This window comes from Salvia miltiorrhiza, chromosome 1 (genome assembly GCF_028751815.1).
Source record: "Salvia miltiorrhiza cultivar Shanhuang (shh) chromosome 1, IMPLAD_Smil_shh, whole genome shotgun sequence".
NCBI lineage: Eukaryota > Viridiplantae > Streptophyta > Magnoliopsida > Lamiales > Lamiaceae > Salvia > Salvia miltiorrhiza.
Window position 1 is genome coordinate 64,863,732 of NC_080387.1, and position 143,021 is coordinate 65,006,752.

The 143,021-nt window shown below is 36.2% G+C and overlaps 15 protein-coding genes, 2 long non-coding RNA genes and 1 pseudogene across 23 annotated transcripts; 7 read left to right on the plus strand and 11 right to left on the minus strand.

Annotated features, from left to right (window-relative positions):
* Nucleotides 1-4,141: 4,141 nt before the first annotated feature.
* LOC131005029 (probable LRR receptor-like serine/threonine-protein kinase At2g23950) lies at nt 4,142-8,138 on the minus strand. Of its 3 annotated transcripts, none has more exons than XM_057931820.1 (11): nt 7,814-8,138; nt 7,402-7,534; nt 7,225-7,296; nt 6,988-7,131; nt 6,764-6,835; nt 6,585-6,644; nt 6,298-6,398; nt 6,088-6,222; nt 5,667-6,011; nt 4,907-5,286; nt 4,142-4,824 (listed from the first exon to the last, which is right to left on the minus strand). In XM_057931820.1, the coding sequence occupies exons 1-11, from the start codon at nt 7,920-7,922 to the stop codon at nt 4,462-4,464; spliced, it is 1,914 nt and encodes a 637-aa protein (XP_057787803.1). In that variant the 5' UTR covers nt 7,923-8,138; the 3' UTR covers nt 4,142-4,461. The 3 variants fall into 3 exon arrangements, with proteins under 3 accessions (XP_057787803.1, XP_057787804.1, XP_057787805.1); XM_057931821.1 differs by having other exon boundaries at nt 6,764-6,832; nt 7,814-8,132; XM_057931822.1 differs by lacking the exons at nt 6,585-6,644; nt 6,764-6,835 and having other exon boundaries at nt 7,814-8,109.
* A 7,040-nt stretch (nt 8,139-15,178) lies between these two features.
* LOC131011527 (uncharacterized) lies at nt 15,179-18,273 on the plus strand. The gene is made up of 2 exons (XM_057939313.1): nt 15,179-15,513; nt 15,783-18,273. Exon 2 carries the CDS (start codon nt 15,790-15,792, stop codon nt 18,271-18,273), a length of 2,484 nt encoding a protein of 827 aa, XP_057795296.1. The 5' UTR covers nt 15,179-15,513; nt 15,783-15,789.
* Nucleotides 18,274-18,915: 642 nt separating this feature from the next.
* LOC131005030 (S-adenosylmethionine decarboxylase proenzyme-like) lies at nt 18,916-20,260 on the minus strand. The gene is given in 6 exon segments (XM_057931823.1): nt 18,916-19,138; nt 19,141-19,199; nt 19,201-19,309; nt 19,312-19,448; nt 19,450-20,048; nt 20,110-20,260. Coding segments are annotated over 5 exon segments (951 nt in total). The 5' UTR covers nt 19,902-20,048; nt 20,110-20,260; the 3' UTR covers nt 18,916-18,944.
* Nucleotides 20,261-23,430: 3,170 nt separating this feature from the next.
* LOC131005031 (putative GDP-L-fucose synthase 2) lies at nt 23,431-24,723 on the plus strand. The gene has a single exon (XM_057931824.1). The coding sequence runs from the start codon at nt 23,633-23,635 to the stop codon at nt 24,578-24,580; it is 948 nt and encodes a 315-aa protein (XP_057787807.1). The 5' UTR covers nt 23,431-23,632; the 3' UTR covers nt 24,581-24,723.
* A 1,780-nt stretch (nt 24,724-26,503) lies between these two features.
* Nucleotides 26,504-28,607, minus strand: LOC131005032 (uncharacterized). Its single transcript, XR_009095191.1, has 3 exons — nt 28,305-28,607; nt 27,627-27,714; nt 26,504-26,991 (listed from the first exon to the last, which is right to left on the minus strand). It is a non-coding gene; the product is annotated as an uncharacterized LOC131005032 (long non-coding RNA).
* Nucleotides 28,608-46,633: 18,026 nt separating this feature from the next.
* LOC131005034 (gamma-glutamyl peptidase 5-like) lies at nt 46,634-47,907 on the plus strand. The gene is made up of 4 exons (XM_057931826.1): nt 46,634-47,048; nt 47,126-47,281; nt 47,402-47,569; nt 47,643-47,907. Exons 1-4 carry the CDS (start codon nt 46,731-46,733, stop codon nt 47,760-47,762), a joined length of 762 nt encoding a protein of 253 aa, XP_057787809.1. The 5' UTR covers nt 46,634-46,730; the 3' UTR covers nt 47,763-47,907.
* LOC131005033 (histone-lysine N-methyltransferase ASHR3) lies at nt 47,873-53,874 on the minus strand. The gene is made up of 11 exons (XM_057931825.1): nt 53,294-53,874; nt 52,359-52,511; nt 51,903-52,067; nt 51,703-51,729; nt 51,396-51,513; nt 50,858-50,951; nt 50,646-50,739; nt 50,489-50,567; nt 49,535-49,706; nt 49,168-49,248; nt 47,873-48,523 (listed from the first exon to the last, which is right to left on the minus strand). Exons 1-11 carry the CDS (start codon nt 53,666-53,668, stop codon nt 48,340-48,342), a joined length of 1,542 nt encoding a protein of 513 aa, XP_057787808.1. The 5' UTR covers nt 53,669-53,874; the 3' UTR covers nt 47,873-48,339.
* Nucleotides 53,875-57,129: 3,255 nt separating this feature from the next.
* Nucleotides 57,130-57,277, plus strand: LOC131007447 (U2 spliceosomal RNA; annotated as a pseudogene).
* Nucleotides 57,278-57,854: 577 nt separating this feature from the next.
* Nucleotides 57,855-60,324, minus strand: LOC131005038 (AP2-like ethylene-responsive transcription factor At1g16060). Of its 2 annotated transcripts, XM_057931834.1 has the most exons (8): nt 59,919-60,324; nt 59,754-59,836; nt 59,630-59,638; nt 59,446-59,534; nt 59,276-59,349; nt 59,133-59,183; nt 58,820-58,896; nt 57,855-58,582 (listed from the first exon to the last, which is right to left on the minus strand). In XM_057931834.1, the coding sequence occupies exons 1-8, from the start codon at nt 60,047-60,049 to the stop codon at nt 58,077-58,079; spliced, it is 1,020 nt and encodes a 339-aa protein (XP_057787817.1). In that variant the 5' UTR covers nt 60,050-60,324; the 3' UTR covers nt 57,855-58,076. The 2 variants fall into 2 exon arrangements, with proteins under 2 accessions (XP_057787817.1, XP_057787816.1); XM_057931833.1 differs by lacking the exons at nt 59,630-59,638; nt 59,919-60,324 and having other exon boundaries at nt 59,750-59,830.
* A 2,125-nt stretch (nt 60,325-62,449) lies between these two features.
* On the minus strand, nt 62,450-66,293 carry LOC131005036 (uncharacterized). Of its 3 annotated transcripts, none has more exons than XM_057931830.1 (3): nt 64,384-66,293; nt 63,083-63,165; nt 62,450-62,671 (listed from the first exon to the last, which is right to left on the minus strand). In XM_057931830.1, the coding sequence occupies exon 1, from the start codon at nt 65,975-65,977 to the stop codon at nt 64,547-64,549; it is 1,431 nt and encodes a 476-aa protein (XP_057787813.1). In that variant the 5' UTR covers nt 65,978-66,293; the 3' UTR covers nt 62,450-62,671; nt 63,083-63,165; nt 64,384-64,546. The 3 variants fall into 3 exon arrangements, with proteins under 3 accessions (XP_057787813.1, XP_057787812.1, XP_057787811.1); XM_057931829.1 differs by having other exon boundaries at nt 63,065-63,165; XM_057931828.1 differs by having other exon boundaries at nt 62,450-63,165.
* A 244-nt stretch (nt 66,294-66,537) lies between these two features.
* LOC131011539 (uncharacterized) lies at nt 66,538-66,897 on the minus strand. Its single transcript, XM_057939314.1, has one exon. It carries the CDS (start codon nt 66,895-66,897, stop codon nt 66,538-66,540), a length of 360 nt encoding a protein of 119 aa, XP_057795297.1.
* A 121-nt stretch (nt 66,898-67,018) lies between these two features.
* On the minus strand, nt 67,019-67,600 carry LOC131011552 (uncharacterized). The gene has a single exon (XM_057939323.1). The coding sequence runs from the start codon at nt 67,598-67,600 to the stop codon at nt 67,019-67,021; it is 582 nt and encodes a 193-aa protein (XP_057795306.1).
* Nucleotides 67,601-68,651: 1,051 nt separating this feature from the next.
* Nucleotides 68,652-70,613, plus strand: LOC131005037 (heptahelical transmembrane protein 2). Of its 2 annotated transcripts, none has more exons than XM_057931831.1 (3): nt 68,652-69,205; nt 69,566-69,695; nt 69,761-70,613. In XM_057931831.1, exons 1-3 carry the CDS (start codon nt 68,967-68,969, stop codon nt 70,412-70,414), a joined length of 1,023 nt encoding a protein of 340 aa, XP_057787814.1. In that variant the 5' UTR covers nt 68,652-68,966; the 3' UTR covers nt 70,415-70,613. The 2 variants fall into 2 exon arrangements, with proteins under 2 accessions (XP_057787814.1, XP_057787815.1); XM_057931832.1 differs by having other exon boundaries at nt 68,655-69,205; nt 69,635-69,695.
* LOC131005035 (protein REDUCED CHLOROPLAST COVERAGE 2) lies at nt 70,600-90,061 on the minus strand. The gene is made up of 23 exons (XM_057931827.1): nt 89,446-90,061; nt 89,231-89,292; nt 84,183-84,275; nt 80,122-80,194; nt 78,990-79,352; nt 78,649-78,713; nt 78,415-78,546; nt 78,288-78,329; nt 77,691-78,215; nt 77,443-77,600; nt 76,773-77,262; nt 76,512-76,574; nt 76,323-76,424; nt 75,489-75,809; nt 75,334-75,426; nt 75,144-75,245; nt 74,924-75,028; nt 74,560-74,693; nt 74,195-74,378; nt 73,848-73,979; nt 73,659-73,771; nt 73,323-73,404; nt 70,600-73,241 (listed from the first exon to the last, which is right to left on the minus strand). Exons 1-23 carry the CDS (start codon nt 89,513-89,515, stop codon nt 71,106-71,108), a joined length of 5,640 nt encoding a protein of 1,879 aa, XP_057787810.1. The 5' UTR covers nt 89,516-90,061; the 3' UTR covers nt 70,600-71,105.
* Nucleotides 90,062-101,866: 11,805 nt separating this feature from the next.
* LOC131005039 (uncharacterized) lies at nt 101,867-103,590 on the minus strand. The gene is made up of 3 exons (XR_009095192.1): nt 103,200-103,590; nt 102,318-102,381; nt 101,867-102,049 (listed from the first exon to the last, which is right to left on the minus strand). It is a non-coding gene; the product is annotated as an uncharacterized LOC131005039 (long non-coding RNA).
* Nucleotides 103,591-115,355: 11,765 nt separating this feature from the next.
* On the minus strand, nt 115,356-116,020 carry LOC131005040 (uncharacterized). Its single transcript, XM_057931835.1, has 2 exons — nt 115,645-116,020; nt 115,356-115,548 (listed from the first exon to the last, which is right to left on the minus strand). Exons 1-2 carry the CDS (start codon nt 115,863-115,865, stop codon nt 115,410-115,412), a joined length of 360 nt encoding a protein of 119 aa, XP_057787818.1. The 5' UTR covers nt 115,866-116,020; the 3' UTR covers nt 115,356-115,409.
* A 3,308-nt stretch (nt 116,021-119,328) lies between these two features.
* On the plus strand, nt 119,329-122,043 carry LOC131005041 (nuclear pore complex protein NUP43). Its single transcript, XM_057931836.1, is given in 7 exon segments — nt 119,329-119,649; nt 119,651-120,057; nt 120,998-121,067; nt 121,250-121,451; nt 121,454-121,486; nt 121,606-121,683; nt 121,790-122,043. Coding segments are annotated over 7 exon segments (1,101 nt in total). The 5' UTR covers nt 119,329-119,340; the 3' UTR covers nt 121,792-122,043.
* A 3,762-nt stretch (nt 122,044-125,805) lies between these two features.
* LOC131005043 (uncharacterized) lies at nt 125,806-126,799 on the plus strand. The gene is made up of 2 exons (XM_057931837.1): nt 125,806-126,351; nt 126,414-126,799. Exons 1-2 carry the CDS (start codon nt 126,204-126,206, stop codon nt 126,611-126,613), a joined length of 348 nt encoding a protein of 115 aa, XP_057787820.1. The 5' UTR covers nt 125,806-126,203; the 3' UTR covers nt 126,614-126,799.
* The last annotated feature ends 16,222 nt before the right edge of the window (nt 126,800-143,021 follow it).

Sequence of the window (143,021 nt, forward strand, 5' to 3'; positions counted from 1 at the left end):
TTGTGAGACGGAGGGAGCATAAGCATAACATATAGTATATTAATGCATATATATAATATTTATAGATTCTGTTTGAAAAGATATATATTAAATAACTTATCATCATTTACCTTTACTTTTAAGCATGTCCAATTGGCCTATTCATATGTTAAAAGGTAAAATACATTATTAAGTTATTATAGTTTTCATTTTTTTTTCATTAGGTTATTATACAATTATTTTATTTAATGTCCTTATATACTTTGTCTTTGATTTCATGGGTCCTTATTTAAGAATCTAATATATGAATAACATTTTTGTTATTTAAATAACTTATCATCATTTACCTTTCAATAAAGTTCCAAAACATTTTCTAGTTGGAAAGTTTATATAAATATTACTCCATTCGTCTCATTTTCATAGTTCACTTTACTTTTTCACACATACTAAAAAAATACAATTAATATTTTTTTTTGAAAAATACAAACTGATGAGTCCAAAAATAACACTTATAACAGAAGACCGTAAAACACGAGAAAGACACCGTAAAAAGAGTGAATTGTATTGAATATAGCGTAAGGCTTTGAAAGTAAATAAATAACGATTGATGATGATCTTTACATTAGGTTTTACGTGTATTTATAGGTTAAGACTAAGAATTCTAGTAGGAATGAAACTCTATCTCTAAATCTTACTCGGATTAGACTTCTTCGCACTTATCTCCGTATGTTCATGTTGATCCTGGGCTTGAGTTTGTCCCTGAATGAGATCTTCTTCTAGATTATAGACGTATCCTATTGAGAATAGGATAATCTTCTTTGTTGCAGGGCTGATTTGGGCCGGACAGGCTTGTTCTGGGCTGATCGAGGCCTTTTGCATTAAATCAGGCCTGTGTTGACTAGATCAAGCCTATTTTGACTAAATATTCGCCCTTTTTCTGCTATTATTATCATCCAACAATCAAGGAATGCATATTTTTATCCTCATCACAAACTATATGTCACTATTCAATTTTATCCTTATTTATTCTATATTTGACTACTCCCTCCGTCCCAATATTGTTGGCCACATTCTTTTCGGCACGGAGATTAAGAAAAGGATGGTTATGTTTTAATTAAGTGAAATTAACCAAAGTTAAAGAGTTAATTAATTGTGCTCCATATTCTTCTTCTCAGTGCATCTGTTCCATATTCAGGCCGGCGCCAGAGACGGCGACGCCGACAGTCAACATGCAAATCAAGAATTTTGTCCGTCAAACTAAAAAATCAATTCAAACCATTTTCTGTTCCAATTTCCTCAGGGAACAATCTCAGGAAACCAATTTCGTGAGGCAAACCAAAAAACCAATTCAAAACCAGAGAAATTAATAAAACTAAAATGCAGATAACCCTCGCACACACTAACACGAACAACACATCGCCGCACACATTAAAAATTTGAATTAATTAAACTTAATTAAATACTATAAACATTTCCATATTTAGAAAGTAGCCAAGAATAGTGGGACAAACTAAAAAGGAAATGTGGCCAACAATATTGGGACGAAGGGAGTATATTATAAGGTTATTTTAATAATAAAAAAACATTTAATACTAATTTAATTTAGAAAGTAGACTTTGTATTAAGACATTTAAAAAAAATAAGGGACTGTGAAGTTGAAACGAATACAGTATAAAAAATAAAGCCCTAACAAGCTTTCAATTAAAATTCCACTGGAAGCAGTATAAGGACCTATGGATGTGTTTTATCTATATGTAAATATGAAAACATAACGTGAATGTATCATGTATGTGTGTATATGTATATTACCTTGAATAGGTGAAGGATCAAATAAAAAATTGTATTCAGTCTGTTAACTTTAGAGTGAAATAATCATTCAGTTTGAATGAAGTGAGGATTGTGTTAACTACCACGAGTGAATCATGTAAATCAAACATTTGATTAAATTAAATTATTTAATTAATTATGCCTTATCACTAAAATCAAAAACCAATATTTTATTTACAGTAAACATATCAAATTAGATTTTTACCAAAACACAGCCCACCTCTAATAAAAATACATAAATATAAGGGTAAATATCATGAAAACTCCTGAAGTATATCCGTTTTATCAAAAATACCCTGAAACTTTTAAAATGTTCTCTAAACCCTCAAACTATCAGGTTTTTAACAAATATATCCCGCATTTATTTTTCGATCACCAAAATCATGATGTGGCTCACCGAATGCCACAATGTAATTTATATTCTATTTTTCTAAAATGTAATGGTAAAAACGACGTCGTGTCGTACCATACCATTAAAAAAATTCACTCTGAAATTTAAAATTCACTCCTATCGTGTTTGAAATTCACGCTAATAATAACCTAGAATTAGGGATAAACACGATAGAATATAGTACGAAATGAAGTCGTTTTTTCTATGTATTTAAAAAAAATAGAATATAAATTACATTGTGGCATCCGGCGAGTCACATCACGTTTCTGGTAACCGAAAAATAGGTGCAGGATGTATTTGATGAAAATCTGATAGTTTGAGGGTTTAGAGAACATTTCGAAAGTTTTAGGGTATTTTTGATAAAGTGGGTATAGTTCAGGAGTTTTCATGATATTTACCCTAAATATAAATATGGATGTCTTCACAGTTCACATAGACATGGCCACGGTCCGGTTCCCGGTTCGAACCGAACCGGAACCGGCGGTTCCACGGTTCCGAACACGGGAACCGGAACCGAACCGATTTATAACTTCCACGGTTCCGGTTCGGAACCGTGAACCGGCGGTTCCGGTTCCGGTTCCGAACCGCCGGTTCCGGTTCCGAACCGTGATTTAGTTTTTTTTTTTTTTAAATTGTATTCAAATAAAATATGCTTTAATTAATATAAATATGTTGTAATTAAATAAAATATGCTTTAATTAATAGAAATATGCTGTAATTAAATAAAATATGCTTTAATAAAATAAAAGTTGCAATTCTTACAAATATTCTTACAAATATAAAATAATTAACTTATATATTCTTACAAAGAATATATTCTTATACATTCTTATATATTCTTAACTTATATAATTAACTTATATATTCTTACAAAGAATATATTCTTACAAAGAATATATTCTTATATATATTCTTATATATTCTTAACTTATATAATTAACTTATATTCTTATATAATTAACTTATATATTCTTACAAAGAATATATTCTTATATATTCTTATAAAATGTCAAATAATGTCAAATTTGAAATAAATAACATAAAATTAAAAAACTTTACATAATTAATCTGTAGTGTGACTTTTTGCGAAAGCATGACATGAAATAAATAATTATCATCCTCCTAATTTATTATTATTATTATTATTATTATTATTATTATTATTATTATTATTATTATTATTATTATTATTATTATTCGACTTCATAATTAAATTGGATTCATATCTAGACATAATTCCATTTAATGCAGTCAATTGCTCCAACAAAAGCAAAGTAAATACTACTTGTGGCTTAGTTGTGCCACACTGCCACTCACTTAAATAGGAAGAGGTTATATACTCGTGTAAAGATTATGCTATAATTAAAATTATTTGTTTATTCAATCAAATAAAAATGTTACATGAATAAATAGGCAATTATTATTATGGTACTGATAATAAGTTTATGACGCAAAAAGGGAATAAACACGAAAAGTTTTGAATTTGTCAACAAAGTGTATCAAGTTGTAAGGATAAGAACGTGCCGGTTCTGCACGGTTCCGGGCCGGTTCTGGCGGTTCCGGCCGGTTCCACGGTTCCACGGTTCTGGTTTGGAACCGTGAACCGGCGGTTCTTGAAAATGGAACCGTAATCGAACCGTTTTGAGCCGGTTTCGGTTCCGGTTCAGAACCGTCTCTCACGGTTCCGGTTCCAGAACCGTACGGTTCGGTCCGGTTCACGGTTCCGGTTCGGATGGCCACCTCTAAGTTCACATGCATAAATACGTTGGTCATTGCAGGGTTGGAAATCAGTGTACGAGTTACAATGTACTGTCTCCAACTTCCTCCCCCCACCAAAAAAAATAACAATAATAATAAAATGTAGGTTCACAGTTGAGGAGGAAATTGTAAATTTAGCAGGAGCTGCAAAGGCATGCCCATTGACAGAAAGAAGAGGTGGGTTCCTACTTGGAAAAGGGAATGAATATTCCAACAATAAACCTTTTTACAGATGTTTTTGTTGCTAACTATGCTATGCTATCCAACAACGGTCATTCCACTCTACTACAGTGGCACAATTACTATTTCCACTTTGCTTCTGCTACAAACATCAACAAATTACAAGCGCCAACTTGTGAAAACAAGGAACCTCAACAAAATCCTAGACTACCTAAACAAAAAATTAAAGGATTTGTAGTTATATACCGCACAAGAATAGAACTATATATATATGAGGTGCAAAGCTGACTCTTCTCATTTCTAATATTTACTACTCCATGATGTTTTCATCGTGGACCAGAAAGTTCCATGCAGTTGGCATCACAATCATCATCCATGTTCTTCTCCATCCCAAACACGCTCGACTGATCATGTCCAAAGCCAGCAGTAGTAGTGGTGGTGCACAGATGCATCTTGCTGTTTGAAGTGCTACTGTCGACCAAGTTATGTGACGCTGCCCATTTTTCAGCAAGCCCGTCACCTTCGAGCATCCTCACAATGTCCGACATTTTAGGGCGATGGGCGGGTAGGTATTGAGTGCAGAGCAGAGCCACTTGCAGCATCTCCCCCACCTCAATCCTGTCATACTTCATCCCAAGTTCTTTGTCCACCAGTAATTCCATTTTCTTCTCTTGTTGCACCTTCTTCACCTGAAATATGTCATTTATCATCATGTTTGTTTGCTAACAATGCTAATACTATAAACTTAGTGATCAAAGAAACAGACATTACCCATTCAAGCATGGCTCCTTTCTGGCTCACTGTTTTCCCAAACTCGAGAGCCCTCATTCCGGTTATGAGCTCCAGCAGGAGAATCCCGAACCCAAACACATCAGTTTTCTCTGATGACTGGCCGGTGGACAAGTACTCTGGCGCAATGTGCCCTACAGTGCCACGGACAGCTGTGGTCACGTGAGATTCAGCATGATCGAGAAGCTTTGCAAGTCCAAAGTCGCCCACAACCGCCTCATAGTAGTCGTCTAACAAGACATTGGCAGCCTTCACATCTCGGTGGATTATCTTTGGATCACATTGCTCATGCAGATACAGTAAACCCCTTGAAGCCCCGATTGCAATTCTCTTCCTCATGTTCCAGTCTAGCTCCGGTTTTCCTTGTAATAACAAAATTTCAGACATGCTTTATCACCTATTTTAGAAAGGCTAATGCAGTTCTGAATAGAATCTATATCTCAAACATCATACACTGTAACAGAGATAATCATCTAAACACACTACTAAAAAGATTATGTATTTGATTTATGCTGTTTTCTTATAAGTCTTAGCCATTCTACCATCTCAAACTTCATGATCAGATATATCATATATGCAACTGTTTTTTTCTGAACTTCTTAAATATTATGGAAAAAGTTTCAAACAAGAGGGCTATTCATAACTTCAATTTCATAATGATTGAGATTATAATAAAACTCAAAGTTGGAACCCCAAGAAAAAGCTACTTAGCAATCACCAAAAAGAGAGGAACTGAAGCTACCTCTAAGCCTTGACGCGACGCTCCCATTAGACATGTAAGGGTACACAAGAAGCCTCTCATTTTGGGTGGCACAGTATCCAAAGATACGAAGCAAATTCCTGTGAACCGCCAGGCTGATCATCTCAAGCTCCGTTCTAAACTGTGATATCCCCGTAGTTCCCGTCAGATCCTTCAGTCGCTTCACTGCAACCAGCGTTCCATCTTCCAGTTTCCCGCGGTAGACATTGCCAAATCCCCCAGCTCCAAGTATGTTCTTAGAGCTGAAGTTGTTTGTGGCACGTCGTAGCTCCTTGATTGTGAAGTTCTTGAGGTTCCCTAGTCTTATAAGATCCTCTTCTTGAACATCTGCAGCATTAAAATAACAATATACAGTGAGGGATTCAACACAACGAGGAACGTATAATGAGCGTAGTAATCACACCTGTAATGTTTAAAACTGATTGCTTCCTCTTCTTGTTTCTTATGTGGAAGAGAAAGCCTAATACTAAGACTAAAATGGAGACAAATGTAAGGCTCACTCCGAGTGCAATTGCAAATTTCTTTGTCTTGGCCCTTCCTGAATTTACACAACAAAATGAGCAAATTGATACAAGTTTAAACGACATTAAACACGACCACGAGAGCATCATACCGGAAGAGGGGTCGACGTCGAATGAAAGAGGACTAGCCAGGAGTGATTCAGAGCATTTCCCACTAGAGTGGCTTCCACAAATCAGAGGATTTCCAAGAATACTACAAACAAAACACTAAAAAAATTAGGACAAATGAATATTATCAAAAAACAGAACAAATGAATGCCCGCACACACAGAGAGTGGCAGAGTAACATTTGTCTTATACAATTGTAGCATTTAATACAGCTGATATGAATGACATAATATGTGATTTAATCAGTGTGATAGACAGAGAGAATCCATACTTAAATGTTTTGGTAGGAAAAGTAGACACAGGTCCACTGAGATTGTTGAAGGACAAATCCCTGAATTATTCAAGAAAAAGACAGAAACATCCCATGATTCACATGTGGAAAAATTATCCCACAACACTAAGATAAGCAAAACAAAACAAAAATGAGAAAAATTAAAGACTAATACTCACAAGAAAGTAAGACGAGGGAGACTGGCCAAAGGCAGAGGAACAGGCCCACTCAAAGTATTGTTGTTCAACCTTCTATTCATTACAAGACAAACCACAACAAATAGACAGTACAATGAAAGTCAAACAAAGGGAGGGGTGCCACTTGAGTTTCAGGAAGCATGAAGCAGTACACACTTAAATTTTGCCAAGAATGGATGTAAATTCAAAAAAAATTGGGCACTCACATATACTGTAGGTGGTTCAAGAGACCTAAAGACTCAGGGATATGGCCAGATAACTTGTTGTTGGAAAGATCCAGTGTCTGAAGATTTGGGAGATAGCCTATTTCCTTTGGAATATGGCCAGAAATATTGTTGTTCTGCAACATTCTGCATTACAAAATTCAACATGAATGGTCCCTTCAAAATCCAAACTTAGTTTGTGAGTGTGTGTGTGTGTGAAAAAGTTTGAACTTTGCTTACATTTGCTTGAGGTTTGTGAGGTTGCTAATCATCCAAGACAAAGAGCCTGATAAACCTTGACTAGGAGCTCCACTGCCCAAGAACATAAACTGGAATTAGCAGTGTATTTATTTATGTAATAAATATACAATCTTTAACAGCAATCAAAACATAATCAAGAAAAAGAAGAAGACTAACAAGGCAGTAACAAGATTATCAGAATTGCAAGTTATCATAGACCAGCTACAAGGGTCCACAGAGTTCTCATCCCAATTGCTGAGAGCTCCATGAGGATCAGTCAGCCCTTCTCTTACAGCAGTTAGAGCTTCAACTACATACCACAAACCCAAAAAAGAAAAAAAGGGCACATTAAACAACAACATAGCAATCTTCTTTTGGATAAAGAAATGGAGCTTTTTTTTTTTTTTGTCCCCTTGGGATGGCCTAGTGGTTGGGGTGGTTGCCTGTTGTCCAAGAGGTCACAGGTTCGAGTACTCTCGGCCACAATAACCACTAGGTGGGGTGTGTGTGGTTTGTATTATTTACAATGTAATTTGATAAAAAAAAAAAAAAAAAAAAGAAATGGAGCTTTTAGTCTCTGGTAAGATACCTTCTTGATTGCGAGGCTCAAAAGAAACAGTAACAGTGAAGAAAAATGGAAGAGAGAAGAGGAGAAGAAGGAGGCAGTGGCTAGGAATGAGAGACATTATTATGATCATTGGCAAAACATGGGAGAAAGAAACAAAACCACTACATTTGATTCACAAACATCGTGTATGTATGTAGTGAGTCCTGCTGCACGTCCCCCCTCTCTCTCTCTAAAAAAAAGAAGCTTTTTACAAAGGCACCATCTTTTACTGTGTTGAACACCCTCTTTATTGAGTATTTTTAGACCACTTTATCTTTTTATTTCTCCAGCTCCTTTCTTTTGAATGTGGGCAAAAGGAGATAAAAAAGTGGATTATACGTGTGTGTACATTTGGCTACACCTACTGCACTAAAAAGAGTGCCTGCAACAGGTTTGCAGTTCTGTTTTACTGACCCTTCTTCTTTCTTTTGCTAAAGTTTGTATTTTGCTTAATTCCCTCAATAAATATCTTCGGGGTTTCAATCATGGAGCAACATTTGCGTAAAAAGAAATTGATATTGATATATAGTAATTAGAAATTTAGAACGTTTCAAGATGAAGTTTTAATCAACTCAAAAAAATTATGGAAATTTTAAATTAAACAGTTGGATTAAATTGCATGTACCCGTTTTAGTTATTATCTGATTCATCTTGCTGTTATGAATCTTTCTTCCTTTTCATTATTCATGATTTTCCTATACAAGTTTTTGTGGGGTTTTACATGAATTTTTTTTTTTCATACTTTATTCCACTCGCTAGTTTCTTTTTCATTAGAGAGAGAGAGAGATGGAGAGAGAGAATCAGGTGGGGACGATAGGGAGATGTCAGTGGTTGAAGTGAGGGGTTAGGAGCCCAGAATTTGAGAGTGACAGCTAAAATCTGTGGTATTAGATCACATTAATACCATATAAAATGATTCCTTTTATTTCAAAACTTATTTTTCCTAACGAAATCAAGTTATATATGTCGCACCCATTTTATTTTAATTATTTATTTATTTTTAGATACAACGTCTATTAGTAAAATACTCCGTATAATTATTTTCAAGAATTGGAATTACAACATTATTGGAGAGAGAGAGAGAGAGCAAGAGGGAATGGGGTTCCAGCAGTAGTGACGTTGTAAAAAGGAAAAATATTGGCAATTTGGCACTGTTTATGGGCGAAGTCTGAAATTTTTGATCCATTTTGATAGTGTATTATATCTACTGAGATTAGACTTCACAATGCCCCTTTTCCAATTTCTACAAATCAACCACGCTCTAATTATTACAAACTGCTTGTCGTGTTATGTTCTATACATGGACCTTTAAAAAAAACAAAAAAAAAACGAAGACTTTGTATATTTAGACATGCAAAAATATTTAAAGTTATAAAAATTTGTGTAGGGATAAATATGAATATGGAAAATTGAGTTCGCAACTTCGCATTGACTCAGTTGAGCGGGATTGAATGTATACAAATGTAATTTACTATGTTTCTAAAGAAAATGTACGAGTAATTTATTTATTTTTGTTGAATGTTTTGTTTTTTTGCTGTCAACAAACAGTTATGGTTATGTTGGTCAAAGCTGCAAGTCTTAGAGCGACGAAGACGAAAGAGATATAAGAGGCCATCCATAAATAGAATGTCGTAAAAGTAGTTTAGTTGGTAGAATTGTGATATCATAAATAAGATATGTTGAATTTTAGTATACTAACTTTCTTGTAGTTATGTGCACATGTTCATGTGCAAAACTTTTCTAAAGCCTCTCCTAAAGAAAACATAAAAATAAAAATCCCTAACCCCAAATCTCCTATTAATTGTTGAATTATTAGTTAATATTAGTTCATTATTTTCATTACCTTGAAGAAAGGAAATTATTCATTAATTAATCATAATCCGCACTTTGGAGGGGCGTATTTTATCATTTACAAATATAAAAAGAAAAAAAGAAAGTAAAAAATATTAGAGGAATAATAGGAGATGTACTCCGTGAAGAATATTAAGGCTTGAAGTTGCTTTATGGAGATTTGTGTGCACATACACACAATATTTTATTAAGAGAAGTGAGTAGTCTTTTTGAAAAGCAGTATCGTTTTCTACGAATATAATAATAATAATTAATTTATTAAAAAATAGATAATACTGAACAAGTGTCTGAGAATTTGCAAAACCAAATCTTCGTTGGATTGCGTTAATTCTTCCATGCGCTGCAAATGATTCTTCCACAATGCTAGTTTGTTCTTTCTTCATATGTCTAATGAAATTAACTATAGCCTTCCTCCACTTCATATGTCTAATGAAATTAATTATAGCCTTCCTCCGCAATATGCCTGATCTTTTATTATTTTAATCTATTTATAATAATATAATTTTTCTATTTTAAAATATATATCCTCATTGGCGGATCCAGAATTTGCCGACAAGGGACTGAATTTGAAGGTATGCACGGGGTTCGGGGGCAGTCGCCCCTAGGCCAAAATTTTCGGACAGTCCATACAGTTTATCTTTATGTTCATGTAGAATATTAATAGACTTAGAATTAGAATTCGATCACTAATTATAATAAATAATTATTTTTTTATTGATTCAATAACAAATATATTGAAAGCATATAAAAAAACTCTCTCTCTATGTTTTTTAAAAAATTAATCTATCTTCAACTAGAATAAATTAATTTTTATTATTATTTTAAAATATTTTTTATCTTTTTCTAAAAGTTGGACTGAACTATGAGCTGAACTATATAGATATTAAACTAAATATATTTAATACATATAAAATAAAATTTTGAGATGAAGATCCACCCATTTATATCCTTATACCTAATTACATCATTCACAAGCAATATTTATAAAAAAAATTATTTTACAAATCATTTATTTATTACTTAATCAACTTAGTGATATTTTTTCTCCACTTTATACACATGCCTCAATATTTTCTTAAAAATTGTGTCTTTCCATCCATATCACACTTGTGAACAGAGGGAGTATAATATTTATATTTTAAAAATAATAAATATATGCCCAATCATAAATTGATTAAATAAAAAAAATTGTATGGATTTTCGTCGGTAATTGCTGGCCAACTCCGGAGACGTCAGGTAGATCACCGACAACATATCTGCCGTTGATTCGGTCGCTGACTTAGAGCATCTCCAAAGGTAACTCTACAACAATCAACTCTATATTTCTCTCTACAATAGAATATTCTATTTATATGCTCTTTATTATTGAATTATTTTGTCAATTTAATTATTATATATCATATAAATTTATAAATAATTATATTTATCCTCAATCATATTTAATTATATTTAAAAATTTCAATAAAAAAAGTATCTTGTTGGCCGAAAAAGTCAGGTATATAGACAATCTCGGACGGCAACCTACTACTTCCGACAACAAGCTATTTTTTGTCTTGCAAATACATTGATTGAGACAATAAGGGTAATTTAATCAATTTAAGCATAAACACAATAATTTTATAAAATAGGCATTTTTCATTATAACTTAACAAGAGTAAGCATTTTAAATTTTTACTCTAAACAAATATTTTGTGATGAACCCCCCCCCCCCCCCCCCCCGCCAAAAAAAAGTATTTATTACTCCGTCCACGAAAATGAGCTAATAAATCTATATAAGGGGGACTCGACAAGTTACAACTAATCAATTTTTAATCACTGTTAAACTTGATAAGAATGGTCTAATAATGATTGCAAATTTGGCAAATTTCTAAACAAGAGAAACAAGTGGTTTGGTCATGGGTGAATAATGGTGATTGATGGATGATATATAATTATAAGTTAGGCATAAAACACCAAATTAGTGCATGACATAGTTGATGCTAAGATTGTGTATATGTCAGCTACAAATTAAGTACAAACCTAAAACTTTGCAATCATTATCCCGAGTAGAATACTTGAATAATTAATCTGCCAAACATATTACATATTGTGTCAAACAGTCAAATTTACCCGTTTCTTGGTAATCATTAATATGAAATGATTGTCTCAAAGTGGTTTCAATCTTCTAATGATTTCATAATTTAGAATTGAATAACAAAAGAAAGAATACGTTGCTGATTTTTTTTTTTTATCGTATATATAGTATCATCTAGATTCTAATTGGATAATTTAATTTTAAATATTTGAATTATTTTTATTTTATTAATAATATTCTAAACTACTAATAATATTAATTAAAACTATATATGAATTATTTTAATAAATTTAATAAAATTGATGGATTGATTCTGTACATATTTATTATTTTGATAAATGACTAAATTTCAAAATTTGTTTCATGAGATTCACTTCAATTATAGAGAAACCCATTGTCAAATAAATTGAGACGAAAATAACAAATTATCCAAAAATAATACTACCCCATGGCATATGCATACAACCTAATTGGCTCGAGCACAGACTTTGATGCCGCCAAAGTTGAGATGACGACAGCGACGGTGGCCAAATAGCATTACAGAATAGTGAAGAGGCGATGGGGCTATATTTTTTCAGCGTGTTCATTTTCTTAAAGATTTGAAATTATGATAATTATGTTATTATTAGATGAGATTCATGAATATGTGCTGCTGCATTTGAAGTATAAAACAAGAATAGTGGATGCTAAGTCAGTGGCAGAGGAAATGAATGAGAAGGGTTTGTCAGTTGCTTACTTATTGCAAACACTGAGAGTGGAAGAAGATTAGGGACTCAAAAGGGGTTATGAAGTGATGGATATTTTTTTTGTTTGATTAAAAATTAAGGGCTATTGAAAGTAGAAGAGGATTAAGGACTGCGAAATGTTGGATATTTTTTTGCTAATTAATATTACTCCAAATTTTTATTTAGTTGACAGTTAATTTAGGGGATTACTATTTTTTAATATAAAGAGCTATGTTGAATAAAATAAAGAACTATGTATAAAATTATCCAACAGGAAAAGGATATACCGAATATAAACCTAATTTGAGTATCGAAATATAAAATGTGGTAAGCCCGCATAGAATTCTGGACTCTATATGAAGCCCATCAATTTATTCAAATTTTAAAAATGAGGGTCCATCATTTCTTCATCTTCAAATTTTGCTTTATTAATTCCTACCAAAAACTAGTAAAACAAAATCCTACCAGAAAAAACAAAAGCTTTATCGATCGCTATGTTTTTGAAGGAACTGAACTTGTATGTGACGGTTTTATCAATTGGTATATGAATTACCATCAAATATTGATTCTTTTATAAAAAAAACATTCTATTACAACAATCCTTTTTTCATTTTTTCAAAAAAAATAAAAAATAAAAAAAATCCTTATTTTCATTCTTCTAATTGAACTTCCTCAAATTATTTTCGCCCAATAGCACATGCAGCACTTTCACATTACTAACGGATATATAATCTAAATAGTGATTATTAATTATTTAGTTCCCTTCTTTTAAATACGTGTTTGTGGTGGCCTAAACATATGTATATATGTGGATTAGGACTACTTTATTATTTTCAGGTAGGTCTACTTAGTAGTAAGTACTAACCAAGGGGGAGGTGAATAATTGCAACAAATTGTTCAGTTCCACAAAATAGAGTAATCGAATGTCGAACTCCACTCCATATATTGAAAAATAAAATGTGAAAGAGCATCATGAGTTCATACATGATATAAATTAAATTGAAACTAACAGTGCAATGCTACACTAACTAGTCAAACAAAAAGGTGGAAGGAATCTATGTTTCATAATTAATTTCATGTGTATCGCCTATTTCACTATTATATTTATTATTTTAATAATTTTTACAAAATATTATAATATTGTAAATTACGCTTAATTATTCTTTTAAAAATTGAAAATTTAAAAAAGAATGAATACTATAATTTTAAATTTATCAACTCTAATAAAATTAAAACTAAAATGAAACAGTAAAATTAATTATACATTCTAATTAAATAGAATGAACTCCAACTAAAATTATAAAATTAAATTAAAACACTCCCAACATAAAATTAAAATATGCAAAAAAAATATTAAAATTGAAAGTAATAAAACATCAAAGTGAGAGGGTACATTGAATCTCAAAGCGAGAAAAACATACTAAATTGAAGATAACTTATGTTTAGGGGTGGGAATTTCGGGATCGGGTAATCGGGTACCCGATACCCGACCCAAAAAAATCGGGTATCGGATACCCTATACCCGAAAAATTAGGGGTCGGGTTCGGGTTCGGGTATTTAGGGTGTTAAAAAATCGGGTATCGGGTATACCCGAAATACCCGATTTTTTAATTAAATGTATTTAAATTATATAATTATTTCCCCTAATTAAATGTCATGAACTTAGGAAACTCCGAGATTAAAGGAGAGGGAATGAAAGTTGGGAAAGCTGTGATGCCGAAGAGAGAGACGGCGGCAGCGGCGAAGGTTGGAGGGTCGGAGAAGATTGAGAAGAGGGAAGAAGAAGACTCGAGTTTGACTGAGCAAGGCAGAGAGAGTACTGGTTCGTGTGGGAAGAATTTGGCTGAAATGGGGAACATCAAAAGTGGCTAAGAGGTCAATGGTCCAAATGCAAGATCTGGTGACATGTGGCACAATTGTTACCATTTATCTTTATTTGTTTTTCAGTACTTATGTTATTGTATTTAGCAACTTTAGCCCAAGGGTCCCACCACCTTTAAACCTTAGCATATAAAGTGTACGTGCATGAAATGGGAAAACCTAAGCAATGAAATTATCTTCTCTCTCTTTCTCCTTCCTCCTATTCCTATCTACTTCACTGTTCTATCGATTTATCCAAAATTCCTTCAAATCCCATTAGAATTACAAAAAAATACGAGTAATAGCCTAGATCTATTACATTAAATACCCGATTCTTAAACACCCTAATTAAATGTATTTAAATTATATAATTAAATACCCGATTCTTCAATTCCCCTAATTCCTTCCTTTCCCTATTTCCCGTCTTTCTCCTTCCTTTCCCAGTTTCCCTATTTCCCTTCAATTCCCCGCCCGGCCTTCCTTTCCGGCCGCCCCACTCGCCGTCGCCCCTCGCTCCTCGCCAGCCCGTCATCGCTCTCCTGCTGTAATTGAAGTCCCAATCTCAGCCCTAAGTAATCCCTCCCCTGCTGCCGCCGCCCCCACTCCAGGGCAGAAATCCCTCCCGGTCTCCCGTCTCCGATGAGTCGGCGCCCCTCGCCGCCCGTCATCGCCCAGACCAGAGTCAGTCGCCGGTGAGGAGCCATGCCGCCAGAGACGGATGCAGAGCCCGGGCACCCTCGGCGGTCGCCCGGTCAGATTTTTTATTTTTTTTACCTATATATATATATTGATGAATTAGTTATATATATATATATTATATATAAATATGTAATTTTTAAATTGGGAACTCTATTCACTCCCCCCAATCCAAGTACCATATGATATGGCCCAACTCTCAAATACACGGCCCACTCACTCCACCCCACGGTCCCACCACTTTCATTTGACTTTCCTTTAATTAAATCTATCAATACTAAAAATTAGCACTATTCACAATTCACACTACAGAAGAAAGAAACGAAAAGTTCATCTGAAAAGTAAAAAGGAGAAGAAGCAAAAAATTGAAAGGCGCGAGACAGCGAAAGCATAATTCTGGGTTTTCATTAATCATTCTTCTTCACAAAATCCAACATTGAATTTGAGATTATCCATCATCATCTTTCATTTTATTGGTAAGTTTTTAACTATTTATCTTATTCTCTACTTCTCTTTTTACCATTGATTATTACTTTAAATTTTCGATTTACAGTTGGTTCTTTAGTTAGTATTTTGATTGTATTATACTGTAATATTTTATATTTGTTGTAATAATAATAGAATTGAAGAATAACTTGAGTAACTTTTGCATTTCTTTAGTTATTAAGAATTTAGGATAAGGATTCATTCGTTTGCTTATGTATTATGTTTCTGAATTTTGATTGAATTAATGTTATTGTTATAGATTTCTAATGGATAAGAGAAAGAGAGGAATTGAATCGTACTTCCAAAAACAAAGTGCCCGAATAGATGTTGGTGGTTCCCGTTCATCTAATCCCGAGGTTCCAGTTCCAACTGTAGATGCAATTGAAAAAAGTCCACAACAAGCAGAAGTCCCTTGTCCAGAACTTCCCCCGCTTAAAATCACAAAGATTGGCAATGAATCTGATGATATTCATGTAGAACGTGATCCAGGTAAACGAAAAATGATTTGGGAATATCCTGTGAATAAAAGAGATGAAATTCGTCGAGAATATTTGATGCACGGTCCTTATCAAGTTATGGTGCCCAGCTCTCAAAGGCCGATTGATAAGTGTAGTAGAAGGTTTTTGCTTTCTTGGTATGATCTATTTCGGGATTGGTTGGAATATTCACCTTCAGAAAATGCCGTATTTTGCTTTCCTTGTTTTCTTTTTGCCAAGATAGATTCAAAGTATGGAGGCAATGCTTTTGTTGTTGGTGGGTTTCGAACTTGGAAAAGAGTTAACAATGGGAAAAAATGTGCTTTTCTAATCCATGTAGGAAGTGCTCCCAATTCTGCACATAAAGTAGCTGTCAAAAGTTGTCTTGATTTGATGAACTCATTGCAGCACATTGGCAGAGTTGTTGACAAACAAACATCCGAGTTAGTTAGAAAGAATAGATTACGAGTAAGAGCTTCAATTGATGTTGCTAAATTATGTGCTCTTCTAGGTATTGCATTCAGGGGACGTGATGAGAGTCCTGACTCTCGTAATCGTGGAAATTTTTTAGAGATTTTAAAGTACACAGCTTCTTATAATGAAGAGGTAGCTTCAGTGGTATTAGAAAATGCTCCTAAAAATGCTTCATATACTTCTCATTCAATTCAGAAAGAGATCTTATCTGTCTATGCAAGCAAAATTCAGAAGTTCATTCGAGCTGAGATTGGTGATGAAAAGTTCTGCATCATAGTAGATGAATCTCGAGATGAATCCAAAAGAGAACAGATGGCTATTATTTTGAGATTTGTGGATAAGGATGGGTTTGTTCGTGAAAGATTTTTCGACATAGTTCATGTGGAAGACACCAAGGCAGCAACTCTGAAAAACAAAATAAGTGAAGTTCTTTCTTATCATAATCTCAGCATTCAAAGCATTCGAGGACAAGGATACGATGGTGCTAGTAACATGAGAGGAGAATGGAATGGTTTGCAGGCTCTATTTTTGAATGAGTGCCCGTATGCATATTACATTCATTGTTTCGCTCATCGACTACAGCTGATATTAGTTGCTACATCTCAAAAAGTTATTCCTATTGAGCACTTTTTTTCCCAGCTTCTTATTATTATTAATGTAGTTGATTCTTCCGCGAAGCGCCATGATCAACTGCAAATTGCGCAGGCTATTCGAATTGAAGAGTTGACTTCAACCAATCAGCTTGAAACTGGCAGAGGAAAAAATCAGATTGGAAGTTTACAACGTCCAGGTGATACACGATGGAGCTCTCATTTGAACTCTATGCACAGCTTACTTAAGATGTTTGATTCTGTTCTTGTGGTACTTGGTGAGATCATAAATGATAAAAGTGCTGCTTCTAGGGCTGCAGCTGATAAAGCTTATGATGTGATGATGTCCTTTGAATTTGTATTTGTCTTGCATTTTCTTATTGATTTGTTGGGAAGAGCAAATGATCTTTGTAGAATGTTGCAGTGCATATCCCAAGATATTGTTAATGCAATCGATGCAGTATCGAATACAAAAGAGATCATCCAAAAATTCCGAGAAAACGGTTGGAGTGGGTTACTAGAAAAGGTGAAGAGGTTTTGTGAGCAGCGAGATATTGAAATTCCTGACATGAATGGTGTGCGTCGATCAAGTAGAGGTCGTGCTCCGAACAATCCTGTCACGTGGGAGCACCATTATCGAGTCGACATCTTCTATGGAACAATAGATTGCATATTGCAAGAATTGGGATTTAGATTCAATGAAGATGCAATTGAGTTGTTAAAGTTGAGTTCATCTTTGGATCCACGACGTGGGTATGAATTGTTTAGTATTGATGATATTTGCAAGCTAGTTGAGAAGTACTATCCGGCTGATTTTTCAAGTCAAGATAAGCTACATCTTAAGTATCAACTCGAACTTTATGAGCTTGACATTCGAAAAAGTGCACATTTTCAACATGTTGAGACACTTCCTGAATTATGTCAACTATTATCAAAGACAGGTAAGTCAGCCATTTACTATCTTGTTGACAGGTTGATTAGACTTATTTTGACTCTTCCGGTTTCAACGGCAACATCAGAACGTGCATTCTCCGCCATGAAAATTGTGAAGACAAGGTTGCGAAATAAAATGGAAGATGACTTCTTGTCTAGTTCTCTGATAATGTTTATCGAGAGAGAAATTGCTCAGAGCTTTGATGTTGACTCAATTATAGATGAGTTTGATCTCATGAAAACTCGTAGATCGCAACTTAAAATTGGTTGCAAGTGAATCTGTAGTTTTATTATTAATTTTGTATAGTTATATAGCTTTTAAGATACTTTTATAAATGAAGTTATATATCTTTTTATATTTGATTGTGTAATTTCAAATAATTATTTCAAGACTCTCTATTTTCTTTACTAAAAATTCATTAGAATCATCCGATGAAATCTCGCCCGGTCCTAATTAAATTCCTAGATCCGTCCCTGCATGCCGCCCAGCCTTCTCTTCTTCTTCTTCTTCGAATCTTCTTCTTCTTTTTTTTTTTTTTTTAAATACAGATTTTCTATGTTAATGTTGAATTTGCTGCTTTGAATTTGGTCATTATCTCATTGAATTGGAATTGATTTGTATGATTTTCTGTATGAATTTCGACTGAATTCATTTGAATTTGCTGACTCGGGTATTAGGGTACCATATGAATTTGCTGTCATTTGAATTCATTTGAATTTGCTGAATTCATCGCCCTAAAAACTATCGGGTATTAGGGTACCCGAATACCCGACTTGGGTACCCGAGTCGGGTATTAGGGTACCCAATTTCGTTTTCGGGGTCGGGGTCGGGTGTAGGGTTTAGGGGATTTTCGGGTTCGGGTACCCGATTTTTTTGGGTAGGGTACCCGAACCCGACCCGATTCCCAGCCCTACTTATGTTTAATGGAGCAATGCCCGTTTGTGTGGTTATTTCCCAACTGAAAACAACTCTAGCCCTAAAACGGTTCCACACAAGGGAGCGTCAGCCTCCTTCCAGCATGGCTTGGGGGCGCGGCACCCCCTCTCCCTCTCCCTGGCCACGTAGCACCGGTAAACCACCCAACCACCATCCGGCAAGGCCTGCGCCACTGCAGTCTGGCAGGCGTACACCGAGCCAAATCTCCTCCGCACGTGACGGCCACACTGAACTCCCGAGGGTTGAAGCACCTCAGCACCCTCTTCACCAACGGAGTCCAGGTCCAATCCCATGGCCTCATAGCTGGCGTAGCTGAACCCATCCTCTGGGGTCACGTGCACCGTAGAATACGCTGCGCCCTCGATCCCGTTCATCGAGGCTCAAATTCATAATCACAGATGGCATGGCTACCTACGATCTCATCGATCCGGGACAGTTTCGTCATTTTACCACCGCCCTTGAAGAACACGGCGGCTTTATCCCGATCCAAGCCGGTCATGCACATCTCCAGATTCATCCATCACCATCACCGCCACGTAGACATGCCATTTCCGGTGGGGATCGCCGAGTACATATGCGCTTCCGGAACTGAAAAATGAGTTGAGAAACGCCACCTCCTCGGCGAAGCTGCGGTGAGGGGCAGGCTGGGAATTCTGGAAAATGAAGGTGCCGCGCGTGTAGCGCACGGAGCTGGGCGCGAGTGAGAGGGAGTCGGCGAGTTTCAGTATCTGCGGGATAGACATCAAAAGCCTGGTGGTCCCACACGTTTTGATAACAATTTTGAGTGGGTAAACAAACAGACTCGACTCCGACAAAACGTACGAGTCCAACTCGGTGTTGGAGAGCTGCAGCGGGCGGATGGAGTCCACCTGCGCCCGCGTCAGGGCCCCCTTCGCATATCCCAACTCTGATGAGAATGTAATCTCCAGCCTCTTCTCCAAGCCCTCGAAACCGATAGCTGCACTCATACCACCAATTCAACAATAAAAACGTAGAGCTTGCTTTTTTTCTTCTTAATTACAACAATTTGGACAGTTTTAGGGGAAAATTTTGAAAATTCTTTATGGTGAAATTTCCTACTCTCCACGTTCATATCAGGATGGCTTCCTCACGCACTGCCATTGAAACGAAAACAACATCAGATATAAAAGAGAAAGGGGAAATTGTTCTTCTTACGTTGGAGTAAGCAGCAGAGCGGAATTTCTGGATGCCACCGTTGGGACGAACGTCTTCGATGATGTAACCCAGGGGAGCTTCGTAATGTATTCTACTAATGCTACTGGATGATTTCTTCTTGCCGCCTTTAGTCTCCATTAAAACATCAATGCGTTTCACTGCAAATATCCCAAATGGTCAACAATATTCTACCTGAAACACAAATTATTTATGTTTACAGCCGGCGGTTGAGATGTTGAAGATACATGAAATGAACGCTAACCAGTTCTACCAGAAAAAAATTTCACAGAACAGATAAAAGAAAAAGGGAAATAAAAAACTCACGTTTTTAGCTAGGGATTATAACGTAGGTGGAAACAATGGCAAGATTAAACCCTTAATCCTTCCTTGCAGGATGGTATCAAACAAAAAACACAGTGAGAGCAAATATGCAATAAGAGAGAGAGTCTTTACGAATTGCGATTGTGGTGGAGATGATTGTGCGGAAATGAGCCCTATTTATAATTTGCATGCAAAAGACCTTGGCCTCCGTTGTACTTCCTCCCTATCAATGCAAAGGGAGTATTTAATTTTGTATTAATTTTATTACTAAATATACTTAAAAAGCGATTGATCACTATTTTAACTAGCAATAAAATTGCAACTAATTAAACAATGTTATTATAGCACGAAAACAGCAAGCAAAGTATCGTATCCTCAGGAACTGATAAACGAAAAGTACTCCTAATCTAAACCATCACAGTATCCAGACAATGGATATAGGAAGAAGATTAAATCAAAACTAAATTGCAAATAAAAGCAAATAAAATTCTGTTAAAGAAATCAAATGATAAAACAACTGATCCTAGGGTAGTAAAGTCATTAACTAAATCCACACAATCAACCTATTAATCCTATTTACCAGTTTAATCCAATTATGATGAGAGATCACGTATTTAATCAATTACTCTCGTCAGAGCAACAAAGATCGTAGATTAATAAATTATCTATCTCCGTCAGGTCTCAAGATAATATACTAACTCCCAATAGCTCATAAGAATAGTTCCCTATGATCCACCTATCTCCGTCAGGTCTCAAGGTTAAAATAATGTCATACATTCCTGAAACCGCTAAATAGTTATCTCCGTCAGGTCTCAAACCGAATAGCTACACATGCAAACTATTGATCAGATAATTCACAAGAATTCAAACATCAAAAATTATGAATCATAAACTGAAAAGCAAATAGATATTAACAAATTAATCACATGAATCTAATTAACTATTTACAAACCCTATAATAAGATCAAAAACTTAGCCAGACATAATAAAAGAAAACATAAACATAATTAATAAGAAAGCAATCGAAAAAATTGAATTATATAAAAACTCGTAGTAAAACCAATGTAACAATCTTGAATCTTCAATCCTTGCAGAAATCCAATCCAAGCTCTAAAAACTGGAAAACAATGAAAACTAAAAGCTAAAGAACTGAAAAACTAAAGTTGGGAACCCTAGATAGGTCAAAAGAAGACCTATATATAGTCTTAGGGAAAAATCCAGTACAAAAATAAAAAATACTAAAAAAAACGTAAAAGACATAAAAACACGAAGGTATCGGCGGCCTACTCAGCGACCGCCGAATAGGTCACCGAAAACCACCCTTTTTCTCAACATATTCGGTGATCGCCGAATTTTCGGCTCACAACATAAAGTTCCACCAGGGTTATCGGCGACCTACTCGGCGGTCGCCGAGTTAGCCGCCGAAATCCTTCTTCAGAAAGGCCAAACTCGGCGACCTGAACTCCAGGTCGCCGTTTTCTTCGTTTTCCAACTTCCTTCTTCTTTTCTCGACTTTTCTCGATATCCGAGCTCGTTTCTCTTCCAACTCTTCCCTTAGACACATTCCCTTGATTCCTAATGCTCCATTAAACACTCATTCTTGCATCAAATTAGCCAAAACTATACTCAACCGTGAAATCATGAAATGATATGAAATAAACTCTAAACAACAATATAATGGGCACAATTATGACATAATCCACAGAATATAAGCCATAAAAACTATACAAAATGAGTGTTTATCAGCGGTGCACTTCTTTTCGACATGAAATTTAAGGAGAATAAGATTGTAGTGTAAAAATGTGTAAAGGTGTGTGGGACCACATTATTTGTAGTGTAAAATTATTACCAAAAGAGGCATTCTCCCGTGCAACTAGTTTCTGAATGACACTATTTCAACATACAAATGACACTTGAAGATCTTCAAGTGTCATTTATATGTTGAAGTAGTGTCATTCGAAAATGTTAAAGTGACATTTCCTGAATGAAATAGTGTCATTCTGGAAATCAGTTGCACGGTGCAACCGGTTGTACAGGAATATTTGTTACCAAAAAATGAATATGCACCGTTTTCATTGAGACGGAGGGAGTATATATAAAATTAAAAAAAAGGGTAGTGTGCATGAGTTCTCTAGATTATAGCTAGAGAAATGGTTCGAGTTATTATACTTTATTAAAAAAGGAAATGAAAGGTATGATAAAAAATCATCATGCATGATTATAGTTGGGCACTATCACTATTGGGTGATTCTATTGATAGCCCCCAATTTACTATTTATAGCCCTTTATTTAAAAATAATAATTAAAATAATTAAAACTTTATTATTTTATTCTATATTTCGTATCTTCAAATTAAACTAGATATACTAAATTAATAATTTTATTTAAATAATGTAAAGGAATAACTGTATAGCCTCCAACTACAAATCTACAACACCAAGAAATATAAATGGCGCCTCTATCGACGAAGATGAAATTGAAGCCCCCGCTGCCGCCTATGACACTGGGAAATAATAGTGCAAAACTTGGAAGCCGCTCACCATCGTTTGGGTAGTACAAATTCGACTCTTCCAGTACTTTGCCTCACGTCACTACGGCCAGCACAAACTCAATCCCCACAAATTCACAAATTTCCGCCAAAGATAATTTCTATTTACTTTGTAATCAAAAGAATAAAAATAAACCCTTGAAGAAAGCCAAAGATGTTTCAGGTGCCTATTAATCGGCGGCAGCCTCCGCGGCTGCGGCAACATCGGTCCTTTTGAAGACCGATTGGCCCATCTTCTGGTGGCGGTAAGTTTTTTTAAAAAATTTATTTAAATAAAATTGTTAATTTATTATAAATTTAATTTAATTTAAAATTATGGATTATAAGATAAAATAATAAAATTTTAATTATTTTTAATTAATGGGGCTATAAAAAGTAAAATGGGGGATGTGAATAGTGAATACAATCACCCAATTTTAATTTGATCCAATATACACAATTAAATAATTCATAATTAGGATTAATTAATTCGTATTTAAAATCATTAATTCAGCCCTTAAAAAGACCCATTAACTGAAGGCGATAAAAGCCCAACTTTTGCCATAGAAAGCCCAACTACAAAGCCCATTCTCAACCGACAACATCTACACCCGCTCTTTTCCTAACTCATCTTCACACCACCACCACCACCACCGTACCGTCACCGCAACGCCTATGGATCCAATCAGCATCGACAAATCTGGCGCCATATTCGTGGCCGGGCACCGCGGGCTCGTGGGCTCCGCCGTCGTCCGCAAGCTGACCTCCCTCGGGTACACGAACCTCCTCCTCCGCAGCCACGCGGAGCTCGATCTGACCTCCCAATCCGCCGTCGACGCCTTCTTCGCGGAGCATAAACCCCAATGCGTAATCCTAGCCGCCGCCAAAGTAGGCGGAATCCACGCCAACAACACCTACCCGGCGGATTTTATCACCATCAACCTCCAAATCCAGACGAACGTCATCTCCTCCGCCTTCAATCACAAAACCCTAAAACTCCTCTTCCTGGGATCCTCCTGCATCTACCCCAAATTCGCCCCGCAGCCGATCCCGGAATCCGCCCTCCTAACCGGCCCGCTGGAGCCCACCAACGAGTGGTACGCCATCGCGAAGATCTCCGGCATCAAAATGTGCCAGGCGTTCCGGATCCAGCACTCGTTCGACGCCATCTCTGCCATGCCCACCAACCTCTACGGCCCCAACGACAATTTCCACCCCGAAAACTCCCACGTTCTCCCGGCGCTGCTGCGCAGGTTTCACCAAGCCAAATTGAGCAAATTGGAGAATGTGGTGGTTTGGGGGAGCGGGACGCCGCTGCGAGAGTTCCTGCACGTGGATGATCTCGCCGACGCCATCGTCTTCCTGCTGGAGAAGTACAGTGGGTTGGAGCATGTGAATGTGGGGAGTGGGAAGGAAGTTAGCATTAAGGAGCTGGCGGAATTGGTGAAGGAGGTTGTTGGATACCAAGGGCAGATCATTTGGGATTCGAGCAAGCCCGATGGCACGCCTAGGAAGCTCATGGATAGCTCCAAGCTTGCCAGTTTGGGATGGGAGCCCAAGATTTCGCTCAAGGATGGACTTGCAAACACTTACAACTGGTATTTGGAGAATGTTACTGCTTAGCCACAGCTCATTTTATCCTCTGTTTCTTCAAATCTATATATCTTTTCAACCATCTCTGTATCAATATGTTGTTATTTGGATTCATAATTTAAACATTCGCATATTGAAATTTATTATGGCTGGGAGATGGTGTTTGATTTGCATCGACTGACCGATGTTGAGTTTTCGTTCACTAACATTATCACCTCCTAAAACCGAAATGCTTGGTAGTTGGTGCTAAGAAAGCTTATTTCTGGGAGTTTTTATTCTGCCTAAGATTCATGACTTTGTGATCTAAAACTTGTGTTTACATTTGATTATGGAAAAATGTTGATAGTATTCTGGAAAAACTAGAACAAACATTCCATCATATCTACATCTACACGGGACATGGACATGAAACCAGAGGGAAGTTAAACATGGATTCACAAATATTCCATCATATTCAGATCGGCAAGACAACCGCCGATTGTTTGCATTGTGTGGATTTTCTTATCCATATCAATCCAATTTTTTTCTTCTTGTGTGGATTCTTTTATCAAATCCAAAATGGATTTTTTTTGGATTTCCTGCTGTGGCTGAGGAAACATTAAACTGAAAGTTGTGGATACGTTATAAGTGAATTTGCAATGAAGATAATGTTAGGAGTTAGGACACATTATATTAAAGACTCATTCGTTAGCCTGAATATACTTATCCTAATTTGAATACGATTTCTTTAGAACTGAGAGCTAAATACTTTCAGTTGTCACTGCAACTCGAAAGTAACGAGTTAGCTTGAATAGATTAAAGAAAAAGAATCGAATGATTTGAACCAAAAATAATTCAATAAAATTGATTCCAAATTAAATGGGTTGGCCTGATTAATATCATAATTATTAATTACTGAAACTAGTACTATAATCAAACATGATCTTACTATTTTATTTCGCTAATGAACAGAAACCTCTCATTCTTTTTTAGATTTATTGCTAATAAACAGCAGCTTCGCATTCGAGGTGCTGAAGTTGTGAAAAAATACAATGACAAATTGATTGCTGAATAAATTGGACGATGAATCACAGATTGTATTCCTTTAATATATTTAATTGGTCTAGAGAAGCAGAGACAGACTGCAAACAATTAATAGCATATGGTCCGAGTTTGCCTGCACAAGATAGTGGACTATAAATGCACATATACATTATTGTACTCTACAAAATTTTCACTCGCAATTTAATCGATACAAATGAATGAGGCCCATTTCTTGCTGACAACATTTTCGTGCACATCAATATATGTTCCATAATTGATGTTGAATTTACTAACAATCCCGTTTTTTAGGATGAAACGACTCTTTGATTGAAGATGCAAACATACGAGTTCTCAATCTCAATATCATCATCTATTTGTCTTTCTCTTGCCATTTTAACTCAAATGTATGTATTTATCCTAATTGTAGGACAGGCCCCCACCAACTTAGAATTTCGTACGCGCATACCTTGCTGATCTCTCTCTCTCTCCCCCTAATAATTCAGATCAAGTACAAAAATGATCAACGTATCAATTTTTTTTATTTGGTTGTGTGACATTTGAAGATATAGAGACAGGGAGGGCCATAATTTTGGCATACATGCATTTATCCATTATTTTTAATCATCTTGGTCCAAAATTTTCAATTGAGCGTACAAAAGGGATGCCTATGATTATACTAAACACTTTATATTGTGAAACTCGTATAAATTATGAATTGTAAGTGTAAAATCAATGACACATCAGTGTTACCCAGGATGTAATGACATGCCATAAAATCTGAGGAACTGTCCATTTCAGCATCGGGGACGTAACCAATTAAAAGAAATGGAAATCCCAATAACTTTGAATTTTAATCATACGGATAATTTTACATGAAAATTGGGAACTAAACTTCGAATTTGCTGTGTCCCTTGTCAGTACATAAATAAATACTCAAAAAGCTTAACATATTATGTCTAATAAAATTGTTTAATTTCTTCAAAGATTTGAAGTAATCAAACAACACTACAAAGCTTGAGAGGTTAGCATCAAAATCTAGAATGCCGAAGAAACCAAGAATCGCTTTGCATATAAACATGATATATCACTCAATAATTATATCATCCAACTAGATCAAGCAGAGGGAAGAAAAAAAGAAGCGAAAAGTAAAAAAAAAAATTGAAAAAAAGAACAGATTGAGCCGTCCCGCCAATATCACACCGCCGCCGGCAATGCGATGGATCAGAAGCTAATGTAAGAGAAGAGAGACAAGGAAGGAAAGCCCCATTTGAAAAGAAGAGATTTTGGTTTGAGAAGAGATCCCCAAACATGAGGCATTAGCATCACCTGAGCAGAAGTAGGTGATGATGATGCAGCAGCGGCAGCGGCAGCAGCTCCGGCGGGCTCCATGGCTAGCCGGAATTTGGTGGGGCGCAAGCCTAGTTGTGTCATGTAAGCAGCAAAAGCAAGTTAAAATATTTAGTTGTTTGGTATTATTAGAAAGAAAGTGACAAGGGGAGGAAACTTAGTTTTGAGTAGTAGAGCAGGAAAGGGTAAGGACAAGAACCCCTAATTTGGCTTGTCTTGTCTTTCTAGATATTTACTGTCTAATCACAGGTGGGCGGTCGCTATGCCTGTCTCAACCCTTCTCCTTTGTATTAACAAACTGAGTAATAAATTTGAAGGAGACGAGACGAGGTGGGAGCTCTTATCGAAGTTTAACCTCAATCAATAAAATAAAATAAAATAAAATAAAACTGTGGTTAGTATTTTGAAGTTGTAGGAATAGGATCAAGGACCTGACTTGTCTCCTCCTCACGAAACAGGCAACGCCATTACTTTGCTTTGGTGTGTGTGTTTCAAGTCTAGTTTGCGAGAATGCCAACCCCAAGAGTGTCTAACATTCGCCTCATGGGATAATTAAACTATTACTAGGGCGCAACGCAACTATAAAGGTGTAATAATGTCAGATCTTACCATATAATTTTCACATTTTGAGTTTTTCACACTGTATGGGCCCAGCAACAGCCCAATGTTCAACACAGACAGAGAAAGAGAGAGAGAGAGAGATTACCTGTGAAACAAAAGTGGCAAATCACCGAGTCCAAGGCAATAGTTGAATCAATGAGACCGGTGTCGTCATATCCCATACAAACTCATATCTGAATCATTTTCACCATAAATTTAATTTAAAAAGACTAGGAAATTAATATCTGTGTATGTGTGATCATTAAGTATATATGTACATTGCAGCTAAAACTAAACAGGTATATTACAATAATTAATCCAATGCCAGAAAAAGGATTTAGAAACTCATGTATGATCTGTATATATAAATAAAACAACAGATAATTTTGAGAAAATAAATTGAACAGAAGAAATGTAGAGAAATAGGAACACTAACAGTGAAGCAAGCAGCAAAAGAGAAAAACACACAAGATTGAAACAACAAAAAGGGGGGTTAATTAAGACGTCAATCGTTTTCAGTGGAGATCTTCAAAAGATGGAAAATTTTGCTTTTTCCAGATTTGCGTCATCACTGCGGAAAATAAATCCTCATATCAGTCTGGCAAAAGTTGAAGCAAACAGCAAAATGTTTCCGATTTCATACTCTTCGCTCCAACCATAGAAAAAAAGAAAAGAAAATCATGAAAAACGGTACTGTTGCAGAAGATTATGCATGACACGTGAAAAGTAAAGATCGTAGAGGAACACACACTTCACACACAGTGGACGTGATTAGTGAACTTACGCTAACTTTGCTTCAATCTCCAACACCAAAAAATTTGTGTATGAAACCCACAATTGGTTAATTTCGTAGTATATATTTTTGAGAGCTATGAACCTTCATGCATGATGAATTGATCTTATTATGCAGAACCAGGTGTGTGTGTTGGGGTGGTTGAGGGGTTTGAAGTTTGAAATATATTTTCAATAAAGTATATTTTGAAATATATTTGGACAAATTCTTGTCCAAATAGCATTATTGTTCAATAAAACCTCTTCTTCCACAGTTATGTCAGTGGGCAGCTTCTTCGATAGCATAGCTTTTGAAAAAGCAAAAGTGCTGCTGTAAATATCTTTACACTTTTATGGTAGCAGTCAGAATTTTTTTTTCCCTTTTAATTTCTTTTTCTCTTTATCAAAAATTCTTTTCTCAAGAGCGAAGATTTCGTGGAAACTTTTTGAGAAATGCTTTTCCTCTCTTTAAGCTTGGAATAGGTGAAACCTTGAAAGTTTGCGATATTTTAAGTATAGAAATTATCTTCAATTCTTTATGTTTATACATGACACCATGGTTTGGTATTGGAAAACAAACAATGTTCATCAACATAGTATATCACGTAAACTAAGGGTGTGTTTGATAGTTGTGATGAGATAAGGGATGATAAATAAAATCTAGATAAATAATATAGATTGAGTGAGATTGTTAATATTTTATAGGTGTTTGATAAATAAGATATAAATGCTAAGATAACTAATATTATTGTTTGATACAATAGATACAACTATAGATTAAAAAGTAAATTACAATTTTACCCTTATATAACTAAACAAAAAAAATAAAAAAAAAATTATCCCTTTCCAATTCTCAACCCCAACACCAGCCGCCCCCACCTGCTGCCCCACCGTCTAGTCTAGTGCTCCTCTTCTTCACCAAACATCCTTCTTCACCATTGATACATCTCACAGCCCACGGCAGCACCAAAAAAAAAAATTCACAGCCTCCCCCTTTCTTTCTCCCCCACGCCTCCCCCATCTTTGTCTGTCAAAAAAAAATTTCACAGCCTCCCCCCTTTCTTCCTCCCCCACGCCTCCCCCATCTTTGTCTCAAAAAAAAAAAATTCACAGCCTTTCTCCCTCCCCTTTCGACCCCCCTTCTATTCCACCCCTTTCTTCCTCAAAATTTATGGTGAGAAATTTTTTCCAAACAAAATTCAAGCGAGGGCAAGGGTTGGTGAGGGCAGGGACCGGCGAAGATGAGGGCGAGCGCGGCGTGGCGAGGGCAGGGGGCGAGGCGAGGGAAATCTGGGTTTAGGGCGAGGCGAGGGAAACCACTGCCCCTTTCTTCTTCACAAGAAATCTGGATTTTTCACGACGATTTCTGGGTTCGTATTCCAATTCTTGAATTTTTTGCGATTGAAGAATACGACGATTTTTGCGAAGAACATCTTGATTTTTCACAAGAGAATTCCTGATTTTTCATTTTTGAAGTTGGGTTGATGATGGGGATAAATCTGTCAACAAAAAATTAATATGGGTTACTGTACAAAATGGGATAACTTAACTTGGGGGTGGGGTGAGATGGCTGATCTAGGAGGAACAGTACATTAGTAGCGGGCCGCCCCTTTTCTACGGGCCAATGCTACTAATTAACTCACCTATCAAACACTCCAAATTCTATAGAAATACTAATTAACTCATCTAAAACACTCTATCAAACTGGCCCTTCGGTGCTTTAGGCGCAGGATCATGGACTAAGAGTATTGATGGAGACATTGACTCTGTCCATCTTGCCAAGAGAAGATGGGCCATAGGCACCAGATAGCTGGAAATATCCCCTGATTTCATTTAAAAATGGACACCGATCCGAAATCAAAAACGAAAATTCTCGTATTGAATGTCAGAAAACGTGAGCGGGCAGTGCTGGGATAGAAGATCGCGCCCACGCCGACTCAAAACCAAAAGCCCGAAAGAAGAGAGAGATAGCTACCACTGAAGACGGAAAGGAATAGAGCTACTAAGAAAGAAGGGAGGGAAATCTATTTGTAAGTACGTGCAGGAGGTGAGGATTTCTGGTGAATGATGATTTGAAATAGCCAACTGGAGTAGTAGGCAGAACTGGGTCTCGGTTGAGGGTCGGTTGGATTGGCAGACCACCCTTGCCTTGTTGGGTATTTTGTTGGCTCCAGGCCACCCTACTCTGCTGTTAATGCTACTGCCCATAAACTTTGGGGCAGTCTTGGCGCAGATGATCCCACCGATCATTTTTTTTTTCAAATTGGAAGCAATTTAAACAATCTTGGAACAAGCCCCGTGGCATGTATGGAACAGACCTCTCTTTCTGGTTATGAAATTGCTTAGGTTCTCAAAGCAAGAGTGATTTGCTGCCCTAACCATTCTCAAGAACAAAGAGAGGAAGATCGAAAGATAGCCTTTCCTTTCTTACTCGAGCCTTTGACTGGAAGGCTAGGCCCACTTGCGAAGATCAATGTAATGGATATCTCCCTCACATGAACGTAGACCACGAAACCCTCTTAGACCAACTGAAAGCTCACTTACATCCTTCAGTCTTGGATCTGGTTTCCTCCTTCCTATAAATTAAATTCGTATGTTTATCGATGAATTTTGAGAAGTTCCTAACCCGGCAGGCTTTGCTAAGATTTCGGCCATTTGCCCGGTCCTACAGCCTTTCTTTCTGGAAAAGATGGTTTTTTCCCACAACTCGAGTAAAGAATGCCAGAGTTGTAATATGCTTGCTGGAAGGATTGGCTCTTAAAGCCTACTCCACTATCGACATTTGGACCGATGGAGAGGATAAGACCTCCATCTACTAGGGCGGAATCACAGGGTGGCGTGGAGAGGTCAAGCGCCCATCTCACAGGCTCTGCCGTTGGATCATTAATTGGTTCAAGGTAAATAACTGGAACTATACCTTGGTCCCGCCTTTCGAACTTCCTCTGTTACGGGGGTCTTGATCTCGAGATATTCCAGGTGCAAATGTAGAAGAGAAAAGACTGTTCCAAGCACAAATCCAGATGCAGAGGCGAGAGCCGCGGATCCCATTGGTGTTGACCCAGCAACGAAGCCAGGAGCACAGCCCATTGATTCAGTGGTTTACCTTGACTCAGTTGATGCAGTGAAAGCACCTGTTGATCCAGTTGCCCGAGCTGATGAACTTGACCCAATAGATCTATTAGAAGCAACAGAGTAATAGGTGGAAGCAGGTCCAATTTCTGGCAAAGTGTAAGCATCATCAGTGGAAGCAGATCTAGTGCTAGCAGGTCGAGGAATTCAAATGTCCAGATTCATATTCAAAGTCATGTAGATGCGGTCGAGCGGAAAAAAGCCCAAGAGCTCCCCACGCGGGGACCACCTACACAGGCATACAGCTGCGCACCAGACGGGTTAACAAAGAAAGAGCGCCTGTACACAACATAACAAAGCTTAACCTCCGTCTCAATAGACGGAACCAAGGCAGTTCCATATCGAAATCGATAGCCGGGGAAGGGTACGAGAAGTCATCATATAGAGGACCATGCCCAGCAGCATCACGCCACCCATAGTCGAGGAAGAAGTGACTCGTAGCTCGATGCCAAGTTGAACTATCGTCTCCTCTGGTAATATGCATGGGTAATGAGTGAAAGCACTCAATCTAGGCCATGATAAAGCAGGCGCAATCTATCAACCACGTAGACCCACGGAGCGGTAGGATTGGGACGAATAAATCCCATGTCCTTGTAAACCCCTAGTGAACCGATAGGTGGGAGCAGAGCAACCTTGGATCGGGAAGCTCTAGATAATGAGAAACTAGAGTAGTCAGGAGTGCGGAGCTTCGGGCTCAGGGAGCACCAGGTGCTTGTTTATGAAAGATTAACCGGGCAAGCAATCAATCAAGTAAACCAGTCAGTGAGTCAATTCCTTTGCTTGCTTTTCCTGTTAGAGATGCTAGTCTTTTTGTAATAACTGCTCTGCAGATCTTTTCAGGAATAAGAGAAGACGGTGCTCTTTCATCAGCTCTTTGGCTATTTGCTGTAGATAAAGAAAGAGTGAATTGACCCGAGCCGAAAGCCAGCTCTGACTTATTGATTTGATGCCGAGAATCCTTTATAAAAAGCCTTGTTTTGGGCATAACAAGCCCTGCCAACCGTTGACTGGCATCTCAATAGACTCTATCGAGGAACCCGGTTTGGCTTCAATTGAGCGATTTCAGCAATCCAAGCGGCGGGTGGAATGAGTCCCTCCTTTCTAAACTTGCTCGCTTTGCTGGTTTTAGGCTCTGAAATCGATGGCTGCCAATGGAAGATTTTTTGATCTAGATGAGCCAAACCAGCGTTTTGTCTATAGATTCCTTGACTTCCATTTCAATCTTAAGAAAGTAGCGAAAGGGGAAAGCCACCAAAGAAGCCTATGAGATGGATCCGGGCTAGCCGAGTTGTTCTATGAGCTCTAGTTGGCAAAACAAAAGTCGCTAATGGAATGACTTGCAGTTCTTGTCTAGCAGCTCGCCTTCTACCATTTCTAGTAGCGAAGGGCGGGCAGCGCTTATGTTTTCAACAGAGTTTTGGACCAGGGCAGATGGCATCTTTCCCTCCGGAATTCAAGCCTTAGATTGCATCTATAGACATAATAATAATAAAGCGGCACAGGTTGGTAAGATAGATTGTATTCGGAAGTTCAGTTCAACCATGTACATAAGAAAGCCCTCAAGCGGAACGAGCACAACCCACAGATGTTAAAGAAGGAACTCCCCCCTTCCACCTAGGGTAGATAGGATAACCAAGCAGGCTTTGCTTCGTTAGTTCCACCTGACAAAAAGACTAGCTACCGGAGCAGCAAAAATTGCATGTGAGAAGCAGGCTGTACTGCAATCTAACTAAGTAACCCAAGAGTTCCATACCAATGCAGTAGAGAAAGGGATCAAGAATCTTTTATTGGCTTAGAAGAAGCTGCCGTCCGATGGGTACCATCGTCACTTGAGAACACTTTCAACATAACGCATTCCGCATCGGCTCAACTCATAAGAGTTTCCGTACAAGCAAGCCTCACTCATTCGTTCTACCAAGAAGGGAATCCCGATTTGGATCGTAACCATTAAAAGATGAGAGCGATTGCGCCTAGTTCTTTTGGGCTCCACTTGACTTTTATCAGATAGCCGTTGATCGAAAGCATACGTGTAAGCATTTCCAGATCTAGTAGTTGGAAGTGCTCGTTCACTAGAATGAGGAAGTTAACCGCTAAGCATACTTTCTTTAATCCCTTACTCATACACACGAGAACACCAATGACTTTGATACTCTCAAGCATCGCTAACAAGCTTTACCAATACTTGATCCCTTCTAGTAAGCGCCAATAGCCCGTTATGGCTGATCGTTGTGAATTGACCGATGCTTGATGCTTTTAGTAGCGACATGCGGAGAGAGGTGGGACTTTTTAGAATACCTTCTTACTTAGAACACCCTTCCTTGACTTAGCAGCCATTGAAAGAATTCCTTGGATAGGCTAGTGAGTTGGCTCTTTACTTGTTACTGGATTGCTATTGGACTTCTTGTTAGAGACTTGCTTTCTTAAATGCATGATGGAGCTAGGCGGGTATTTACTTCTCCTTCATCCCTGGGAAAAGAGTGGATCTTTTCAATCTTATGTGCTAGCGTAGTGAGCCTTTCTACGGCTAGTAAGCCTCTCTCTATATATGCTTTCCGCGCCGGCCGCCGCCTTGGAACTTCTTTCAAAAACTTATGAATCGGCCGTAGCTGCTCTTGGGACAGAGAAAGGGGCAGGGAGAAGCTTGAGAACACTGGACAGCTTAGTGCATGTATTCGCGAAAAGGCGGGTACAATATCAGAGTAGAAGGCACTAAAGCTAGAATGCGATTGGTGTTTCTCCTTCGGAGTATTCCTCAATATGTGCTGCTAAGGGGACAGGAGCTACTGTAGCTACGGGTCAGGTCGACATCTGCCCCAGAACGGGGCAACATCTGTGTTTAGCTAGGACTATAACTACTAACAACAACAATAGTAATAGTAATAGTAATAGTAATAGTAATAGTGATATGCATTTTCATACTCCCCCGTCCACTAAAAATAGTACTAGAAAGGGACAGTACGAGTTTTTAAAAAAAATAATTTAGTTTATTGTAAATGAAGAAATGATCCCATTTAAAAGGTAATATTAATAATAATAATTAATTGTATTGTGAGTAAAGAAATGAGTCCACCATTTAGGGTTGTAAACAAACCAAGCCGTTCGCGAACTATTCGGAGCTCGGTTTGAAAAAAGCTCGTTCAAGTTCGTTTAGAGAAGCTCATAAAATAAACAAACCAAATTTGAGCTTAGTAGTATTCGGCTCGTTAGCTCGTGAACATATATGTTCGTCAAGTGATTCAGCTTGAAAAATATAAATTATTAGTAGACATAACTTATATTTATCCACTAAAATTAATAATAATTGCATTAAATCTCTAATTATTTTGTTTGTTATAAGAAAATAATTAATATATTTATTATTTTAAATAAAATAATCAATATTTTGAATATAAATATAAATTTAGAAAGTTCGTATAGGCTCGTGAGCCTCAAAGTATTCAGTAAATAAAGTTCGGGATTCGATTCGATATTTAACAAATCAAACTTGAGCACACCACTATTCGATTCGGCTCGGTTCGATTACACCCCTACCACCATTTGATAAAAAGTTTCTAAAAGTGGAAAGAGATTAATTTTTGTAGACATTCAAAAATGACAAAAATAGACTATTTTTTGTGGACGGAGGGAGTATATAGTTTGATTATATATTTGAGTAATTAATAACAAAATGATGGGCCTTATTAATTATTGAAGCACTCATAGCAGATATTGAAAAAATGTGAATCCGATATATATGCATCATACTCAAACGATTGAAGAGGAAAGCTAAAGACATGCTGAAAAAGGAAGAATGTTAGTATGGGATGAAAATGGCTAGGTTTTGGACCACCAACCAACCTACATCAAATAGTCAAATTGTGATAAAGCAAGCCGTTTTCCTCTCTGTTATCACTATATCATTGTAATTTCTCATTATATATATAATATAATAATTTATTCTAACAAATATACATATTAAAATGCAATTATATAGTAAGAACCAATTCCACATTGGGACTATATAGTTAATCATTATAGGCTTATATATCCTGTCGTTATTCATAAATATTAGCGGTGGATTTATTCGCAACCCACCTTTTTTTTTCTTTTTTTTTTTATAATTTTTAGAATATATGAAATTTAAATCTGAAAATTAACTATGGTTCCATCTGTGGTTCATTATATTCTGTAAACTTGAAACATACATACAAACCTAATCCTAAAAATTAAATTAATTAAACGAGCCTATGTTAATTTATAGTAGTATAATATTATTGATATAATTTTATAATGACAGACAAAGTTTTATACCGCAGGTGGATAGCACGATGTGCATGAATGGACTTGATTTGGATACTATTTTATACTAGAATTTGGTGACTGCGTAAATTATGTCTTTAATTTGCTATGATTAGACCACGATGAGTGTGTATGTGACCCATTTAGCAACAACTTTTGACCATGTGACACACAAAGTTGGAAGCTGATAACCTCAAAGCTAGATAAGTTTTAAAGTGTGGACAAATATAATTGAAATTCGGGGATGAATCCATATTCCATACCTCTTAATATATCGTAGTAAATTAATCGTAAAATATATATATATATATATATATATATGCATTCGATTATACAGAATTTGTTAATACATTAATTGTCGATTTGGATATATAGCGACTCATGTTTACTAGTATGTAGGAAGAAAAATCGATTAGAATAGTACAATTAACACTAGCCATTGAATCTCAAAAATTTTAAGAACGTCGAGAGGTTTTGTTTAGGATGATTTTTTAATTGATAATATTTTTTTGAAGGCTTATTATAACATCAAAGGTCTAATTGAAGTGGCAAAACATATGTATTAAAAACTTTCATTAAAATAGATTTTGGGCTCAAATTCCATTAGGTGTGAATTGCAATTTTATTTTATTTAGATATTGATCTAATGAATATTCGCTTGGTTATTGATTGTGCGAGTTCATCTTTACAAGGTTATTGATTATAAATGCCCACCCACAACATCTTAGAACGAACTTGTGAAATAAATACTCCATAAAAGGGTCCAATTTTTCAAAAACCCAAATATATAGGCGTGCCTTCTGAAAAAAGATTAAAAATATTGAGTACCAATGCTACCAAATGATGCTAATTTCCGAAACAAGAATTGATTAATTTGATGGCTTCCAGTCAGAAATTTAAACAACTTAAGTAAAGAGCTTTGCGATTTTTACGGAAAATTTTCGATTTTATCATTTGTAGATTGATTCTTCTTTTGATCAGAAACCAGATTAATTGGTCAATTTTCTTCAATGGTGGAGTAAGTTGGATGTTTTTTAGTATTGAATGTTTAAAATACCATCAATTTATTGGTTGGATCAATATTTCTTGAGTGAAAATTTTACGTGATCTAGCTACTAGCAATCAATACCTAAATAAGATAAAAAAGACGCACAATTGATCAAGATCTTTTTTAAGAGAGTTGATCAAGATCTAAATGAACGATAAAAGAACTGTAATCAGCTCGAAGGAAACCTAAATCATAAATCAATTGCAACTTTTTACTGTTTCAAAACTAGAGGGGATCATAACAAAATAACAGTGATATCTTATAAAAAGAAGAGTAATGCTAAATAGCCACATTGTGGCCACCCACAATTTAACTAAGTAGAAAATAGTTTAATTTATTTAACTTATTTTTAAAAATAAAAATAAGATTTAGTTATTTTATCATATTCTCTACATTATAGTTATTTTTTTGCAATTTTTTGGTAACTTTTTTATTTTTATTAAAAAATAAATTAAAAATAAAAAATATAAAAAAAATTTAAAAAATAAGTACAATGTAGAGAATATAATAAAATAACTAAATTCTATTTTTATTTTAAAAAATAAATTAAATAAATTAAGATTATCTTTATTATATTAGTGTGTGGGTGACCATAATGTGGGTGCATAGATTCATTGTAAAAAGAAACACATACATAATTCACATAATCTTTTTTTCGCCGGCTGGTAGTGAATATTCATAATTAGAAACCTATACATGTATAGGGATTTATCAATTATTAGGAATATTTCTTGGGGCTATATCAATTATTAGGGATTTAACGTGGAAGTAAAGGGATAGAATTGTACCTTTATAAATATTTTTATTATTATTTTAATTAGAAGGCTATTATGAGAAAAAAGAGGTCATGGATAAATTTATCTTTAAGAAAATCTGTTCAATTTCAATATTTTGACAACTTAATTTTCTATAATCTAAATTCCATAACCGAGTAAATAAATATAAGTTGTAATTACTGAAAAATTATGAAGTAGATCATATATAAAATATATGAGAACTAGATTTGTTGGGATTCAAGGCCCATTGTTCTTGGGCCTAATTTTGACAAATAATATTTTCAAAATAAATACAAAAATCTTTCCCATTTTGAGTTAATAAATATTCCCTTCATTTCAATATTGATAGCTCAAAAGTTCTTGGTATGAAGAAAATATGTGTAGACCATATATTTAGCGTAGCTTTTGATTGATATTAAAAATCCTTCATAATCAAGTCAAATAAAGTGATTCTTTATTTGACTTTCAGCCCAATCTATACTAATATATAAAAAAAGTCAAGATTTTAATTCAATTTTAAATTGATTTCAAAATTGAGTGATAATTTTTTAGTTATAATAAAATTGAAGATTTATTTGTAAAATTTTATATTTTTAATTCAATATATATATATATATATATATATATATATTTATAAAATTGTGAAATTCGACTAATTATAAAATATTTAATATGCATATGAAATTAAATATCAAGATGAGAGTTTTTATTTGATACTATATTTTATGTAAATATTTAATTTAAAATGTAAATTTTATTATTTAAAGATTAAAATTTTAATGAATTCTTTATCCTCTCTCATTTTTATTGAATAAATCTATTTTTCAATTTATTTATTTTTATTTTTATTTTTAACTTTATTTGACCTTTTCATAATATCAATTTTTATTATTGAGTATTCTTCTTTATTTCTTTATTTTTTGAATATTTAGCTCAAATATATTTATTTAAAATTAATTTTTTTTTAATTATAATTATAAATATAATAATTGAGTTGATATCAATTTTAAGAATTGCAAAATCTCAACACTCTTTCCTCCAAGTGAATGAGCTTTTCGATGGAGCTTGGCTACTTGAAATCCATGGATCTAACTAATATATGTTCGTCGTGTCAGCAACTAAGAAATATAGTAGTAACTCTTTTAAATCTGTTAAAAAATAAGCTTATCGCCAAGTTGCCGGAGCTGCAGGTTTTGCAATTGTGGGAGAATAATGCACTGGTTTAACATCACAGAATTTGGGTAAAAAAATCGAAAACATTTAGGGTCCGTTTGATTCAGTTTTAAGTAATGTTGATATTAATTATATCTGGATTTTTAATCTAGTTTTTGTGAGTTTAATTAACTAAAACATTGTTTGATAGCTTTTAACTTATGTCAGTTTAACTCATTTTTTACGTTTGATAGATATTTGATAGGAACGAATAAGAGTTGATTATCAGTTGCAATTACTTTTTTACCCTCCACTTGAACATGCAAATTTCAAAAATAGCCTTTTCTAAATTTTGGGGAAAAGGTTGGGCGTCATTTTCCCTATTGCTAGGGCGGGACTTTTGTCTGGTGGAGCGGCGCAAAACACAACTATTTTTATCACAGATTCTTTGTTGTTCTTACTGCTTCACAACAATTGATCCTTAGAGAGTGATAGTCCGTTGGTAACTGAGTGATACTTTCATCCCCTTTGCGTGTTCGCAGCGCCGTCGCAATTAATCCTTGAAAACTATGAATGCCTTCAATCAAGTTGAGTTCTTGTCTATTTTTCTAATTTGCCTCAAGCATGAAACGACCAAGAAGCAACAAAGGAAAAACCATATTAACCTCCATAATTTTTGCAAACCCAAGTCAAAATGTCTAGAACAATAAAAAAAAGGCCCTAAAACTAGAACCCTAGCTAGTCAAGCCTTTGCGAACGAATTTCACAATACACGAGCAAGATATCATTTCCGAAGAGAAATAGTTGCGTCATTTCACCAAAACCCACCTTCAAGAGGATCTGCTGAAGAACTGTTGCTTTGTCGAAAGAGGCGGCGCTGGCGGAATTTGCATAACCCTCCGATTTTGATTCAATTTAGTTTTGAGGGATAAAAATGTAAAGTACCAATTCAATCCCTATCCACTGTGCATTCGATATTAATGAACTGGGGGTGAGCGTTGGTTTAATTTTCTCAGTCGCACAGTGGATTTGATGCAGGCTTCGGTTTATATGCGGGTCTGCACTATTATTTATAATGCTTATCAAACAGAGTGATTAGGTGAGAAATACAATTTATCTAATCTAATAGACCCTATCAAACGGGCTAAATCTATATATTTAATATTTAATTAATTTTCTCTTTCATACCACCAATATTTGTCCGACCCAATCATATTTACATTTGACAAGAAAATATGTACTCGTATAACCATATTGGGCATTGAAACCCAATATTTAGCCCCCCAACCTAAAAATACAAATTTTGGCAAGTTTTTATAATTTTTTTTTTATCGGACAAAGTTATGTTAGATGTTAACAATTAGTTCCCCAAACACTCCAAGAATTCACCAAGCCCACCTTATCTCTCCAAACACCAAATTCGCTCCCAAAGGGGATCGAACCCGGGTCTCATCACTTAAGTTTTTATAATTTCTAACTGTATTGTTCTTAATTTGGATGGATTGGATCGTATTAGGCGCGCGGGTTCGGGCGGTACTTTTGACACTGATGTTATAATTCATGCCAAAAGTGTCAACATAAAGCAAAACAAAAAAATACCAAGGTACTTTTGGCACTAATATTGTCATTTGTGCCAAACGTACCAAATTACTTTATATTTTTTGTTTTTCTTTTTATTGGTACTTTTGGCACAAGTTATAACATTAGTGCCAAAAGTACTATCCCAACCCGCGCGCCCAACTCAATTTGGTCCGCCCAAATTAATGGTAATATAGTTTGAAATTGTAAAAAATGGCCAAAATTTGTATTTTTAAGATGGGAGGACCAAATATTGAATTTCATTGCTCAATATGACTATTTCAAAAGTGAGGAGGTCTTGTGTACACCCAGGTGTACCGTGCAACCGGGTCAAATTTGACCTTGTTCGAATCAAATAATATATACAAGATGTGTGCCTTTTATAATGTCCGAGTACCCAGCGCAACTGAATTGAACCCGCGCCTCATTATTGAAGGTCGCCGGTTCGAATCCGTTTGTGGATGAAATTTGCTGTTATTTAATGTTTTCCAGCGCATAGATTACTCTTCCATTTTTGTGTTCTTTTCGATTTTTTTCCTTTTGGTGAAATTATTTTCTTTTCGTTTTTCCTTTCCTTTTTGAATTTTCTTCTTCTTCTTCTTTTTTGTTTTTGTTTTTCTTCTTTTTCATTTTTTTTAATTGTATTTTTTATTTTAATTTTTCTTCTTTTTGACAAATGACACCATTTCTCTTTGTAAATGACACTATTTTTCTTGATAAATAACACTATCGGCATTAATAAATGATACTTACTATATTTATATTACAAATGACACTTTTAATATATCTAAACGACACTATTTTTCTTAGTAAACGACATTTTTAATATATTTAAAAATGACACTATTTTTCTTAGTGAATAACACTATATGCATTAATAAATACATTTATATTTAAATGACACTTTTAATTTATCTAAATGACACTATCATGTATATAAATGACACTATTTTGTTCTATAAATAACATTATATGGAAATGACACTAACTCTGTTAAAAATGACACTATATGAAAATAACACTATCACGTTATATAAATGATACTATTTTGTTCCACAAATGACACTATATGAAAATTACACTAACACTGTTATAAAGAACACTTTATGTTCTACAAATGACAGTAACACTATCATATTATATAAATAATACTATCGTGTTCTACAAATAACACTATATAAAAATGACACTAACACTATTATAAAGAACACTTTTCCTTTCTACAAATGACACTAACACTATCATAAATGACACTATATACTTGACATAAAAATAACACTATATAATTCTACAAATGCACTATATGGAAATAATACTAACACTATTATAAATGACAGTATTATCTTATATAAATAATACCAACACTATTATGTTTTATAAATAACACTATATAAATGACACTATCATGTTATAAAAATAACACTATATTTTTCTACAAATGACACTATATGAAAATGACACTAACACTATTATAAATGACACTATTATCTTATATAAATAACACCAACACTATTATGTTTTATAAATAACACTATGTAAATGACACTATCATATTATAAAAATAGCACTATAATTCTACAAATGACACTATATGGAAATAACACAAACACTATTATAAATGACACTATAATCTTAAATAAATAACACCAACGCTATTATGTTTTATAAATAATACTATATAAATGATACTATGATCATGTTATAAAAATAATACTATATTATTTTACAAATGACATTATAAAAAAAAGAAACTAAAAAATAAAAACTGAAAGAAAACAAAAAAAAAGGAAAGAAACTAAAAAAAACTGAAAAAAAGAAAGAAACTAAAAACAAAAAAAACAAGAAATAAACGCTCGAAAGAGGAGAAAATCTCATCTGCCTCCAATGGGTTTCGCGAACCCACGACCTTCACATGCAAGGCGCGGGTTCGTCAAATCATCTGCGCCAAGTCTTTAGATGTTAAATGAAGCGCGGATTTAGTATATATTATATGAATTCGAATTTTTAATACAAACGAGTTAAGATTTGGGTAGGGTACGTATGACCCGGGTGTACACAGGTGTACACAAGCTCATTATACAATGACCACTCAAATCACCCAACCACAAGCTCATTAAATTTTTGTGTTCAAAAGTTGGCTCATTATACAATGACCACTTATCAAATCACCCAACCGCAACATTATATATAATTATTTTATTATTACTTTTATTATAGTGTTAAAAATAAATTAAAATAATAGAAAAACTATTAACTCAAATATGACAAGCTAAGAAGAAAAGTTACAACAATCGAAAGTAAAAAATACGAAGATAAAAAATTGTATTATGTGATAATTATGATAAAATTGGTATCTATTTATATAGCATGAAAAAAAAAACTTTTGATATTTCTATTTTTATTTTTAATATAATATGCAAAAGATATTAGAGGGGGAAGCGGCACAGTGAAGAAGAGAGATCAGTATAGAGAGAGAGGGTGGGGTGGATTGAGGAATGATGTTTGATGTAGAATTTGGACAATTAAGGGGTTGAGGTTTAGAGCTTAATTAAGCCCTAAAAAAAGCATAATAAAAATAGGGCATATAATGTAGGATAATCCAAGAAGGAAAAACAGACCTTTAATATTGAGAAGGAGGAAGTATATATCTTTATGCATGATTGATCTGCATCCCACAACTTTAATTTGGGAACTACCACCACGTCACAAGAATCAAAACTCTCTCTCCCACACACACATAAACCTAGTGGCGGAACCTTAATTTGCAGCATAATACAATTCGATCTTATCCTCGATTCTTCTTTGCCAGCCCCATTCTCTAACAATATATGTTCAAGCTTTATGTGTGTGTGTGTGTGTGTTCAAGCTTCTACTTGAAGATTCCTTCACGGTTAGAATTCGGTGGAATCCACACATTCAACTAGCAACATACATTCATGGCTATGTCATAAGAATATAATTTTGTGCCTTGCTTTTCATAGATTCTTGGAAAAATAGGACGTATCTAGTCTGACAACTAAACCTGAATAAAGAGCAAGAAATGTTTTCCAATTTCTTGAATTTAGATGTTAGTAATGCGTAAATGATTAAGCAATCATTTATAAATTAAAAGCCAAAAATATTATACTGATTGAGGAATTCTATATACCACTTAGGGAGGTGGTATACATAATAGTACTCCATATCAAACATCACAGTCAAACATATCATCCTGTCATTTATAGATATTCTAATGCATTCTATCAAACATAATATTAATTAATACGATATATAATAAAAAAAATATCACAATCAAGCATATCACACTTTATCTCACACCGCGTACAAACAAGTCCATAGTATTTAAAGTCCAGCCAGACGCCGCCTTGTGGCAGAGCAAGTTACAAATATTTTGGGGAATAAAATTATATTTCTATTAATTAAGACAAGTAGTTAGCAACCTGGTATATATGTTTCACTATCAAGGATATATAGCGTAAATTAATGAGAATAACGATAAGTATCAAATACACTGGAGGTTTTGGATATACGATAGTACTCTTTATAATAAACATAAAATTATAAAAAAACATATACTTTTGAATTGTTGTAAAAGTGCAGCAAATCTAATAATACTAACTTTTATTTTTCTAGCTGGGGTTAGGATTAGGTGAAAACCATATCTTTTCATGAGAACTGAGAACCATGTATAATAACATAATTACATAAACAAGTGATAGTCAAATTGTGAGCAATTATAATTCATAAAATACATGAATAAGAGGTGGTTAGATGTATATATGTTATATTTAATTGTTCACGATCTGATATATTTGTTCATGAATTTTATGTATTTGTTCATGGTTTTCAATTTTCATAAAAAGATGCGGTTCTCACATGATCATTAATTACCTTTCTAGCTGCCTAATTATAAAGAATATTTGGATCTGGATTAAAGGTTTTGGCTCTTTGATTCCGTTGTACTGATGCATCATCCAAATATGGGGGTAACTTGTTATCCTTAGTTATGATTCTCATTTCGTTGAATCCTTTTCTTCTTTTATATATATATATATATATATGCTTATTCTAAAATATCAACATCATTTATTATTTTGATTTTATACATATTAAAAATCCAGTTTGGTTTGTTTCTAGTGTGCAGTACTTGCGCACCCATGCACCCTATCATCATTTATTTATGTGAACCCTATAATATCATTGTATCTACCCCATATACTGGTATATATTAGAAGTGAATCTATCTAACTATTCTCCTATATATAGCGAAAGAAATTGTGACTTCGAACGAATTTTGTGTGCTTTATTCTTGTTCGAATCAAGAATATATACTATATTTTATTTTGGTAACAACTATGGGGAAATATTCCATACTAGAAATCTACATAGGAATAGCTTTCCGGCCATTCTTTGCCCGAAAATAAGGACGATATCAAAACGGTATTTCTAATATATTTCATTCATGGGATCGGTGATCACAACCATATTTACTTTTAAAATTTCAATTATTATCCATTATATATAAGTAAAAACAAAGAAATATGTAAAATCACAACTCCACATTTTGTTTTCGGAAAAACACTAAACCAAGACGTACGTAAAATTCAAAAGTCTACACAATTTTTTAGGTTTGTGATGAACAATTAAAAGAAAGAAAAAAAAGTCCCACTTTTGCCTAACATGGTGCTCTCTAGAGTCTGTCTGTCTATACCTTGGGCACGTCGTCACTAACTGATAAAAACTAATTAATTAAAATTGCTGTTAAAAAAACACATGTTTTCTCAAATATATTAATTTTGGATTTGTTATATTATAATATTCCACTATTATCTAATAGGATAGACATATGCATGTCCTATATATTATTCAAAGCATAAACTGTTAGATACTAGCCTAGATGGGGACCAAAGTATCGTTTTCAATGTAGCTAGCGCCACAAAATTCACAAATAGTTTAAATTTTGATGGAAGGTGGAATATCATGAAAAAAGCACTAACAATCGTGAAAATGTTGAGGGAGAGGAAAGGTTCTTCAGGATGATATATGGTAGGGCAATACATATCCCACCCAAAAATTCACCTCGTATCCTTTGGATTATCCAAAAGAGTTCACAACCAACATCATCAATTTATAACAGTAGGCTTAGTAGCTTATAAAATGTAATTTTTTTTGTATTAACTATAGTGAGTTTAATTTTTTAAAAATGTATGTTAAGTGTGGTGATGTTTATCGGGATGGAAATCTATACCACTGCCTTTGCCTCGAACCATATACCGGGGTATACATTTTCATACTTGACCCTAGTCTCGACCTCAACTTGTGACATCCGGATGAGAAGTAAAGAGTGATCGTTGGTGCACAAGGGACAAACCAAGGGCGGTTCCTATTTATGCTTTGAAGCGGATCGGAGAAATACATAAACAAGCTGAAACACACCAGAAAGAGAGGAATTCCAAGAATATGCAGATATGAGACTGCATATTCGATGAGAGCTTAAATGATTGGTAGGTGCTACTCATATCAAGGGTTGTAAACGAGCCGAGCCCGGCAGAATACTAGCAGGCTCGAGCTCGGCTCGTTTAAATATTCGGGGGTTTGAGCTCGCCTCGAGCTCGATTCGAACTTTTATATTGTTGTTCGAGTTCGACTCGTTACACACTTATTGAGCTCGATCGAGCACGGTTTGAGTTCAACTCGTGTGATACTCAATAATGTCAAATTCGAATTTGAGCTCGAGCTTGACTCGTTAGATGTTCGTATACACGATGTTTAAGCTCGAAATAGTAAAAAAAATTGAAAAAAAACTTCTTAATTAATATGTTACTCGGGCTCGTCTCGTGTACTAACTCGATTGAAGGTTCGTGAACAGGCTCGTAAACATGTTCGCGAGCCGAGTGCTGTCAAGCTCGAGTTCGACTCGATAAAATTATTGAGCTCGAAATCAAGCTCGAGCAGCTTGTTTACTATCGAATCGAGCTTTGAACGAGTTTTTTTGTAGTCGAATCTCGAATAGCTTGCGAGTAGCTCTGTTCATTTACAGCCCTACTCATATCACCATAATCCAAAAAGAGAGGAATTCCAAGAATATGCAGATATGAGACTATATATTAGATGAAAGCTTAAATGATTTGATAGGTGCTACTCATATCAACGTGATCCATCTTTTTTTTAGTGACCATATGGAAGAAACTTCAAAGTAAAATATATTTGACCTGAAGCAATTTTATGATGGGGTATAAATATTTAATTTTAATTTAAAATTTCTCTTAGATCGAAGTTGAATTGGCAGTAGAAAATTCAACATAGAGAAATTGGCAATAAAAAAGAATAAAATATTGAACACCCACCCTAAAATATCATCATTTATAATTAAATATGGGGTAGTGATCTGAAAGAAAATCTGGCAGAAATATTTGTGTATAGTTTTTTCCGTCTATAAAAGGTGGAATGAAAATGAGTAAAATTATTAGGGCAGAAAATGAAGGTTGGAGGTGAGAGACGATACGCCCTTCTACAAGCAGCAGAGGACTCGGAGTACGTAAAGAGAGTCCACGGCGGGTATGTGAAGGTGTTCGCGGCGGCACTGGGCGGCGACGGAGAGAAATGGGACGTGTTCTACGTGGTGAAAGGGGAGTTCCCGGCGCTGGACGATCTCCACCAATACCAAGGTTTCGTCATCAGCGGAAGCCCATGCGATGCTTACAGCAACGATTATTGGGTTCTACAACTTTGCTTCCTCTTGCAGACTCTCTTCGCCATGCAAAAGAAGCTTCTAGGCGTGTGCTTCGGACATCAGGTGCGGTGCGGTGCAGTGCTTACTATTTTTAGCATTATTTAAGCTTCATTACTAATATGGAAATTGGATTTTGTTAGGTTTTGTGCAGAGCATTGGGTGGCAAAGTGGTCAAGTCCTTTACTGGTTGGGATATTGGAGTTAGGAAAGTTAATTTCACACAGGATTTCTACTCATACGCCTGGTGTCACCAAATCCCTCCGGCTATTTCGATTATCCAGTGCCATCAAGACGAGGTAATGCCAAATATTTTGAATTTAAGTTTTTTAATTTATTTGTTAATTTATCAATAATAATGATAAATTAGTCGGATTTGTCTATTACGTACATAATTCGAGCTGTTTTTCTAAAAATAGGTTTGGGAGGTGCCAATTGGAGCCCAAGTGCTGGCGTGGTCCGATAAAACTGGAGTGGAAATGTTCACATTTGGAGACAATATTTTAGGGATTCAAGGGCATCCAGAATACACCAACGACATACTAGATAATTTAATTGATCGTCTTCTTGCAAACGATTGCATCCAGGTAATTTAATTAATAATAATATTAAAATACTTATTTTTCTTGTTACTGAGTATTAAAATATGACTGTTGGCAGAGAGGCTTTGGAGAAGAGGCTAAGCTGCAGTTACTCGAAGCAGAGCCAGATAGAAAATACTGGGAGAAGATCTGCAAAGCCTTTCTTAAAGGGGGAACTCAGTTACAACCATACTTTTGAAAACCCTATATATATACTTTCTAATTACAGTAGTATTTTACTTCACCAGTAAAATAAAAATAATACTAAGACATGCAAAAAACAAGAGTAGAGGATCTCATGTATCATGGTTTAACTATGAAAGTTGATCTTTATTTAACATCAAGTCAAGATTCTCATAAATAGTGTGAAAACCATCATTTAATACATACAACACAGGTAGAGAAAAGTGAAGCATCTCTCCTCCACAAGTCTCAAAATCCAATAGTTACTAGTTAGTGTCTTTTCCAAAAATATACACAGGAATGTAAAGACACAATTTGCTAGACATCAACCCTAACAGAATTTGCGGTTTTCCGATACCTTACAATTTGCAGGAAAGACATGGGAGATACTTCAACAAGATCTAGTTAGTAGTGGTAACAATTGAGCTGTAGTTGTTTTGGCTCTTTCTGTAGTAGTGCATCCAATGAGATACATTAATGTTTTTAACTTTTAAGACAAATTCCAATTTCTTTCGGCCTCTTATACAATGCGCTTAATCACAACAGTAGATATACAACATAGCATGCATGCTCCACCAAAAATTGCTATGAACTCAATTTGTAACTATACCTACCATCTTCTTGGATGATCTCTGTCTTTTAGGACCCCATGATACGTGCAATTCCGTCTTGATCTTCGTATCTGGGGCAAACACGATCTTCCTTTTGGTTCCAAGGTAGCCGTGGCAGTTTGGAGCTCCGCAATGACACTCAACCTCCGGTCCAAATTGTACAAATCTGCACAAGTAGAAAAACTGTTTCTTAGCTTATGCAGCTATTGTTTATCAACACATATTCTTCTTTGGACGCACTAGCTATGTATTTATTAGATGAGAAAGATGGTAAAGTTTGGACTTCAAATCTGTTCACAACATATTTCTATAACTAGGCCGGCTACCACTGTCGGGAGTTTCTATATAATTGCTTCTATTCACAAAATCTTGACTAATAAATTGAATTATCTACACTTGGGTGTCTATCCCTATTATCTTCATTTGGGGCTCTTTCTCACTCACATTTGTTCCAATAGTCCCATCTAACCTTCTGCTCATTACATTGTCCTTCTTAGCTCACTCATCACCACAGAGAAGGGGATGAGATTCCTTATTTCCTACGTGTGTTAGAAGTCAAAACATGATAGTGTAGCTCTAAGTTGAAGTGACTAACTCCAGCCACACCATTACTGAGTGATCAAGTAAATCTTCAAATGCTTCCTTTTTGTTCATGTTTGAAATGTGAAATGAAGAAACTAGAGATATGAAGAAGACCGGATATTTATGATTCTCTCTCGAAACTTCTGACAAGAATATTGAAGCTCAAACATTAATTCAGTATTATAAGTAAAACAAGAAGACAAAAGGAAAAGGGTGAATCCTGAATACCGGTAGTCGTAGGTCAGTGGTTCTCCAACTTCAATTAATCTGGAAGCAAAAACACCAACGCGTGTCTCCCCTTCAACCTGCCTATTAATTAGGTAAGACAGTCAGTAGTCTATTAATGATTTAATTAGAAAGAGAATTTTCACTAAAATAAATTATATTCAGTCTAAATTATATTTCAGTCCAGCTATTATGTGAAGAGTAACAAATATGTGGATCAGACTCTGGGACTTTTAAACATATAGAAGGTACCTAACAACCAATGCTGTAAGACTTTTGTACTTGTCTTAAATACCAGATTATCCCTACCCTACCAGACTATAGAATTTATATGTTTAGAAATATGATGAGAAATCATAAATATACTCACCACTTCTCCAGTTTACAATTAGGGGCACAACTGTGATTTAGAAACCGTGAAGCATTTCCCTTGAATGTCGCATCAATCACAAAGTCCTTATTAATTTCACACATATAGAAGTTCTTAGCATCCTGGTCTTTCATGTCCCACAGCCTTTCTTCGCACAAGGCATCATTAATTACTGTATATGAAAATATATCATGAGTAAAGTCCTGTATCAGTAATAGATAAAAACTTTAATTTGATATCCACGTAAAGAAGATAAAAGTAATATGAGTTGATGACTCGAGTATTATTTAAAGCATTTGAAAGTACAAGGATAACTTGGATTCCCTAAATGTGGAAAATAGAGATTTTCCAGTTTCTTAGCATTTGGAAAGTCAGATATACCAAATCTTCAGTTGTCTTTATCTATAAAACTTTAGCTAAAGGAAAACCTGGCATGATATATGTGATCAGCTGGACCTTAACCACAAGTTGGCTTCACATTTATGTTTAAATATGGTGAATGTGAAACACATATGTTGGATGACATTCAGCGCAATTTATTCATAAAATGGACTCAACAATTTACCATGATGGGACAACTACATTTATTCCATTTACTAGGGGGGAAATGTGCTCTGAGCTGAACATACAAACCGATGTCCTCCTCATGACTACAGTTTACATACTGAAATAATACCGCATTATGAGGCTGAAGCTCATGGATAATTAAGTACTAGATGTTTTGCCATTCCCAGGTAAAATGCTTCTATATGCCAGCTGCTGTCCAGGAAATTTTTGTTTTGCAACATTATTGACAAATATATGCAACTAAGCGAGAAAGCAGAATTCCATTTAGACACAAATGTATGAACTTTTATGGTGATAAATGGAACAAGCACAGAGATCAATAGGTAAGTGACTATATGAGAAAAAGAGTATTTGGAGCAGTATTATTTCCATTGTCCACGAAGTTACCTTCTCCAACGTATTCTACTATGAAATCTCCTTTATTGATTGATTCAGCAGCCACTACACCCCAACCACAGAGCTCTGTCTGATAAGCACCATAAATAATTCTTGAGGGTGAAACCCAAAACAATTGATTAAGTCTAAAAGAAAATCCAAAATTTACCTTGACAATCTGGATTTTTTTCACTTTCTGGAAGGGTCGGTTTGTACAGTTTTTGGAGCAACGACAGGCTTTTGAGCAGCTGATGCACTGAACCCTGTTCCACAAAATTAAAAAAATAATTTAGATGGATATTGCAACATTGGTTTTAAAAATTTGGTGCAGAACACGATTAGCTGCGCAATTAGGAAATTGTTTTGAATGGAGAGTAGTACCTGCATACACAACCATCAGAGCATTGAGAATTGCAGTTTGTGCATCCAATATCAGTATCAGTACTATTGCGCTTTCTCTTTACAAGGTATACATCTAAATATAGTTAAGACACCAAAGGTAATTTGTTCACAAACATAATTTGAAAACTTACTAAACACTTAATCAGCCAAACTGTTAGGGGGGGTTTACTTTGCATGATTGAGTATTTTTATCCTCAAGAGTGGGATCCCTCCAATCCCACCTTTTCCATGGGATAAGAATTAAGCAAAACTAGCTTGAATAATAGAAATAATCAAGGGCCCTTGGGATATCCCAAAGTTTCAATCCATCAAAGTAAACAAGGATTAGCCTTACTATTTTTATCTATCAAGGCTAATCCTCCAAAGTAAACGCCCCCTTAGTTGATTAACTTTCATCCTGAGTTGTAACTAGTAGTTATATTCAATTGAAGATAGAAGATTCAAAAAATCAATGCATTCAATGATAGTTGAAAGTATTCCCTGAGATGCTTCGTGGGACACCATGTACAAAGGATACTTCGTTTGATATGAACATATGAATGTGGCTCCAACTTAGTTTCTGCCTGGTCTTTCCAATTTATGTCAATTTTGAACTCCTCCTCAGTATATGGAAGAGGCAACAGAGAAAATATATCCTGAAAAGTACAAGAAAGTAACCAAAAGAAATTTATTTTAATATTGGAGGGATAAAAGTCATTTCATTTATACAAGCAAAAATCCTTACGTGATCCAGTAGATTCATAATAAAGATTTCTTCAAACTCGTCAGAAGACTTGGTTTTACATTTATCTACAAGGAAAAAACATAAAGAATAAAAATCTGACCTTCATGATATTTGCTGGAACCTCATGCTGCATAGGAATAAAGATATATGTCAATCAACTGAAGTATGACATAAAAGGTACATACTAAATAATAGAACATAATGGACATTAATCCAATATGTTGATTAAAACCAATGACAAATCTTTACGTAAACAAGAAATTAGGGGGAAAATGTTTGTGAGCAAAGGAAGAGATGGACCTTCTCTAGACGCCAATCAGTAGGATGCTTCCAGCAAATTACTTCCCCTGGCTGGTCAGGAATATGGACAACGTGCTCTGGAAATGCGGCACATTTATCATGACATGCTATCGGGCATCTTATGCATCGCCACAAATGATTTTTTTGCTTGCAAAGAAAACATGCCTGATCATAAAAGAGATTAAAGAAATGTGAATCCTCATTAACAGACTGTAGAGCAAACAACTACAAAAAAAAGAAAGAATCTGTAATTAGTAGAATTTAGAAGTTTGGCTTAACGAGCATATATGTAATAGGTCCACTCCATCTCCGTCATTACTAAAAATGAGCTTAAAATAAACCCATACACAAAATCTATTTTTCTACTTCCTTATATGAGAATGAACTCAGCATAAACAGTATGAACAGTATAAACAGTAAGCACAGAGACTCAGTAGTGATGGCAATGAAACTTACATGTTGAGGGCACTTAAATTGGTTTTCCTTTGAAGATGAGAAACCCAGTCTCTCTTTAGCACATATCAGGTGAAAAACACCCTTGCAACCACGAACAGAGCACAATATCTTCTCCTCAGGGTGGACTTCACTTCGGCAAACACCACACTGATTCTGAAACCATGAAAGTCATTTTACATTACATAGAGCTTTCTTCTTTTTTGTTTTTCTATTCTGTTTCCTTTTTCTTTCTAGATGTTATTGACAGATTCCTGAGTACAAGCTATTCAGAATTGTAAAGTTGTACTGGATTTTCCAGCAGTTTTCCAAGAATTCTTCGGATTAGCACACAAACACTAGAGATTTTGTCTTATATTACAAAATTCAAAGAATTTCTTCTTCTTTACCGCAAGATAACAAAAGAGTCACCTGGAAGGTTGGCTTTGAGGAGGGGCACTTGAACATCATAAAGGAATATAAGCACAAATCATCTAATCATTAATGCTGTCGAATTTTCCAATGACATTAAATCTATGGAACCAAAGCAAATCATAGGGAAAAACAACTGCAAACAAAAGTTCAAACTCAAATATCATTGTTTTAACCAGAATTTTTGAAATATAACCCTAACAAAATACAACTTGAAAGTTGAAGCAATTATAACTAATTTATAAAGCATCAAACAAGATATCCTAATAAATGCACAACAAAGAACTAATGTTACTAAACCAACAATCCAATGAAGAACAGGCAACTTACAGAAGACATTAGAAAAATATAAGTGTAAGATTACTACTACACTTAATATCACAAATTATGGAGAAACACAGCATCTTTAAATTTCAGCGCCACACAAAGAAATCAATTACAAAGTTCAACTCTATCAGGACTTCCCTAGCCATACGAAAAACAAGGAACACCGTCGAACTTCAAGAAACAATAGCAGTGAAATTTACCAATTTGGGAGCACCAACTAGGAAGAGCAACTCGAATTTGGGAATCCCTTCTTGAATTTTCCTCTCACTTTCTCTTCCATCTTCTTCATCAGCTCTATTCAAGCGGTGTTTTGGTCCGGGAAAGGAACCAAGATTCCTCTTCGGGTCAAACTCCGGATTGGGGCCCTTCCCAATTGCTCCTTCTCCTTCACCGGTCCGTCTCAATTCTCCTTGTTTGACGTCATCATTGGACTCTTCCGATTTGGGCCCTAGTTTCATGGCATCCGGGTCGGGCCCCCGGGCTACAGCTGAGTCTCGTTTCGGGTCACAGAAAATGGGCTTGAGCTCTGGTAAAGCTGAAGCCGGTGAATTGATGAGATTGCTAAGGCATGGCATTTTTTCCGCCGTGGAAGAAAGTAGAGCCGCTATACCTTTACAGCCACCAACGTTGGCATTGGATGGGTGGCGGGATTCAGGGGGTGGAGATTTGGGGAGTGAAAGAGAAGCTGAGTGGGAAAAGGGCGATGCTGCTGTTGGGCGGGAAACATGAAATTTCTCATTTGTGCCAAAACTCGCAATTACATTAAAATAATTTTTGAAAAATTCACTCAAATAGCAGCTCTATTTTAGCATTTGCGCCCGTGAGAGTGATGCAGGGAAATTTTTAGATTTAAATTTCAGAATCCTTCAATTTAAAGAAAGAATTAATTACAACCCATCATGCTTACTTATTTCAAATGTTTATTGTAGTTACATTTTGTGTCGTACTGCATATTCCGACAATGATATTTTAAATTTGTATAATTTCTCACTAGAGATGAACGAATTCCATACGCACGAAATTAGATCGAATAATTTTTATAATCTCTTAATTTAGGGAAAAATAAACCGTAGTACTATGGATAGGAGCGGAACTATGATTTTGCGTCAAGGCAACAAGCCAACAACAGTTATACGGTTGCGAGATAATGATAATAATAAAAATGATGGTTATATTTCGACCTTTTTTAATTAATTTATGCACATTTCGTTCACAAAAACTTGCCATAATTTGCCATTTTTACTGTTTCATGAAAACTAGTACGTCCGCCCGTGCGATGCACGGCGAGTACCGAAATTAAATGGACGTTTAAATAAATATAAATATAATCAAAATATAAGAAAACGAAAAATACACTTTAAAACATAAAATAAAATAATTCACATCAACCACTAAAACCTTGAATTTAAAAGCGTAACTTTATAACTTTGTGTAAAGTGTAAAGATAATTATAGCTATTAAATAATTAAAAGTTATTTAATAATAAAAATTAACTTTGTACATTATTATTGCGTATTTAATAAATCAATAAATATAAATTTTCATATACAAACATAAATAAAAACTCATACTATTTGAAATTTATTTCTAATATTATAACTAATTGTTCACAAACATAGATGTTTTATTTATTTATAATATTATAGAATGTAATAGAGGTGAAGGAATATTGGTTCATTTTATATTGATTCATTTTATAACTCTTTTTTTAAAAATTGATATAAAAAATAAAATAAAATAAAATAAATATAAAAGACTTAAAGGAAAAAATTATAGTATGTTCAACATTAAGAAAAAAACGTAGTCGGTCTAAATTTAGTTTTGATTATTTGTACATTAAATTAAAGATTTTGTCATAATATTTACCTATAGATATAGATTATGAACTCATATTGGAGTATTAAATTGAATAAGTATTGTATATTAATAGTTAAAGTATAAACAAAAGGCATTTTTAATAATATATATAAATGTGAAAGTAAAATTAAATTTAATTGAGAAAATATAATAGCGAATATGTTTATATAAATAAAATACAAACACAACTATAAAAAATAAAGTTCAACCAAATAAAATATTTTAAATTTTAATTTTTTTCATAAACTTATTCGTTTTAACAATTTTTTTTGTGATATTTATACATATTTAAATTTATTCAAGAACTTAAATTTAAGATGCATCCTTTTTACTGCATATGGCCTAAAAATAGCAGCCAACACGTAATTCGTGTATGCCTTCAAGCATCCTTTTTTCTTCTCATTCTCCTTCTCCGTCCATGAATTTTGTATACTTAGAAGCTGTGACCCTATGGGTTCGTGAATTTTGAGTTTTTTCTGCTGCAATTCCTTGAGAAAACCGATTCAGTGGAGCAATCTTTGATACATTGAGAAATAAAAAAGTGGGTTGCTTTGAATTTTGTAATTTTTTCAGAAAATGAGTGTAGAGAGAAGTGGGAAATGATAAATGAAAATGATGATATGGTATTTATAAATTGTAAATCTGAACGTGTTTTTTTTTTGTAGCAGTTTTGTTATTGCTTTTCGATAGTGGGTTGTTGCAGTTTATTTGCTAATTGGTGTAGTGGGTTGTTCATTTATGAAACGTGTTGGTTATGGAATGCATAAGTACATATAGGATAGAAAATGGAGAGTGTTGATAAGTTATAAGAGATAGAAAATTTGGCGCTAAAAAGTGTAGGTTAGAACTGTGTTTTCATATAGATATAGACTTGTCCTAATATTGCTTTAATATTTAGGGTTATTTATTTGCTCACTAACTATTACCTTTATTTACTCACTAAAGACATAATTATTTTTCTTAAAATTCGTGTCAATCTCTCATAAGACATATTTTTATGAATGAATGGAGATTTATAGGGTAAGTACGTTGGTAAACCAACGTTGTTGAAACGGATCTTTTTAATTTTACTTTATTTGTTAAAAGACATCATTTTGATGTCATACCATCTCATTCCCAAATAGAAACATTAAAACGTCACAAACCCATATATGGAGGGATTTCATTACTTACAATAAATTCATTATTTTAACAAATAAATTCATAATTTAAGGTTCAAATTTCATAAGTAGAAGATTCTATTTTTGTAGAATTCACCATTTTTTCGCAGTGAAATCATAATAGTGTTTCATATTTATACAATAAATATGTTAGTATAATAAACCAACCCTGCATATATAAAGATTAAGTATAATTAGTTAAATTTTATACTATAAAACAATTAATTAATTTAAACGTGTATATACATAGAAAGAAATTTTATAATATATACAATTGAAGCATTATTGTTTCCAATCGAGGATAAACTCGTGACAAAATCTGGCAAATACATTTCTACTACATAAGTATTTAGATTTTGTTGTGAGATTGTGAATTATGTATATACTCTATAAGATTTTACAAATATATAGTCATATTTTATTATCTGAATATTTTAAATAACTTTAAGCCAAATATTTAATTATTTGATCCACATTCCTCTTTTAAAACATTTTCTATATATCTGCATAACACATTTTTATTCCTTACTCCTTATTTTCTCATATCATAAAAAAGTGATTACTTATTTGTTTGAATTTAGAAATATTATGTCAATATTTTTTTTGACTTTGGGGGAGGGGGGCGATGGGGTTTGAACCCTGAACCTCACTGTTTGTAGACAAGAGTTCACACCGCTGGGTGCTCCTTGGGGACGAAATATTATGATAATACTTAAAACAAATGATATATGTGTAATCCTCTTTTGATGAATGAATCTTTTCTTCTCAAAATATTTATGCATACATACATAATACTAATGTCACAATATATTCCCCCCAAAAAAAAATTGTCACAATAAGAAACCTATCTTCATAAAAACAATCATACGAACAAAATTAAATCCAGCCAAAAACGACATGGAAAAGACAAATCAACAGAAACATGGAGAGAGAGAATTTCTAGCCCACACCAAAGGTAATGAACAAAAGTAACTCACACGAAAGACCTATAAAATGCGAAGCAGAAGACTGAACTAAGCATACCTTTCTCGGCCTTTTGACTAAGATCAAGTGTAGTATCTGTTCTTATCAGTTTAATAGTACTCCCTTCGTCCACGAATTAAAGCCCTACTTGCACTTAAATTTTTGTCCACCAATTAAAGTCGTATTGTGTTTTTTGTACTCTTTTACTCTTCTTATTTTTCCTATATTTACTACTCTTTGTCACTAATGGACTCACCTTACAACAACTTTATCATTTTTATATTCTATATTTATTACACTTTATCACTAGTGGACCCACCACACAACACTTTTAACAGTTTAGTCAACTACCCTTATATTTCACCCACAATACGTTTTTCAGCTTTCTTAGTCTCCGTGTCCACCCTCAAATGAGGCTTTAATTAGTGGACGGAGGGAGTATCTGATATGTGGGCCAATGGCCCACACGATATTAAATTAATTTTTTAAGGGGGATGGGCCCACAAAGGTAGCTTGCTGCCTGGGCCTTCGAGTGTCGCCTATTCGTTGCACCATTGTATGGGCATGGCGTACCCCACCAAATCTAGTCTAATATTTTAGATTTCTATTCTTTTATTTCTAATAGGTTGTATTTTCAAATAAATATGTTCACGCTGGAATGTGTGCCTCATATTTTTTATATTTATTATGCGTACAATATTGCAAATATCAATATGCAATGCACCATAGTGTACTTCGACGTCGACATAGGAAATTTATGTTAGGACAAGAAATCGAATAATTTAAGATTTCAAAAGAAATGTCTTATTAATAAATAAAAAACAAATAACAATTAACAATTGTTCTTATCTAGTCAATTTCTCAGATTTATTACATTAGTATCTACAAAAAATAAAAATGATGATTCAAAGAATTGAATATTAGCTTTGAGCATACCTATTAGAATCTGTCACTCTTTGACTCTGAGAAACCTGCGACTAATTGAAAATGAAAGAATAAAAATTTATAGCACCAAATCTTCTCCATTAAGCATTGAATCAAATTGCACCATGGGCTGCATGAAGAGCTCCCCAAATATATCATCTCCTTGCTCGTTGTAGTCGCTAAAATCGTTGGATCCGAAACACGTTTTTATGTCATCAGGAATGCTGCATTGTGGTGGATCACTCTGTGTTGGTGTGGAAGGGCACTCTGCAGCCAGTGTCATTTCCATCATTTCCTTGAACTTGGAAGATTGCAGGAGGAGACCTAGGGCTGATGTGGCGGTGGCCGTGGTGGGGGGCCGTGGCTGGGATAAGGCCGCGTCTGAAGGCGGTTGGGGGGAGGTTATGGCTCCCGGTGAGTCTAGGTTTAAGCTTGGGTCCGAGTGTGCGTTCGTATTGTTGTTATTGTTATTGTTAGGTCTTAGCCATTTTATGTAACGGCTGAGATCGAAATTTGTGACAGCGTTAAGCCCGCGGTACTCGATGGCTGCCATGTCGTATGCAATGGCAGCCTCTTCTTGTGTAGCTGCAAGCAACATTGGATTTGATAATTAGAATAATCAAAGATATGCAGTTTTTGGTGTGGGAAGGTTTAGGTTTGGTGAAATTGATCACCAACTAATTGGACTGGTAAATTGGTAATGTCAAACATAGTTGTTTGCCAAATGAAAGTTGATATTGCACATGTGACGTGTATTGATAAACAAGATTATAACTTTTTTTTTCATGTATGGAATATTGAAAATAGAATTTGCATGCTTACCATAAGTTCCAAGATAAAGGTATTTGTTCCCAAACACTCTGCCGATTCGAGCTTCCCATCTTCCATTGTGGTGATGTCTGCAACAAATTGAGATATATAGAATCAAAATCCAAATATATTATATATTATGCATATATACAACTGATATTATAAGACATTAATCTGTCTTATTTTAGATGTGATATATTTATATATTATTATAACTTTCTAATTAGTGATAATATGAAAAGTTTTTAATGCATGACAAGCTCATTTGTCTCATTTATTGGCATAATCTCAAACTAGAGAGAGAGAGAGAGTATCATCATCTTACCTTGCCACGCCTCTATATTTGGATACTCCCCTTGAAAAGCCACTGCTTTTCCTGCAACAATCAATAAAAAACCAAGTTCTTAAGCATTTCAGCATTAACATATGGTATAGTTTCTCTAAAACAATACTCAAGTTCTAATTTACCTTCTCAATGATCCAATATATTCTTCTCTAGACTGTCCCTCCATGTCTAAAATCTCTTTCTGATATGTAGACAACTATAAATATATACAGTGAAACACAAATCAGCATCTGATTGATTTCTGCAAATCATACAGAAAATGCACAAATAATTAACGAAGTCGCTCACTTACTGGAAAATTGAGGATAGTGTCTTGACCCCAATACTTGAGAGCAGCCAAGTCATAGGCATGTGCAGCTGCTTCTTCATCATCATAAGCACCTGAAGATCGTATATAGCCACACAACATTTAGATCAAATCCTTGATACTTTTTTTAATTAGTAAGAAAAATATGATTACATTGCTATGTACTTACCAAGATACACTGCATTTCCCATCAAGAATCCACCAAATTAATGACCCCACCAAGAAAATAAAATGAGAAGTAAGTAAAAGAATAAAATGAGAGGAGGAAGTGTAAGTATGCATGTATAACTAACCTTGTCTGCCTTTCTTGTTCTGAGCCTCATTCCAGCAGTTCTTATCCCACAAATGTGCTTCAAATCTCCCCGTCCACCGGTGCCTAAACCAATCGAATAACTCGATCGATTAAGAAACAATTATATTTAGAACTCATACAACAACATTTTTGATGATGTTAAGACCTTGTAACGCCACGATAAACTGAGCTGCGCTTGGGTGGAGAGTCTCGAGGGATGGTTTTCCGAGTGCGTTTTACCTTCATCCCCGGAGTGTTCACACCATTCAAGGCGTTGCCCGGTTTCAACTTCACCATGATATCTCAATCAAGAAATGCACTAGCAGTTTTTTTGTTTTTGTTTGGATGAAGCTATCTTTGAGGAGAATTGAACATGACTGAGTCTACAACAATAGGTGCTTATAAAGAAAAGGGAGGTGAAAGAAAATGAAGAATTTGGCAGGATATTCTGGGCTGGCAAATGGCAGCAAGCAAAGCCGGCTGATTGTTTTTGGCCGAATTAACCGGCTTCTACAGTCTCTCTCTTGTCCTATCTTGGTTTTGTGTTATTCACTAACACATTTGTAGCTCAGAAATTAAATAAATGCCATTTTATTTCCTTGATTGAGTAGTTTATCAACAACTAACCACACCTGCCCCAACTCCCTCGCAACTAACTTTTGAAATTTATTGCAATGTATTCTTTTTGTATTTAGGGAAAGTTTGGAAGCTACTTTATGTTGTTGTAAGTTGATGATGAACCAAACTTGTTGACACATTGGGGGTTTGCAACTTTGCATTAAGAGAATTCAGGATGTTTGATGCTGCGTTTTGTGCAAAAACTTGTTTTTCTATATATAAAAGTTAATAGTACAGATGTTTAAAAAAAATCAAATAAAATAAAAAATTGTAAGTGAACAAATAATTTTAAATATCTCCTCTCTCTCTCTCTCTGTCTCTCAACATGATTAATGGTGGCAAGGTCTAATATTTCAAAGAATTTCTATTAATTTGATGAGATCTTGGAGAGATTTTCAAGTGTATACCATGAACTAGTAGAGATATTAATTAATGGGGTTAAACTAATGTATCCAAGTGATGTTGAGACGATTTTACAAAGTTCCATTTTTTATGCATTAAATGCTTGTTTTGTTCCTAGCATTAGAGAGAGCGTAAATTGTAAATTGAAAAATTAGATCAATAAGCAACTTTGCTATAATTTTTTTTACATGCGTATGTGTATGTGCATCGATACTATTTTATAATAAAGGAAATCGATGAAGGTGTTGATTATAGTAACTAAGTGGTGATATGCGTGATTTCCTCGAAGTTGAGTGTTGTTGGTTAGCCTGCACTGCACTAAGATGAGACGAAGGGAGAGGATATTTAGTATTGGTTTTATTAGCTGCGTTTTTTATTTACTCTCTCTCTCTCTCTTTCAATTATTTGGAAGAACTCCTTTAGGTATCGAGACAGGTACATCTCTGTCTCTTTCATTTTCATGGAGGCTTCATACATGTAAGTTTTCGCAAGAACTTCCAAATGATTTTTTATAGAATTCTTCAAATCGGTAAACAATTCTACTTAGGGTTTATATATCAATCATAATGTTTGGTATTTTTTATAATTCTATCACACCTTTTAAAATTCTTTCAATATTCTCAAATTTATACTATCAATTTTACCATTGAATATTTGTCTATCATTGCATCAACTTTCTAACTCAATTACTCTACTATGTGGATTGGAGATATAGCGTAAAAATTAAAAATATAGTCGAATAATTCAAACAAGATGTTTCTCATCTAATCAACAAATTATGAGATCGAATCACCACATGAGAAAAATTAAAAATCATTATCGATTATCTAAGGCAAAGAAAAAATTCAAACAATGAGTTTCAAAAGCCTCAATCAATTTTGAATTCCGAAGCTAAATGAAAACCGACATGAGAAATTAGAAGTAGAACCAAAAAAATTCCTGATAGATCATGTAACTAATAACCGTATAATATACTTTCAATGACATATCTGTGATACTAATCGCAGTCCCTACCTTTTATGTCTCACTACGGAAGCATCACAATCTTGGACCAGTAACTAGAAAAATATTCACTATTTTATCTAATTATTATCTATTTTCGCCCAGATTCCAGAGGCTAAAACAATTAATTAATTTGTAATTTTAACCTGTGGGCTGTAATAGTGCGCCTTAAGATAGCTCATCCCTAGATAATAATAATAATAAATCGATCCAATTAGACGGTTAAATTTAAAAGAAATCGCAATGATCTATTGAAAAAGACAAAATTTACCGTTTGTTGAAAATATCGATCGATTCGATTACTGTTAGTAGCATACAGTAACAACACACAAAATTTAATTTCAATGCAATAAGAAATAAAGATTAGCGCAAACAACTTTGATCTATAATATCATCAGTTTCTTTCATGTCTCCAACAAACACAAGCATTCCCTAATACAAATTCTTACCATATCACACTACTCAATATAATTATTTTCATAATCTTCTTCTCAAACAACCAAAATCATGCAACGACTCATACTTTTCCCAACTCCACACACATTTAAACATCAGAGGATGCTGCAGTTTGCATCTGATTCACATAATTCTTAACATCTGAAAAGTTTAAAGAATGTCTAATTTATGTTCTGCACAGCACCAGAAGACAGAAAAACATCATGATTTAAGAAGACGTTTTGAAAATATTGCAACGGATATAATTAAATAAACTGCGTTTTTTCACTTGGGAAGTCTGTAACATAACAGTGTCATTAACATCTTACACAAAAACAGAAAATCTTAAAATACCGTGATGAAATAAAGAAAAATACTCCGAAATCCTCCAGAAATTCATACCAAAGCCGTGATATACAGATTGATGAACCGTGCAGCATTCAATGGTAAAGCGCGATGAGCCTGCAAAGTTATTTTATTCACTATACTGAAAAGATGAGAGCAATGGATCTCCGAAGTTCTCTAACAACAGTAACTCGAAGCATTCACATATAAGCAAAATATTAGCTTCAAATTGATAGGTAGATCTGTTAGAGTTGATTCAGGTTCAGGAATCAAATATATAAAATTTGAGGCAGCTGGAAAGAGGAAAAGAAGATGGGAAATATTACTCGAAATAAGGCAAACTGGCAAAGTCTTGTTAGATAATGTAATTTCATGATAGAAGGAGATAAGGGTTAATCGTTGGAGCAGCTATGCAATGTCATGTGAACAAAGACAAAGAATAGAACAAGGCTATAAATTTACTATTTCCAAAGGTAAAATTAGTCAGAAAATCCAAGAGAAAAAAGTTACTTGAGAATGCAGATATACTTAGAAATTTAGAATAGCAGAGCTATCGGTAACCAAGCTTCTCGAGTGACATAAGCGAGAGACACGTGCCAAATGGTTATTATCTGCAAGGCAAGTGGGAGAAAGGTAAAAAATCAAGAAAGAGACTCATAATTCTCAGTTCTCACAGATAAGAATGACTTATATGTTCGATAAACAAGAGATGACAGCATATCAGAAGGCTGGAATTGAACCTCAGCATCATGTGAGAACAAGTGTGTGCATTTAGAGATTGCCAACTAATACTAGAAGACAATGTCGTAAGCATACTACAGAGAAACAATAAGAAAAGCCAAAAATGATGAGCCTTATAATGCCAATAGAAAAGCCGAATTTTTTTACTGTGCCCTTGAAATTTAAAATGCAAGTTAGTAAAATAATTAAGACAAATATTAGAATCAAGGGTTAAGAAAAGGATGGCATCAGAAACAATCTCGACTGCCAGGTTTTTAGATGAAAAACCAAAATAAAACAGTAAGAATTTGAAACAGTGAATGGTAAATTGCCAGTCAGTTCTGCTATTCTTTTTACACTCGCTTCACACTTTTGCTTTCTCATATCAACTGCAATTATAAGTCTTTCTTCTTGCCTTTCTCTAAGAAAATAAGTCTTTCTTCTTGCCTTTGTTCTCTATCTTATTAATTCTATTTTCTTGATAATTTTTGTCAGGAAACAATTAAAGAAGTGGATCATCATCCAGTACTATCCAGTCAAATTTGGAGACAGGTTCTGCAAAGTAATACCCGAATTTGTAATGAAAATATCAGAAATATAGCAACTTCCATTATAGCACTCAACCAACATGAGTTCATTGCATTGAATCTTCCAATATGTTGAAACTGTATAACTGAAGTACTTGGACAAAGTAGAAGATTTGGGTAGTAGTTGTCAACCCGAAAGTGATCATCTAATAGTTTCTTACTAATCATTTGTGGAGTAATAGGATAAAGGCTATAATACGGTAGGTACCCTTTCACAAACTGCAACCAAATTCCAGCAAGTGAAGGCCTAATTCTAGTGCAATGGTGAAGGAAAGGTTTCTAGCATCCACTAACCAACCAAGTAATCAACATTTTTGATAAGGTTCAATAAGAATTGACAACATATGTCTCCATGATTTGAGAAATTGTGACACGTGATTATAATTCACAAAGCAATAATTTCATTTGAGAAACAGTCGTTGTTATTCACCAGAATAATTTTATACTACAGAAAATATAAGAGTGGAATAGAGAGTCAGAAAAACAGCAATAGAGTAGTATAATTATTAATCATGTCCTAACCTTCTCTGGTCTCGAAACTTGTAAAGAATCCACGAGCTTGAAGAGAATGGCTGCAGATGTTTGCAGCTAAGTATAGCTATACCTTAACTGCTGCAAAGAGCTTGTTCTGAAGCCCGATAATGATGTCTGGCATTCCAGACTTGAAAAACGAAAGCACTACAGTCTACAGCACTTGAGAAGACTGTATTCTGGAACTCTCTACGATGCCAGAACAGCCTGCGAGCAATTCTGCAAGTCTTTCCTTAAGATTTGGGGAAAGCTTATCACATCTAGTTAAAACATCTAGTGACTCAATGACGCCTTTCCTAAGAAGTGTATGGAAAGCAGTTGATATTCCACGAAGCACAATCTCCTTCCTCTCAAGATCATAATTATCCAATAAAAGAAACAGAAACTCAAGCAGAGAATTTGTGATGTCAATATATTTAGGGATAGAATGTACCATCAACAGAAGTGCAGGTTCGATATTCATCACATTATCCACCTTTTCATTGAAGAAGAGCCAATCATAAAATAATGCAAGCTTCGTATTTGCTTCAATGTAGTGTTTCATACTGGACTTCAGTAGCCAACCTATTACAGCCCATCTAGGGATAATATCTGAGTGGATAATATCATTAGATGGATGGTGAGCACAGCATATAAACCTCACTATATCAATCAAGACTGCATTTTTCTCAGGTGCACTAAGAAACTTCTTTGTAAACCAAACCTGATACCTCATTTGGCTACCAAATTTCACATGAGTCAACAAAAACCTCAACTGAGACTCCATTTGTGGGTTCACCCTAAGCAAAAAATACCATTTTGAAGTCCTTGTATAGTACAGATTCGATATATCCAAAAACTCACCAACTCCGAATGTGCTAGGTGCATACAACAAGTCATTCCACACAGACCGAAACTCCGGAACATGAACCAAATCCTGCAAAAGCCTAAGAAGATCCCTTCCAACCCTCAAACACAAGCTGAACTTCTCCCTCAACATTTTCACACAAAAATCCTTCTCCATTTTCCTCAAGGACTCAATCTTTGGAGCATTCAATAAACTGCAGTGATCAGACAACAACCTCAGAAACACATATAAAGCACCAGTCAAAACCAAGGGGAACTCTTCCAGCAAACAATCCCATTTGCTCGAGAAAAGACTGACCATTTCAAAACACAACCACAGATTCTCCTCACTAGAATCCCCACCAACAATCTGCCGCAGAAGGGCCACCAACAAACCATCAAATCCGACTGCTGCCACATCAACCATCTCACGAGTAACCCAAATCAACTGCCTTTTTGCAGAATCGACTAACTTTCCATATATTTCATTCACAATTTTGACAAGAATGCTCGTGAAGTACTCGTATCCATCAGTGATAACACCGTGTAAATGCTTAATGTGAATTTTAACGAGGTGGGGTTCGCACAAAATGCCGTAAAGAATGGCATTGTTGAGCTGCGAGTACTGTTCTTGAGTTGGGATGGTCAGGGGAAAAGGAGGCCTAAGTTGAGGCTCGAGACAACAGAATGCCTCTCGCAGAGTAATTTCGAGCGAGTTCTCCGCCTCGTGAGCACATCTTTCCATTAATTTTGACGCCATTTCGTCCTAGTAATTGAAGAACCTAAGCTGTCATCTAATCAGGAGAACTCTCACTTACAGACCACCGCCTCCACGGCCACCGTCGGGGGCCATTCTCTGCCTCCGCCGAATCTTAGTAGCGGGAAGAATTCTTGCTCAATAATTAACGAAACCGGATTTAAACAAGCCCGGTCAGGTCTCGCGGCTTGATATACATGTTTCTTTTAATTGAAGCAATGTATCAAGCAACTCGAGGGCAGGAGCTGAGAATTTGACTTTCAAGAGGCCCTGCAAGTGTTCACATCCAAATAGGAAGAGGCCCAAATACAAAACTTTGAACTAAGAGCATCCACAATGGTGGTGTCTTAGAGGGGTGTCTTAGGAGTGGGCCCCACCTAAGACACACCCCTCTCCAATGCATTGTGTCTTAGGTGGGTGCTTAGATCCCCATTTCCACAAAATTCATATTTCTACACTTTTATTTTTAAAATTCAAATTTCATTAAAATTAAAATTAAACATTACAATAATTTAAAGACATAATTTAAATACAATAAAAAAAATAAAAATTACACTAATTTTCTAGGACTCAATCGGACCAAAACGAGACCAAATGTGCTCCTTCAAGTCCAAAGTGAGGCGAGCATGCATCTCCGCGTCTCGCATGGATGCTTGTCGTGCAATAAATGCACGAAAATCCGGCGGAGCACCGACATGAGGTTGAGATGCGGCGCTACTCGAAGCTTCGTCGGCGTCTTCTTCCCACTGCGTTGCTTGCTCGCCTTCGTCTTCGATGATCATGTTGTGCAAAATGATGCACGTGAACATGATGTCGCTCATCGCCTCCTTACTCCAAAGACGCGCTGGGCCTTTGACGATTGCCCAACGAGCTTGAAGGACGCCGAAGGCTCGTTCAATATCCTTGCGAGCCGCTTCCTGCATCAATTTGAACCTTTGCCCCTTCGGATCCGTCGGATGTGTAGGACTCTTCACGAATACAGGCCAATTGGGATAGATGCCGTCAGTCAAGTAGTACCCACTTGTGTAGTAGGAGTTGTTGACTTCATATGTGACCGGCACCCCCATTCCTTGCAGTCGATCGTTGAACAACGTCGAGTTGTTGAGCACGTTGATGTCGCCTCCTCAAATACTCCGCGCCGAAGAGTTGAATAATGGCATGACTGAATCTCCGCAAGCACTCCAACGATGTGGACTCTGCAATCCGGAGATACTCGTCGTATTGGTCCGCTGCCCCACCGTTAGCTAGCATACGAACAGCGACAGTGCATTTTTGCAATGGCGTGAAGCCGGGCCTTCCAGTTGCATCCGTGCGTTGTTGGAAGTATGGATCGGAGGCGACGGCATTAACGATGCGCAAAAACAACGCCCGACGCATCCGAAAACGGCGGCGAAAGATGTTGTCGGGGTAGACCGGATTTTCATCAAAGTAATCCGCGTGCAAACGTACAGCGCCGGCTTCACGGTCCCGACGAATGAAAGCCTTCTTCCGCGCTCCTCGTCGGCGACGACGAGGTTGCTCTTCTGGATCACCAATATCCTGAATAATTTGGTTAAATTGTTGTACAAGATTGGAAAATTCTTCAGCACGTCGCTCGTCCTCGTGGCTTGATGAGGAGGAAGACATTTTATTTAGAAATTGTTTTGATGTGGAGATGATTTTTTGATGTGGAGATGTGAAATGAATGAAAAAGAGTGGTGATATATATAGATAAAAGGGAAATAAAAAAAAAAAGGAAAAAATTGAAATTCGGCCGTTGAAGGCAACGGTCCATTTTTAAAAAAAAACAAAAAAAAAAACATAAATTTAAACGGTCATTTTTTAAAAAAAAATTAACGAATTTCGAATTTTTTTTTTTTAAAAAACGGCGCGTCCGCAGGACGCGCCACACACGCCTCCTCTTCAACCCGGCGCTAGGCTTCGCCTCGGCCTCGCATCTGGCCGGCACTCCAACGCTGCTCGCCTCCCAGCGCCTCGGGTCGATCCCTCCTTCGCAACAGCCGCTGGAGATGCTCTAAGGTTAAAAACAAAGGAACTTCTCGAACGGGTGTTAGTTTGTTACTGTGGTAATTAAAAAAATAATTTGTATAATTGTAGAATAAAATAAATCTTTAATTTAACGAGTTGTTATAATTGCTTTGTGTAAGTGCTGTGTAGTTGTGTCGGTACTCCATCCGTCTCATTGATAATGACTTACTTTTTTTTGTCGTCTGTCTCATTGATAATGGTTTGTTCTGAAAAAAAAAACTACCTTTTTTTTCACGAAAATTTATGGGTTTCACCACTTTTTATCACTTTTATTCTTTAATCACTTGTCTTCTTGTGGAAAATAATGAACAATATCAAAATAAAACGGAGGGAATAGTAAAAATTGTCTCTTACATCAATCTTACTACAAGTATAATATAGTCTATTTACATAATATGGATATGGAGGGTAGTGCAATTAGGGATATCAGATGCTGAAAAATAGTTTAGAAGAGTTAAAATAAGAAACATGATTAACCTCTCAAAAAAAAAAAAACCATGATTAAGAATATGAGGACCTATTTGAGTTCAACCTATTGTTTGGCCTAAAAGTTAATTATTGACAAGCCTACAGAAGAAATGCAAATGATTAGGCCTAAAAGTAAAGAAAAGAAAAAGGTGTAAATATATGTATATTGAGAAGCTGAGCCTGGTTAAAAGTTATAACTGCAAAACATGGAATGTGCGGTGGCAGCGTATTTGCTGGGGGTATAAATACTATGAGGCCTCTCGTATGAAGCTCCATATATAGATAGCTATAGACAAAGCGTGTGCATAGATATATATACATACGCATGATCGGAGCCGGCGAGAAAGAAACCTCAGTGTTCCGGTGGAGATCTCGCCGGGAAAGAGAGAGCTCCTGTTTCCTTTTTCCGGTGGAGATTTATATAGCTAGCTTGTCGATCCGGATAGTTATGATAGCGTACTGAGCTAGCTACAAATTGCGAAGCGTGAGAAGCGCAATGACGACGGCCACGACTTTTCCCAAGCAATTGGCCGCGGCTTACGACGGTTACCAGAAGGTGAGATCGGAGCGGAAGGTGCTCGCGAATTGCGAGGCGGTGTTGATCAATTTCGAGGAGCTGCCCGAGTATATGAAGGATAACGAATTCATTAGGAATTATTACAGATGCGAATGGCCGTTGAAAGATGTTGCTCTCAGCCTTTTCTCTTTGCACAATGAAACATTCAACATTTGGACGTCAGTGCTTCTCCTTTTTCTCTCTCTCTGTCTCTCACGCGACGTGCATGCACATAATTCATAGTATTAATTAATCCTTCTAGTTAAGTCCGAAATTGCTAATTTGACACGATATAAGAAAGAAGACGTACATCGAAACATTTGATTAAATTTTTGTTAATGATTTTCTATTTTATGTATTGGTTGATTTACGAAGGATCTAGGTTTAATTTCAATCGTGTAGTTAACCTCGTAATTCTTCTGAAATAGTTGATAATGTTTTTCTCCTGAAAGCTGTGAATTAATCACAAATTTTGTTGGATGGTAAATTGTAGATTAACTATTAAGATAATATGGAAAATGATAGTACTATATTCGCAGGCATTTAGTCGGATTTTTCATATTTTCAAAGATGATGATAATGAGCTTGACCGATAAAACAAGTCTCAGGAATGTGATGGAAGTCTTCTTCGGCCGCGGGAGTGATGGATGGTTGTCCATGATGATAACTGTTAGTTCTCTCTCTCTCTCTCTCTGCTCTCTATGTCATAGATGTAAAACATGTGGTTGTTGCAGGATTCTTATGTATCTGGATCACTAAGCTTGCATTCAAACGATCATGCCGGTTCACTTCCCATATGGCCATGGCTGATTTTCTTGAGTGGAGCAATGAGCTGCTTGATTTTCAGCTCAGTCTCCCACCTCTTCGGCTGCCATTCCCGGCGTTTCCACTACTTCTTCTGGCGGCTCGACTACACCGGCATCTCCATCATGATAGTCTGCTCCTTCTTCACCCCAATCTTCTACATCTTCTCGGACCACCCCTACTGGCGCTTCTTCTATCTCTCATCGGTCACCTTACTTGGCACTGCTGTAGTCGTGACCCTGCTCACTCCCTCTCTCTCGACTGGTCGTTCCAGGGCCTTCAGAACGACCCTCTTCCTCTGCATGGGGTTCTCGGGTGTTGTTCCAGCCACCCACGCCGTCATCCTCCACTGGGATCAGCCGCAGATACTCTTGTCGCTCGTGTACGAGGTGCTCATGGGGCTGCTGTACGGAGTTGGAGCCATTATCTACGTCACTCGGATTCCAGAGAGATGGAAGCCCGGTGCGTTTGATATTGTTGGTCACAGTCATCAGATCTTCCATATTTTCGTCGTTGCTGCTGCGCTTGCTCACTGCGCCGCCAGCCTCATGATCATGGATTGGAGGTGCAGCTTGCCGGCCTGAGATTTCGCCGGTGAATTTCCTCAACCCGTGTACAGAGATTCTAGAGGCTAACTCATGCCCCTGTTGTTTGTTTTCTCTTTTAGTTTTTCTACTTGTTTAGGCAGTTGAGAAAACACAAGGTTGTCACAAATGATGCAGTGTAAGTGTAAAATTAGTCAATTTATGGCTCTTCAAAAGTAACTAGATTTTCAGCAGAAAAGGCAGCCTCTACTCATATATTAAGGAAGCTGAAAATTAGCAAATCACAGCAGTTTCGTGCAAAGCAGAATTGGAATCTACTGTCTAGTTATTACAAGAGGATTTAGTGTCACGTCAAAACTTGACTATTACAAAAGGCCAGAAACTAATTTGTACTGAACTGTGCCCCTTTCATGGTTATTCCAAATAGAATGCCTGATCAACAAGTACAAGGCAGTTCCTGTCTCGTTTAAGAATGACCGAATCGAACTGAAGGATGGTGCGGTGAAGTATTTGAGCTGTCGGCCAATTGCTGCATCAGTTCTTGAAGATCAAAACTCTCCGTTGCTTTGCTTGACTTGATGATTTTTCACCAAACGAGCTAGAACGTAATCAAACTACACCTCCTGGATTCGTACAGAATTTTCACCAAGAGGAAAGAAACGTTCCCATCATTTCGCAACTGAGTCCCCTGATCAAGAGGAGACTCGCCTACAAAAATATATACAGCCTTCTAATTTGCTGCTTCGGTAACCTCAGCAACTTCTGCTTCACCATCACTGTAATCACCCCAACGTTTGATTGTCTTTCCTTCGACAGCCACCGTGACAGTACTCTTACCATCTGGAGAAACGGCATTAGGAGATTCTGCATCTGCATCTGCATCAGCATCGGTACACTCTCCTCCAGGTTGACAATCATTATTCTCTATTGTCTGTTCCGAATGAGTTTCTTCTTTAACATTTTCCTGTGCTTCTGTAGTTTCCAAGGGGATGATTGTTGATGATTCCGGTACATTGCCCTCTGCCACGGCATGATGACTGACTTCTTCATCAACTTCAGTATTCTCTTCTGCAGGTGAATCTGTTGGATCTACTGAAGATACTGGAAGTCCATCTTGAGTTGCGGGCGTACCATTTGGTAACGGTGGGAAGCCATCATGTGCCATTGCTACTCCATTTGGTGATAAAGGATACCCGTTCGAGGTGAAAGCAACCCCGTTTTGTGTAGGGATATAACCATTCGGGGCAACTGAATAGCCACTTGTAACCCATGATTGGCCGGGTACAAACTCATTCGCATGTGGATTCATTATTCTTGGAGGGTTGAAGTGATTTGGGTCCCCATTGTTTTCAGCATTGTGGAATGCAGGCCTATTCCGTGGGACACGACTGCCAGATCTGTTATAGCCACCTGAGAGGCGAGGACCATATGGAACTCTAGCAGTAGCAGATTGATGCGGTGACCTACGGGCAGGGTTAACTGTAAGCACCGGTGCTATATTCACTGGAGGTGGCAATATTCCACCGTGCTCTGTATAACCAGGTAGGGGTATAGAGCCAAAAACTGGAATTGTCGACGGAGTATATGGAGGAGCTGCAGCAGATAGTTTCTTGGATGTTTCCTTTCCAGTCTCTATATCAACTTGCTTTTCAGCTTCAGTGGGTGATGGAGCACCACCTCCATTAACTTGGTTCGCTTCCTCATCTGTCAGCAAACCAGCACTTTCACTTTCATTACATGAATCAGCCTTCGTCTCTTCGTCCACCACCTTTTCTTTCAAACCAGAGGCATCATTCTCCAACTGAGCGGTAGTATCCATAGAGTCTGATGGAGATTCAAGATCGGTCATAACTTGCATTTCAGATGCTTCTTTTTTGGAAGCAGTAGAATTTAGACCCTCAGACGAAGCAGAAGCCACAGGTCCTGAGTTTGATTCGTGCCCATTGTCAGCTTCCGTAGTTTCAACTGTCGTTTCTAGTTCATTACCAGTTACAGAATGTTTTGAATTTTCAGAAGCACCTTTAGTCGCATGTTGATCTTCCTCCTTGCTAGTTCCATCCATCTCTTTTACCTCAACCACCAGTTTTTGAGTTTGATCTGCATCCACTTTCTTTGATGTTGATACTGTTGTATCAGAGCTACTCTCCTCCTTGATTGCCTGCAGATTTTCTTCTGCAGAATTCTGCTCCGCAACAGCCTTAACAATGGTACCTGGTGGAGCTAAAGCTACCTCTTTGTACGAGAAAAGCTTTCCTGCGCCATGAACGCTTACAGAACTAACAATAGAAGCTTTAGCAACTTCACTGGAAGCTGGGCTTGGACTATTAGGAGCTGATTTTGCGTTGGCCAGTTTCTCTTTGGCACTAGCTGGTGTAGAAGGGCCGTTCGGCTTCAGCTTGAAGCTAGCACTTTTGATGAACTTTTTAGGACCCTGTGGAGCCAGGCCAGATGAAGCTGTGTTTTCATTTGGACTTGTTCTAGGAGAGCTGAAACCACTTGGTTTACCTCTGGACTTAGACGGATGAGAAGCAATCTGAAAGTTGGTGTTCAATTTTGCAAGGCTCGGCCTCTTGGAAGCAGATGGCTTGCGGCCCATAAGAGAGCGCCCCTTAGCCTCTTGCCATCCTTCTTCGGAGATATCATCCTTTCCAACGCTATCATTTTCGTCCAACAATGTTTTCTCTCCAACAAATGAATCAGTATTCTTAATCGTGCCCACAAAATGAGGCTCGGATTTGTTTTCCACTCCAGATCTATTTTCTTTATCGCTGGAGTTCTCTGCCACAGGTTCACTTTCCATTGTGAACTCACCCTTTTGATATTCATCCGTCACAGTTTCCGAGTTCGGACCAACTTTTCCCTTAAGCTGTACAACAAAGATGATATCTTGCTCAGAGAATGCATCAGCACAGAAAACAACGAAAAATATTAGAAACATGTTTTTAACCTTGGCACGAGCTTGCTTCTTTTGGGCTTCCCTTGCTTTCATCTCTGCATCAGGGGTTATGTAGTCCAATAGGTCCGAAACACTGATTTTAAAGATGAACAAGAAAAGTGTTGCAAATCAGCTATATGAATCAATGTAGACTACTGAATAGTTATATTCACTAAACAAAATAACAATATGTTTTCTGCAGAGTTTTAAGACATTTTCATTCATCTTTAGTAAGAGACGGAGCAACCGTGAGCTAGTTGGAACGCATGATGTATTTTTGTCTTAGATAGGTTAGATAATAAAGCAAGTATATTTGAATTTAGAAAATAAATAGAATAGAATTTCAACCTCAAATGGCCTTTGCTAGAGATAGACGCATCTGGTTTTGGAGTGCCATTGCGTGCAGCTTCTTGCTGCTCCAGCGCCTTGGACTCGAAATATTCCAGCCATGCAGCCGCATCCTGTAGAGATTTCAAAAAAGGTAAGGAAGAGGGCCACCTCCAAAGTCACTTTTTAATAATCAGGCATAAGCATTACCTGTGTACGTAGATCTTCTGATCCTAGTTTAGCCTGCAGTATCTGAAGAGTGGTTTGTTCGTGTTGAACACTTAGGGAATATGCTTCCATCAACGAGAGAGCGATTGCAATAGCATGATAGCTAGCCGCTGTCTGGAAAAAAGTAATAAAAGAAGCCGATATTCAGTATAAGGAAACTTATGACTTCTAGGCATCGGCCTTCGGCAACTGTTGCCCTCATTTTCCTATCAGAAGAGCTCTATTATGAAGGTTTATCGTTTTTACAATGCAAAAGGTCCACCGTAAGTAGTAAATCTGATCTATGAAAACCATTTACACACAAAAACACAGATAAAAAAGGAGATTACTTGTATGTGATCAGCTCCCAGAAGTTTTTGGTTACACTTGAGAGCCTCATGGAGATATCTAAGAGCAACATGGACATTCCCCAGACCTTCTTCCATCATAGCTACGTTGATATAGGTGGCAGCAGTATTTGGGTGAGAAGGGCCACAAGTTAGATGCAGGAGATACAAAGCACGGTTGACATATCTGAAAAAATGAAATAAGTTCCTCGTCAGTCAGAATAAACAATTAAGGATATCCAGATACTCAATGTTTTAGCTATCCGATGCCCGCAGCTGAATGGTCCCTTGTTTCAATTTATGGTGATATTTTAGGCGTACATGTAAAAAGGCCAGTGTGCAAAGATACAGAGGATATCTAAACTTACTTCAATGCCAGCTCAGTGTGTTGGAGTCTATAGTAGAAGACAGCTAAATCTCCATAGCTTTTCATTGTGTCTGGATGATCCAGACCAAGCTCTCTCTCATTGATATCTAAAGCTTTTTGCTGGTATATGGTGGCCTGTTCATATATTAACATACGATAAAACAATCAGATCAGAAGTTTATCTACAAAACTTTTTGAAAATTAAGAGACATTTGGTATGCTCAGTGCTATCTAAATTAAAAAGCACAAAACATAGTTCAGCAAAAAAATGGGTGCTTTTTTTTTGGAGCTGCATATATGTAATGGATGCCCTTTTCTGTGACATTACATGCTTGCTTGTCTCAACATTTTGCACATACGCATACCTGATTAAAGTCCCCAGTGTGGTAGAGCACCACAGCCAACAGACTATATGCCCCTGCTGTCATTCGATGATAAGGACCACAGACAGAAACCAGTTTCGAGAGTGCCTTCAAAAGGTAGAATAAATGTTTATCGTACTCTTTATCTCACTCCTGAGCATAATTTTGACCATTATCTAAAGCCTCTCAGAAGGGTGGGGAACAGATCAGGGTATTAACTTACCTTTGTTCCATAAGTAACAGCATCCTCCAATTTGCCCTTGTCCAAGGAAGTCTTGGATGATTCCAAAAGTGTACGTCCATCAGCAGATGAGCAAGCGACATGCTGTTTGAAGACAAATGGTATGAGAACTACTAAAAAAATCCTCTGGAGATATATTTTTAATATTTTCAAATGATCACTGACAGCATACTTTATAAACAGGCACCATGCTGATTATATCTGATTTCTTGAATGGGAAGGGAGAATCCATATCATAGTCTCTCGGAACAAGTTCAAGCCCAACCTGGAAATAAATAAATTAGTAAAGCTGTCTTCTTAGCTAAGAGCAGTCATAAATTAGCTTACCTTGTGGCAGAGTCCACGAAGAATAGCAAACTTTCTTATGTCATTGCGTGCCTCATCATTCCATTGCCAGCCAAACCTCTTAAAAAGGAATGTCTCTACCCACTTCCATTTCAATTCTTCAGCATTATTTACGTCTGCATCACCATTTTGTGCAGCAGGTGTCCCCAGCAACAAATTCAAACAAGAAGCAATCGATGAAGCCATATTAGCAATATCATCGACTGCTGCCAAAACAGCCTGAAGGATATGCTTATAAGCTCGAACAACCATCTCGTGAATACAAAGGGACTGAACATGAGGGAGCTTGTCTGCTAGTTCGACCTGATAAGGATGATTCAAAAGAAAATAAATTTGGGAAGAACTACATGGCTTAGCAATAACACATAATGTGAGTCTGGCAAAAAGCAAACAGTGGAGGAAAGAAAGTCATTATAAGCATAAACATAGCATTTGAGAAGTTTGGAGGAACAATATTAGCAATTCACGACATATGTCCAAAACTGAAGCGCAAAAATCTTGAGCCTTGCAAATCCTCTTTTTTCCCCAAAACTTATGGTATGCTTCCATAAGTAGCAAATATCCAGGTTACAGCTAATGAAACTTGTTTCAGGTGGGCATAAAAACTTACTCTGACTAGCTTACTAGCCTAAAAAAAACAGTTTTTATGATTTATGACTATATGAACTAGATAGATAGATGCATGATGTGACATTTAAACCGACTAATATGTACCACGTTTGATAGGTAAACAGATAAGAAGTATTACCGCAGAGTATGCAGTGGAAAGCAATCGGACATAAACTATAGATAAACAACAAAACCAAATGAAATTACCACACGGCCCAAGGAGCACATCTGCAAACCCCTGGTATGCATAAAATCTGTCAGCGTCCTACCATCAACCGGTGAAAGTTCGAGTGACCCAAAATCAGCAACCTGTCAGAAGAATATGGAAGAAAATAGTAAATATCATTTTGGAGGTTCAACTACCTGTTAAAGATATTTTCCGAGTAAGGGAATTACCAATTTTGGAAGGGCGGTTTCAGCATAGTATTTGTGCGCCATCTCAATCAACTCTTCAGGTGTCTGCAAACATCAATTTTCCAGAGAGATCAGGTGTTAACTTTGCCTATTTACAAATCAAAAGGTTTTGTTTCATTTTGTTACAATTCCAAATGACCCTTTCTAGATTACGAATTTCCCAAAACACCTCTTGAGAGATGTAAACCGGATTAAGAATAGCACAGCATAAAATATAATTTATTACAAAAACAGAAAGGCGACCTTAAGGTGAAGACCAGTTTCTGATTCTTTAAGGCGCAAATATGATGATTCAGGAATCAAATTTTTCCATACAATCTCGTTGTCATCTTTTTCAAAGTCCTTGTTTGCATCAGAACTGCAATTAGCAGAAACTTCCTTGTTTACGTCAGATTTATTTATTTGATCGTCCGACTTCTTTTTAATATCCTTCAGCAATCCACCATTCTTTCCAAGACCCTTGACTGCTTGCTCAACTTTAACCTCTTCATTCTTTTTAGGCTCATCTTTACCTGAAGCCTGATTTTGCAAGTGTTGCACCCAACATGCACCAAGCTCCCATCTAATTGACTTTTTCAGTGTAGAATCTTCTCCCTGAAGAGTCTTTAAACTTTCAGTTAGCACCTGCCTCACCAAAGGCCAACTGGAGCGTAATTCTTCCATATCAGCATTCGGAACTCTTTGAACTGGGTTGGGTGATTGGGGCGTGGCTTTGTGCAACAGCATTCTCAAGCTGGAAATATAAATCAAAAAACAGAGTGATTGATTAGTCCAGGATCACATAACTCTGTGACGGTATTGTTGTAGCGAAAGTAACTCAGTTTTTCACGAATGTAGAATTTGAACAACATGTCTTTTAAAAGGTAGAAGAATCTGGAAAACAAACAAACATCAAGTAGAGCTATCTACTGACCTATTAATATTCAATGCATTGGCTCCTCCTTCAGGATGATCTTCAATGTCAACATCCTGAGGAATGGATTTGCCGTTCCAATTTACCTCGGCTGAAACTTTAACAATGGCTGTGTGCCCACAGTGTCTAACAACGACAACACCTAAAGTAGAAGTATCCTGTATGGACCAATGATCTCACCATAAGAATAATAACTTCACACTTTGCTGGAAAATAGAAGAGAAAGATTAATAGTTACTGAGACGAACATGTACGGTTGCATTTTCATCTGCAGTTATGCCTTTCAGCAAGTTTCTTTGAGTTACTTCTTCGTGTGTAATTCCGAGAACCTTGCTCCCATCATTTTTGCTATCCAACTTAGTGCTTCCATCTGGCGGATCTTTTGTGACGCTAATGAGTAGATCTCCAATTCTTTCCTCATGTAATAATGATGAAGCAGAGTTACTTGCAGGCTGCTGATTGTTGTCTATTAGATGCTTTATTGCAGCAACAGCTTTGAAAACCGAAACATCAACAAGTAGACTGTGAAGGAGAAAGGCTTTCCTATCTCTTAGTTGGCGCTCCTCGGATGTCTTACATGGCATTGCTGCCAAGACAGAAAGTTCCTTTGCCCACGGCCTGTAGTCGTGCTTCCTGTCTCTTCCTTGTCCGCCTCCACTTCCTCCCCAATTTTCATCTTCAATAGGAAGTGGAGGGAATATAGACGGGTTCTCAGCAACAACAGAGGGTACTAACCAAGTGTTTGCTCGAAAACCATATGGAAGATTCCCGAACTGAGAGATTACAGATAATGTTATTCATATGTCCAAAATTCAGTTTAGGTTTCTAAATTCTAAATCACTCACTTTGTTGTGCTCGGTGAAAGCTTTCATCAGGGCCTTAAATGCCTGAACACAGAAGTAGATGAACATCAGCGAGATTAGCAGATGCAAACATACTTGAATTGCAGGATACAGTTTTGTCTTCACTTACAGAATCAAAAATTCTGCTTATCTGCTTCAAAAGACCAGCTAATGAGTGGCTTACAAGAATACGCTTTCCAGCCGGATAAAAACCTTTTCGAGAGGCAACTATTGTTGTCGGCTTCCCGGTGCAAATCCGCACCTACATTCCAAAATTTATACGAGAAAACCTCATCTCAGCAACACAAAAATAGCACAACTTCATAAGAACATTATGAGCAACTTGCATGTTCAAGATACTAACATCAATTTGAAATAAATCCTCATCTGTTTTCTCCTCAAGGAACGGTCGACTTGATCTCCTAATATCTGCAACATTGAGGATTAATTGATTAGCAAATCAATATCATTAAACTTCAAAAGAAGTTCATTGTCCAGAAATATTTCTTGCAATTATACAAACAAAACAAAACAAACTCATTCTCTCCCATCTTTTTCTCCAAATGCATTGCAAAAATCGAAGATCAAAGCCACCACATCATAACAAAGATCAAAACACCGTAGAAATAAAGAAGGCGCTAAAGAAAACAAAAGAAAATCAGATGCATTTTAATAGTACTGAAATCTCCAATACAATGAGCTCACATTGAATGGGTGGAGTGAGGTGAGAGAACGAGAAGAAGTCGTAGAACTGCCCTAGCCTTGGCGGAGGGTACATCATCGACGCCGCGGCTTCGCCCTTCGCCGCCGCATCCGATCCGGTGACGGCGGCCGAAACCTCCGGCTTCCCGGGCTTGGACTTCGGCGAAACGGCGGATTTGGACTTCGGAGAGGATTCGATAGCCGCATTCTGTGAACCGGAATTCGAGTCAGGAGAACCGGGTTCTTTAGTCCCGGTTTTTGATCCGGTTCTGGGTGAAGTGAGTGAACCGCCGAAGTAGGTTGTGCAGGCGACAATATCTAAAAGCCGTCTAATATGATCCACGGCTTGCCGTTCCGTGTACTCCTCTGCACGGAATCATAAACTTTTTATTTTTCAATTCAACCCCTTCTATTTAACAAATTACATTATCTACCCTGATTTAGTTCCGTGCTATACTTCAAATATTTTTTATTAATATTGTAATAAATACAGATTTTCAACAACAATCTACAGTCGTTTCAAACGAAAAACAATAATCTACAATTAATTAACAGAAACATTTTTTTTGAAGGGATTAATAGAAGCATTTTACTAAGACGTACTTTATGAAAAACCTATCATTCATTCCCCCCTAAGAAAATCATTCGTTGATGCAGCGGATAATATGTTCTAATCCCAAATATATATTATATCAATTTTTAGTAAACTCGACATACATTTTCTTAAAAGAATTTTGAAGCTGTCCATTAATATACAGAGAAAACATATTAGTATTACAAATGCGAAGGACACGTTAGATTTCATTAATATAAATATATAGAGAAAACATATTAGTATTAAAATGAATCTATTTGGGTTACATTAAAATATATTTTTAGCAAAATAAATGCATTGTTTACTTGTATTGATACTCTATCCGTCCCATGAATTTTGACACGTATTTCTTTTTGGACCGTCCCACGAATCTTGACACATTTTTAAATAAGGTAATAGTAATTATTACATTCTCTTTTCTACTGTATCACTTTTATTACATTATTAACTACACACTTAAAACACTAATCTACAATTCCTTAATTTTCGTACCAAAATCAAACGTGTCAAGATTCGTGGAACGGAAGGAATATAACATACCTTCGACAATGGCAAGGTGACACGGCTTGAGAGCCATAATCTCCACCGAATCGTTTAATCTTGCCCCTCGAACCTGCTCCCAATAATTAATGAAAAATTAGTTACATTATAGATAAGAAATTCTCATAGTTATGTTATTATATTTTGTTTTTTTTTTTTTAGAATTATGAGAGTTATTTATTATGTAATAAAACAGTATACAGACGGGACCGTTACATCACACAAATATGAGAAAACAATTGCACGCGAGCAGGACCACTACAACACATAAATATGGGAAATTACACCGTAAAATTGAACCCAAGACTTTTTACAAAAAAAAAATTAGATGCTTGAACTTTGTCATTTGAGTTAGGCCTCATTGACTATTAATATTATTTTGTTAGTTGCGAATAATGTATATCGTATTCCTTGGACACATAAAAGTTTATTTCCAACAAAATTTTTATGTTCTTGTTATACTAAATTTGGACAAAGTTAAATAATATATTAACAATTTAGTAATTAAAAAATAATTTTATTTGGAAGGTCCTATCATATTTTATATTATACTTCCTCCGTCTTATTATAAATGTTCCATTATTTTATGGCACGAAGATTAATAATTGTGTAATTAGTAGATAAAATGAGTTGGTAGAGAGAGGGAAATAAATTGAAATTTGTAAAAGTAGGTATAGAGAGAAAGTAAGTGGTGGGCCCATTAATTAACTAGTCTCTTAATAATTTGTCAAAAATGAATTAGATATTTGTAATAAGACATTCCATTATAAAAATTAAAATATTTATAGTGGGAGGGATGGAGTACTATGTATGAAATGTGAATTATATATATATATATATATATATATATATATATAGGGGGCCGCTCCAATGAGACCTCCTAATTTTAGTGAGATCTAGGGCACGATCTGGTGCGTTTATTTCATCAATCCTATGACTGATATTATATCTGGAGGGTGATTTTTTTTCGCAGGGTTCGAATCCTGGAGGGAGCAGAATATTTTAAATTGTGTTATTCATCAGTATATATTGCATTGTTCATCAGTATATACTGCCTTGTTCATCAGTATATATGTCTTATTCATTACCAATTTTTTAAATTTTATTTTTCATCAGTATATACATCTTGTTCGTTAGATATACGTCTTGTTCATTAGTATTATATGTCTTATTCATTGTACTCATGTTATACGAAAAATATGGGGTCTCACTGGAGCGCGCCCCTATATATATATATATATATATATAGTAAAAGACCACGCCAAACTAATCGATCATGAAAATAATATATTAATGAATAATACACAATATTAATTATATTGTGACAAATTTTACTTGAATATGCAACCAAATTTTCAGAAATACTAGTAATTTGAAAGCCATGATTTATGTCGATTGGTTAAATCATTCGTAATTACTATTAATTAATTATATACTGATTAGTATAAGTTGTCGTTATTTGTATAATAATTTTTCACTTTACTTTTTGTTAAATTATAATTTTATTTTAATTATATATTGTTCGTGATTATAATAATTTGTGATACAATTTCACGTAATTTTTTTTTTGTTAATTTATATGAAATATAAATATTATAAATGTACAACTCATGCATTGCATGAGAGTAATGTTAGTGATATTTAAAAAGATTTCATTATAATTGTGTATATTTGATTATATTTCAACTATAGTAACGTAATTTTCGCAATTTACATTCACTATATATATATATATATATATATATAATATTACACTATATACATTTAATAAAATAACAATCAATTATATTCCATGTATCCACACAAAAATTGTCATAAAATTATTTTCGAACTATCCACAAAAAAAAATTGTCATTTTCATTTACAGTAGTATAGTTCACAATACTCTACTCACGTTTAAAGTGATATCTTTATTGCACTCATAATTATAGTGACATCCTTATTCTACTGAAAACTCTACTCACATTTTATTAAAATTCGTGTTGTTCATAATATGCCCAAAAAATTATGAACAGGGGAGTATTTATTTTCAAAAAGAGAATGATAATTTGGCGAAAAATCATTTTCAATGAGATCTCTTATATATGGTGAAATCTTAAATTGATTTGATTTGTAGGTGTTATTTTAATATATCCTACAACTAATATTTATTTGGAGGGAGCGAAATTTTAACTGGATTCAAATTTTGGAGGGAGCAAAAATTTTACCAATTTTTTTATATCGTTTTTTAACACTATATACTGCCTTATTCAACTATCTCTCTCTCTCTCTCTCTCTCTCTCTCTCTCTCTCTATGTATGTGTGTGTGTGTGTGTGTGGAGATGTTTAAGTAAGAATAACTAAATAAAATAAGAATTGAACACTATTTTCAGTCCTTCCATCAGCAAAGATTTACAGTTAATGCATTGTCTTACTGAATGAATCACCTAAATTTAATTATTAGAAGGAGTTAAATTTTTATTTTATTTTTGAGTGCATTAATCTTAAAATGAATGTATTAATTTTTACAACAGATATATTAATCTATCTATTTATTATATGAAAAAAAAAGTTTGTGGCAAAATTGTAATTAAAGAACAATCAAAGGGCATTTATAAAACTCAACAAATCTCATATCTCATATATTTGCTCTCTCCTCTCTTTAATCACACGCATTCTTCAATTTTCTATTCTCTCTCTCTCTTTCTCTCATATTCTCTTTTTCATATTTTGATGATTTTTTTAAAAAAATAAATTTTATTTATAAAAAATATTCTATATATATATATATATATATATATATATATCTTAAATTAAAGATGAATGCAATATCTTTGATTTGGTATCAAATAATTATTCAACCCTTTTTGTTAGTATTCTAATAATATAATTTATTTTCCTACTTATCAATTGAAGCTTTTCTAATAAGATGACATAGGTAATGAGCTAACTTATAAAAAATTAATTTTATGCATGATTAGCTTATGTTTTAAAATTACATATTGTGATGTGAAAACTCTTTTTTTATTGTTTCTTCGTTTCTTTTAATTTGAATGATGTGTTTATTCTATAATTTTAAGGAAGAAAATAAAGTTTTCCATCAAATAGATGGAAAATTAAAAATGACACTTTTCAAAATTATAAAATAAAATTAAAGATCTTTACTGAGTAATTGATGTAGATTATTTTATTTTTGAAGAAAAAATAATTCACATTTACTTATATTCTAACTATATTTAATATTTATTTTTTATTTATTTGATACATTATTTAATTTATTTATTTTTTATAAATTAACATGATTAAATAAAGAAATTTAATGGCCGCACAATAGGGGCTCGAACCCAAGACCTTCGATTTTAGACATTAATCCCTAATCGCTTAATCGATATACACGCTACATCTTTTAATTTTGATGCAAAACTATGTTCCTCGTGCATCGCATGGGCGAATGTACTACTGTTATAATAATTCTCATGTTTTCGCAAAACATGTAATTATCATTAGAACCGCACACCATATAGGACGTTGAAACATGATAAAAAGAAAAATATGGAGGAGTAGCATGTAAAATTAAAATCAATTCAAAATAGTAATTAATTTGTAAAAAGAGAATTTGTCGTGTGTAAAATTTAAGTAATAAAATTATCAAATTTCAACAATTTACATGTAGTTGACACGTGTATTTGCCACCTGTTTTTTATTAATTAAGTGCCACCTCTTAGTACCCCTTCTAATGTTTTAGTACTCCCTCGTCCGTCCACCACCTTATTTCAAATTATTTTGAACTTATTTTTTTTGTATTAACTCATTGTCCCACCTAAATTACATTGATTAACTAGACCTGGCTAAAAAAAAAAAAGTTTAGGAGACCAGACATTAAATGCATTTTGTTTTTATTATTTTATTCCAACAATACTTTATATCGAAGGAATAATAATAATAATAATAATAATAATAATAATATGCGCTGTTTTCGCAGTATAATTTGTTTTGAGAAATACATTGAATATCGAGCTTATGAACTTACCGTTAACTAAGAAAAAGTAGTCATGCACACAAGTAATAAATATTGGGATTACCTCATGGGATAATGAGTAATTGGTCAAGTGACACGTGTCGACATGGACGGCCAATAGTTTCCTGACATCTAAGATCCTATCTGTTGATATCCCCTGCAACTCAGCAATTCAATAGCAATATTATGAAACTTGCACGAAAACACATTTTCCACCAATTTTATGATAATTCTGTAATATATTCATCAGCAATTATAAAGTTAAGGAGAGAGAATAGATGAGAGCTAATAGCACTTCCAACAGAAATCTCAAAATTATGCTTATATATTCCTCCCTAAAGTTTTCCTATTTAATTTTAGGATCTCGATTTTATAAATGCATACACCGGATCTCCTATTTTTTATATAAAAATAATAATTATGTGTGGGCCCTACCAATTATAAGTTTAAAATAAATTTTGGGTGGGTGTAAATTTAAGATTGAATTTAGGTAGGTGTAAAATTTTTTATGGGCTCCATCCAATTTAGGGGATCTGTTTGATGCATTTTTTATCTCATTTTCAATTGTTTTAGCCTAAATTTAGAGTTAATGATGCATTTAGGTGATCTGTATAATCCACCACAATCATTAAAGGAAAGGAAAGAATAGAGGGAAGAGAAAAAAGGAAAGGGAAAGGAGGAGATAGACTATACTTTAGTATTTAATTTAAATAATTATAATTTATTTATTTTAGTTATATTCTTAATTATTTTAATATTAAATTAAATATTTTATCATGCACTTTAATTTAAGATGTATATTGAATATTTTTTCATGAATAAAAAAATTTATAATATACATATTTTTTATATGGGCTAAAATAATATTATCATTGTTGTTTCACTATTTATTTCTTAAAAATAGTCAAATTTATTTTATATTAATTTTTTATATCGAATATCAATTTTGTGATTTTATTTGTGTATTTTTGAAAAAATATTAAACATTAAAAAATCGCACTAAAATTTTATCCCGTGCATTTTAGTTTTGTATTAAAAAATATTAAACATTAATAACAAATGTGCTCAAATTATCCCGTGCATTTTAGTTTTGTACAAATTATGAAAATCGCACTAAAAATTTAGTGCTAGCATTGTATGCATATCTGAAGAATATGAAGTTTGATAGGTAAAAATACAAACGTAAATTTGCCAATTTTAGTTACCCCTATGTTTTTAAACTAATTTCACTAAAATGGTATTTAAGCGCATTTAGTTTGTTATCATTAAAGCGTTTAGTGATGTTAATTGACAGAACAAAAATACAGAGAGGTATACTGATATAAAATACTACTGGCTACTACGAGAGGGTAAGTTAAAGTCTTCCTAGGCAAGAAATGTTACTCTCCTAGTCTCATTACAAATGTCTCACTTTTTATAATGAAATATTTCATTATAAATGTTATAATGTCTTATTTATTTTTTGATAATATATTCTCTCTATATATTTAATATTTAAATCATTTCCAACAACCCATTTTATCTATTAATTACATATTTTTTAATCTCTGTACCCAAAAGTAATGAGACATTTGTAATGAAACGGAAGAAATATATTCCTTAAGTTGTATGTCAGATCATTTCACCGGTGACTAGACGTAAAACCATCTGACCATCCCGGTGAAATGATCTCACCGCTGGGGCGACTAGATGATCTAACCACCCACCGATTAGATGAACTCTCGATTGCTAGCTGTTAAATCGTCATCTTTTTAAAGATTGTTCTTACACATTTATGTCGTATAACTGTCAAATCAATCAAACATGTAAGACTTTCACGAAAAATTAAATAAAATCATCAACATCAGAAATATTTAAAAAATAGATTATAGAAAACTTGTATTTATAAAAGATGACATTTTTCATATATAACTTAAGGAATAAGGCATTTAAGATTTTTTCACTATAAAAATAAATGGCACGATTAGTTTGAGAGTAGAATTGCCAACAAATAGAAAATTAACGACTTCATTTACCCAAAGTGCTAAGTATTGTCCTTTCGGCTCGCAATGGGCCGGATTTGGACCGGGTCTTATCAATACCAGATCTAGATCCGGATCCAGATCCGTGGATCTAAAAATTTAGGATCCAGATCCAGATCCGTCAGATCTGCGGGCCCGCGGGCCCAGATCCATGGATCTACTATTTTTAAATTAAATTAAAAAAAAGGTCGCAAAATCATCAACATTTAATTTTCTTCATAAAAAATATTGCACAAAACAAAGTATTTTAATTTGTAATTCTAATTTTTGTATTATTTTTAATTTTTAATATATTTAATATTATTAATAAAATAAATAATATATATTAAATAAAACGGATCCACGGGTCGGATCTGGGTCAGATTCGAATCTCAAATATCAAGATCTAGATCCAGATCCGTTTTAAAAATTGAGAGCCAGATCCGCGGGTCCAAAAAATTGAGATCCAGACCCTGAAAAACGGATCTGGACCGGGTCCAGGATCCATTGCCATCTCTAGGCGGAGCCACCAGCTACGCTCCCGGCTCCTCAGATAAGGGGGCTAAATTTAATTTGATTTTTGTACCTAATTTTTCAAAAAAATTGTAGGTGTTGATTTATTGTATCCTATAACTAATATTTATTTAGAGGGGATTTTTTATTTATTTTTTTACCTGAGATCGAATCCTGGATAGAGCAAAAATTTTACTAATTTTTTTAATTATCGTTATTCGACACTATATATTGCCTTATTAAACATTATATATTGTCTTATTCATTATTCTCACTTTTCATAAAAAATAACTTTATCACTAGAACCACACCTTATATAAATTGTGGTTCCATTGAGATTTATATTTTTCATGATAAATGAGAATAACGAATAAATCAATATAACTTGCGCATAACATATCCACTTAATATAGTGAAAATCTCGTCTCCTCAAGAATTCAAACCCAAATGAAAATGTTTATTCGTAAAAATTATTGACTTATCCACATGTGATTACACGCATTATCCATTCTCAACACATTTAGATTTTTCAACAGAACATTTCTCTCTCTACACACACACACACACACACATAGGGAAGAGTTCAATGGAAAACACTAAATATTTAAAGAACAGAGAACATTGAACATGTCAGTAATTCCCTTTGAACGTTAAACGTTCGTAACAGTCATTTCGTTGAACATGAGCGTGAATAAATATTGAATTTTAGGGGGTCATGGGATTCAACCCCTATATGTTCAACGAAATGACTGTTACGAACGTTTAACGTTCAAGGGGAATTACTGACATGTTCTCTGTTCTCTGTTCTCTGTTCTTTTAATATTTGTTGTTCTCCATAGAATGCGATATATATATATATATATATATATATATATAGAGAGAGAGAGAGAGCACAAACACATCTTAAAATATAAAATATGAACCACTAAAAATAGCTCTTAGAGTATAAGATAAGAATTATTTTACATCATTAATCTACCCACAATTCAACGAGTGAGATTTAATCTAAGATACATCGTATGTAAATATAAGAATTCTATGTAAAACACGTGTGAATTCGTTGTGTAGATGTATGAATTGTGAAAATAAAATTTTTGACCTATGAGATTCGAACTCAAGACCGTGAATTCATCCAACAAAGTGATAAATCAACCGTGGATCGATCTTGATGATCTAAGAGTTGGAAATTATTCTGATTTAATTTATATTTTAAGATTGTTTTTATTTTAGTCCTCTCCTATATATAGGATGTGATTCCAATGAGATATGACTTCTATTTTTCGTAAAAATGATATTTTCAAATAAATCAATAAAATTTACGAATCATCGTATTCAGTTTTTTTTTTTTTTGAGAGAATAATCGTATTCAGTTAATATGGTGAAAATCTCGTCTCTATAGGATTCGAACCCGCCTATTCATATGTTACATTGATTTATTCGTAGAAATTATTAACTTATTCGAGCGTTGTCTCGTGCATTCTCAATTTTCAACATTTTTAACATTCTCAACGGAACCTCTCTTTCTTTTTCTATATATATAGGGTTAGGTTCCACGAAGAAATTAAATAATTTGCGAAATTTAGAATAGTTGAACAGATTAATAATTTTGATGAACAAACATTTTGGTTTGGAGTTTGAATCCTAGAGTACATGACAAGATTTTCAACAAATTAAATAAAATACGTTTGTTCATCAAAATTATTGACTTATTCCTCAACATTATTCATTTGTTTAATGTTTTGCACATTCGCAAAATATATATAGAAAATAATTATAAATTCAGAATAAATATAGGTGGTAGGTTTTGATTTTTTGGGTAGAAGGATGGAGTATATAAGATATTAACGACGTCGTAGAGACGAGAATTAAGCCATTAAAAATTTAAAATCAAAAGGAAAATTTGGAATGCCTGAGCAACGAGCATTTTAAATGAACTTGCAAATATTTACCGTTGCAATGATTTTTTATTTTTTCCTCTCCTGATTTTAACTTCTATGTCTACATGTAAGTAAAGTAAAGTTCTTGAAAACTATTATAATAATCATGCTATGAAGAATTTATCAAAAAAAAAAAAAAATCATGCTATAATAACGGCCGGGTCACGGACATTTAGTAGTATAATTTTTCTAAACGAATTTTCGAACACATGTCACGTAGGACTGTAAGACAGTAAATGTATAGCCATTTTGAGTATGAAATATAAAATATAATCAATTTATAAAGTCTAATTATTAGTTTATAGAGAATATTAATCTTTTATTGTAAACCAGAGGGTAATTTTTCTGTTACTGTACTTCCCAGTTCCCACCCACGTTCATGCATTTGGGATTTTAGTTGGAAACTATGAGATAAATATTTTGAAGAAAATTTAGTATTTCATCTATAACATTATACATTATAAATTCATAACACATTGCATCACGTATCAATGTGAAAATGGCGGAAACTTAGTTCACTTGATAGCTTCATTACTCTCAGTAAAAACTTAACGAAAAAATTACAAAACGTTATCGTTCACGGATTAATTAGCCCAGAAAAATAAGTAATAAAAATATATATGAAGAAAGTAGTTTTATAGGATGAAACATAGTATACATACCTTTAGTGTCACTTGTGAATCCTCAGGTGTCTCTACAGTTATTTCTATTACAGTTGGTAAAACTGCAAACACGAAACAAGAATCAATTGTTTTTGTTTTTAAATGTTGGCAATGAGGATTATTTATTTACTTTCGGCAGCTACTAATGATTACAGAATTTCAAGAAAATGTGAGAAAAGGTTAAAACAGATTAAAAAGTAAGATATATCACTGACCTTTCTCTTCTTTCTTCTTCTTGTCTCCTTTGGCTTTGTTGGGTTTAGTCTTTCCAGTTTTAGGAGCCATTGTACGCTTGATTATGTAACAATATATATATGTATATAATGAGAGAGATTATGCGAAACTCATAAACAAAGTTGTATACAAACAAACAATGTGGAAAAGAAGGAGAAGTAGCCGTTAAATTCGAAGAATAAATGAAACGAGAGCGAGAATAAATAGAAGCTGAAAAAAAGAAGGAAGCGAAGGAAATTAAGAGGAATTGAAATGAATGAATTTCGGAAATAATCACATCGTTGAGGAGTATAAATGCATGAAAATCATAGTGTGACTCTAAACTATGTATATATATGCTGCTCCAAGTCCAAGAATTCGTGGAGGCTCGTTAAAAGGAAAAAGTGAGGTCGAGTAGCCAGGGAAGTAGGCCGGGCCAAGAGCGAGAGGCGTCGAGAGAGAGAGAGAGTCTTGTAAATTTTTGTGAATTTTGAGCGGATATTGGAAAAGATAGGATAAGGCAACACATAACCCGCAATCCTTTTTTCTTATATATGCTAAATAATATTTCTATAACTCAACAAGAATGTAAGGCTGCAATTTCCTCACCTCTCATCTGAGTCATCTCTCTCTCTCTCTTTTCAATTTGTACTAGAAGGCGCAGAGATGGTGCGGGCCCCACACTTTTAATTAAATTAATTATTATATTCTAATTGAGGTTTAATAAATCATATGAGGAAATTGAGATTATTAAACTCTAATCAATTAATTCCATATATTAATTTTTTACGGAATCAATTTATTCTAATTGAAATTAACGAAACCTAATTAAAGTTAATCACACTCCTAATTAATATCAATATATTTGATTTATATTAAAATACTAGTATTAAAATGATACGTATTAATTGCGAAGAAATTAATCCTGAAAAAAAAGTTTTGACCTTTTACCAAAATATATTATTGATGGGAAAGAAAACAAAGGGTGTGAATATGTTTTTGGCTATATTGATGAGATAAGATTGTAGTTAAGCGGATAAAACGATAGATTTTGCGCGCTTAAGTTTAAGCCACGTCTGTCGTCGTGGATTGAACTGTGCTATTCAATTTTCTCTTATGATATAATTTCTCTTTCTGTTTGCGTTACATTTGCATAGAAAGAGAGATCTATTTTCACATTAATAGATGTCATGTAGATACACCCAAATAAGTGCAGTCAGAAGCCTATAACGACTGCTCCCATCAAAATAAGTGTTTGGTCGCGACTACGTTATTGGACCGTACACCAATACTCAATCACATCTAAAATACAATCAATACTAAGGGGTGTATTCGTTCAGGATTTTTGTAAATTTTAAAAGTCTATAGAATTTTCTCAGATTCTTCATGATTTTAAATGAATTTCTGACTGGATTTTTAATGAATTACAAAGAATTTGACATGATTTCTACGGAATTGAAATTCACAAATCCAACGCGTGCTGGAATTCAACGGGCGGTAGAGAGGAACCCAGCGCCCTCTAGGAGCCCATGATCGCTGGATATCCAGCGAGCGCTGGGCATCCATAGTCGGAACTTTTTCTTGCCTATACAGTTATGAGCAAAATGCACAAGTATCGAATCGTTTATTCCATTAACTCTCCCCAAAAAGAAACATAAAAAAGAAATATTCCCTCCGTCCTACTAATAAAGACATAGGTCTTTTGGGCACGGAGATTAAGGAGAGGTAGTTTAGTGGTTAAAGTGTTGGGGACCACCTCTATTAGTTTAGTTGATTAGTTTTAGTTTAGTGTATTTGTGTATTTCTATTTAATGTTTTATTTGAATTTTAAATTTTGTAATTTTATAAATTTCACAAATTTTAATTAATTTAATTGTCCAGAATTTTTAACAAAATAAAAATTGACTTTTATTCATCCAGTTTTTTTTAAGCGTTTTTTTAATCCAATTTTTGTTAATCATTATCCATATTCAATTCATGGTATAGGCTTTTGGATTCAAGTCCAAATTAATGAAACACACTAAAAAGGCGTCTGCTAAAATGAAAAGAAATGCTCCAATTCTTTAATAAAGGCGCCAACACCAAATTTCATTTCTAACTCAATTTTCCCACCAAAATTTGACAACCAACCTTATAAAAGGGGCTGCTCGTACCAGTTTCAAAACATACACACAATTTTTGTGTTAGAAGCTCCACAACCAAAAAAAGAAAAGAAAAGATGGGAAGAAGGAAAGATTTATCAAGCCAAGAAAGGCAAGCCATGGCCTTCTTTCTTCTTCAAAATTCAACAGATGGGAAGCTCCGACATGGGACTATCACTGCTGCCATGGCGAAGTGGGGGTGTTGTCGGAGCTCCGTCGCACGTTTATGGCAGGCTGCAAAAAAGGAGCAAGCACAAGGTCAGTTAGTCTCTGTTCAAAGCAAAAAATCAATAAATGTACAAGAAAAAGAGTGCAAATAGATTTAGAACTCATAGCTAGTCTAGAGTTGCACAAAAGGGGAACCATTCGAAGACTTGCAACAGGTATAAATTGCTCGAAAAGTACAGTGGGTAGATGGATCTCTAAGGGGCTGATCAGAGCTCATTCAAGTGCTATCCGACCCGATTTGACGGCCCCCAACAAGTTATTGAGGCTACGGTTCTCTCTTGAACAGATTGTGTATGATAGGATATGCAATGTCCTAAAGTTCAAGATAGGATATGCAATGTCCTAAACTTCAAGAGGCTACGGTTCTCTCTTGAAAGATCAGTTTTTATTAGAAAGATCAGGACAAACAAGAGGGACACACCCCTCATACCAAACACAATTAGTCACAAGAAAGAACTAGGGCACACACCATATTCAATCAAACACAATTAGTCACAAGAAAGAACCATGGCAGCAACCAATCAACAAAATGTAGGGGACACAGCCCACAATCTCATTTTTTGACATTTAATCATAGATTTTTAGCATTATAGGGAAAATCAAACAAATGAGCATCAAGTTCATCATCTCAGCATTCAGTCCATCTACCACAACAGCACAGAGGATCACACCCCTCATACCAACAGGACATAGAGGAACACAGAGGAATAAGAGCACAGAGGGCCACACCCCTCATACCAACAAGACATAGACGATCACAAATATCGGGACAATAAGAAAGATCTCACCCTTTTAAAGCGGGATACATGGTCTCCACCATCCTTCGCAACAAAGGGGAGCACCGTCGCCACCAGTCGCCGCCAACAACCTCTTCCCGCTCGCGCACGACGTCATCCCAGCTTTCCATGCATAGGAGAGAGTCTAGCTCCGACACCTGCGCCTTCATCGCGGTAGAGGGGCGGCGAAAGATGGGCCGCCGGATCGGACTCCTCGGAACCCTCGAATCCTCCATGAAAGAACCGCCGGTGGACTCCTCAGAACCTTGGAATCCGCCGCTCCCCTCATAGACAAAACCAGACGGCGGCGACGGCAACGGAGGTAACTCCTTAAAGAATTCTTCGTCCTCCGAATCGGGGACGAATTCAGAGTTCAAATATGCCGACCAACCCATATTATCGGCCATAAACGCGTAGATCTAGGGTTTCAGAGAGAGGAAAAAAGGGGATTAAGGTTTTGGAGGAAGGCGACGCGGATGGAGGCTGAGGACGGCAGAATCTTAGGGTTTCGGAGGAGGGCGGCGCGGATGGAGGCTGAGGATGGCGGAATCTTAGGGTTTCGGAGGAGGGCGGCGCAGATGGAGGCTGAGGATGGCGGAATCTTAGGGTTTCGGAGGAGGGCGGCGCAGATGAAGGCTGAGGGCGGCGGTATCTTAGGGTTTCAGAGCGTGAGAGAGGCGGAGAGGCCGAGAAAACTTTCGAGAGAGAGAGGCGGAGAGGCCGAGAGAGTGAGAATGAAGATAGGGTTTTTTTTTGTTTCTTATTTATACTTGAATTAAGGTGCAATTAGTAGTGTTAATTAACCCCTAATTCTTTCCTTATTTGGAGTGTGTCTTTATTATTGGGACACCCCAATAAGAAAAGTGTGTCTTCAAATTTTTTTCTTAAAGACGGCTATTAGATCTGGCATTTTTATCAGATCCCAGTATATAATTGTATCCTTCTACATGTTAATTTCGTAATGCCTCCTTTTCTAACTTGTACTCCCTCTGTCCCATTATTGAAGACACACTTTCCTTATTGGGCTGTCCCAATAATAAAGACACATTTCCAAAAAAGGAAAGAATTAGAGCTTAATTACAACTAATTAATTGAACCTTAATTATGGTATAAATAAGTAGAAAATCCTAATCTACATTTCAGTCCCACCGCCTCCCTCATTTCTCTTCACTCCCGCCGCCCATCTCCTCCCCCTTCTCAGCGGAGTCACCGCCGGCAAACCATGGCCACCGCCGAGCACCCCTCCTGTAACAGCCCGGCTCCAGAGTTGACGGCTGTCCCCACAGACCAATACGAGTCTTTTCTAGCGTGTTTTGTCCTCACTCGCACGCTCCCTGAGAAACTTCCCAGGGGGTCACCCATCCCGGAATTGCTCCAAGCCAAGCACGCTTAACCTTGGAGTTTCTTCCGTGTGGGCACCAGAAAAGAAGATGCATCTTATTGATATGAGTAGCCCAATCAAATCCTTTAAGCTCTCCTCGAATATGCAGTCCCATACCTGCATATTCTCGGAATCCCTCTCGTTCGGGTGTGTTCCGGTTCATCCCTGCGCCCCTCCGCTTGGAAGTCTTAACCGGAGCCGCTCTTTGTCCGTGCCTCTTTGCACCGGCGATCACTCCGTACTTCATCCCCGGGCGTCACAGGCCCACCAGCTTCCGCTTGGTTCGTCCCCGAACCACACCGTACTGGGAGAGGTTCGGCTCTGATACCACCTGTAACAGCCCGGCTCCAGAGTTGACGGCTGTCCCCACAGACCAATACGAGTCTTTTCTAGCGTGTTTTGTCCTCACTCGCACGCTCCCTGAGAAACTTCCCAGGGGGTCACCCATCCCGGAATTGCTCCAAGCCAAGCACGCTTAACCTTGGAGTTTCTTCCGTGTGGGCACCAGAAAAGAAGATGCATCTTATTGATATGAGTAGCCCAATCAAATCCTTTAAGCTCTCCTCGAATATGCAGTCCCATACCTGCATATTCTCGGAATCCCTCTCGTTCGGGTGTGTTCCGGTTCATCCCTGCGCCCCTCCGCTTGGAAGTCTTAACCGGAGCCGCTCTTTGTCCGTGCCTCTTTGCACCGGCGATCACTCCGTACTTCGTCCCCGGGTAACACCCTAATCTAATTAAAGTGTTAAATATAAATTTAAATAATTTTTGACAGCGGAAATAACATAAAGATTTAAATTATAAGGAAATTCAAAGAAATAAATTCCTAAATAAAATATTTGAAATAACTTTAAAAGAAGGCCAGCCATGGAGGAAAAGCTAATATGATAACATTAAACCTGATAAGTTATATCAAAAACTCAAAAGTAGTTTTAGACTTTGAAACCATACAAAGCAAAAGGCTAGATGTAACTACGCCATCATATTTTTCAAAATATATATATACGTGACGCGCCCATTCGATCCTCCACGCGTCTCCAACCTTAGTTACCTGAAAATGTTAAATATGGGATGAGCATATGAAATATACTCAGTGTGGGAAACATGCAATAATTGTCCACGTTAATAAAATGAGAATCACATATGATCAATACATTCGTGACTAAAAGTCGCACGGTGGCATACCAAGGACTTTAATGTCCTGGACCCATTGAGCGGGCCCCTAGCGATATAATTTAATGCAACTCACATATGGTAAACACATGATATTAAAATGGACAAGAATTAACCACGGGCATGTACGGAAATAAATCCCACACCTGAAACTTTAACTTTGAAATTGACTGCGAGAAATTAAAGTTCACGTTCCTAGTCGCGCCGCACCTAGTCATATAAATTCAAATAATAAAACATAAGGGCCTAATTGATCTTTATTAGCAAAATAATCTATACTTTAGAAAATTATTCATGAAAGTCTTTAAAAAAAACTAAAAATTAGGAAATGATAATTAAAGAAATAATTGTGGGCTTAAATAAATTTATACTTGCTATTAAAAGATTAACTAAGTCAAAAGCCCAAATGTTTTTAAAAGCCCATAACCTTATCCCTTATACTGCAATTCACGCCTCATCTCCTTCTCTCAATTTCTTTTGATTTTCGGTCAAGGGCAGACCATCTCCTCCCCATAACTGTAAATTTCTAACCTTCTTCCTCAACCTCTCTCCCTCTTCCTCATCTCTCGCCCTCGCCTCTCATCCCCCTCTGTCCTTCTCTTCGCCGCCTGCCAGTGCCACCGCCCCGTCATCATCTCCTTCACCTCGTGACCGACAGCAGCAGCGGGGCTGCCGTCGCGTCCCTCTGCGTTGACAGCAGCACCGCCCCGCCACCTGCTCCCTCTGTCTCGACCAGCAAGGCTCGGCAGCGGCCGAGACCACAGCGCTGCCGCCCCTGTCTCCTCCTGCTGGCCGCCGTGGCGCGCAGCGCCGGCGGCATCACTCCAGAATTCCCCCCTCTTAGCTCAATTCCCTTTCTAAACCTTTTTATTCTACATCTAGTTTTAAGAATAAGAACTGATATACTTATTGTTTTTCTCTATGAACCTTATTGCTTTCTTTTCTGTAAAATAAAGGAGAAAGTAAAGCAGTAGCTTTTGCATTTCTTTGAAATAAAAAGATGAAAACTTGCAGAAGAATAAAGTTACCAGTTGAAATTTGTGCAGTAGCAAGAAACAGAATGATTTATAAACGTTGAGTTTGGTTGAATTCCTGGGCAATTACAAAGAAGGAAAATGGAGTGTATATATACTAACTGAATTACGTAGTGCACAAGAATAATTTGTGGTGCACAAAATTGAGAAAAAAATGACTGAGGAGGAAGCTTAAACGTGGCCGGCAAGGATTAAAAATTGTGGCTGGGAAGATCTGCTTGCTTCTCAAGATTTTTGAAAGTTAAATATGTGGCTGAGAAAAATAAACTTAGCTACATATTGCCCTGACTTCGTAAGCTGTTATGGGCTTACATTCAGCCCAAGGAAAAATAAATAATTAAAATACACATAAGGCCCAATGTAGAAAATTAGTATTCTTGATCATAATTTTCCATTTGCTAAGGTTATAAATTTATAACATGTAATTTAAAAAGTATTTATCTAACTAGGGGCGCGACTATATATTTTACGAACATGCTATATAAATATTCTTTTCATGATTTAAAATTAGTTAAAATATAAATAATGCAATCAAACAAATAATTAAATAATTAAATGGGTTCGGGCTGTCACAACCCTACCCACTAAAAGAAAATTTCGTCCTCGAAATTTAACTTACTTGGTTCTAAGTGGGGGTAGCGAGCTAGGATTTCTTCTTCACGTTCCCAAGTTGCTTCATCAGGTCCGTGCCTAGTCCATTGAATTTTTACTAAGGGTATTTCTTTACCTCGCAAAACCCTTACCTTCCGATCCAGTATGACACTCGGCTCCTCTTCGTACGTGAGGTCCTTATTGATTTGAAGTTCTTCATGATGAACGATGTGACTAGGATCGTGCAGATATTTTCGCAGCATGGAGACGTGAAACACGTTGTGTACAGCCGACAATTCTGGCGTTAAAGCTAAACGATAGGCTACGTCTCCTATGCGCTCGAGGATTTCAAAAGGTCCTATAAATCGAGGCCTCAACTTCCCTTTCTTGCCAAATCGTAGGACTCCTTTCATTGGTGCTACTTTGAGAAAAACTTTTTCGCCAACCAGAAAATGTAATTCCTTTCGTCTGCGATCAGCATATGATTTCTGTCGATTCTGAGCCATTTTAATCTTCTCTTTTATTTTCTCGATGACCTCAACCGTTCTCTCAACGATTTCTGGGCCCAACACTTTTCGTTCACCAACTTCGTCCCAATATAGTGGCGATCTACACTTTCTCCCATATAACGCTTCGTATGGAGCCATGCCAAGGGTCGTTTGAAAACTATTGTTATACGCGAATTCAATCAAGGGCAGGTGAGTTTCCCAATTACCTCCAATGTCCATGACACTAGTTCGCAGCATGTCTTCTAAAATCTGAATAGTTCTTTCAGATTGTCCATCTGTTTGAGGATGATATGCTGTTGAAAAGTTGAGCTTCGTTCCCATGGCTGCATGTAAACTTTTCCAAAATCTGGACGTGAATCTTGGATCTCGATCAGAGACAATGGATACTGGCACTCCATGTAGTCTCACCACCTCTTGCACATACAATCTCGCCAATTGGTCCATCGAATAAGTCATCTTTACAGCAAGGAAGTGTGCTGACTTAGTAAGTCGATCCACGACTACCCAAATTGCATCGTGACTGCGTGTTGTCTTCGGAAGTCTCACTACAAAATCCATTGTAATGTGTTCCCATTTCCATTCGGGTATCTCCAATGGATTCAACAATCCAGACGGTCGTTGGTGTTCGGCCTTCACTTGTTGGCACGTCATACATTTTCCAACATATTCAGCTATCGATCTCTTCATGCCTCTCCACCAAAATGTTTTTCGAAGATCTTGATACATCTTGGTGCTTCCAGGATGTGCCGTGTAGGTCGTGCAGTGTGCCTCATCCAGAATTTCCTTTATCAACTGCTTGTCTTTAGGGACACAAATTCTGCCTGCATATGTGAGTGTTCCATCGTTTGCCAACGAGAAACTCGTACTATCATTGCTAAGTCCCTTATTCTTCATCTTCTGGAGGAAGTCGTTGGTTTCTTGGATTTTCTTAATTCGATCTCGTAATGTAGGCTTAACAACTAGCGTTGCGAGCATGGCTTCCTTGGCATTCGGAGTTATCACTTCGAGTTTCAACTTTTCAAATTCTTTTATCAAAGTCTCCTGTTGAGTTATCATCAAAGCTAGTTGTCCTTCACCTTTTCGGCTAAGTGCATCTGCCACCACATTAGCCTTTCCTGGGTGGTACTGTATAGTACAGTCATAATCCTTCACGAGTTCTAGCCACCTTCTTTGTCTCATGTTCAGCTCTTTCTGTGTGAAGAAATATTTCAAGCTTTTGTGATCGGTGAAGATCTCACATTTTCCTCCATATAGGTAATGTCTCCAAATCTTTAGCGCATGAACTACGGCAGCTAGCTCCAAATCGTGTGTAGGGTAATTATGCTCGTGTGGCTTCAACTGTCTGGATGCATAGGCAATAACTTTCCCTTTTTGCATTAGAACACATCCCAAACCTTGCTTCGAGGCGTCTGTATAAATGACAAAATTATCTGATCCATCAGGTATGGTTAATACTGGTGCTGTCGTCAACCTTCTTTTCAGCTCCTGAAAACTTTGCTCGCACTTATCAGTCCACTGGAACACAACTCCTTTCCTTGTTAATTGTGTCATCGAACCCGCTATCTTTGAGAATCCCTCGATGAATCTTCTATAATAACCAGCGAGTCCAAGAAAACTCCTTACCTCACTTGCATTTGTAGGTGCCTTCCAATTACTTACAGCTTCAACCTTAGCTGGGTCCACCTCAATTCCATTTCCAGTCACCACGTGACCAAGAAAAACTACTCGGTCTAGCCAAAATTCACATTTCTTAAATTTGGCGTAGAGTTTCTCACTCCTCAATGTTTCCAAGACGATCTTAAGATGCTCTTCATGTTGTGCATTATCCTTTGAGTATATCAAGATGTCGTCGATGAAAACTATGACGAACTTGTCCAAATATGAGTGAAAAACACGATTCATCAGGTCCATAAATACCGCTGGAGCATTGCTTAGACCGAATGGCATAACTACAAACTCATAATGACCGTATCTTGTCCGAAAAGCTGTTTTCGGTACATCACTACCCTTTATCTTGAGTTGGTGGTATCCCGATCTCAAATCAATTTTAGAAAACACCTTTGCACCCTTCAATTGGTCGAACAAATCTTCTATCCTTGGTAGAGGGTACTTGTTCTTGATGGTAAGTCGATTAAGCTCACGGTAGTCGATACACATACGCATTGTTCCATCTTTCTTCTTAACAAACAAGACAGGCGCTCCCCAAGGTGATACACTTGGCCGTATGAACCCTATGTCCAAAAGCTCTTGCAGTTGTGTTTTCAATTCCTCCAATTCCTTTGGTGCCATTCTATATGGTGCTTTTGAAACGGGTGCTGCTCCAGGCATTAAATCGATCGCGAACTCCACTTGCCTATCTGGCGGTAATCCAGGTAAATTCTCGGGAAAAACATCAGAGTAATCATGTACCACTGGAACACTTTCGAGAGTAAGTTCTTCATCTTCTTTGCCTACAATGCTTACGAGATAAGCCTCACCAAAGCCTTTGTTCAATATCTTTATTGCTTTCATCGCAGATATCATCATAGGCATTCTTCCTAACTTTGATCCTTGAAATGAAAATGCTTTCTCTCCCGGCACTTTAAAAACAATTTCCCTCTTGTGACACTTAATTGTCGCGAAGTTTTGACTTAGCCAGTCCATTCCCAAGATCACATCGAAGTCATGGATTTCTATGAGGTATAAATCAGCTTCAAGCTTTCTATTTCTAAAGTTCAAGGGAATTCTCCGAGCAATCCTATTCGTCTTAATGCATTCTCCAGAAGGGACACTTATGTTCAAGGCTAAGTCTTCTACTTCACAAATGATATCATTCTTTTGACAAAACTTAGCAGACACGAAAGAGTGCGAAGCTCCAGAATCAAATAGAACAACTGCTGGTGTTCCAGATATGAGTAACGTACCAGTCATTGTGTCGTCGTCCTCCGCTGCTTCTTGATCTGCTAAAGCGAAGAATCGGGCATTTCCTTTCTTTTCTGGCTCTTTGCCTCCTATTCTGTCTGGTCCCACATTTTTCTTCCCTTCTGGCGCATTATATATCTTTTTAGGACAATTATGTGTAGTGTGCCCCGGTTCGTGGCAAAAGAAACAAACTCTTTTACCCCACATGCACTCTCCATAGTGATATTTTCCACATTTCTGGCATTGTGGTCTTGTCCCCGTTGTTCCCAGATTAACGCCTCCACCAAACTTCGGCCTCTTATCTTGGAAGTTTCCTCCGCCTTGATTATAGTTCTCCCACTTCCTTTTCATAGGTTGATTCGCTGGCTTTTGTGCAGGGATGTTTGACCCAAGAGCAGTTGCCACCTCTTCGGCTCGCTTAACCAAATCGCTAAAATCTTCAATTACATGTGCAGCCATAATTCCCTTGATGTCAGTTCTCAGTCCCTTTCTAAACCTAGCTATCATTTTGTCTTCTGTGTCAACTAGGTGTGGTGCAAAACGAGCCAACTCATTAAATTTCCTCTCGTACTCCTCTATAGTCATATTTCCTTGTTTCAACTCAAAGAACTCGGTTTCCTTCTTTTCTCTGAATGACAGGGGAAAGTATTTATCCATTACTACTCCCTTGAAGATTTTCCAATTGAGAACATTGCGATCCTCTTCTCCCAACAGACGATAGAAATGTTTCCACCATTGTCGAGCGTCCTCTTTAAGTTGAAAAACAGCACATGAAACTTTCTGTTCCTCGGTACAGTTGATGTGAGTGAAAATCCGTTCAAGCTCTTCCAACCACTCTTCAGCTGCTAGCGGTCCATCACGTCCATTGAACCGTGGCGGATTATAGTTCCGAAATCGCTCTACCGCTTGATCTATCGTGTTAGAGGTCTGGTTTAGGTCACGTTGTGTGGCCTGAGTTTGGGTTTGGTGTTGGACAAAACCTTGTAAGGCGCTCAGAAATTGACTCATAAAGTCTCCTCCATTAGTTGGATGAGGTTGTCCAGCTTCTGCTTCGGAATTTGTATTTGAGTTCTCGGCGTGGTGGGAATGTGCACGCGTATTCCTCATGGTTCTATATTCAGAGGCACTATCACATAAATAAGGGATTATAAAACAAGACTTTTCTAGGAAAATGCTAGGTTATTCCTAATTCGAGGACTAAGTTCAAGATGAAAAATTTAGAACTCATCAAATCTCAATGTCATGAACTGTAAAATTCCGAAATAAAATTCATAGCTGCAATAATCTTCAACATAATAACTTGCAAACTGAACTTGAATTTACTGAGAATAACTTCAATAATTGCAGCAAAATTCAACCTAATTTCGGAATATAAACAGTTTATACTCATCCCCTTGAAAACTTTTAAAAAAATAACTTTTACCTCGACGTCGGAGCGCGTAGTGGTCGAATGGCCTTGTCACACTTGACTTGAAAACATTTTAAGAAAAATTTTATTTTGCAGAGTCTACAGGAAAGTAGACCTGCTCTGATACCATACTGTAACACCCTAATCTAATTAAAGTGTTAAATATAAATTTAAATAATTTTTGACAGCGGAAATAACATAAAGATTTAAATTATAAGGAAATTCAAAGAAATAAATTCCTAAATAAAATATTTGAAATAACTTTAAAAGAAGGCCAGCCATGGAGGAAAAGCTAATATGATAACATTAAACCTGATAAGTTATATCAAAAACTCAAAAGTAGTTTTAGACTTTGAAACCATACAAAGCAAAAGGCTAGATGTAACTACGCCATCATATTTTTCAAAATATATATATACGTGACGCGCCCATTCGATCCTCCACGCGTCTCCAACCTTAGTTACCTGAAAATGTTAAATATGGGATGAGCATATGAAATATACTCAGTGTGGGAAACATGCAATAATTGTCCACGTTAATAAAATGAGAATCACATATGATCAATACATTCGTGACTAAAAGTCGCACGGTGGCATACCAAGGACTTTAATGTCCTGGACCCATTGAGCGGGCCCCTAGCGATATAATTTAATGCAACTCACATATGGTAAACACATGATATTAAAATGGACAAGAATTAACCACGGGCATGTACGGAAATAAATCCCACACCTGAAACTTTAACTTTGAAATTGACTGCGAGAAATTAAAGTTCACGTTCCTAGTCGCGCCGCACCTAGTCATATAAATTCAAATAATAAAACATAAGGGCCTAATTGATCTTTATTAGCAAAATAATCTATACTTTAGAAAATTATTCATGAAAGTCTTTAAAAAAAACTAAAAATTAGGAAATGATAATTAAAGAAATAATTGTGGGCTTAAATAAATTTATACTTGCTATTAAAAGATTAACTAAGTCAAAAGCCCAAATGTTTTTAAAAGCCCATAACCTTATCCCTTATACTGCAATTCACGCCTCATCTCCTTCTCTCAATTTCTTTTGATTTTCGGTCAAGGGCAGACCATCTCCTCCCCATAACTGTAAATTTCTAACCTTCTTCCTCAACCTCTCTCCCTCTTCCTCATCTCTCGCCCTCGCCTCTCATCCCCCTCTGTCCTTCTCTTCGCCGCCTGCCAGTGCCACCGCCCCGTCATCATCTCCTTCACCTCGTGACCGACAGCAGCAGCGGGGCTGCCGTCGCGTCCCTCTGCGTTGACAGCAGCACCGCCCCGCCACCTGCTCCCTCTGTCTCGACCAGCAAGGCTCGGCAGCGGCCGAGACCACAGCGCTGCCGCCCCTGTCTCCTCCTGCTGGCCGCCGTGGCGCGCAGCGCCGGCGGCATCACTCCAGAATTCCCCCCTCTTAGCTCAATTCCCTTTCTAAACCTTTTTATTCTACATCTAGTTTTAAGAATAAGAACTGATATACTTATTGTTTTTCTCTATGAACCTTATTGCTTTCTTTTCTGTAAAATAAAGGAGAAAGTAAAGCAGTAGCTTTTGCATTTCTTTGAAATAAAAAGATGAAAACTTGCAGAAGAATAAAGTTACCAGTTGAAATTTGTGCAGTAGCAAGAAACAGAATGATTTATAAACGTTGAGTTTGGTTGAATTCCTGGGCAATTACAAAGAAGGAAAATGGAGTGTATATATACTAACTGAATTACGTAGTGCACAAGAATAATTTGTGGTGCACAAAATTGAGAAAAAAATGACTGAGGAGGAAGCTTAAACGTGGCCGGCAAGGATTAAAAATTGTGGCTGGGAAGATCTGCTTGCTTCTCAAGATTTTTGAAAGTTAAATATGTGGCTGAGAAAAATAAACTTAGCTACATATTGCCCTGACTTCGTAAGCTGTTATGGGCTTACATTCAGCCCAAGGAAAAATAAATAATTAAAATACACATAAGGCCCAATGTAGAAAATTAGTATTCTTGATCATAATTTTCCATTTGCTAAGGTTATAAATTTATAACATGTAATTTAAAAAGTATTTATCTAACTAGGGGCGCGACTATATATTTTACGAACATGCTATATAAATATTCTTTTCATGATTTAAAATTAGTTAAAATATAAATAATGCAATCAAACAAATAATTAAATAATTAAATGGGTTCGGGCTGTCACACCTCGCCCCTCCGGTGAGCCTCCGATCGCTCGCGCATACACTGACGGGGGCAGAGGGCCAAGCCCTAGCCCTGCCAAACAGCAGCGTCGCCCTTCCCACGCCACCCAGATCCGCCAAACCACCACCGCCCTGAGCCGCCGAACCACCACCACGCGGCTCTGGTCTCCTTTCAAAAACCCAAATCTGCCAAACCACCACCCTCAATTTCTAGGTTCGATTTGAGAGAGGAAGAAAGTGGCGGATCTGGTTCTGAGGCGGCGGAGGCGTCGCTCGAGATGCGTGCACGTCTAAAACCGCCGCCCATCCCCCTCTCTTCTCCTTCTCCGACGACCGTAGCGGTGAGGCCACCACTCTCCTTCTGAAACCCTCCATCTCCGCCGCCATTCTCATGGTTCAAATTTGGGAATCGAAGAGAACAAAATTGTCAGATTTTCATGGATTCGAAATTTCTGGTTGTGTTGTTTCGATTCTCATGATTTGATTTTTTGGTTGTGTTGTTTCATGAAACCCTCCATCTCCGCCGCCATTCGCCAATTTTTGTTTTGAAATGGTTCTTCCTCTTTCTGCCAATTTTTGTTTTGGAATGAGAATAGTTTTCGTTTGCAATTTTTTTGGAAAATTTGCGATTTCTAGTTTGATTTTCTGGGCTCCATTTTCGGCAGCATAGCATAGGGAATCGGTGGTGGTGGGGGTGGGCGGCGGTGGTGGTCGGTGGTGGTGGTGGTGGTGGTGGGCAGTGGGCAGTGGTAGTCCGAGAAATGAGAGAGAGAGAGAGTTGAGAGTTAAGTCCCTAATCAAATACACACCACAACACTTAATTCCTTAAACTACCTCATCTTAATCTCCGTGCCCAAAAGACCTATGTCTTTATTAATGGGACGGAGGGAGTATTTATTTTTTTCCAAGGCAAGTAAAGATGCGGTACGATTTCCAGTTGATGCTAGAATAACTGAGTTGCTTATACGAGGTCTGGTGAGTCTCAATTTGTACCTTTACCATTCATCCACGTCAAAGATCATTTCCCCTTTTTGTTGAAAAATAAACTCTCACTTTCTGATATCTAGAACTCGGTTTGATATTCTGTGCTCAATCGACAGCATTACACTGTTGAACTTAAGGATAACTCAGTGGAACTTACAGAGGAAAGAATAGTACTGGCTGAGACAGCTCTGGATACAAATGACTTATGGGATGAGAATGATCCTTGGACTAGGAGCCCAGCGACCGCTGGCTTCGTCAGGCTTGAACGCTGGGTCCAGCGACCGCTGGCTTCTTTGCCGCAGGTGCTGGAACCCAGCGAGCGCGTGATTTTGGCAGATTTGTGAATTCTCGTGGTATTTGGTCGGATTTGTTGATGCGTATTTTCTGAACGAAATCAATGAAAGTCATTCCAATTTAAAAGTCCGTATATTAACGAATACACCTAGATTTTCATAGGCTTTTAAAAGTATTGAACGAATACACCCAGATTTTAAAAGACTTTTAAAAGTCTTGAACTAATGCACCCAGATTTTAAAAGACTTTTAAAAGTCTTGAACTAATACACCCAGATTTTAAAAGTCTGCAGAAATCTATAAAAATCATGAACAAATACACCCCCCTAAGTGCTCGTTTGTTTCATGTAGAGAAATGAAAAGGGAATGGAATCAAATAAAGGAGTGAAATAGTAATAATAACCATTACTTTTATTGAGTGTTTGATTTAACAATGGAAATGAATCATTAGTAAGAAATTTCATTTCTTTTGTTTCCCCTCTATTTTGAGGGGTAACAAATTGAGTGATTGAGTTACCCTCAAGTAAGGGTAATGATTATCTCATTACCCAAACCAAACAACAAGTAATGGATTCAATTACTTGATTCCCTTTTCAACATCTAAAAACACCCAACCAAACGTGAGATAAAAATGTGAATCAACGGAATAGAGCCCAAATCTATTAAAGAAAAGCGATCGAGCCCAAATTACCAACGGAGGTCCAGATGTCACCAATCAGAGACAGAACTAAGAATATGTCCGATTTTAGGGTAGATATCCCTGCTCTCTAGCCGCGGCAAATCCAAATTTTAAGCTTAATTGTCTATATATTCAAAAAGTTTTCAAAAAATTTGAAATAAGATATTTGCAGTAAAATACATGAATTTTCAATAAATTTTGATTTTAATGATGAACTTTAAAATTTGAAAAAAAGTACACTATATTTCGATTTTTTCTGAATTTTTTCTATTTTTTCCATGATGACTCTTTCCGATGAAACTAAAGTTGATGTAACATAATAATGCCAACATACAAATTATCCCAAGTGAAAATCATTCTCGATGAATTGAGGTGGCATAATAAAATTGATCTATCTGTGAATTGAAAATCTTTCACATTTAGGTATCAAAAAAAATCTAAGTTAAAAGCCCTAATTAAAATCAACTTCTATTTTTGGGTATTTCATATTCATGGGAAAAATAGAAATTTGTTGAAAGTTCGTGTATTTTACGGTAAATATCCCTTTTGAAATTGCACATATTATTTAAAAAATTTCTTAGAAGCCATAACCATTTGTTTTTGGGTAAATATCACTTTAAACCCCAAACTATTTTCGCACTATCAATTATATCCTGAACTATTGAAAATATTTTTTTAAACCTTGAACTATAAATTTTGTATCAATTGTACCCTTTATCTATTTTTCATCCTTTTAATTTTTAATGAGTAATGCACATGATTACGTTGTTTTATATAATATACGTAAAAAAAATGATTCTAAATACATTGTGGCATCCGGTGAGCCACGTTAAATTTTTTAAGCTAAAAAATGAATGAATGGTACAATTGATACAAAATTAATAGTTCATGGTTTAAAAAATTATTTTCGATAGTTGAGGATATAATTGATAGTGCGAAAATAGTTTGGAGTTTAAAGTGATATTTACCCTTTATTTTTTTCTAAATTAATTCTGATCATCGATTTTATTAGACGTGGTTGTTGAAAATGACACTTTAAACTGAAAAAATGACATTTGAACAAAATATCGATATCACAATTGGAAAATAATAACATTGTGGCAGTTTCATTGTCAAATTCATCATGTTCTCCTATTTAATCGTCACAAAAACTTGGGTATAATCGGGTGTACTGTACAATCGAGTTGACCTGTACCCAGATTTTGACTCGCATCCTGATTCAAATCGTGTAAATGACATTATTCGGTTATACAAATGACACTGCCTATAATTGACACTATTCGGATATATAAATGACACTGTAACATGTTCAATCTTATAATATCACTTAAAATATTATAGTATCATTTACAATTTTATAGTGTCAATTATAGAAAGTGTCATTTATATTTCTGAATAGTGTCATTTACAATATTGTTAGTGTCATTTGTATGAAGTGACATTTATATAACAAAATAATGTAAATTACAGGCAGTGTCATTTGTATGACCGAATAATATCATTTACACGATTTAGGTCAGAATGCGAGTTTAGGTCAAGATGCGAGCCAGAATCTAAATGCAGGTACCTAAGACCACATCTTTAAATATCGTTGTCTTCAATAAAATTGTCGGAATTCAACTGTGCCACCGTCGTTGCGTTGGGACGTCAAAGATTCCAACTAAATCTTCATTATTCCTCAGCTAAATTTCCATTCTTCAACAGATTTTCCCTATTTCTCCTTTTGATTTATGAGTTTAATTTATTGTGGTTAAAATGCACCACAACGATCCTCATACGTCTTAGGTCAAGCTATTTTTTTATCACTACAAGAATCTGGCTGATTATCGAAGGAAAAATTTCGTCGCTAAAGTCAAAAATTATGTCGGTAAAGCCATATACCGACGGATCACCGACGGACGCCGTGTGTCGCCGTGAAAGTGGTCGGTAAAAAATTTATCGACAGAATTTCGCCTTCGTCGCTAAATACCGACGGAAAAGACGACGGACCATCCGTAGGCGAGGACGCGACGACATCGGTGTCGTTTGAAATCAGCGACAAAAATAGCGATGGAAATGACCGTCGGTATCAGCAACGGAATTTATTTCCGTCGCTAATTTCTTTTTTTTTAATAATATTTTTTAATTTTTTTTATCAATCTAGATTTATTCTCCACAAGTATTTTGGTATTTATAATGTATTTTGAACTTAATTGCATACGTTAGGTGATTAACTAACAAATTTAAAGACAAAATAAGAACAATCAAACAAAGTGGATTAATTAAGTGATGAAGGTGGTTTAGGGATTAGGCAACGATGGATTAGCAATGGACTTCAATTTAGCTCAATATTAGTCTTGATACTCCTATTTATCTAGAGTGATCTCCCAACTAGTTCTAGCCCCCTCCCGGACGACTAAAACGGTAGATTACGGGTCATAGTTGCCGTTCCCGGTCAACTTCTAACCTATAACTCCCAAAAGCATAATAAGATCGATAAACTCTCACCCAACTCTCAACCTCCCGGTCTATTGAGTCAATATGTTTCAAGCTCTTAATCTATTATGATTATCCTCTCCCGATTCAAATCACAAATGAGAAATGCATAGAAAGTTGCCAACAATCCATACAAGAAAGAAATCTAGGGCTTGAAAAGATAAAGACAAGGAAATAATCAAGACATATATTAAGCATAATAATCAATCCATTACATAATCTACTAGCCTAATCCCCAAACCAATGGGGGATTTAGCCTATCATGCTTACAATCAAAATACTTAATTCAAGGAAATTCATAAATGAAAGAGAGAGAGAGTAAGAGGTGACAAATCCTATTAAATTAGCTTCCTTCAATCTTCTCTCCTCTTCAATGTCCTTCCAATCTTGGTGGTTGAGTGTAGTTATGGAGGCTAGGGCTTGGGTATGGAGGTAGGAGAGTGTGTTTTTGTTGGGGGAAGATGAAAGATATGAGAAAAAAAGGGAGAAAAGGGGGTTTTGGGGCAAAAATCGTGTCTGGGCCCACCAAAGGGAGCAATCCCGCCTTTTTCCCGCTACCACGGCATGAACCGCGGTCAAGAACGCGGCCAAAATGAGAGGAGACTGCGGTCGAGGCCCGCAGCCGCGGCTCGGACCGCGGGTGATTGCCAAAAACGTTCTGGACTGCTTTGGAGCAGAGGCCCGCGGTCTGGCCCGCGGCCGCGGCCCGGACCGCGGCTTACTGGGCAATTTTGGAGCAGAGGCCCTCGGTCGGGCCCGTGGCCGCGGCCCGGACCGCGGTGTCCTGGGCTTTATGCGCAGTCCGCTTGTTCGGCTCCGTTCTCCCTCGTTCGGACTCGGATTTGGTCGCCGTTTGCGCTCACGGATTCCTCTCGAGACGTACTTCAATCTCATGTCTTCAAAATCGTCCAATTAATCTTTGATTTTTCCTGAAATCACTCCAAAAGATACACCAAGCATCAAAATTCAACAAAACTCAAAATTGGGATACAAACACATATTAACAATCAAAATATGAAGGGAAAGGACAACAAATCATGTGGAATGGAGGTACGAAAACCATGTTTGTCATTAGGACAAACTTTCCAGTGGGTCACCCATCTTAGTTGTGCTCTATGTTAAGCACGCTTAACCTTGAAGTTTCTTTCGAGTGGTCACCAGTACAGAATACGCGTATTATTGATATAACTAGCACATATTAATTCATTTAAACTCTATTTTAATATACAATTTCATTTATTCATAACCTTAGAATATGTCGGGATGATATCTAAGACTTGTGGTGCCAACAAAAGAATGACTGAAAATATACGATCGAATTTAAAATAATAATATTATCATTAATTAAAAAAATATTATTGTTGAAAATAACAATAAATTTTAAAATATTCTCAATAATTTTAAAATAAGAAAAAAATGGAATATTAAATAAAAAAATAATAAATAATATTTTTAAAAAAATCAAATAAAAATAACAAAAAAAATTAATAATATTTACCGACGGATTAATTAAAAAATAATACAAATAAAAATAAAAAATAATAAAATAATAATATTTAACGACGGATAATTTTCCGTCGCTATTCGGTCTGTAAAACTAAATTAAAAAAATAATAATAAATAATATTTAACGATGGATTATTTTTCGTCGCTATTCGGTCGATAAATTAAAAAAATAATTAAAAAAATAAATTAATTATAAAAAATAATAGTTAGCGACAAATTATTTTCCGTCGCTTATAATTCCGTCGTTAAACTTTTAAAAATATCTTCGTCGGAATTCCACCTTTGTTTCGTCGATAATCACCGACAGATTATTTTTCGTCGGTAATTCCATCGGTGTCCGGTAAATTTTTTTGTAGTGTATGCTCACCATGAGCCTTGTGAAAAATCTCTAGTTCTCTATTTGATTCCCATGATTCTACACCAACTTGAGCGAAAGTCCCTTCGTGGAGGAACGAGGAGTCAACAAGGCAATCTAAAACCCTTTCGCCTTTGTGATTTTGATCAGCTATATATTTACATAACGTAATTTTCTCTAATTGTTGATGTAATTTGACCTAATTCCATCAGCTAATGAAATTGCAAATGTTTCTATAGTCACAAAAATTGGTAGTGTACGTGGTTTGGAGACACAAGCTGCGTTTACTTTGATGGATAAATTTATTTATGGAAAATTAAGGATAACAAAAAATTATGCCTTGAAATGTCTCCTTTCTTTTTCAATATTTGACACAAAAGAGATGTTCACAATTTTTCCTTCTTTATTTTCACTTCAAAGATGGATAATATTATCCCTCCATTTTTGAGTGGATAATATTATCCATACTTGAAGTGAAAATAAGGAAGGAAAAATGGTGAACATCTCTTTTGTGTCAAATGTTGGAAAAAAAGAAGAAGACATTTTAATACATAATTTTTTTGTTATCTTTCCTTTTCTATGGATAAATTTATCCATCAAAGTAAACGCACCCACAAAATTTAATAAATTATTCAAAGATATTGTTGAAAGATGTGGATAAAGTGGAGAAATAAACTCATCAAAATTGACTAATTGAGTGGAGAAATGGATTCAATAAAATTGATGTGTTAAATGGTTGAGTTTTTTTGTAAATATTGAGTGTTAATGAGTTTTAAATGTTGTAGAGGTAATTAAAAAAAAAAAATACTAGTACAATTTCTATGGACCGGTTAAAATAATGTTCCATCCGGCATCCGTCCATGATAAATCTGGTCTTTTGTCATTTACGATCATCCACAATAAGTGTGGTCTTTTAGGACATCAGCACTCCCAGCAGATCACCTAAATACATCACTAACTCTAAATTTAGGCTAAAACAATTGAAAATGAGATAAAAAATGCATCCAACAGATTCCCTAAATTGGATGGGGCCCACAAAAAAATTTACACCTACCTAAATTCAATCTTAAATTTACACCCACCCTAAATTTATTTTAAGCTTATAATTAGTAGGGCCCACACATAATTATTATTTTTATGTAGAAAATAGGAGATCTGGTGTATGCATTTATAAAATCGAGATCCTAAAATTAAATAGGAAAGCTTTAGGGAGGAATATAGGAGCATAATTTTGGGATTTCTGCTGGGAGTGCTTATATTTTTACTCAAACCACACACAATATTTACAAAAAACATATCTTACACATTAATCATTTATTAATTATCTAAAGAATTAACTTTGGTGGATCTGTTTCTCCATTTTATACATACACATCTCCCATTTTTTAAAAAAATTCGTACCCTCTAATCCACACCATACATATCGTGAACGGATGGAGCAACAAAAGTCTATAATTTGCATAGATGAATGGAGTATTAGATACGAGTGTTGATTCGGACACGACCATCGTCCGTGACACGAGTTTCTGGTAGGGCTGCTGCTGTTGTAATTAACTCCGCTAGCTCCCGTCTCAATCATGTGCGTTGTGTTCTTAATTTGATAAGGAATGACATTAATTAATTTTGCAATAAAAGCTTTATGTTTTCCCTATATTAAATCCACTGAGCTAATTTAATGATCCCCTCTTATTGTACTCGTGTTCTTTCCTATATTCCGCCAAGCGCACTTAGTTAATGATCCCCTCTCATTTCGACGTGGAATAAAAAAATACGACAACAAATGAAATTAATGAGAATTAGTGTTATCACAGTCAATATTTCTATTCAATTAAATTAACTAGTGCGCAACCCGTCGAAATTCGACGGGAAATTATTTTAACTTATTATATAAATCATTTTTAAATTTATTTAATTTAAAGTAATATAGTTGAAATTATATTAATTTGAATCATATTCCTCAATTAAATGTTAACCTTTTGTTAAAATAATAAATATTTTTTTATGTAGATTTTTATTTAATAATATTTTGAAAAATGTATCGATATTAAAAATTTTATTTCATATGAGCATCATCTCGTCTGAACCTTGTAGGATCATATCATAATCTAAATTTTGGAAGATGACAACTAACGTTTGAACATCAGACTTTTGAGTATCATCTCGTCTAGACCTTAAAATACAAAAAATGAACTTTTATGCGTCAAGTTTTTTTAACATCATTATCTAGAGCTTTAAAAATCAAAGTTGACTTGTAAGATTGTATGATTTGGAGCTTCTAACATCATAACTAACTTGTAAACATCATTTTGTATGGAACTTAAAAAAATCTTGACAAACTTTTATGCATTATTAGTTCTAAATATTATAATTGGGTTCCAAGAATCATCTCGTTTGGAGTTTAAAAAAATAAATTTAACCTGTGAGTATCATCTCATTTGAACTTTGAATGACCACAATTAAGTTACAAGAATTATATTGTGTGTAGCTTTACAGATCATTATCATCTTTAACTTGTAAGATCATAACTAACTTCTAAACATCATCTTGTATGCAACTTGAAAAATCTTGACAATTTTTTGTGCATTATTTCATGTGGAGCTTGAAATATCATAATTGAGTTTCGAGCATCATTTCGTTTGAAATTTGAAAGAATAAAATGGACTCGTGAACATTAATTATCTTCAAATCTTGAGTTTCGAGCATCATTCCGTCTGAAAATTGAAAGAATAAAATTGACTCGTGAACATTATCTCGTTTGAAGTTTGAAAGACCATAACTAAGTTTTGAAAATCATCTCGTGTGTAGCTTAAGAAAGTTGACACGAGATTCAAATTATATAATGAAAAAATAAATTGCTTGCTTTGTAAGTTCTCCTGAGGCCACCCATGCTTATTGTTATTGCTTATCGTGTTATAGTTGTAATAACCTAAACTATACGAATGAAAACAAAAACAAAAATGAATGTTGGAATTGTGTTAAAAATGAAAGTGGGGATTTTTGTCCCACATTGGTTTTGCTATCAAAGTAGGTGGAGACCTTAGGTTATTTAAGGAGTTCCAAGGTCTTTGATACAATTGCACCAATCACTACCTTTAGTCTTGTGATTACTTCTAGTTTGAAATTCCTTGCTCTTTGTTTTAGAGGGGTGAGAGGTTTTCAAAGGCTTGTAAGAGTGTAGTGGTTGTGAGTCAAGAGGGTGAGAAATACTGTGTGATTGTAGAAATTTATCATATAGTAATTTTTCAGTGTGTCGTGGTTTTTCTCCGGATTTGGAGTTTCCACGTTAAATTCTTGTGTTGTTAAATTGTGTCTATTTTTATTCTTATTTCTTGCTTCTACCAAGTTTGGATGGGGAACTGATTTCCCAACAATTGGTATCAGAGCCTGGCTGAGGTCTCTTGATATTCCAAGTATGCTCTGTGGTTGCAGCATTGTCTGATCTTCCACATCAGAAAGGATTTCTTGAGAAAGATCCGGGCGGGGGTGTCTCTTGCGAGACGGCTGTTCATTTTGGTGGAGAAGCGGTACGTCAAGTCAACTTCAAGTCCAAATGAAGTTCGACGTGGAGAAATTCGATGGAATAATAAATTTTGGCTTGTGGCAAGTGCAAGTCAAGGATGTGCTGATACAATCTGGTTTACACAAGGCCCTGAAAGGAAGTCCGAGTGCAGTCAAAAAGCCCGGTGCAGATGATGACGCAAACAACAAGTCCGGTATGAGTGATGAAGATTGGGAGGATCTGGATCTGAAGGCGGCAAGCACAATTCGTCTCTGCTTGGCCAAGAATGTACTTGCAAATGTACATGGGATTTCGAGTGCGAAGGAGCTTTGGGAAAAGCTGGAAGCTCTGTACCAAGCAAAAAGCATCTCGAATCGGTTGTATTTGAAGGAACAATTTCATACCTTACGGATGGATGAAGGTGTGAAGATTTCAGATCACTTGAGTATTCTCAATGGCATTATCTCTGAACTGGAGAGTATTGGAGCGAAAATTGAAGATGAGGATAAGGCGTTGAGACTCATCTTGTCTCTTCCACGTTCCTATGAACACATGAAGCCAATATTAGTTTATGGGAAGGAAACTCTGGTCTTTGCTGAAGTCACGGGCAAACTTCTTTTGGAAGAAAGAAGGCTGATGAGTGAAGGACGTCCTTCATCGGAAAATTCAGCAATGGTGGCCTTTAGCAGAGGGAGGAAGAAAGACTCCAAGGGCGTTGTTTGTTGGAGGTGCGGAAAACCCGGCCATACGAAGCGAAACTGTCCAGGTGGAGCTCGTCAAGGTGGAGCGGATTCGGCAGAAAGCTCCGAACAAGCAGCTAACATCGTGTTTGATGATGTCCTTTGAGGACATGAATATCCTTATGGCATGTCCAATGGCCATGATAGAGGATGTGACGATGTTAGTTGGACCACATGTGCATGGTTTTTTGGCTTGAATGCAGGTGTGTGGTGAAAAGTATGTCGATGGCTGATGACTTCTAGGAGGGCCAAAAGCTAGAAGGTTGCACCAAAATTTCAGCAAGATTTTTTCGACATGTGCCGAAGCAAAATTCTTAGAATGGTTTATTCTAAGTGTTCTACTCATTTGGTGGAGTAGGTTTATTCTCTTTTGAGGATGATGGTTCTTTGTGATAAGAATCATAATTGTCGGTGAAGACAATGGTGTTTTTTCTTTCATTTTTAACAAGGTGGAGATTGTTGGAATTGTGTTAAAAATGAAAGTGGGGATTTTTGTCCCACATTGGTTTTGCTATCAAAGTAGGTGGAGACCTTAGGTTATTTAAGGAGTTCCAAGGTCTTTGATACAATTGCACCAATCACTACCTTTAGTCTTGTGATTACTTCTAGTTTGAAATTCCTTGCTCTTTGTTTTAGAGGGGTGAGAGGTTTTCAAAGGCTTGTAAGAGTGTAGTGGTTGTGAGTCAAGAGGGTGAGAAATACTGTGTGATTGTAGAAATTTATCATATAGTAATTTTTCAGTGTGTCGTGGTTTTTCTCCGGATTTGGAGTTTCCACGTTAAATTCTTGTGTTGTTAAATTGTGTCTATTTTTATTCTTATTTCTTGCTTCTACCAAGTTTGGATGGGGAACTGATTTCCCAACAATGAAGAGTAATTTAAAGTTGCGATCACTTATTTCAAAAATAGTTACAAAAATTTGTAAGAACTCCTGGCATAATAAATATTTAAATTACTCATATCCAAGACTTTGAACTCAAATAAATTAAAATAGAAAAAATAAAATTTCTCCAAGTTTGGCCGTCTCTATCTGTATAACTAGTCAGTCCTTGAACTAAAAATAATTCTTGAACGATATTATAATACATTTTCCTTAATCATACTCATTCCTCATAACCATCATTCTCAAACAAGAAAAATATAAGAAAAATACATAAAGGAACTACTAAAAATGCTGCAGCTTTGAGCAAATCCTCTGTCCCTCTCGAAATCACACCAATTCTTGACCAGTCTCCACTATACCTGCAATTAAACGAAAAATTCCATCACAACTTATATGTAATTGATTCATAAAACAAAGGAACAATCATAAAAACAAATTATCTTATTATTTAGTACCCAGCATCGATGAATCCTAATGCAAAAACTCCAATACCAGATTGAATGATGAGATTCTTGCTGCTGAAGAATTTCAATGGGAAAATGGTCTTTTTTGGTGTAGTTGAATTTTGAGAATATTCCTTCTTCTTAGCAAATGCTGGAGAAATCACAAATTGTTTTCTGGTATTTCTGTTGGAATTCAGACAAAAAGGTTTGGTGCAGGAGACGAGGTTGAACATTCTTCTTATCTTAGATGTAGGTCTGAAAATTCTTATCTACTAATTTTGTGAGTGGGAGTGGCTGCTGTATTTTCATGGCATTGAGAGGTCAGCATTGGTCCTTCTCTTTGGCTTTTAATTTGCAAGGATACTCTGGGTTCATGGGGGTATGGGATTTTATTTTTAATATTCATTTTTATTCTCTTTATTGAAACATCCAAATATATTTCACATGGGTATTCAATCTTGGCCTATATTTATTTGAGGGAAATTTATTTTATTTTCTCTCTGAACTATAGCCTCCAAAATTAATAAATATAAATATTATTGTTTTTTGAGGCAATTTAAATATTATTGTTGCTAAGTTCTCTTTCTACCGATAGCTTGCAAATTGTGAGATTTTGTTGCTTCTCAGTGGAAATAAGTCATTTTAATAAATGGGTTTAATTATTACTCATTTTGCTATTTTTAGAATGAAACACACTTCGATGCACCTGAATACACTATATCTATATGTCGGCTCTAATTATATTTTAATTGTGATTATTGAATATAAATAAGAATTAACAAATCCTGATTAAGGTGATGCACTTTTTGCCCTTTGAATTAGTCCGATCAAATTAGAAAAAGACTTATACAAGTAACTCAATCTGGAAGATATTAGAGTTATACATGTAGCCTTCGGTTTAAAGGATGAGATAGGATTAGATTGAGATAGGATTAGATTAGATTAATCTTATGATATTTTGTTCGGCCGGGTGAATTTGGCCCGGTATTCAATCTCGAGATATTGCCATGTAGGATTAGTCTTGGATTATGAGTCTTGGCTTACCCCTATGACTAAATTAATCTTGGGCCAACTCAATTTTAAGTAATCTCGGACCAATTTAATCTCGCCAACCGAAGGGCGTTTCTTTTGTGTGATTGATAAAAATATTCATTTTTATTTTTAAGAGTAAAATTATTTTAATCCTATTTTTTAATGGGATTGGGATGAGAATCAAACAAAACTAGCTTAAATGATAAAAATAATCAAGAGTCTTGAAATATCTCAAAGTTTTAATCCATCAAAATAAATAAGGGATTAACCTTATTAAAATTAATCCTCCAAAGTAAACATTCTCATAGGATATTTCGATTAAAAAAAAAGAGTACATGATATACTGCATCTTATGTTCAGTTCTCAATATTACAATTGCAATTTAATTCAAGATATTATTTCAAATAGCAAATTTCACGGTTTTCAGTCAAAGCCTCCCTCCGACAAAAATGATCATCTGCTCTCGTTACCTCTACCCACTTTTTATGTGGGACTTTTTCAAAAAATGTATTTTTAGTGTGTATCAGTAAATGCATTAACTTATATTTTCTAATTATAAACTTATCAATTCAACCAAACAATTTTTCTTTAAGTAAGACTCAATCTTGACTTCGCCCATATTATATCTAGTTATTTTATCCAACGAACTGAACACCATCGTAGCATTGGATCTTTTTTATTGAAGAAAAACAAAAATGATGTTGGGTGCTACACAATGTTTGGCATTGCAGGATTTCGAATGAAAAAGGAAATATATAGGGACGAGATAAAACATCCAAAGTCAATATATCAAACTAGCCTATTTTTTTATAGCGAATTAAAAATTTATCCGCTCAAATATTTTTTAAAAAAATTATCCACTTTTGTGTTAAATGACTAAACTGCCCCTAAGATTAAAATTAAAAAATTACCCACTCTTAATCTCTATCTCTCGTATCGATTTCTCTCTCACTCTGTAAAGCGCTCTCTCTTTCTCTCTACACACTCTCTCTCTCCTTCCCCATTTCTTTCTCTCTTCCGGCGGCGGATCAGACTGCAGTGGTGGCAGGAGGTGAGGGCAGCGGACGACGTAGATCTCGTGAGTCGTGACGGCCGAGGGCGGCGGTCCTTGCAGCCTGCTGCTCGTCTGGCCAAAGAAGGGACGAAGGGGTCCTCGGCGGCGGCGGCAACCTACGGGCTGTTCGTCGGAATTTCTAGGGGAAGAAGAGAGAGGAATCAAGAGGCGAGGGCACGACGGAGCTGCAACTGCTGCGATAATGGCGGCTTAGGGCGGTGATTCGCCCGATTTAAGATGGAGGAGGATTTAGGGATTCTAGATTTTGGGAATTTTTCTTAGTTCTATGAAATCGAAAGATGAGATGAGAGATTGGAGAGGAGGAAAGAGAGGCACGACGGCGACGCCTCTGTTACCGAGGGAAGAGAGAGGGAACTGATTGGGGGCATGAAGAAACTAAAGTAAATCTGATTGTTGACTTTACCAAATCTATGAATTTTATTTTTGAATTCACAATCAGATCTTTAAATTCACAACTTAATATTATTAAATTAACTTCTAGATCTATGAATTCACCACTAAAACTAGAATTCTCAACCATCTTGATGAATTCACAACAGAATCATTATTTAAACTCGAATTCACAACCAACTCTATTGCTGGTGGTGAATTCAAACACAACTATAAATAATGCTAGTCGTGAATTTAAGTTTTAAAGCTTGAATTCACGACTAACAATATTTCTAGGTGTGAATTTATTTAAAACTTGAATTCACAACCAATGCTATTTATAGTTGTGAATTCACGCGAATTCACGACTAACACTATTTATAGTTGTGAATTCACGATTAACATTGTTTTTAGTTGTGGATTCAAACTTTAAAACTTGAATTCGGAACCAATACTAGCTATTCAATTGTGAATTCGAGTTTTAAAGCTTGGATTCACAACCAAAATCAATGATAGTTGTGAATTCGAGAGCAATTTTTAAATTTTTATATGCAAGGGTAAAATGATAATTGTGGCTAATTTTTATTTTTATCTTAATGGGTAATTTTTAAATTTACTATTCCAAAATGGCTATTTTCCAAATCACTCAAACATTTAACATAAAATCTCCCGTACACTTGGGTGTACGGTACACCCGGATCAAACCCGAACAGGATCCTGACCCGGATCTTACTCAACTGGACTATCATACCCGAATGTCACGTGTGAGTGTTATTTCGATATAGTGTTAGTGTCATTTCAATATAGTGTTAGTGTCATTTTCGAAGTAGTGTTATTTGTAAAATAAAATAGTGTTATTGTTAGTGTTATTTCGAGATCGTATTAGTGTTAGTGTTAGTGTTAGTGTCAGTTCAAGAAACAATGGGTCAGGATACGTCTAATTGGATCAGGATCCGGGTCGGGTACAACCCGCGTGTGCGGTACACTCGGGTGTACAGGAGACCACCTCAACATTTAATAGATATTTTAGTAAATAAATCAAATTATTACGTTGTCGAAAAAAGAGATTGCCTATATATTGAGTTTCGGTTTATTTATTTTATGATGGGTTAGTGAAACGTACAGGCCTAATAGTCAAGCTCTGCGGCCCATTTGATAGCTATGATGAGGCCCATTTCTGATAATAAATTGAGAAAAATTAAACTCCAAAAATTCTTAATTCCCTTCTCAGCATGGAAACATCATTTCACCTGCCACCCAAAACCCCCAACCTCAGCTCAAAACCCCCAATTTTTAACCTCAGCCACTCAACAATGGCGCACACCCCAACCCCCGCGCAAGTCCACAAATTCCCCCAGCACACATACATCGACGCCCTCCGGTGGCTGCCCCACCTCTCCACCTTCTCCCGCCACGTCCTCCTCGCGGCCTACGACTCCAACACCTCCACCCCCTCCCTCCAAACACTCACTTTCTCCCCTTCTGAAACCGCCCCTTCCCTCATCCCCCAAGCCTCTGCCCTCGCCCCCTCAAGAATAACATTTTTTGAAAATCTCCCCTTCTTCCTTAAGCCATTCCAGAGCCCTAATTGCTTCCGCCACTTTTTCTGGCTCACTGCTATTTCACTCCGCTGATTTGATTAATGGGTTTTTAGATCTCGAGTTCTCCTTGCCGGAGATGGGGTTTCATTCGTGGCCCGTTTCGGCGATTGATTTGAACGAGAATGGGTCGGAGTGTGTGAGCGTTGGAGAGGATGGGTGTGTCAATTTGGTGAGCGTGTCGGCATGGAAGGGTTTTATGAGGGTTTATGATAGTAAGGGTTTGGTTTCGTATAGTTCGGTGAAGTGGGCTTCGCCTGTGGAATTCATCACCGGCGCGTTTGGGTTTGGCCTTCATTGGTGGGATCAGCGGAAAGCCGGTGGGCCGGTGGCGTTGTTCAAGGATGATTGGTAATTATAGCTACCTTTTATTCAAAACAAACAGAAAAAGTGATGATTTTGTTGTACTCATATGCTGATGTGCATGCCTGCATTGTTTTTGTTGTAGATTGATACTTGAATGTTGCATTTGAAGTTTGAGTTGTTGATATGAGATTATGTTATCAATCTATGTATCCCGAATGGTTTTGTCTTTGTTCGCTGTGCTAAATCGAAGGATTGTAGCACAAGCAGGCAAACACTTTGGCTTAAAATTCATGATGTATCAACCGAGTGTTGGAGTGGAAGGAAGTAATTCTGCAAAATCAATGCGAGTTGATTGCTAAAAGTTTAGTTTTCTGATTGTTTTGTAGACTTGGTGAATTTCTTTGTATAGATTATCAGTGACTGCTGCCCTACCTTCAATTTTGGTGTTATGTGTTGGTACGTTTTGGCCATAATGATGAAGATTTATCTGACCATTCAATAACATGTTGCAAGTGCTAGATTCTGTCGACGTTTTCTTGCTGGGGTGTTTTTAACATTCCAACATTCATATATGTATTTAGTAAAATAAACGAAGGAGATTGCATTGATGAGACATGTGGTTCAACTTATTCTAGTCTGTAAAACCTTCATTTGCTCCTCAGATTTGGTATTTCTGTATCCAGATCGATCAGCTAATCTGAATTGTGATATGTAACACTTGAGTGGGCATGAGTTCAATATCTCCAGGCCAATCCCAATTGCCGTAAATGGACTCCTTAAAATCTAGTTTGTCAACCATTATTGTATTACTTTATTCTTTCATTTAGAGATGTGAACAGTACTCTTTTTGACCTAATTTTCTTAAGAAGGCATTGTACAGAACCTTTTGATTGGAGGCTATAGTGTTGAAATTAGTCACTTTGTTCCTAGAATTTTATTGTTGTATTGTAAAGCTGAAACATGTTTTCCATGATGACATTAACAGGACAAAAGAAGCTGCTTCAGGCATTGTACATACCATTGATATTCATTCATCACGAAAACACACTTGCCTTGTAAGATGCCTCTTTATCTTAGATTTTATTTAAATATGACCTTGGTTGACAGTCCTGAAGTTTAGACCGGAAAATATTGTACTTTTCTTGCAAACTAGTTTGGCTTTGAAAGTAAAGATACAAATTGAGCTAAGGAAAATGGAATCTGGATATTGGATTTGCTAATGTTTTTCTTTGTGAAGGCAGGAGGCTCTTCTGGTGTTGTGTTTGCATGGGATATACGTCGGCCAAAGCATCCTGTTATGTTGTCTGGGGCTGGCATTGGTGATGCACCAGCAAATTCCATAGTAGAAAGTGATATATGAGAGGTCCACTATGACAACTATACCCATTCTTCCAAGATGAGTAACTCGTCATCATCTACTATTCTGCCTACTATGATTTGTCAGAGGATGGAATACTCGCTGTGATTGAGCAAGGTACACATCCTTTATTTGATCATGTGGTCGCAGACATTTATTTGAACTACCGAGTAATAAATGGGGCCTATCACAATATACATTTGATTGAGAACTGATCTGTTTCAAATCAAAATTAGGTGAAGAGCCAACAGAGCTTTTGGCTGAACCATGTGCAGTAAATAGCTTTGACATCAACAGGGAAAACCCATCGATATGTAAACTTTACCATCCAAGTCCCTTTTTCTCGTCAATGCCTTGTTCTTTGGGCTTTGTGTATGTTTATGCACAAATCTGTTATTTAGCAAGAGTGTTGCCTTGCAGGAAGTCATATGCAGTTTGGAGTGGGAATCCGTTGCTATTTTAACACGGCCAAAAAGCTTGACTTGAGGAATGTGTCCATATATGGTGAACTCAATTTTGAACAAAGTTTTTGTGTATTGGGATGTAGATAGTCTTGGTCAGTTATGAAATGGGATGCATACCAAGTTGTCGAGATGAGACAGATTATTGCTTGTAGAACTATTGTATTTCTGTTGGGTTTGTCTTGCAATGAAATTCCTCGACAAATTTGAATCTGAGGTATTGATGGTGTACACTGCAACTGTGTGCACTTGTTTTTGGTGTGTCGAGTTTTCTTCCTAAAAAATGGAAAGCATATAATAAGGTTGTGAAGAACCAAACCATTTTGGACTTTTTTCATCATATTGCCCACTCTTGAAGTTTTATACTCGCAAATCTTCAAAGTATATGAAGCAAATTTGAATTCCCCTCCCCCTCGGTTCTTTTTTAAACACAAATCAATCGTTGCAAGCACGAGAATAATTGAATACAGTCACTAATGACACTGTAGAAAGACCATATCTGAAGTGAATCGGTCAGTATATATCATATTTTTCCATTCAACTCCAAAATATAAATGCTTGCTAAAAAAATACTCCCTCCGTCCCACGAATTTTGACACGTTTGGTTTCGCCACGGGAATTAAGGAGTTGTAGATTAGTGTTTTAAGTGTGTATGTAATAAAGTATAAAAGTGATAAAGTAGGAGAGATAATGCGATAAAGTGATAAAGTAGGAGAGAGAAAGGTAATTAAGAACACTTATTGTTTAGCTAATTGTTACTATATTTAGAAACGTGTCAAGATTTGTAGGACGGTCCAAAAAAGAATGCGTGTCAAGATTCGTGGGACGGAGGGAGTAAACCTTATTTATATAAACACGAAATATTTATATTAGTACGAGAATAATTGAATAGAAAGACAAAATGTTTTTCCATTCAACTCCAAAAAAATAAAAGCTTGCTAAAATAATAAAAAATGTAAACCCCCTTATTTATTATCTAAACACAAAATGTTTTTTATTTTCTTTTTCTTTTAAGTAAAAAATATGGTTAATAAACGCTTGCTAAAATAATAAAAAATGTAAACCCCCTTATTTATTATCTAAACACAAAATGTTTTTTATTTCCTTTTTCTTTTAAGTAAAAAATATGGTTAAAAAAATGATTGTGTAATTGGGCTGACCCACCTGGCCTTTATTGGACCAAGAGCGCACCGGACGGAGGGAGTAAACCTTATTTATATAAACACGAAATATTTATATTAGTACGAGAATAATTGAATAGAAAGACAAAATGTTTTTCCATTCAACTCCAAAAAAATAAAAGCTTGCTAAAATAATAAAAAATGTAAACCCCCTTATTTATTATCTAAACACAAAATGTTTTTTATTTTCTTTTTCTTTTAAGTAAAAAATATGGTTAATAAACGCTTGCTAAAATAATAAAAAATGTAAACCCCCTTATTTATTATCTAAACACAAAATGTTTTTTATTTCCTTTTTCTTTTAAGTAAAAAATATGGTTAAAAAAATGATTGTGTAATTGGGCTGACCCACCTGGCCTTTATTGGACCAAGAGCGCACCGGCCTGTTATCCTTCCACTGCGGAGAGCGGGATGTTAACGCTGCTCTGTGAAGCCAGCCTGACACGGTCCCATCCACTCTAAGGGCCACGAAGCCCAAGCCTTCGCTCGAACCACGTAGCCCAACTCCCAGCTTGGAATGGACAGCCCAGAGTCAGCGCTCCAAAGCCCAGCCTGCGAAGTCAGGCCAACATCCAATCATTTCATTGCCCCCACTTGGGTCACAAGCCTACGTTACTAAGCCCGGCGAGCTATAACGAAAGCTTTCCTATTATAAACATTACTGAATTGATGTATGATACCAATGTGGGAACCATATGCATTTTGCACAACTCTCATTGCACAACCCCCATAGTTTGATGCATTTCTTTCGAATCTCTCTCTTTGTGCATTAACTATGACGGTTGAGTTTTACCTATTTTGTTGCTCGATCTGATTCTACATATAATTTCTCTGCAATATTTGAAGAGTGCATAACATTGTGGAAGCATTGCACTCGTATAATGACTAATGATACAAGCATATTTACCCCTATTTGGCTCGATTCGAAGTTTTTGGTCAATAATAAATAAGAGCATTTAGTGGTTCTGTCAATTTAACAAGAATATAAAGGGCTAGTCCAATAATATATGTTGGTTCAAAATTATTTCTCTCTTGCAATGATGCATTGGAGTATTAAACCTTAAGTCAGCAATTCAAGTCTTGCCTCATTTATTTTCTTATAAATACTGCTTGTTTTGTTTGCATCTCCAGTTTGACCCACTTGTATAATTGAGATTATAAATTTGAAGGATTATTGGAGACTAATAGGAGTGGATGTGTTGGAATATGTTTGATCGAGATTGACGTTGGGAGAGCCTTATTTTGCTTTGTCTTTGTAGATTTTGCTGTGTTTGGCTATGTTTTGTTAATTCTCGTGTACCAGTGGTTTGTGAATGGAGCCATCCACGAGCAAATGTCAAGTCTGACAAATAGATGAGAAGCTCATTTTCAATTCTTATCTCCTAATCTACAAGGTCGTATAAATAAACAAAATAAAAAGACGTACGTCTTACACATCAATTTTGCGTCAAATTACATGGATTAATTGATGCATATATTCGTATATATGCCATCTTTTCTAAAGCTAAATATTCTTTGGAATAAAGAATAATTCGACTTTAATGTGGGGTTTAAATAGATTTCCGATTTGATGTGTGTTGTTCGAAATCAGCATTAAAATTAAAAGGTAAAGTCGAAGAATCCCATTCTATTAAATGATTATCAATTCAGGAAATTGCAGAATTTGTTTACTTCTTTACTTCTCATGTTTCACATGAATCACTCCTCAAGTATATACTCCATCCGTCCGTCAAAAGTAGACCATTTTGATTGGGCACCGATTTTAATAAAATTGATGATGATTTTGATGTAGTGGAGAAATGGTCCCACCACTTTATGAGATGTGTGGTTGAGATTGAATTTGTGTGAGTTTTTTTGTAAATAAAGAGTGTTTGTAAGGATAAAAGATTAAAGTGGATGGTGAAACCATTTTCATAAGAGGAAAGTGGTATACTCTTTGCGGACACCCAATTTAGTAAAAGTGGTCTACTTTTGACGGACGAAAGAGAGTATTTATTTATCTACTAGAAGAAAGTAGTATCTATTTAGTGGTACTATATTGTTTGGTGTAATTACTTGAAAGGTAGAGAAATTTAGCTCATCCTCGAATTGCTTTTAAAATATATTAGTAATTTTTACAAACATGGCTGAGATAAAAATAATAGAATAAAATCAACTATTCATTAATATCCATTTTTGATCTTCAAATATTTAACTCAAACATTATTTACAACAAGTTCGACCTATACAAACGACAAACAACATTGAAAATATAATTTTAGTTTATTTGATCTATCTATTAAAATTTCGTGTTATCGTCTTCAATTGCAATTTGCAACGACAACGCACGATATCTTACATGTGTACACTTATGATGTCATGCAATACAACTGTAACATTAAGTTTAATCCTACACTAATCTAAAGATACAATAGGACAATGTAACAGAATATCCCTATATACATACCAATTTTGTTTGGACAAGATGTGAAATTTCAGTCGACCTCAAAGCCTAGAGGATAAATATGTTGGACTCATTTGCACCACTAATCAAAGACCTAAATGTTTGGCCATGATATTTTGCCAGCTGTGATGTGGATAGACAAAATAAAAGAGATTCTAGTGTGGCCTGCAGAAGCAAATGCAAGAATATATGGAAAAGTCCAATTTAATTTCATATCTTCTTTATTGATACGTCAATGTTGTAAAGTTTCATGCGTATCACTTATATCTTTCACTATGGTCCTACCATAACAAAAAAGGGATCCTACAACTCTCTACATATGCTACCTAAACTTTATTCAATTAACAAGCTCAAGGAAAAGAGATAATGTAGATAAATTAAATGCATTTCAATAGAAGGACATTGCAAAAATTGTGTAATTAATTAATAATTTATTACATCTCGTATTGTATTCACGAAGACAAATAATCAAACTTGCATAAATTTATGTAGCTTGAGATGCTATACCACATAAACTCAATCACTGATATATTTACATTGTCCATTTTTTAATGATATTTCATTTCAATTTAGTTTTCGTCTGCAAAAAAAAAAAAAAACAAAGCAACTTTTTCAGGCGATCAGTAAAACATCGTCTTCTATTTTTCAGTTCTCACATGATCGACAAGGAAAAAATCGCTTCTATATATGACACTCTTCATCATCTGTCATCTTCATAACTGAGAGTCATCATATAGAGAGAGAAAGAGATGAACTCTTTTGCTTGGATCGTAATCCTCTTATGCACACCTAATTTCCTCACAACTTTGGCTCATCAAAATTCTGAGATGTTAAGGAGCAAAGATATATTGATTTCCTCGCACGAATTAGCGTTCGCCAATATGGAAGAAAAACATGGTGAGAATCACTTAAAAAATGTATGGTTTTGAATCTTGAAATTGAGCTTCGATTCTATGCAGAGTATGGGCGTCGAAGAAAGCTCACGGCGGCGGAGGAGATCGCGCTGACCGGTAAGGGGCAGAAAGGGAAAGGTGCATACGGCGGCGCCAACGTTGTTCACCGGCGGCCAGGCGATAAGAATGCTGCGGCGTCGTATTCGTATAGGCCTTGGTTCTTCGTTTTATGCGCCGCCATTCTTGGTTTCAGCTTCTTCTCATGAAGACCACTATTTTGGCCCTTGTTTTCGTCTTGTATATTTGGTTGATGATTGTATGTTGGTTTGGTAATTAGCATTGATGAAACTGAAGATATATGCCCGATTTTCGGTTATTTCATCACGTATTTGTTTGATTGATACACAAGTTGATGGATCCTTCAAGAAATAGAGGAAACAGAGATTGCGTAAGACCTACTTCACATCTCGCATATCAGATTTTTCAATTACTTATTGTAGGGATTTCGAAAGAATCGAGCAACACACAATCAAAGAAAACTTGAGAAGAAAGAACAGCAGCGTTTACGTGGTTCGGCCACTAACGACCTACGTCCACGGCAGATGGAATTCACTCTTATTACTCGATGTTTTACAGATTACAACAATGGTGTTTCGAGCTCAAAATAGCTTCGCTTAACACTCTAACTCTCTCTGTAAAACCCTCTCCTTTTCACTCTCTACAATGGAATGAACAGTAACCAAAATACAATGAGAAAACTAAGATATATACCCTATATCCAACGGCTGCAAGTAAAGAGATTAAACCAGCAGATCATAACAAACTTCCATTCTGTTATCAGCTGGCTATGATCCTCTACAGCAGCTCCATGCATGCGTCCATGCACCAGATAATGTGAGCACCAATCACACTTATCATATTTCAACCTCCTTTGATATTTTATCAATATAGAGAATCAAGAATTACAAGACCTTTATTAATACTAGCAGAGATTATGTGCGTCTAAATTTACAAAAATATTAAAGTTGAATTTAGAAAAGTGGTATGAATTAAAATTATATAGATCATCTGGATACCAGTTCTTGAGCGCAAACGGATTGCAAATCAGAGTTTAGACGAAAGAGATATGGCCGAAAGAAGAAAGTCACGCGCATAAGTGAAAATCGGCGATCACCGTTCTGGTCACTAATTTCGCTATTTTCTCTGCGTTTTATGAATTTTCAAGCTTTTTATCAGTATTTTTAAGTTTTATACTGTGTTTTCCCCGGTGCCTTTATATAGGCCCTCTTTATCTTTTCATATTTTGCAAGGAATGTTCATTCCCATAAACATGGGATAAGCAATTCCTCCTCTTATGTTCATTCCCCTACTCTTCCCTTTACGATCAGTGCGTAAACGCCTTCGTCTTTGATGATTTCAATCGGAGGAAGAGTCGAAAGAAGAATGAGAAGAATACGACGTTTTTTTATAATGAACATGAGAGGTAACAAATTTGATGGTAGGAATTAATGTGAGAAATGAAGTTAGATGAATTAGTATTTATAGATGAAAATTATAATAAAAAAAATAAAATTTAAAATTGTCGTTACCAACATCCATTTTTAATTTTTTATTCAAAAGAGCCGTTACAGATTTTTTATTTTATTTTTATTATATTTATTAGGGCAAAGGTGCATATTGGCCCCTGAACATGACACCCCTATAGCTTTTACCCCCAGGATCGGTCAAAGCGCGTTGACCTCCCTGAACTCTCGAAACAAGGGTGCAATTAACACCCTCAGTTAAACGGCGCTCAAACGACGTGTGTTTAATTTTTTTTTTCAAGCGTCATCTTCTTTGTCTCATCTGGTAGCCGTCGCGGCTGAGTCCGGCGAGGCCGCGCCCGGCCGTTGGCGTCGCTCCCTTCGTCTGTTCCTATCTCCTCCTTCACCCCTCTCAATTTCTCAATTCCAGGTACTCTACTTGTAAAATCGAGCCCTAATCGAGCCCCAACCATGTCCTTCTTTTCTTCCAGTTTCCGGCATCCATGGTCGTTCATACTAGTAAATCTTTCCTCAATATTATTATTATTATTATTATTATTATTATTATTATTATTATTATTACAGAATAAGGGGAATTCAAGCAATTCGCAAATGTGAGCAGGCGAGTGCAATTGAAACAAAAATCAGAGAAATACCAATTTGTCTCATAAATTGGTTAACTTCTCTGGCCTTCCATTGTAAATTGTCGGGGCTATAAGCGCCCCCGATAGATCAGGCTGTATTTCATTTTTTCACTGTTTGGGCCTACGGCAACAACATCGAACATTATCCGATATCAAAAATATTGAAGCATCTTTTGTATTTGAAGAAATAGAATAGCCAAGGGATTTTGGACTTAGCTTCTAGGTAAGAGGGAGGCTGATTGCTGGATTGGCAGAACAGTACACCATAACTTGCCAATTTGGGAAAATATACTCGGGACGGCGAAGACAACTGGTACTCGGAGATTTTGTAGATCGGAATCACAGGAGATTGCCCAAGATCGCCAAGGATAGGTACATCGACATGTCGAGATCCGATTTGCCGGAGTGGGATGGTTTCGCCATAAAATTGAAGAAATTCAGGCGGAAAAGATGACCAAGAAAAAAAAAATTAAAGTTAAACGGCGTTAAACAGCGGTTTAACACGGGGTGTTATTTGCACCCTTGTTTCGAGAGTTCAGGGAGGTCAACGCTCCTTGACCAATCCTAGGAGGGTAAAAGTTATAGGGGCGAGATTGAAGAAAATACAATTTTAAGGATAAAAATATGCAATCATATATCTTACCAATTATGCAAAGTAAACGCTTTTAAATGTTTAAAATTGCTCAATGTTGGGGTGTTTATTTTCTATATATAAAATCATAAATTCTGAACCTTTAATATTGTCATATATGCCAATAATCCACAAATATAATATGAGATGTCACGCTAAAAGACAATAGAGAATTTGAACTGATGAAAGAATAGATCTATCGTCAATTAATGTGTGGTAAAAAATGTAGCAATTAACTTTTATATTATAAGCACATGGGATCATCCTAATTTTGAATCTTTCGATATATTATGTTTTAGTATAATTTTAAAATAATTAACTAGGGCTCATTAATTCAACTCCAGAGTTTATAATTATTTTATATTTATTTTTTCATTTTTGACTTAATAATTGATTATTGGAACTAATTTCTCCCAAAAGGGTATATAATCTTAATAAATTTCAATCATAAATCTATGGTTTTAATTATTATAAATGTATAATTAATTAAACCCAATTAAACTTTTAGAATTATAAAAAATCTCATTATAAAAAAACGTTAATATGGACGGAATTCACTACTAGAAACTGCGCGATTAGCGACGGAATTTTCCGTCGCTAATCGCCAAAATTCCGTCGCTAATTTCGTTTACCGACGGATCAACGACGGCCGTCGTGTGTCGCTGTAAAAGTGGTCGGTAAAAAAAATAGCGACGGAATTAGCGACGGAAAAAAATAGCGACGGAAATAGCGACGGAAAATTCCGTCGGTATTAGCGACGGAAATGAATTCCGTCGCTATTTTTTTTTTCCGAAAAATAATAACAAAAATAATTTTTTTTTTGTTTTTTTTTTTTATCGATCTAGTTTTATTCTCCACAAGTATTTTGGTATTTCTAATGTATTTTGAACTTAATTGCATACGTTAAGACGAATTTCCCAGTGGGTCACCCATCTTAGTTGTGCTCTAATTCAAGCACGCTTAACCTTGAAGTTCTTTTCGAATGGTCACCAGTACAGAACACGCGTATTATTGATATAACTATCACCTATTAATTCATTTAAACTCTATTTTAATATACAATATCATTTATTCATGACCTTAGAATATGCTGAAGTCATATCTAAGACTTGTGGTGCCGACGAAAGAATGACGCTAAATATACGATCGAATTTAAAATAATAAAAAATATTAATATTATAGTTAGTTAAAAAATATATATATATATATATATTATTGTTGAAAATAACAATAAATTTAAAATATTCTCAATAATTTAAAAATAAGAATAAATTAGAATATTAATTAAAAAATTAATAATATTTTTAAAAAAATAAAAATAACAAAAAAAATTTTAAAAATTAAAAAAATAAATAAATTATATTTAGCGACGGAATATTTTCCGTCGCTATTTTTTACGAAAAATAATAAAAATATATAAAAAATAAAAAAAATAAAAAAAAATAAAAAAATCATATTTAGCGACGGAATATTTTCCGTCGCTAAGAATTTCGTCGCTATTTTCGTCGGTAACTTTAAAAAAATAATAAAAAAATAAATGAAAAATAATAAATAATATTTAACGACGGATTATTTTCCGTCGCTAATAATTCCGTCGTTATTTTCGTCGGTAAATTTAAAAAAAATGATAAAAAATAAATAAAAAATAATGAATAATATTTAACGACGGATTATTTTCCGTCGCTAAAAATTCCGTCGCTATTCCGTCGGTAATCCGTCGGTAAAATTTTGAAAATATCTTCGTCGGAATTCCGTCGCTGTTCCGTCGGTGATTACCAACGGATTATTTTCCGTCGGTAATTCCGTCGGTGTCCGATATGTTTTTTTGTAGTGATTAGAGATGGAAAAATAAAATGGATCGTTCATTATGACAGACTTACGATGGAAATTTGAATTCGGTAAAGGTGGTATTTTACGACAATTTCTAAGAGAAATTTCCATCTTTAAAATCTAACAACGGATAGAATCCGTCTCAACGTGTAATTTAAAAATTATAAAAATAAATGTAAAAAGTAATGATGGAAAAATTCTGTTGCAAAATTACTAAATAAAATACAAAAATAATTTGAATTCCTAGCGACGAAAATTTCGTCTCTGTTTTGGTCTCAAATTCACTGGTCAGAGAGAATTTATGTGGCAAGTATGTCGTAAGGGTATAATGGTATGGATTCTTTGTGCGATGAGTTATACGAGGCCTTTGTGCAGATTAAAGAGAGTGTTGTTATGGAGTTTTGTCATGTTTGGCGAGAGGCGAATTGCGCCACTCATTGTTTATCGAATTGTACTGCTTGGTCTGATGATGTAATGATCTAGAAGTCGAATTTTTCAATCTGGCTTACAAATATTGTGCATCGTGATTTAATATAGTGCACTACAAGAAAAATGTATAGGAATCGATGGTTCGAGTGGACCATCTCAATTTCACTCCACGTCTTATGATTAGCGTTTCGTAGGTCTGCAGGATGAGTTGTACCAGGAGCGAGAGAAGTGCAGGCAAGAGTTTGAGTGAATGAAAGAGGAATCAGGGCGTACAAAAGCTCACCTACTTGCTCAACATGAGTTTCTTGTGCAGTTTTGGGCACGGTGTAGCCTTCCACCCCTCTCCCACCACCTCTCTAATTTTAGTGGATGAATGTAATAGACGGTGATACTTTTTGTGACGCCCCAACTTTCTTATTAAATAATAAAATGTATTCTGAATAAAAATTATAAAATTCCAACATTTTAAACAACTAAAATCTCAATTTCAAAGAAAATGTATATAAACATCATAAATTGAGTCTTTATTCCAATTGAAAAAAATAAAACATTATTCTTCCTTTATCTTGACCATCACTCGCCCCGTCTCTCATCGCCCGAGTCATCTCCTGAAAAAGATATTGTTTTGGGGTGAGTACAATAAACTCAGTGGGGTGCATTTATCCATATTATAAGAATCACAACAACATATAAGTGCAATGAAAACTGTCTGCTCTTTCATATTGACCGAAAACAATAACTTTCTGTCTCTTAGCCCGAAGGCTATATAACTTTCTGTCTCATATAGCTCGTTGCTATAACTTTCTGTCTCATATAGCCCGTAGGCTATAACTTTCTGTCTCATAGCCCGGAGGCTCTGCATGTTTCTCGCACATATAAATTGAGTAAAACGTATAATAAGGATAAATGTTAAATTCAACGTTATAACCCCACCTTAACATTTCTTGGATAAAACTTGCAATTAAATAATTAAGTCTCGCGCGCCGTTCCTAAAATGAATTATGAAATCATAATTAAAAATATGCTTAAACAATAAATGCACATGAAGATGGATCTATAAATGTAAATAAAATCTTTTTCTATTATTACTAATAATTTACTAATCAAATATATTTTAAATACTAAAACATATACAACAATTCCAATATGTATTTGATAGAATAAAATCGCAACTCACTAACATAAATAACGAGGAAGACTTATATATATATATAGTTATTATACTTAAATAAATAAATAAGGACTACGTATGCATCATCTTATTAAAATGCGATTTTATATAAAAAGGGAAAAGGAAAAAAGAACAAAGAAACCCTAGAGAGCACAAAAAAGCAGACTTAGGGCCGAGCCTCATTAAAACCTTTTCATGGAAAACCCCGTGGGAAAAACCAGGAAAGGAAAAAGAGTTCTCGTCAAAAGACAAAAACCACGACCAGAAGAGCGTAAAGGAAAGTTTCTGAAACTCCGGCCTAACCATCGTTTCAAAACAATCCCGGCTCAAACTAGTCACAACCGAAACAAGAACAAGCAAAGCAACAAAGATGATGTCCGGTGAGACGCTGTCGCCATCATCCAAGAAACAGAAAAAATAGTTGAACCTCAGCCGGTTAGACGCCGTCGCTGAGTAAACCAAACCCATGTCCCCAAAAACACCAAGTGAGAAGAGATTTTTTCCGGTTATATGCCGTCGCCAAATCTCTCAGCAGAGACTACACACGAGATCGAACAGCAGCAAGCTGGAGATCTTCTTTGAGAACCCTACAGATCAAAAGACAAACGAGACAGAGGCCGGAAAGGTCGCCCCTGTCCCATGTCATCAATTCTTCATACGAACGCGACTATGAGTCGCCATATCCAAAGAAACCGCAATCTTAATATCCTCAATAGCAAAGGGCCACCACCCTTCGATCCGGGCATGATTAGCCATAATATCCGCCACACTATTTCCTTCTCTATAAATATGCGAGATCTGAATTCGAAAAGTTGAAAGCCAATTTAAAGTCTGTTTCCAGAGCGGTAGAAAACGCCAGGGAACATTCAGAGAACGAGATTGAAGAAGCTGGACAACATAAGACGAGTCTGCTTCAATCCAAAGCCAATGCCAACCACGAGAATTCGCAATTCGAACAGCATGCATGATCGCGAAAAGCTCCGCTTCAAAAGCGAACCCCGAACCCCCTTTATAGTGATAACAACCGCGAACCGCACCCCAGTTATCGCGGAACACACCGCCCGCGGCAATGCTCCCAGGTTTCCCAAGTGCCGAACCGTCAGTATTGACTTTAATCCACTGCCCCGCCGGTGGCCACCAGTGAACCTCAATCATCATAGGGGGCGAAACAGCGCGCATAGCGACCCCAATTTGCCTAAGCACCAAATAATCTTGCCAAGAGTTATTAGAACGCCCAAGCTTAGGGAAATTGGAATCCATCTCCTTAAACGCAACTTTCAAGAGCCCAAGAATCATATTCGGGTGGAAACTAGCATCATTAAAAGTCACTTGATTGCGGCAATCCCAAATTTTCCAAATAAAATTAATCACTCCAGCTTTCCAGTAGGACCGAACCAATGGACTGAAATCAGTGTTCCATGCAGCAGCTAACATGCTATGAATATCCAAGCAGTCCAGCATGTGCGATTTGGCAAACCAATCAAAGAAAACCACCCAAGTCTGCCGGATAACACTGCAATTCCAGAACAAGTGGTCAATAGACTCCTCAGCCAACCCACACATCACACATCTGTTGGGGCCGTGCATGCCCCTTTTGATTAGACCATCCAGAGTCGGCATCTTCAAATGCAGAATCCTCCAGGTGATAAGAGATCTTCTGTCAGGAATAAAACGCTCCCAGATCCAAGTGCCCCAAAGAACTTTTGGAAAATGCGGAGACTGCGAAACATAGGCAAGAGAGGCCGAAACCTCCCCACTAACAGAAGGTTTCCAGAAGCGAGTGTCACTCTCTTCCCCAATTGGAAGCAAGAGAATATCCACCACAAGATCAGGAAACTGAATAATAAAATCCGGAGTGAAATGCCAAACACCATCATAGAAGTAATCACTCACAGCTTGCTGCAAGAAGTCTCTCATAAAAGGCGGAATATGAAGCTTGTCCGCCAACTTGTAACCCAGCCAATCGTCATGCCAGAAATAAATGTGTTCTCCAGTGCCAATATAGGAATAAGAATCCATCACCAAGGAGTTCACATGCTCCCTCACGCCAGTCCAAAATGGAGAAGAAGCCAAGAACATCTTGGCATAGCCAAAATTCGACAAGTAGCGAGTCGCCATGACCGAAGGGGCGAAGTCTCGGCCTTGCACAAGCTTCCAGGCCATCTTCATCAAGAAGCTTCTATTCATAGCCGAGAAAGACCTAACCCCGAGGCCACCTTCCGACCGAGAAGCGCAAACCCTAGACCAGCTTACCGGGCACGAAGGCTTTTTGTCCACATGTCCCGACCAAATAAAGTTGCGGCACTTCCTATCCAGTTTATAGATGAGGGATTTAGGCCATCTATATATCATCATAGAGTGCGTTACTGAACTTTGAATCACAGAACGAACCAAGCAAATTCTGCCAGCCATAGATAAGTGAAGCCCCTTCCAACTTGAAAACTTGTTGACAATCTTATCATAAATACCAATCAAGTAAGAAGCACGCATGCGACCAGAGAATATCGGGACTCCCAAGTAGGTAACCGGCAAAGATCCCATCGCAAAGCCAAGCTCATTAATCACACGATTCTTCATAATGCAAGAAACGCCCCTCCCGAAGAAAACGTTAGACTTAGCAGGGTTACAGATTTGTCCCGAAATATCACCATAGAAATCCAAGATTTCTTTGATTTTGCGAGCGTTTTTCATCGACGCCTTACAGAAAATCAAGATGTCATCAGCATAAAGCAAATGAGTAGGAAAAGATGCCTTTCTGCTGAAATCCATGGAAATAATGTGACGAGAAGTCACACAAGTGAGGAATAAGTGACTCAAAACATCCTCAGCAATTCCAAAAAGAATAGGAGAGAGAGGATCACCCTGCCTAACTCCCATGGAACAAGCGAAGTAGCCACTCAACTGCCCGTTGTAAAGAATGGAAATCCGGGCAGAACTGAAGATAATGGAAATCCATTCAATGAACTTTCCATGGAAACCATTAACCCTGAGCACATTCAGAATAAAGTCCCAGCGCATAGTATCAAAGGCTTTGCGAATATCCACTTTGCACGCCATATTCGAGCGTTTGCCCGTGCGATTCATGCAGCTAAAACCTTCAGAGCCAAGCATGATACAGTCATGAATCGAACGACCTCCAATAAACCCAAATTGGTTTGGCGACACCCCAACTGCCGCCACTTCCCCCAATCTGGTAGCGATGATTTTGGAAATAATTTTAAAGAAGAAATTTGACAGAATGATAGGTCGTAAATCAGCCACCGTCTCCACCACATCCTTTTTTGGGATCAAAATTAAGATGCTAGCATTGCAGCCTGCAGGCAGATAAGAATTAAGGAAGAAAGCACGCACCGCAGAAAGAATATCCAGTCGTATAATGCTCCAACAACTCTGAAAAAACTTCCCAGAAAACCCATCCGGACCCGGCAAGCTATTCGCATCCAAGCTAAAAACCGCAACCATAATCTCCTCATCATCAGGTATATGCGTGAGTTTCCCATTCTGATCCTCAGACACAAATTTATCAATAATACCTTCCAGCATATCCCAATTCACATTACTGGGGCTTTCGTCTTTAAAAAGAGAGGAAAAGAAATCAATAATATGCTGCTGAATATTCCCCCTATCATACGAGACTACATCGCCAATCTTCAAGTGCTCAATCCTGTGACTTTGCTTTCGAAAGCGAATAGCACGATGGAAAAAAGAAGTATTACGGTCTCCGTCAGAAAGCCAGTGCGCACGACTTTTTTGTTGCAAAAGACTGTTCTTCCTGGCAAGCAAAGAAGACAACCGAGCTTGATGATTGACCTCCTCCTCAAAAAGAATGTCCGTGTAACCCTGGTCAGAAATCTTGTTCTGCACGTCGAGCAACGAGACTTGCTCCGAATTAATCTGCATATCCACCTGCCCAAACACATCTTTATTCCACGCCCTGAGGTCATTTCTGAGACGACGGAGCTTGAACATGATTTTAAAAATAGGACAACGAACGTCAGTCCCAGCATCCCAAGAAGACGCCACTCGCTCAAGAAAGTTGGGGTGAGAAGTCCACATATTCAAGAATTTGAAACGTCTCCCCTTACCCATCTCATCGCTGCATTGGAAAATCAAGGGAGAGTGATCAGAGGTAAGCCTTGGGAGCGCATGGGTGTTAATCGAAGCCCACAAATTCGCAAAACCAAGGGAGAAAAACGCCCTGTCCAATCTAGACTCCACATGCCGAGGAAGTAAAATCCGACTAGACCACGTAAAGTGAATGCCAGAAGAAGGAGATTCAATCATATCCGAAGCCGCGATGAAGTCGCAAAACTCGCTGCAAGAACTTCTCAAAGGGGCCACCAAACTACGTCGCTCATGAGCTCCCTTAACGGCGTTGAAGTCGCCAATAAAGACCGTGTTCCCATCAACAAAAGAAAGAAGGTCTGTCCACAAGGCACGTCGAGAAACGTGGTCATTCGCACCATGCACAACAGCAACTCTAAAGAAGTATGTTTGCCAAACACAATCAGCAATAATGACTTGATCCGAGGAGAGCAGAATTGTGGTCTGAACATCCGGACTAGTGAGCAACCAGATGTTCGGTCTCCGAGGCTGTCGACAATTTTGATGACGAGGGACCAAATTAATCGATCTCCAAAAGCTCTGGCGAACTTTCTGAAGGCTTTTCTTAGGCTCAATAATGCCTACAAGAGAAGGCAAAAAGGAACGACAATGCTCCTTAAGAAGAGATTTAGAATCGTCCGAAAAGCCTCGGACATTCCAAACCAAAAAATTCAAAAGAATTATTGATTAATTATGGGCTGAGAAGACCCCAGCTCCGCTTCCTTATCCCACCGTTTGTTTGCTACGTTGTCCATAGCCTGCAAACTATCCGACTCTTGATAATCAACAATATACTCACGTGGTTGATGGCCATCATCAGCTGCCTTCTGGAGACGATTTTTGATACTTTCTTGCTGAAGAAGAAGAGCTTTATAATGATTGCGCGCATTCTTTTCATTTTTTGGAGGACGCCCTCTGCCACGTTTAGGTAAGCTTGATCCTGAGGCCTCATGCTTTAACCTTTCCACTTTAATATCATTTTCTAAAGCGAGAATTGTTTTTTCCTTGCTTGTTTTGTCCGCCGAAACAGGAGCAATAGTGCTCTGCGCATTCTGCTGAGAGATGGTGTCGCGATCCCTCTCATGTCTCTCCTCTTGAAGAGAAACCTGAGTCAAGCCTGCTGCCACATTCTCCGTAACGTCCCCCCATGGTTCGTTCATTTGCTCCTCCTGAAGAGAAGCGTGGTGCGAGCCTGCTGACATTTTCTTCGATACGTCCCCCAATTGTTCTATCCTTTGTTCCCCATCAACCTGCAAAATAGATCCTTCTGCCGTAATTAAGTTTACGCCCCCCAACTGTTTGGTGAAAAGTTCCACCGAAAGAGGCTGCTGTGATTCCCTCTTATCAGTAGCATCTCCCATCTGTTCGATGCTATGCTCCATAGAAATATGTTTAGTGGCAGCAAATTCCCGACCCTTCTCTTGCTGTTGAGATCTCATTCCTTGATTATTATTATTTTCATCCGAAGCAATGTTCATGTCGATGTTTCCCGCTGTGTTCTTAAGAATGGCATCCTGCTTGTTAGTCTCCAAATCCTCTTGAATCGAGGAATTTTCGAGGATGGCGAATCTGTTACCATCCTGGGACCCCAGTTGATTATGCTTAGAGCCCGAGCTCCTGTTACACAAATTTTCCAAAAGATCCGGCCCTGTAAACTCCTTGTGCGAAGTCACACTCGTTTCCTTAGCTCCATCTTCCGACTCCGAGTCAGATGCCACCTCTCCATCGAGAGGCTGCTTACTCTTGTCCTCCACAACAGCCTTCCATTCCGGGCCTCTAATGATTTTCGCCTCAGGTTCAATATTTTTACCTGCTTTTCCTCGCCGACACTTGTCCGGCGAGTGACCAGTTATCTTACATTTAGTGCAATATAAAGGAATATATTCATAACTGAATTCAATGTTAAAAAAATACTCGCCTCCATCAATCGTCATGAATTCCGGGAGAGGTTGAGAGAGATCAATTTCCACTAAAATACGAGCAAAGTGAGCTACTTCATCATCAATAGACGTACCATCAATCTTCAACGGTTGTCCCAACCATCGACCTATGCCCGAAAGAACCTCCGGATGCCAGAACTCCACCGACAGGTAATATACTCTCACCCAAACTTGAGCCAAGGAGGACGATTCTTTATATGGGTTAAAAAAGCGAACCCAATCACGAAGACGTATCGAACCTGCAGGAAGATCCCAGATCACATGTCGTTTAGCGGCAGCTTTATCTTCCTTGTTGAGGAACTTTAAAGTATAGAATCCTCTTCCCATCGGCATGAGAGACCAAGGAGATTTAATCGCCCACAACGATTGTAATTCCGCCTTGAGTTCTCTAGTGGTCCTAGGTATTTCACCCTTATTCATCATGAAACGACCAATAAGCGCGTGTTGGAATTTTGACGCCTGAAAATTCTGAATTTCGCGAGGAACTTTGAGCACGCCATGTCCTGCTTGAGCAAAGGGTTGAAGCGCGTGGAATTTATGTGCCGGTAAGTCCGGCTTCCTGACCCTTTGGGGTGCCGTGACATGAGCATAAGAGGACACCGTTCCAACAGCTTTCGCGGTAGAAGAGGAATAACCAAGCAGCGGCTGCTGATTCTTCTGCGTTGAAACACTCGGCAAACAAGGGTTATCCTTGGAGGTTGGTGAAGCTTGGCCAGCAACGTCCGTAGAGGCTATGATGAAGTTGTTCGAAACTTGGGGCAGATTAAGACCACCCCTGTCGATCGAGGACTGCTGAAAATCACCGGAGGACATGATCGGAGAGGAGTTAACGGTGGAATTTGTGCAATCGTTTTAACAGGTCAACCATCTACAGTGTTCAGAGGTTTGGTCTGGCCTCTTAACCTGCTGGCAAGGATGGGCAGACCCCAAAGGCCGGAGAGACGGACTGCTGTAGGTGCAGCGTCGCAGCCGGAGTAGTCGGGGTAGGGCTGTCCGAGCGGCGGCGAGGATGCGCTCTAAGATCCGCGCTCTCAACAGTCAATCGGCTATCACAGCTTCCACCCCTCCGCGAAGACGCCGATCTATCACAGCAAGTACCCCTCCCCACCGTCGGAGCGATGCAGCGGCCGGCGATATCCAGTGACGTGGGTCAGAGCGTCAAGCGGTCGCCGATCCAGTCAACTAACAACAGTTGAGACAGCAGCTGTGAGCGAAGGACGTCGGCCGATCTAACAGCAGCTGAGAGAGAAGGACATCGGCCGCGCGAACAGCAGTTGATAAGGGATACGGCAGACTCCGGCTCCGGTCGGAAGCGGCGAGCTCGTGTCCGCGGCTGGAGCGAAGAACAGCAACGACGTCGTCACGAAGACGCCGATCTATCTCAGCAAGGAGCCCTCCCCACCGACGGAGCGAGGCAGCAGCCGGCGAGAACAGCAACGACGGCGTCAGAGCGTCAAGCGATCGCCGATCCAGTCAACTAGCAGCAGTTGAGACAACAGCTGTGAGCGACGTTGGCCGATCTAACAGCAGCTGAGAGGGAAGGACGTCGGCCGAGCGAACATCAGCTGAGAGGGGAGGCAGACTTCGGCTCCGGGCGGAGGCGGCGAGCTGGCGTCCGCGTCTGGAGCTGTTGCGTGCAGCGGCGGAAATTGACTCACCGAGGAGTCGTAAAATTCTCTCTTACGTATGCATCATCTTGTAATAGGAAAACATTAAATAATATATATGTACATATACTTATGACTACTATATATATACGTATACATATCTAAAATGAAAGATACATAATTAATACATATGTTAAACTTCAACAAAAAAAATGTTAAAATAAATAAACATGTGTGACGCCCCAATTTTCTTATTAAATAAAAAGAAGTACTTTGATTGAAAATAATAAGATTTCAATATTTAAATAACTAAAACTCAAATCCAACTGAGAAAAGTAAATAAACATCATAAACAAAAAAGAGTCTTTATTCCAATTGAAAATATTATTCTTCTTTCATCTTTGACCATCATTCGCCCCGCCTCCCATCGCCCGAGTCATCTCCTGAAAAAGATATTGTTTTGGGGGTGAGTACAATAAACTCGGTGGGGTGCATTTATCCATATTATAAGAATCACAACAAAATATAAGTGCAATAAAAACTGTCTGCTCTTTCATATTGCCTGAAAGCAATAACTTTCTGTCTCTTAGCCCGAAGGCTATATAACTTTCTGTCTCATATAGCCCGTAGGCTATAACTTTCTTTCTCATATAACCCGTAGGCTATAACTTTCTGTCTCATATAGCCCATAGGCTATAACTTTCTGTCTCATATAACCCGTAGGTTATAACTTTCTGTCTCATATAGCCCATAGGCTATAACTTTCTGTCTCATATAACCCGTAGGTTATAACTTTCTGTCTCATATAACCCGTAGGCTATAACTTTCTGTCTCATAGCCCGGAGGCTCTGCCTGCTTCTCACACATATAAATTGAGTAAAACGTATAATAAGGATAAATGTTAAATGCAACGTTATAACCCCACCTTAACCTTTCTTGATCAATAAATCTTGCAATTAAGTAATTAAGTCTCGCGCGCCGTTCCTAAAATGAATTATGAAATCACAATTAAAAATATGCTTAATGAATGCACATGAAGATGAATTTGTAAATAAACTATTTGTCTATTATTACTAATAATTTACTAGTCAAAATATATACAATATTTACAATATGTATTTGATAAAATAATAATAATTTCAACTTACTAACATAAATAACCGAGAAAGAATATAATAATTATTATTTAAATAAATAAAATTAGAATACTTAACCATAGATAAAAATTAAGAACACATATATACATAGGCGGAACGCAAGTTGGAAACAAATATTATTATACAGATTTCAATAATATATATATATAGAGAACATATATAATGATTCATCAATCTTATAAATCTTAAGTAAAATCATCTAATTAGCTAACGTATTTATGTACACGTATATAATACATATTGGAACATAAATTGCATTGAAAACACTTTTAAGCAAACACATGTCATCCCCTTAAAAACTCAATATATATATATATATATATATATATATATATATATATAGCTTCTCAAAAGAAAAGAAGTCTCTGCACATCAATCCTATATATATATATATGCATATATACCTATATATGAGTAACTACAACTTTATAAAAAAAACAAATGAAAAGGTGGGCCATAAGTTAAAATAATAAAAGAGAATAACACACTCATATACGTAACCTTATATGCATCAAACTACACTCGTATATATAAATATTAAAGGAGATAGGAAAAAAAAGAAAAGGACAATTGTTGCACACTCACAGTTGTCGAAAAAGTGAGAGGGAGTAAGCAGAGAGGATTTCCAGAGAAGACGGAAATTGGTGTGAGAAAAAGAATGAAGAGATGTACTATTTATACTAGGAGCTAGGGATTTATTTTTGGTAGAGAAATCAATCAAGAAAAATCTTTCCATAATTTTGATTTAGTAACAAAGGAAATATGAATTAGGGTAAATCTTACTTAAAATAATAAATGCAATAATAATAATAATAATAATAGTAATAATAATAATAATAATGATAATAATAATAATAATAATAATAATAATAATAATAATAATAATAATAATAAATGCTTGAAGTGATTAAATGCTCATGCTCATGCAATAACTAGGCGCGACTTATAAGACTTAAAAGTTTAATTAACGGAAAAATAATTTAAGGAAAAATAAATAAATTTATTTGTAGTTGAAAATTTTGGGTCACTACAACATGTATTATACATAATAAAATACCTAACAAATCATACACATGTATTTGCATATATCAATGCATACATTTAGAATAATGTTTTATTTAGACAAGTGTTTAGTTTGTAAACATAAAACAATAGATTTTGCCATAGCTTGCCACACACACGTCCACTATATAGGTGTAATATATATATAATTAAACAAAATGGTGAATAAGGTTCTCACAACTTTAAATATATATATATATATATATATATATATATATATATATATAATTAAACAAAATGGTGAATAAGGTTCCCACACAACTTTAAAAAGAGACGATCATTGCTTAATGGAAATACTATATATGTATATCTAATAACACGAAAAAATGAGAAAATAAGAGAACAATAAAGAGGCAATTATTAGTGAAAACTTTACTGAGCATTTTCTGCGCGAGCAAAGAAGTGGAAGAAGAAATTTACCTCTCTCTCAGAACTCGATGAATATTGGGTGTGAGGAAAAGAATGAAGATGACTGCTATTTATACTAAGAGCCAGGGGTTTATTTTTGACAATAAAATCAATCAAGGAATATCTTTCCATAATTTTAATATTATCAAGAAGGAAAGGTGAATTAGG

Excerpts from the sequence above, each read along its gene's own strand:
- LOC131005029 (XM_057931820.1), bottom strand. The coding sequence starts at position 7,922 with ATGATCATAATAATGTCTCTCATTCCTAGCCACTGCCTCCTTCTTCTC. Across the intron at positions 7,132-7,224 it reads CTCACAAACCTCAAGCAAAT|AATGTTGCAGAACAACAATA; the intron begins GTAAGCAAAGTT and ends TTTGTAATGCAG. Across the intron at positions 6,223-6,297 it reads CGACGTCGACCCCTCTTCCG|GAAGGGCCAAGACAAAGAAA; the intron begins GTATGATGCTCT and ends GTGTAAATTCAG.
- LOC131011527 (XM_057939313.1), top strand. The coding sequence starts at position 15,790 with ATGGATAAGAGAAAGAGAGGAATTGAATCGTACTTCCAAAAACAAAGT.
- LOC131005031 (XM_057931824.1), top strand. The coding sequence starts at position 23,633 with ATGGATCCAATCAGCATCGACAAATCTGGCGCCATATTCGTGGCCGGG.
- LOC131005034 (XM_057931826.1), top strand. The coding sequence starts at position 46,731 with ATGAAGGTTGGAGGTGAGAGACGATACGCCCTTCTACAAGCAGCAGAG. Across the intron at positions 47,049-47,125 it reads GCGTGTGCTTCGGACATCAG|GTTTTGTGCAGAGCATTGGG; the intron begins GTGCGGTGCGGT and ends GGATTTTGTTAG. Across the intron at positions 47,282-47,401 it reads TCCAGTGCCATCAAGACGAG|GTTTGGGAGGTGCCAATTGG; the intron begins GTAATGCCAAAT and ends TTCTAAAAATAG.
- LOC131005033 (XM_057931825.1), bottom strand. The coding sequence starts at position 53,668 with ATGCCATGCCTTAGCAATCTCATCAATTCACCGGCTTCAGCTTTACCA. Across the intron at positions 52,512-53,293 it reads TAGTTGGTGCTCCCAAATTG|AATCAGTGTGGTGTTTGCCG; the intron begins GTAAATTTCACT and ends TCATGGTTTCAG. Across the intron at positions 50,740-50,857 it reads TCTGATGGTTGTGTATGCAG|GGTTCAGTGCATCAGCTGCT; the intron begins GTACTACTCTCC and ends TTTGTGGAACAG.
- LOC131005038 (XM_057931834.1), bottom strand. The coding sequence starts at position 60,049 with ATGGTGAAGTTGAAACCGGGCAACGCCTTGAATGGTGTGAACACTCCG. Across the intron at positions 59,837-59,918 it reads GTTTATCGTGGCGTTACAAG|GCACCGGTGGACGGGGAGAT; the intron begins GTCTTAACATCA and ends CGATTGGTTTAG. Across the intron at positions 59,184-59,275 it reads TATATTGGATCATTGAGAAG|GAAAAGCAGTGGCTTTTCAA; the intron begins GTAAATTAGAAC and ends TGATTGTTGCAG.
- LOC131005036 (XM_057931830.1), bottom strand. The coding sequence starts at position 65,977 with ATGGCGTCAAAATTAATGGAAAGATGTGCTCACGAGGCGGAGAACTCG.
- LOC131011539 (XM_057939314.1), bottom strand. The coding sequence starts at position 66,897 with ATGCAGGAAGCGGCTCGCAAGGATATTGAACGAGCCTTCGGCGTCCTT.
- LOC131011552 (XM_057939323.1), bottom strand. The coding sequence starts at position 67,600 with ATGTCTTCCTCCTCATCAAGCCACGAGGACGAGCGACGTGCTGAAGAA.
- LOC131005037 (XM_057931831.1), top strand. The coding sequence starts at position 68,967 with ATGACGACGGCCACGACTTTTCCCAAGCAATTGGCCGCGGCTTACGAC. Across the intron at positions 69,206-69,565 it reads GAAACATTCAACATTTGGAC|GCATTTAGTCGGATTTTTCA; the intron begins GTCAGTGCTTCT and ends CTATATTCGCAG. Across the intron at positions 69,696-69,760 it reads GGTTGTCCATGATGATAACT|GATTCTTATGTATCTGGATC; the intron begins GTTAGTTCTCTC and ends TGGTTGTTGCAG.
- LOC131005035 (XM_057931827.1), bottom strand. The coding sequence starts at position 89,515 with ATGGCTCCTAAAACTGGAAAGACTAAACCCAACAAAGCCAAAGGAGAC. Across the intron at positions 77,601-77,690 it reads ATGAAAATGCAACCGTACAT|GATACTTCTACTTTAGGTGT; the intron begins GTTCGTCTCAGT and ends TGGTCCATACAG. Across the intron at positions 74,379-74,559 it reads CACACTGAGCTGGCATTGAA|ATATGTCAACCGTGCTTTGT; the intron begins GTAAGTTTAGAT and ends TCATTTTTTCAG.
- LOC131005040 (XM_057931835.1), bottom strand. The coding sequence starts at position 115,865 with ATGTTCAACCTCGTCTCCTGCACCAAACCTTTTTGTCTGAATTCCAAC. Across the intron at positions 115,549-115,644 it reads TTAGGATTCATCGATGCTGG|GTATAGTGGAGACTGGTCAA; the intron begins GTACTAAATAAT and ends GTTTAATTGCAG.
- LOC131005043 (XM_057931837.1), top strand. The coding sequence starts at position 126,204 with ATGAACTCTTTTGCTTGGATCGTAATCCTCTTATGCACACCTAATTTC. Across the intron at positions 126,352-126,413 it reads CAATATGGAAGAAAAACATG|AGTATGGGCGTCGAAGAAAG; the intron begins GTGAGAATCACT and ends GATTCTATGCAG.